This window comes from Macaca mulatta, chromosome 9 (genome assembly GCF_049350105.2).
Source record: "Macaca mulatta isolate MMU2019108-1 chromosome 9, T2T-MMU8v2.0, whole genome shotgun sequence".
Taxonomy (NCBI): Eukaryota; Metazoa; Chordata; class Mammalia; order Primates; family Cercopithecidae; genus Macaca; species Macaca mulatta.
In genome coordinates this window covers 90,120,078-90,264,256 of record NC_133414.1, presented here as the reverse complement: position 1 = coordinate 90,264,256, position 144,179 = coordinate 90,120,078, and the positions used below count along the sequence as shown (strand labels likewise).

The 144,179-nt window shown below is 40.5% G+C and overlaps 1 protein-coding gene across 10 annotated transcripts; it reads right to left on the bottom strand.

Moving 5' to 3' along the window:
- Positions 1 to 83,459: 83,459 nt before the first annotated feature.
- On the bottom strand, positions 83,460 to 143,719 carry SLC16A9 (solute carrier family 16 member 9). 10 transcript variants are annotated; one of them, XM_028826616.2, is made up of 10 exons: positions 142,876 to 143,400; positions 135,740 to 135,856; positions 135,514 to 135,638; positions 135,115 to 135,410; positions 134,876 to 135,029; positions 118,314 to 118,545; positions 107,045 to 107,188; positions 98,059 to 98,154; positions 86,395 to 87,309; positions 83,460 to 85,660 (listed from the first exon to the last, which is right to left on the bottom strand). In XM_028826616.2, the coding sequence occupies exons 6-10, from the start codon at positions 118,507 to 118,509 to the stop codon at positions 85,482 to 85,484; spliced, it is 1,530 nt and encodes a 509-aa protein (XP_028682449.2). In that variant the 5' UTR covers positions 118,510 to 118,545; positions 134,876 to 135,029; positions 135,115 to 135,410; positions 135,514 to 135,638; positions 135,740 to 135,856; positions 142,876 to 143,400; the 3' UTR covers positions 83,460 to 85,481. The 10 variants fall into 10 exon arrangements, with proteins under 10 accessions (XP_028682449.2, XP_028682450.2, XP_077802847.1 ...); XM_028826617.2 differs by lacking the exon at positions 135,740 to 135,856 and adding an exon at positions 137,228 to 137,311 and having other exon boundaries at positions 142,876 to 143,247; XM_077946721.1 differs by lacking the exon at positions 134,876 to 135,029 and having other exon boundaries at positions 142,876 to 143,667.
- Between the last annotated feature and the right edge of the window lie 460 nt (positions 143,720 to 144,179).

Here is a 144,179-nt window from a genome sequence, read left to right as displayed (position 1 = left end):
GGAATGATACAATATATATCCTTTGGTACTTGGCTATTTTTCAGTTAGTATAATGTTTTTGAGGTTCATCCATACTGTTGTGTGTATTTATTTTCATTGCTGAATAATCTTCCATTGTACGGACATAACTGCATATGTTTATTTCATTAGTTAATAGGTATTTGTTAGTTTTTTTCAGCTTGGAGCTATTATAAACAGTCCTACCATGAGTCTTTATATAAGCATATATAAGCATGTATTTTTATTTCTCTTGGGTAACTATCTGGGGAAGTGTGATTACTGAGGTACCTGGTGCTTGTATGTTTAACATTTTAAGAAAGTACAAGGTGTACCATTTTACAATTCTCTAGGCAATATGTGAGGCTGCTGATATCTTCCTCACTATTACTTGGTATTGTCTTTTTTATTGTAATCATTTTAGAGGGCATGAAGTGGATCTCATTGTGGGTTTAATCTATATTTCTGTAATCACTAATGATAATGAGGATCTTTCCATGTGCTTATATGTGCTAACTTACTATTCTTTTTTCCCTTTTTTTTTTTTTCCTTTGGTGAAATTTCTGTTCAAAGCTTCCTTTTTTTTTTTTTTTTTTAGAAGGTCTTGTTCTGCTGCCCAGGCTGGAATGCAGAGAGCGCAGCTCACCTTGGCCTTGAACTCCTGCAACTCCTCAAACTCAAGCAACCTTCCCACCTCAGCCTCCCAAGTAGCCAGTACTACAGGTGCACACCATCATCTCTGGTTTGTTTTTTATTTTATTTTCATTTTGTAGAGATTGTGTCTAGCTACATTGCCAAGGCTGGTCTTGAATTCCTGACTTCAAGCAATCCTCCCTCTGAGATTACAAGTGGGAGCCACCATGCCTAGCCTTTGTCTATTTTTCATTTGGGTTTTCAGGCTAAGTTGCAAAGGTTCTTTATATATCCTAAACTCAAGCCCTTTATTGGATATACAATTTGCAAATATTTTTGCCCGGTTTGTGATTTGTCTCTTCATTTTCGTAATGATTTTTTTAAATAATAAAAGTTTAATTTTGATAATGTCGATGTACTATTTTTTTCTTATAAGGATTGTGCTTTTGGGGTTTTAAGACGTCTTTACTTAACTCCAAGATCACAAAGATTTTCTTCTATGGTTTTTCTACATATGTTTTATAGTTTTATGTTTTACATTTTCACCTATGAGCTACTTTGAATACATTTTACTATGGTGTGAAGAAAAGGTCTAAGTTATTTTCTAACAGAACAATATTCAATTTTTAGCACTCTTCCTCTAACTTTGTCCATTTGCCTCTGCTTTTTGTTCCAGCCAGACTGACAGTCCTTTGATAGGTGAACAACCATGTTCCTTCTTACCTTCTGGATTGATCTGTGCCAAGTCTCTTTGCGGAGGTACATATTCATCTTCGGTACCTGTCTTCTTCTACTTGACTAACCTCCACTTATTGTTCTGCTTATTAAAGTATGCAATAACTTTCTAAATTTCCTTCACCATCAAATCTTGAGACTCTTAGCTGGGTGTGGTGGTGCATGCCTGTGAGTCCCAGCTACCAGGAAGGCTGAGGCAGGAGGATCACTTGAGCCCAGGTTGTCAAGGTTACAGTGAGATGCAATTGTGTCACTGCACCCCACCCTGGATAATAAAGCAAGATCCTGTCTCTTAAAAAAATAAATAAATTATTTTTTTAAAAGAAAATCAAAAAGAAGAGAGACTCCATATTTTTTGTATCTTGCATATCCTCAGATCCTAGAGCAGTGCTTGGCACATGGTGAGGTCCTCAAATAACATCTGTGCATGAGAGAATGAAAAGGTCCTTCCAGATTAATGAATAATAATAATTTATTTACTTGCCATTCACAATGAATGTCAAGCTGCTTGCAATTCAGAGACTATGTTTTATTTAATTTCATACATCCAGTGTTTAGTACATGCCGTGACACATAGTAAGTGTTCATGAATATTTATTGATAGAATGAATTTATTGAATGCCTATGTACTCAGGACGCACTAGACATAATAACGGGTAACGTATTCATGATCCCTGAACATGTTTAAATCTTGCATTTTCACATATAATACTTTTTGATATTTCAGTCAGATTGTAAGCAAGATTTTCTTCTTGTTTCAGGTTACGATTTTCTCACTGAGTACTTGAACTGAAAGCAATATCAGTTCAATGACTGTGGATATGAGTAAATTTGATTTTCATGACTTTAGTACATATGTGAATTTGGTTCTGATTACAGTAGTCAGGGATGTTGTTTACAAATAAAAAATATATATATAAATCTTTCAGAGAAAAAGGAGAAATTATCTAAAAGTCTTTGTATATCTGGTATAATCAAAGTTAATTTTGAGAGAATTTTGAGAGTTCAAGTGCATTGTGAATCCCTAACAAGGAAAATATTATTCATAAATTTCATTTGACCTTGAAATGGTATTTTGTGGTTGAGATTTTTCATAAATAGTTATTGACATCTTGTGAAACACTGGGGTTTTATGGAACATACACTAGGAAATGCTTTATTAAAGAGGAACTCCTCTATCATTTCTCAACTTCCCACCCACTTTAAGGTCAGTAGTATGTGTTTAGACTGTCTCAAATCAGCAAACTCTCCAGATGAGTAGGTGATCCCATCCCAGCTTATCTGAGGGTGCTGGAACTAAGACTCACACCTGAAGAATGTGGAGTTTGGCTTCAGCTGGTTGTGCAGCATGATACTGTGACTCCTTTGGTTTGCTTTGCTTTGCTTTGTTTTAAGTCATGATAGAGGGACTTCTACTCCCTATTTTGAATAATTTACATATTAAATCAGGCCAGATGAGGTGACTAACACCTGTAATCCCAGGACTTTGGGAGGCCGAGGCAGGTGGATCACTTGAGGCCAGGAATTTGAGACCAGCCTCGGAAACATGGCAAAACCCCACCTCTACTAAAAATACAAAAATCAGCCAAGTGTGTTGACGCATGCCTATAGTCCCAGCTACTTGGGAGGCTGAGACATGAGAATTGCTTGAACCCAGGAGGCAGAGGTTGCAGTGAGCCGATCACACCATTGCACTCCAGACTGAGCGACAGAGTGAGACACTTTCTCAAAAAATAAATAAATAAATAAATAAATAAATAAATAAATAAATAAATTACCTTTAATAAAGACAGAGTTTTGAAGTATATGAAAAATTCACTTTAATTTTATATGCTTGGAACTTTTGAAAGGGATCAGCATTTTGTGGACTTACGGTGTAACAGGGATAAGATGTACATTCTCATATGAAACAACTAAGAAACTAAAAAAATAAGAAACAGTGGTTCTCATGACATTCAATATCAGGCAACAAAAGATAGTGATCCCTGAGAGGTGGTAAACAAATGAGATGAGCTTAAGATTCCCCCAGCTTACTGCCTGGGAAAAGTTTTCAGGCCATTGAGCAGCAAGGGAGACTCAGGCAGAGCCAGACAATGTCTGGGAAGAATGAACTGGGTCTGAGAAGACAAAGGCAGCTAGAGTTTGCAAGCCTTAGGCAAGACAAAAGAGAGAGACACAAAGAACTCTGAATATTTGAAGAGATTATTTTCAAGTATTCAGCCGAGTACTGATCAGCACATACATGTGGGACCAGAGAAAGAACCACCCAACAGAACTAGAGGAAATAATCACTGGTACTTACATAAGGCTGGGAATTGTGGCTATTCCTAATATCCAGGCTAGAAAATCTCATAGTTCATGGAGGATTTGGCATTGTGTTTAAATGTATGCTTCCTCTGTTATGAACTCTAAAATAAATGCTGGTCTGGTTCTACCTAAAAGTCTTAAAAAGCAATACCTGAACAGATCAAACTATTTTCAACTAACTTAACTACTCACTTCACTAACTTAACTACATCCTAGAACATATAAATTCACAAAGTCTGCAGCCAATAAGAAATTACCATGCATGCAAAGAGGAAGAAAAATATGAGCCAAAATGAGGAAAAAATTAATCAAAAGTCACCCAGAAATGACACAAATGATAGAAATAACAGACAGGGATGTTAAAACTGCTATTAGGACTCTATTCCATATATTCAAGAAGCTAAAGAAAAGACTGAAAAACTGAAATAGAGATATAGAAGATATAATGAAAGGTCCAAATCAAACATGTAGAGATGAAAACTATGATGTCTGAGATAAATACACTGGATGTTTAAGGACAAACTAAAAATTGCAGGAAAAAAACTGAAAGATGTAGCAATATAACCTACTGAAAATGAAACACAAACACACATTCACACAAATACTGGAAAAAAACTGAACAGAGGATTGATGAGCTATGGAAAAGCTAAAAACTACCTAATATACATCTAATTGGAGTCCCCAAAGAAGGAGAGGAAACAAAAACATAGATATATTTGAAATAATGAACTGGAATTTCTTCCAAATTTGATTAAAAACTCCAAACCCACAGATTGAAGAAGGTGATTGAAGCACAAGCAAAAGAAACCTGGAGGAAATTATACCAAGGCACATTATAGTCAAACTACTTAAAAACCAGAACACTTTAGACACTAACAACCACACTTCTAACTAATCTATAGGTCAAAGGAAAGCTAATAAAAAAAATTATGAAGTATTTTGAACAGAATGAAAGTGGAAATACAACAGATTCAAAATTTATAGACTGAAGGCCAATATTAGAAAACAAAAAAGGTCTCAGGTCAATGATTCAGCTTTCATCTTAAAAAACTAGTAAGAATAAATAAAACAAATTAAACAGAAGAAAGAAAATAACAGATATCAGAACAGAAATCAACAAAATAGTAAGCAATCACAATAGAGAAAGAATGAAATCAAAAACTCATTCTCTGGGATCAATAAAACCGTTAAATGTCTAGTCAATGTGATCAGGAAAAAATAGAAAAGACAAATTGCAACAGAAACGGGAGAGGTGACATCACTTCAGATTCTACAGATATTAAGAAAATAATAAAGGAATATTATAAATAGTTTTATGCCATTAAATTCAACAACGTAAATGAAATCTATAGGCTGTTTGAAAGAAAAATTACCAAAGGTGACCCAAGAATTAGATTAGTGAATTGCTCTATAACCATTAAGGAAATTGAATTTGCAGTTAAAAAAAACATTTAATTAAGAAAACTATAGGCCCAGATGGCTCCACTGGTAAATTCCATCAAACATTTAAGGGAGAGATAATACTAATTTTACACAAACTCTTCCAGAAAATTGCAGAGGAGGGAGCATGTCTCAATTCATTCTATAAGGATACCATTATTCTAATACCAAACCAAAGACATTACAAGAAAGAAAACTACAATCCAGAATCTCTCATGAACATAGATTGCAAAAATTCTTAAGAAAATGTCAGCAGATCATATTTTAGTGCAGTTAGCATGGAAATTAATCAGTGTAAATCATCATATAAGTCTGAAAAATGAAAAACCATATGAGCACTTCAATAGCAGCACAACAGCATTTAACAAAATCCAACATCCATTCTTCATTCTTTAGCAAACTTGAAATAGAAAGGAACATCCTCAATCCTGCTATTTGCAACAACATGTATGAACCTGAGAGACATTATGCTAAGTGAAGTAAGTCAGACACAGAAAGACAAATACTGTATGATCTCACTTATATGTGGAATCTAAAATAGTCAAAACTCATGAAAGCAGAAGGTAGAATGGCAGTTGACAAAGGTTGTGAGGAGGAGAAAATGAGGAGGTGATGGTTAAAGGGAACAAAATTTCATCTATGCAAGATTAATAAGTTCTGGAGACCTACGATATGGTATAGTGCCTGTAGTTCACAGTGTGGTCTTGTATACTTAAAACTGCTAAGATGTAAATCTTATATTGAATGTTCTTATCAAAAACCAAAAAAGAAAAAAGAAAGATAAAAAGAAGAAGGAAGGAAGGAAGGAAAGACAGAAAGAGAAAGAGAGAGAGAGAGCAAGCAAGCAAGCAAGCCTCAACCTGGTAAAGAACATTTATGAAAAACCTACAACTAATATCATACTTAATGGTAAAAGACCAGATGTTTTCCCTCTAAAATTTAAGAGAAGACAAGAATGTCCACTCTCACCGCTTCTGTTCAGTACTGTGTTAGAGATTCCAGCCAGCACAATAAGGCAAGAAAAGGCAATATAAGGCATCAACACTGAAAATGAAAAGACGAAATTCTCTTTACTCACTAATATATCATTTTCTATGTAGAAAAAATCTGGTGCACTCTGCAAAAACCTTGCCAGGGCTAGTAAGTAAATTTAACAAGTTTGAAGGCCACGAGGTCAGTGTACAAGTATCAACTGTATATGCTAACAATCTAAAATTGAAATTTAAAAATTATCATTTACAATAGCCTCAGAAAATATAATCCTTAGGGATAAATCAGACAAAGAATGTGCAAGATCTTATCCTGAAAACTTAAAGATTATTGCCAAAATGAAAGCAACCTAAATAAATTGAGAGATATACTAATCTTTAGTGACAGAAAGCAGGTCAGTGTGGAAGAGGGATTGAAAGAAGTGGGAGAGAAATTACAAAGGGGCAAAAGGAAACATTTGGAGATAATGTTTATGTTTATTATTTTGAGTATGTAATAGTTTCTCAGGTGCAAATATTTGTTAACACTTATGCTTTAAATACGGATACCTCTTTGTATATAAATTATACTACAGTAAAACTTTTTTAAAAGGTCAGTTCAGAATATACCACTAACTCAGAATGATTATGTTTAGAAATTAGTTAAATTCCATATAGTACTACTAAAAATTGAATCAACATGTTGCTTATAACTAGAGATACAGGAGGTAAAAACCACAAGGTTATTTTTCCTTTTTGTACATTTCTCATCTTATTCCATGTCTATGTTCAGTCTTATTTCTTAATCTTAAGAGAAATCAAATAACAGCAACAGATATAATTAAAATAAAAACAAAGAAGTGTGAAGGGGATTACTTAGATGGGAGAAGCAGAATCTTGGCACTATTTTGCTAAGAATGTTCTGTATGAAGAATTATTTAGTCAGAGGGGAATGATTACTTGGTCTCTATCCCCTCAAAGGTCAAGAAACCAATCTTCACAAAGGTGAAATGTAAAGAAAAAAGTTGCATGAAAGTGATGACTTTGAATGGTGAAATGGGTGCTCATGAGAGCAATTTATTTATACATACATGAAACACCTGGTACTGATGGAGAGCAGAAGGATGAACAATCTGACTCAGGTTTCCTATAGCCTTCCAGATCTCACTTCTTGTGTCTTTATAGCCATGCACTGCAGGTCTATAGCTTTCACATATTTTTTCATTATCAACCAAGAAACCCAATCTGAGCACACTAGCTTTTTATTTTTGGCAAGGCAGACGACTCAACCGCTGGAGAATGCTCCCCTGGCAAATCTCTCAGGCAATCCCTAATCCACTTGCTGATTGCTCTCATCACATGAGACCTAAAACAATTTCCTGAGCTGGGGGCGGAGTCGGCAGGTGAAGGGGATTAGATGGCTATGACTGATGCTGCTTTCTCCCTGGTCAATGGGGTGGAGTGGAGGATGTGGGGACTCTGGAGATTTCAGCCACACTTTCTAGGGATTCCTGTTGCATCCTATAAAATAAAATGACATGTCACTCTGCATCTCTGGTCACTTCCCTAAAATGTACCTCAAAACCATCTACTACAGAGGCCCTAAATTTTTCTTTCCTTAAACAATCCACCACTGCACGAAATAGATGCTTTATTCACTTGGCTTATCATCCATGCCCTCATCATCTGTGTGATAACATTAGCTAAGTGAGAACATATCCTCACTTCTCTCAGTGGTTACTGCATTTCCTATTAAGTCCTGGATCATTACATTCCCTAATTGATTGCTACCCCATCTTTGAAGCTGCAGCTGCTATTTTAAAATCTCACCACAAAACTGCTCCAGTTTATTTAATTTTTGAAGATTCTCCTGATGATGTCAGAGAAGCATTGATTTAGGAATCCATAATTACTACCACCAGTGGGTCAAAAGACTTGGAGTCCACTGTTATGAAAGGAGAAGAATCAGCATAGTCACTCATCCCTATGTAAGTAGAAACCTTGGAGAAAACAAACCAAAAAGCCTCAATTCCATCGCTTTCTGCTCTTTTCTGTCCTAAACCTTACATATGCCTGTTAGCAGACAAAGCAGGCTTTTACCAAAAATGATATCTATATGAATAAACAAGGTCAACAATCAACTAGCTGTACTTACCAAGTAGAGTCTGGTGCAGGAATATTGTCTAATGTGGCACTGACCAGATCCCCAACTTCTGCTCTGAGAGTTCGCTTAATCCTTTAAAGAACAACTGGTTGTCCAGAGAATTTTGGACAATAAATAGAACAATCTTAAGAATCATCCTGGGGCTTGACAAGACTAAGAACAATTTTGCTTTTTTTTTTTTTTTTTTTTTTTTTGGGCAAAATTTAGCCTGATACTGAACATGTGGTATGAAGAAATGCATCCCCCTCACCTCCAAAAGGTCCTGTGAATCTGATCAGGCAGGAAATTTAGAAGGCTGAGAATATGAGGTATCTAGGTAGCAGCTTGGCCTGGGTACATCAGCAAATATCCATTTCTCTTGGTGGCTCCCCTCTCTTCACTTAAATGTCAGGTCAGGCAGGAAGAAATCTTTTCATTCTCAGATACTATGGATTTCTGAGAAGACAACAGAACATTGACTTTGGTTGGCCCTAGTTGGAAAGGGGCAGATTATACAACACTATGATAGAATTTTCACTTTGTTCCCAAGCACAGAGCCTTTTCAGGTTTTCTAAACCTCAATTTTAATGCTGTCAATGGTGGGAAACTAAGTTGAACTAATTCATTTTTCCTACGTGTCCTAAAGAGTAAGGAGGCCAGATAACAGTTGTGTTCTATTAATAGGACTTATGCTTAAATGGGTTAATAATATTGAAATGGGAGAACTCCCTGGCCCCTTTGCAGGACATGCAATGGGAGGTGTGGCTCTCTGTTAGGCCACCGCAGGCTCAAACTCCTTATGGAGCAGGTGCAGGAACTGGGGCAAGTGCTTTTGGGCTCCAGCCCCATGGCAGTGTCTAGGGGTGGGTGTCTGTGACTCCCAACACCCAAGTGGGTGCATGTAACAGTGTGCACTTTTACCCTTGCTGTCCACAGATGGCTTAAGTGTTAACCAGTTCAGTGGACTCTCTGCCTTTTTACAAGGGCAGAGGGCCAAGTGTGAGAGCTTTCTGTAACCCAAGCTCTTGTCCAGGGTCCCAAAAGAATCAGGTCATACATGGACTTGAAGGATGAATGTGGGGTTTTATTGAGTGGTGGAGATGGCTCTCAGCAGGATGGATAGGGAGCTGGAAGGGGGATGGAGTTGGAAGATGATCTCCCCCTGGAGTTGGGCCATCTTAGCAGCCGAACTCCTCTCTGACTGCCTCCAGCCAAACTCCTCTCAGCATTCAGAGCCTCCATCTCTTCTCTCTTTCTCTGCCACGCCATTCTGCCATTTGTCTGCTTGTCTCCTCATCTCCTCATATCCTCATCTGCTTCTGGAACCTGGGGTTTGGGGCTTATATGGGTACAGGATAGGGGAGTAGTGGCCAAAAGGCAACTTTTGGGCACAAAAACAGGAATGCCTGTCCTCATTTAGGGCTGGGATATCCAGGCTTGAGGGTAGGGCCTTTGTCAGGGAACCGCCCTCTTCTACCTGGTATTTCCCTGTCTCCTTTCCATATCAATATTACTTTATTTTAAAAGAAAACTTAGCATCAAGCATTCTTGGGTGCTTTATTGTAGGAATTTGAAGCCTATGAAAGAAGTAATTGGGTGAGATCTGGGGTGGGGGTGAGTATTGGATTTTGACAGAAGTGAGGCTGGGAAAGCTTCTAAAGGGTGTTGTGTTGAGTTTCCAGTAAAAGTGGTAGCAGGAAAAGGAGAAATAGGGGCACCCAGTCTCCCCGTCATCCTTCCCCCATTTTCCTCCAAGTGCCATAAAAATGGCTGTCACTGAATCATCCATAAAACTCCCCTAAACTGACTCTGGGTGGAGTAGTAAGCAGATGGTAGAGGGGGTATGGGAGCTGCAGTCGGTAAGGAAGAGGAGGGAAGTCGTGGTTCCTATTAAGAGTTGTAGCTTAAGTAAGACATGAGCTGGTCAGAGACAACTATAATTGGATTCTATATACAAAGTGATGTCACTTCTCAGTTCCTTAAATCTTTAGCCATAATGTCCAATGAGGTTGAATGTGTCCCTATTCATTCCATTTTAATGTAAGACTGCCAAGAAATAAGTTGAAAGGATTCAGGAGGTATTTAACACTAAGTCAACTTAGGCCCTCATAGAAATGATTAGAGTTTAAAAAACTAAAACCTAGTTGACCAGCTGCCTCCTCTCTTAAAAAAAATACCTAAACTCCCCGAAATGGTGATCTTCACATGTTCCTTGATGGGCACAAACATCGCCTGAACAGTTTGTTTCCATTTGTTTCAGAGATGTTTACAAATGCTCATTAAAACATTTTTAAGACATCTTCTTTAAAATACTTATCAGATTATTCCAACATCTGTGTTGTCTCAGTAGTGGCATCTGTTGATTTCCTTCTCTCATTCCAGTTGAGAGTTTCCTGGCTCTTGGTATGATGAGTGGTTTTTTATCCTATTCTGAACATTTGGGATGTTACATTATGAGTCTCTAGATCTTATGTAAATCTTTTGTTTTAGCTGGCCTATGCTGAAACTGGACTGGTGGTGGAAGCCGGGCACTAACTCTTTATCACTGGAAGGAAGTGGAAGTCCAGACTCCCCAGCAGCCTGCATTGGTATCACCATGGCAGGGAGTGGGGAGCTATTCATTACCAGCAGATGAGGATAGAAGTTCATGCTCCCTGGGTAGTCTCCACTGAACTGAGGGAAGGCATTCAGGGAAGGGCAGCTCATCACCACAGGGCGGAGGTAGAAATCCAGGCTCCCTGCTCGACTTCCTGGGAGACCACCTCAGCATGGACGGAAAAGAGCACCTCATTACCTCCGGGTGAAGATGGAAATCTATGTTTTCAACCTATGCTTCTCAGCCTTTTCTACAAAGTAAAGGTATGGCATGGATTCTTCCCTGGTATTTTGTTGGAGTAGATTATTTATTGTCAAAAATTTTAAAAAGAATATTGCTTACATGATGTCTGGGTGTTTAGCTATAGTTAGGGGTTAATCCCTAACCATTCTACCTTCTTCTCTCCACCTTTCAGAGACTTTTTATGTTTATTTTATATATAATATCTGGGTTTTTAGCTGTACTTTATAGGAAGGCTAGGGAGAAATGCATTAAGTTCATTTGTCTAGAACTGGAAATCCTACAGTTTGCCTGCTAAAATGTAAATTCCTGCCCACCACCCATCTAGGAAATTCTGTTTCCATTACATCAGCATGAAGCCCAGGAAACACTGAAGAAGTCAAACACAGACAAAGGGAAGAGGACACTGGTTAAGCCCCATAAATACAACAAACTGAATAATATGGTTACAAAATCACCATAATAATAAGAATCTGTTTTCAAATGATTGTCACATTCCATTCTCTTTGGCCCTTATGCATTTACAGAAGAACCCAAGGTAGTGACATGACTTCTCCAAAGTCAAACTAATAATCAACAAAAGAAAATCTAATCCTTTCTGGCTTTTTTGGCCTACCTTAGCTCTGGAATTCTTCTGTGTTTATAGTCAGCTTCAGCCCTCCAAATTTTGTTAGGTCAGTGGTTCTCAACCTAACCACACTTGTAGGGAACTTTAAAAAATGCTTATACCTGAGACCACCCCACCCCTCACCCGCTTCTTCTCGGAAATTCCCATCTCAGGTCTAGGTTATGGCTGGAGCATCAGTATTTTACTTATTCTCCCTAGATAATTTCAGTGTGCAGCCAAGAATGAGACCACTGTTTGTGGTGTTTTTTTTTCTTTCTTTCTTTCTTTCTCCAGTAATTAATTGTAACCTTTCTCCTTTAAAGAAAAACACTAATTTTTTTGCTAATAGCAATAAGGAGAAACAGCTGGAGCTAAAATAGTGCTTCCAGGCCCCCTTTTGGCTAAGCCTTTGTCAGAACTGTGTAGGTGCTAAGCTGTCACGGCAAGTCATATCTCAACAGCATTTAAGAGGATGAGAACATTCAGAAGGCATTAAAAGAAGACACGGAGACAAGGGAATGATAATGAATTGGCCCCCTAGTTTGCTACAAAGTGAATGTAGCTAGCCATCAAAAGAGGGGTGGGAGTGACAGCAGCCAGAGCTGGATCACCTTTGCATCTTCCCATGTTTTCACTAGACGGATATTTCCATTGAGATTCCCAAATTAATATTTGTAAGTTACAAAAACAAGAAGACAGCAGCAATCAGGAGCACAATACTGACCCCAAGTGGAATAAAATCTAAATAGTACTTCAATGTCCCTGCAGAGGTGAGAGCCACAGTTTCTGATGGAAGAAAAACAATATCAGCTAGACAAAGCTGTTGAGTTTTAAAGATGCTCAGAAGAAACAAATGTATTGATTTCCTTATCGGTAATAAATTTTGATACAGAAGATGCTGAAGATAGTAGTGGTTCATGAGGTTACTTTCAGGTAAATGTCCTACAAGTTCATTATATACATAATTTATATACATAAATTTCTAATTATTGTGTTTATGGGTATGCAGGTAAGGTTAATAATCTTTAGGTAAATATAATCTGAAGATTTTTCTGAAAAAAACAAAAGCAAATTCTGAGAAAACTCTCAATAATCTTACCTAAGTGGAAATTACACACACGTGTACACACACACACGCAGAGAGAGAGAGAGAGAGAGAGAGTAATTTGGCTTCTCAAAGCTTTGAAACTCATCTCTGGGTTCAGCGTTTATGAGTAGATATTGAAGAGCAGAGAAAGGCAAGTGCTCTAAAAGAGAAGATGGGATCAGGGGTTACTAAGACAAATATTGAAGGCTGCAAGCTCAACTCAGGGGCTTCTCCATCTCCTTCTTTGGTTATCCAAATATATTCACTTACCTGAGTGTGTTAAGAGGGGGATGGAAATTATGGGCAAGACTTAGAAAGTAATTAAATAAACTTGTAACATCACTCTAAAAGGCTCTCTCTCTCATTCTTTTCATCAGATTTAGCCCAGCCTATGGTTTTGTGTCCATCTCTTGGGAAACACTCTATGGCCAATGAAATCCCCAAAAATCCTTTTGACTAAAGATGCTGTCTTTATTTGTTACCTTAAGGCTTCTTGAGTCCACAATATGGGGCGTGGGGGTGGAGAACCTCAGCCATAATAGACTATCAATGAAGAGGATGTCAACCAGTATTATTTACAGAAATACAAAGGGCATACAGGTTAAAATAGGTGTGACTAAGGCCCTCAATGAGAATAGATTGTTGCTATGAACTCTCCTCATCCAGAAGTGAAATATCCTCATCAGTCTTGATCAAAAATGTAACATATTATTTTTAAAAGGATGAAGTTTTCTACAAAACACATGAAACAACACCAGAAACTAGATTGGAAAATACTGTCTCTTCCAACACTCTGCCAAGTCTCTGCCCCAGAACAGTGACATCTGAATCTCTGGGGAGCTGGGACAACATCTCCCAAGTGTTCTTGATGATGAGAATTGCCTGGCTCCTTGCTACATCTAGAAACTCCCAGTCCCCCAGGCCATATCTCAGACCCACAGAGTTGAATCTCCAGGGCTTGGGAGTCTGTACATTTCACATTGCCCAGCTGGTCTAGAGTGGGAGGTAGACCTTTATAAAATAATTAAATAAATATATGGTGCTGTGACAAAAAGAGAATAAGGAGCTATGTGACAACCTAACTTAGGCTGAGGAATCCATAAGACTTCTCAGGAAAAGCCCCTTTTCCCCTTTTGAATGCTGATGTAAAGATGAGTAAGAGTGAATTAGGTATGGTGAGGGCAAGGGGAGAAGGTAAATGTATATTTCAAGGATACGGGAAAAAGTGTGAGGAGGCTCTGGGGAGCTTAGAGTCTAATAGTAGGAGTAGAACATGTACTCCAAACACTAGGAAACAGGTTCATATATTTTAAGTGTCATGGGGTAGGAAAAAATGCAAAATGCAATAAAAATCTGGAGTCAGAATTGTGATTGGGAAAACGTGGGGGTGGGAGTGTGGAAGGACTCAGAGAATTTCTGTCCTCAGAGATGTAGGCTTTCCGAGTAGAAGGCAGAGAATAGGCAGAGATGACAAGGGAATAGCAGGACTGTCTGTGAGCTGGCAGCAGTACAGGGCAGTGCAGGGAAAACAGCAGAGAGAATGGTGACCTACGGGGGCAGATCCCAGAGAGACGAGTGACAGGCTTAGGATTTTTTTTTTTCTTTCCTGAGTATTTTTTCTTCTCCTGAGCCCTGCATCGTTTTGAAATTCCATTAGGAATTTCAAAAGGTCTAACCCTTGGAATAGTTTCATCTATTATCAACATTCCTACTTAAAATCTTCTCATCCTTTCAGTCTTTAATACTTCCATCTTATAATCATTTGAAAATATTCAGCTATGACACACCTCTCTCCAGCCATCCTAAGTTTCCCAGGAAATAAGGAATTATAGATAGGCTATGTAGGCCTCTGAGCACTCAAATAAAAGCAGTAGTATAAAGCTTTTACTGGTTATTTTCCATTATTCTTTGTATTTAACTCAGCTTAAATTAACTATTATTTTATTTTTAAATTAGTGTTCTCAAAGGAAAATATATTAGATTGAGGCTTTTCATTTGGAAAACCATAATATTCTCATTACCATTTCAATGTCCATTTGGTTATTAAAAGTGATAATTCATGCTGATGGGCAGCAGCCCTGAATGAAGGCCAATAATGAGAGAGGAGAGCATTCTTCAGGCTGTTAGGCTTCAGCTGCTAACCTCATCTACCCTCGCCACAGTGAGGGTCTGTCATCTCATAGTGCCCAGAATGGTCATGCAGATGTGGTCAAAGATATCCATGGCATGGTGCTGCTTACAATAGATTTTATGATTTCAATGTGTCTCTTGTAGTTTAATTTAAATGGAATGAATGACTATTGGCTTGAAGCCATACTGATTCTTCTGGCTCTTTTATATCAAAGACAGCTTCATTCAGGAAATGGGATTTGGTTTAGGTACCCACAGGGAATTTGCTGTGGTCTGAATGTGTCCTTTAAAATGTGTATAAAGGACACAAATTGGAACTGTAATCTCCAGTGCAGCCGTGTTGGAAGGTAGGGCCGTTGGGGAGGTGTTTGGGTGAAGGCTCTGCTCTCATGAATGGATTAGTGCCTTATAAAAGGGATTGATGGAGGCAGTTCTTCTTTTTTTTGCCCTTCCAATTTCCACTATGTGAGGATGCAGCAAAACGACCTTCACCAGATGCCACTGCCTTAATTTTGAACTTCTCACCCTCTAGAACACTGAGAAGTAAACTTCTGGTCATTATAAATTATCCAATTTGTGGTACAATGTCATAGCACAAGTGGAAGAAGATATAGTCCAAAGAAACTTAAGAAATAACCAGTGACTGAGGTGGATCTTAGGACCAGTCCCCACTCTGGTCTTCTCCAGGGCCACATGTTCTCTCAGGAGGTTGAGACAGGAAGATCAATTGAGCCTGAGAAGCTGAGGCTGTAATGAGCCGTGATCATGCCACTGCACTTCGGCCTGGGTGACAGAGCGAGACCCTGTCTCAAAAAAAGAAGAAAAATGTAGATCTGGAGATCCCTACTTCCGTGAGCCCAGGTTCAGACGGCCTGGAACAGTGTCAAGCAAGTAATGTGTATTTTTTACAAGCTGCCCAGGTGATTCTGACCCAGGGAGTCCTCAGACCACTCTTTGAGAAACATGGATACAAGGATATTCCAATAAGTGTGAAAAAATTTAATTATCCAATCTGGTTTCATTGAAGATAGAAAAACAAAATAAGAGGCATCAAGACATAGAACCTGAGTTTCAACACTGACTTTACAGTTTTGCCTTGGATTTGAGACAGGGATTAATCTATTTTTCTATAATCAGTGTCATTGCCTAAAAGCCTATAGATGTGCTCTCCCTTCACTCTCTCCCCTCCAGCCTTCACTGCTCACCAAAACTTCTTGCATCTCAGTCTTGCTCAGAGCCCATCCTAGCCACAACCCTCTTTAGAATCCTTTTTTTTTTTTTTTTTTTTTGAGACAGAATCTTGCTCTGTTGCCCAGGCTGGAGTGCAGTGGTGAGATCTCAGCTCACTGCAAGCTCTGCCTCCAGGGTTCACACCATTCTCCTGCCTCAGCCTCCCGAGTAGCTGGAACTACAGGCGCCCACCACCACGCCCAGCTAATTTTTTGTATTTTTAGTAGAGACAGGGTTTCACCATGTTAGCCAGGATGGTATCGATCTCCTGATCTCATGATCCGCCCACCTCGGCCTCCCAAAGTGCTGGGATTACAGGCTTGAGCCACTGCGCCCGGCCTAGACTCCTCTTAAATTCCAATGCCCACTGTTGAAGGACCCCAGGTCTTTCTTCCAGATACAAATTCTTAAGAAAGAATATGATTGGCTCAGCTTATCCCAGTGTACTGAAGTAGTAAATGCCCACATAAGGTGGCATTCAAATTATTATAGTTAGCAATTAGCTCTGCACTTACAGAGAAAAATCAGCATCAAGGCTGCCCGAGGCCTGGAGCAGGGTCCTCTAAATCCCTTAGTCTCACAAGGGTTAATTCTTTAATTGCTAGAGTATGGAAAGTTGAGAAGAGAGATGGGCTTAGACAGCCAGGTCAGTGGGAGGGTACCAGGAAGGCTCAGGGCAGCCATCATTTTCAATACAGAAATACGCCAATATTTTAATTACCAGTATAGCCACACTGGTACGGACCACTGAAACCTCTGAATCACTGAGGGTATAGAGAGGCACAGGGCCATGAAATACACAATATGACCACCATAGACAGTGGTCTGGTTTTAACAGGCATTTGAGACTCAACCTGTCCAATACCTATGGGTATATTTGAAAAAGTTATGAACCTTGAGGACAGCAATAACTTAATGTTTTAGTTTTTATTAAACTCCCTCATACAACTATTCATGTTCTCCTACACTAAGGGGACTGAGTCAATTCAGTGTCATCTGACCAGTGAGTGAGGGTTCCTCTGGGCAGGAGACCAGGTGTTGCATATATCCAGCTATGGGGCTTTGGACACAAGGTTTTTAGCTTCCACAACTTAAAAGTGATGAGCTTATACTGGACAGACGCTGCAATCCCTTTGCCACTTCAGATTCCTCTTGTGTTTATGGGGCATTATTTTAAGATTTGTGAGCAAAGGTACAGGACGTGCCAGCTTCAGGAAGGAGGAGGAAAGGCAGAAATGCAACTTTATTTGGATAAATTCAGCACAGCAATGAAGAACACAGGCTCTAGGATCCAATCCTAACTCAACCAATTGTAGCTGGCATAACCTTGAACAAATTATTCACAGTCTCTCTGCCTCCATTTTTTCGTCCGTAAAATGGGAATAATAAAAAGACTTCACAGTGTTGTTATAAAGAACAAATAAGACAGTCCATGTAAAGTATTTAAATCAGTGCCCAGCACACAGCAGGCACTCAATTAAATATTAAACGATATTATCGTTAGAAGTCACCCTAGGAAACTTCTATTCATTACCTCATTTAAATATTTAAGTATTTAGAAGATTAAGTATACTTAAATATTTAAATGAGGTAATTAACCATACAAGATACTGTTTTTATTAATTTCATATTATCTATGAGAAAAACTGAGGCTGGGAGAGATACTTTAATTCACCTAGGTAAAATGTTGATCAGTTTTTTTCATAAAGGGCCAGACAGTAAATATTTTGGGCTTGGCAGACTGTACAATCTCTGACATAAGTACACAATTCCGCCATTATAGCTGAAAATAGCCACAGACAATAGTAAATGAATGGACAAGGCTCCGATTCAATAAAATTGTATTTATAAAAACAGGCTGGCTGGCCCTCGGCAGGCAGCCATCATTTGTCAACCCCTGGCTAAAATCACACAACCAATTGGCAGTTAGGATTTGAACTCAAGAGAATCAATCTATCCACTACACCAGAGATTTTCTAGTTCTTCTTTTAGTAAAAACTTTTTTTACAACGAAACTTTATGAAGCACTCAGGGTATAAATTATAGCCAGAATCTCACTTAACACATACTTCTCTTAACCATCCCAACTACTTTCCTTGAATAAGTCTGTGGTTCTCAAACCATACGAGTTTGATACAAATGCAGATCTGGGCTAGGCACGGTGACTCACGCCTGTAATCCCAGCACTTTGAGAGACAAAGCAGTTGGATTGCTTGAGCCCAGGAGTTCAACAACAGCCTGGGCAACATGGTGAAACCCCATCTCTACAAAATAAATAAATAAATAAATAAATAAATAAAACTAGCCAGGCATGGTGATCCACGCCTGTAGTCTCAGCTACTCAGGAGGTTGAGACAGGAGGATCAATTGAGTCTGAGAAGCTGAGGCTATAACGAGCCGTGATCATGCCACTGCACTTCAGCCTGGGCAACAAAGCGAGACCCTGTCTCAAAAAAAGAAAAGAAAAATGTAGATCTGGAGATCCCTACTTCCATGAGCCCAGGTTCAGACGGCCTGGAACCTGGAACAGTGTCGAATAATATGTATTTTTTACAAGCTGCCCAGGTGATTCTGACCCAGGGAGTCTTCAGACCATTCTTTGAGAAACATGAATATAAGGATATTCCAATAAGTGTGAAAAACTTTAATTATCCAAACTGGTTTCATTGAAGATAGGAGAACAAAATAAGAGGCATCAAGACATAGAACCTGAGTTCAACACTGACTTCACAGTTTTGCCTTGACTTTGAGACAGGGAGTAATCTATTTTTGTGTCATCAGTGTCATTGCCTAAAAGCTTGTCGGTTGCTTTGAAAAGCAATGAGCCACTCCTACTATGTCATAGATTCCCTTGGCACCTGATCTTATTAATATGAAGTACACATAGAATCTTTCCTTAACCCTGCTATGAATCTAACAAGAAGCTACAACAGTCGTAGATGAATTCCCTCAAGACATTAGGTTGGAAGATTGGTGATAGGAAATGACTCCAGTAGCTTCATTGAAAAGAAATCCGACAAGTTCTGACATATGTGCAGACAGTAAAGGCAATATCGAGTTATATGACGAAGAGGTATCAAAAGAGTGTCTGCTCGAAGCAGCCAGGGACAGCTCAGTGCAAGGAGGGCTCAAACAGGACACCCAGCAGGCAGATGCCTGAGAAGCTTGGTGTGGTACCTAGTTCCATTTCTAGAAGAATACTGTTAGCTGAACAAAGCACAGGCAATTCAAATTTTAATATCATTGTAAGTGCTGAAATGTCCTCATAAAACTTGAAGATCTGTGCTTTCTGGATCCACAGAGAACGGTCTGTACTTTTCTGGGCTATAAATTTGACCTACAGGGAGAGCTAATAAGAAGGGTCTGCCTTTTTTCTTCTTCTTTTTTTTTTTTTGACTGGTCTTCCTTGGCTTCTCTGAGACCACCTTCAGGAGAGATTTGGATCCCACATCTGGCTTGTCCCCAGGCAACTGGAACTGCTAAAAACAGACCCACTAAATAACCGCTCCCCAGATAACTAAAAGCTAGAAACAGCATGGGGTCCCTGCCTGTGAGGGTCTCCAAACATTTCCTTCTACTTTAGAAAAGCCTCCTCCCAGTCTTGCTACAACTTAAAGGGGCACAGCTCCATAAACACTCTGTCAAAGGCTCTTGCTTTTCCTGAGAAGCTGACAATCTGGCCCCCTTTAGGGCTGCTTCAGGAGATAAAACAGAGAAACCACCAGCCTAAAAGTTGGAATATAACAATAATGGCAGCAGCTACAATTTATTGAAGGCCTGTACTATGTGTCAGACTATTTGCTGAGCACTTATCTATACAAATTCATTCAATCTCAACACAACTTTAGGAGGTTGTTTTATATAGGTGATTGCTACTCAAAATCTGGTCCAGGACTAGCAGCATAGGCCTCACTGGGAGCTTGTCAGAGCTGCAGAGTCACGGGCCCCACCCAGACCTAGGAAACCAGATTTAGCATTTTTAACAGGCACCTCAGTTGATGTTTGTGCACATTGCAGTTAGAGAAGCACTGATGCAGTTCGCAAATGAATAACTGCATCATCTTCCTTCCTTACTACCTTCCTTAATCTTCAGGTAAGCACGGGTTTTCTTACCTGAGAAAAAACGGAGTTGCCGATCATCATTTCCACTTGCTGAGCACACTGTCATGCACACACACATTGCCACTCATCCTCACAACAGCCCTGAAAGGCTGGCATTCAGATTCCCAGGTTGCAAACCAAAACCAAGGCCACAAGCCATCAAACAGCTTCCTCTTGCAGAGTTAGAAAGCAGCAGCCTTCTCTGTATGTCTAAAAGATAATGCTTTTTCCTCTCCACCATGCCACCTCTCTCAGATGATCCTTGAGATCATTCGGCTCTTGGTCAACAACTGGGTTGACCCAACTGCTTAGTCAATGGACATATTAACCAGCTATGTTCCCTAACATAGATGTTAGGGAGCTCCCTCCAGTCAGCTCTGAACAGTCCCTTGTTCTTGCTCAGCTCCCTCCTCTCTCAGCACATCTCATTTGTCCAGCCCCAAGAGACCTCAGATCAGCAGCCTGCTCATTACCTGACCTGCTGCATGCTTTCCTAAGTGCTTCACCATGACTAGCTCACCATGGATCGTTGGTCACCACTGATTCCCAATAACACCTGTTCCTCTGTAGGTCAAGACCCAGCCTCACTTGAAAACTCACTAGGAATGGACCTCCCTTTTCCTGTTCCATTTTAGAGCCCAGAGTACTCATAGAGTAGTCTCTTGTTAATGTACTAATAGACAGTCAGAGCTAGCTCAGCACAATTTATCACTACACCTGATTCATTCTAGTGAGGGAGACATTAAGACATCTGAAGCTCCATCATGCATCATCCTGACCAATCTTTCATTTTACAGTGGCACAGTTTGAGATCCAAAAGGCATAAGTCATTTTCTTTCTTCTCTTGGTTAGAAGATCTTTGTAATGGTTGCCCTGAGTCTCTTTGATGCAGGACAGGTGAGCCCCAGAATTGCTGCTTAGTCCAGGAGGGTTCTTAGCTTTGCCCAGGAAAGAAGTTGAGCATGAGCAGGTGGTGTTAGACAGCAATCTTTTATCAAATTGTGCTGCTCCTTATGGAGTAGGACTAACTCACAGGCAGTGCACAGAGTCAGCAGGGTACGGGTTCTTGGCAACTGTATTTATGCTCACTTATACCCACTTTCCATTATACTCAAATTAAGGAGCAGGTTAATGCAGACTGAAGGATGAGTTATTTAGAACTTTCTTTTTTGCAGGGGATGGGGAGGGAATGGCGTTTTGCTCTTGTCACTTAGGCTAGAGTGCAATGGCACAATCTTGGCTCACTGCAACCTCCGCCTCCTGGGTTCAAGCAATTCTCCTGCCTCAGCCTCCTAAGTAGCTGGAATTACAGGTGTCTGCCACCATGCATGGCTAATTTTTGTATTTTTAGTAGAGACGGGGTTTCACCATGTTGGTTATGCTGCTCTTGAATTCCTGGATTCAAATGAGCCACCTGCCTAGGCCTCCCAAAGTGCTGGGATTACAGGCATGAGCCACCACGCCCAGCCAGCTTACTTAGGACTTTCTAGGAAAGGGGTGATAACTTCTGGGTCATGGCCATGGAAAGGGGTGGTAACTTCCAGGTCGTTGCCATGGCATTTGTAAACTGTCATGGGACTTGTGGGAGTGTCTTATGTGAATGAACAATGAGAACAACCAGGAATGGCTTTTGTCACCATCTACTGGTTCCTGCCAGTTTCTTCATTTCATCTCATTGGGACCAGGAAATAAGTTATTCCAGTCCCCAGCCTCATCTTGAAATGAAATTTTAGCTCATCCTCTTATATCCTGAAGTATTATCATTAGTTGTTGATTTATTATTTACATACAAGAACAGCAACAAAAAAACTCTGATGTGTTCTATTTCTCTAGTAAGCCCAGTAGAATTATAAGGGCTTGAAGAGAAGACAAAATAGAAGATAGAGAAACAGACAGGAGAAAAATGAAAGGAAGAAAGGAGAAAATACAGGTAGAATTGTGCATTTGTTTTCATCAGCTCAGAAAGAGTGAAATCAATTAAAACTCTTCCATAGTAGTAGTAAAAATAACTACCATCCATTGTAAATATTCTAGGCATTAGGCACTCCTAAGCATTCTCCAGCTATGACTTTATTGAATTCTTACAATTCCATGGATCAGGTACTATTGTCAGCCCCAAAAAGAGGAAAGTGATTCAACCTAGTGGTTGAACAATTAACTAAAGTTAGTATGTGATGGAACATATCCAAACCCTAGGCGAAAGCCTACCCTCTTCAACTTGACACTACAGGCACCAGGAACTTTCTCTCCCTTCACTACAGACTTCCATAGGTACCTAGGAATATCAGCTTTAACATGACCATGCTGGCCCTGGAACCCAGAAACAGCAGTGAGATCGTAAATGGAAGAGCTTTAGTTTGGGATAGCTTGGCCAAAAAGGCAATATTCTATCTTCTCTTGGATTCCTGTGTGGCTGCGGATGCTTCAGAAACAGATGTTGAACACTGCTTAACTTCTGCCTTTCCCCCCTAGGAAAACAGAAGGTTCTCTAGTTTCACATTAGCTGATTTCCCATTATGTAGACGGTCTGAGCCATCTTCATTCAATTTATTGCTACATTAGTCCCAAACCTGGCAATGGAAAATACATTAACTTTTAATAACACGCCTTTGATGACTTGTAGAAATCAGTTTCTGCCCGCTCCTTCTTCCATTTATCCTTGTGGATCAGGGAGCAGTGGGGAAAATGGCAAATTAAACCTAATGTCATTCTACAGCTGAGGGAAAGAAAGGAATTTTGAGTTCATGGGACAACTTAAAAAATATAACTAGTGCTTAATCATCTGCTGGAAGCATATGGTAATAAGAAGTAACTTGTGGCCGGGCGCGGTGGCTCACGCCTGTAATCCCAGCACCTTAGGAGGTACTGCACGTACCTTCATTCAAAATCCTGACAATGGCACAACTACCAACAGGGTAAAAAAGAACATTACTTAGGAAATCTCTGGGAGCTACGTTTCCTGATCACAGCCCTGCTTTCCAAGGTGGGGAGCAATTTAGGTTTTATGCATTGCTATAATAGACCCGAAATTAATTCAGCATCTAATCACAACAAGAGCCTTTAGAATCAATCCAATTTTAGTCAACATCATTATCATCACCATCAACAAATGTTTCTTGAGCATCTAGGACACTAGATGCTGGGAATACAAAGAAGCCGGAGCCCTTCTTTCTGCTCTAAGGGGGATTCAACAGAGAGAAAAAGAACAACACATATTAGAACTCACTGAAAAGATATTATAGAAGATGGCTGACTAGAGGTATCTGGTACTTGCCTTCTCCACAAATAAGAACCAAACAGCAAGTAGATAATCATACATCAAATAGATCATCTGAGAACACTGGAATTCAACAGGGGAATGACAGAAAATGCCTAAAGCAAGGAATGAGAAGGAGGCAAGGCAGCCTGTTTGGTGGGATGAGCTGGGAGCGAGGAGAGGCTCCCCAATGTGGAGAGAGGGTGAGTGAGTGACCCCAAAGGTCCACTGTCCCACCATAGACTCTGCAAGCCATGGAGAGTCCCTTGACTCTCACAGACCAAGACTAACATAGGGAGCTGCCTGGAGACCGTGAGACAGCATTGCCCCAGAGAGGGAACTCACACTGGGTCCCACACACACCGTGAGCCTAAGCAGCCACAGCAATGTGCCATACTGAGAGCCCAATCTCAATCAGATTGCATCTTGCCCTTGGACCCAACAGCCCCTGCATCTCGAAATCCCTGAAACCCCACTGACATCCCTACCCAGAGCCCCCTTCACAGCTGGCTTCTGCCTCCAGGGCTGAAGCCATCAGCAAAGACTCTACTACCCCCAGCAGTGAAGCCACAGCATATTTCCATGTACTCCAAGGACAATTCACCTGCCTGCAGTACTGCCACAGCCAGAGCACCAGCAAAGTGCACGCTCCCCAGCCGTCTGCATATGGCTGCTGCTGCTGAAAGCAACCTCACCCTCCCCAGTAGCAGGGCTGCAGTGAAGCCACTGACTCCCCCACCAGAGAATTCCACCTTGGGCCTGAGGACCACACGGTCCCTGCCTACCACAGCCACAGCTTGTACACACCACCGGGGGCCCTTAGGACAGGTTTCCCTGGCCCAACAGTGTCTTCTCAGTGATCAAGCACTCTGCCCATGGGGCTGGTGATGACCTAGCCCAATTCAACGCTATTGGCACCTGAACACCCCTCCCAGGGGCCTGAGGTCCTGCAGGTCCACTCAAACTGCCACGACCACCACAGTGGGCACCCACTGGCACATGCCACCTGCAGACCTGGGGACAAGCCCACTCAACCCATTGCAGCCACTCCACTGCCAACACTAGCATGAACCGCTTGGGACCCAGAGGTTACTCCCACCACTGTTACTGCCATTGCCCATACCACATTGGCTGCCCAGGGCCTGAGGACCCACCCACCCACCCACCAAGCCCACCACTGCCACTACTGGCATCCAAGCAAGCCACCTGGAGACGTATGAATCTGCCCACCTGGACCCGCTAACACCTGTGCCAGCATATGCTGCCCTGGGTCCCAAGGACAGGCACGCTGAGCCTACTGCTGTCAACACTAGGGCCCAAGGACTTTCCCACCCGGTGTCCCTGTCCCAGGCAAAACTTGACTACAGCCTGCATTAACTACTGTATGCTAAGCTACTAAAGAAATCACAGACACCACTGATGCTCTTTATAGCCAAAGAAATCATAAGAAGACTCCACTACTGCACACACCCAGAATCAGAGTCAAGTGCCCTACCCCCAACCAACACTGTAGGAAAAAGCCCTCCTCTACAAAACAAATTCAAATAATTGAAAGAAGCGACTGTGACACCAGATACACAGATATCAATGTAAGGAAAAAAGAAACATGAAAAAGCAAAGAAATATGATGCCTCCAAAGAAACATCATGATTTCCAGCAACAGATTTCAATCAGAAAAGATATTTATGAAATCCCAGACAAAGAATTCAAAATGATGATATTAAAGAAGCTCAGTGAGATACAAGAGAATAACAGAAAAATAATGCAAAGGAATCAGAAAAACAATTCATATTATGAATGAGAAATTTGTCAAAGAGATAGATAGATATTATAAAAAAGAACCAAACAGAAATTCTAGAACTGAAGAATTTATTAAGTGAAATACAAAACACATTCAAAAGAAGGGGCTTCAAGAAAGCTGACTAGAAGCATTTCATGCTCAGCTTCTCTACTTTTAAAAGAGCCAAAATAATGTATAGACAAGCACACTTTATTCAAGAGTGAACATTAGAATTCAACAGAAAAGTGATAGGAAATACCAAGAGTAAAAAAGGATAAGGAAGAATGGCAGCCTTATTGAGCGGGATCAGCTGGGAGTGACGGCTCAATGCTGGGAAGGTAGAAATGAGAGACTTCTAGCGGCCTACATCCTCACTGTTGAATCATGCAATCCCGGCCACAGGAGATCCCCTCAACCTGCCACCTGAAGCTAACACAGGGAGCTGCCAGGAGACGGGGGGATGGAACCACTCCAGGGAGGCAGCTTCTGCTGAGACCCACACACTTTCCTAGACCTAAGCAACTACAGTAAGGTGCCTGTTTCTAACCTAGCCTTTGGCAGACTGCGTGCTCTCCTGGAGCTCGGCAGCACTGGAACAGAAGCATTAGGGAAACCTGGGCTGTTGTTGCTGAGACTGCGATATGAGCCGGGAGCATGCTTTCATAGCCAGGGTTGAGAAATGAGTGAGGCATGGACTGTGTCTGCCAGTGCTGAAAAGTGAACACCACCAACACTGAGATTAGCATGCAGTGGGGCATGAGTCGCCACTTGGACCTAGTTGCAAGCCGGGCAGGGATTCCTATCACCAGAGCTGAGGTGAGAGCTAGGCCGAGGGTACTGCCACGGGGGCTGGGATGTGAGCCTCACCAGGTCTGGGACATGAGAGGGATGCACACTCCCCACCCACTACTCCAGGCTGTGGCCACCAAGGGTGGTCCAGCACTCTCCAGTGGTAGGGTCTCAGTGCAGCTGCTGTCACCCTTCACCCAAGCACTTCACCGGGAGACTAAGAGACTTGCCCCTGCCAACCATGGCTGGTACCTGCTTTCACCTTTGGGGAGCCTGAGCACTTGCCAACCCAGCACAGCTTAGCCATGCCATCCAAAACAGCATACAGCTGGGGGTCCTAGGGATTGCCCAACCAATCTACCACTTTGGGCACCTTAGCACTCCCCCTGGAAGCCTGAGGTTGAGCCTGAACTCCTGGCTGCTACCACATCAGCTGACACCTACCTGCAAGCGCCACCTGTGGTACTGGGGACTGGCCTACCCACCCCATCACAGACACCACCAACATCAATGCATGCTACTGGAGACCCAGAGAACATCCCACCACTGCTACTGCCATTGCCCATTCCACCCCAGCTGCCCAGGGGCCTGAGAACTCACACACCTGCCTGGGGCACTGCTGCCACTACTGGCATCCGAGAAAGCACTTGGAGGCCTGAGAATAAGCCCGCTGGTGACTGCCAACACAGGTGCCAGCACACACCACTCTGGGACACAAAGATAGGCACATTCAACCCACTGCTGCTACCAATGGGGCCTGGAGACTGGCCCACCTGGCATCCCAGTCCCCAGCATGACTTCATCACAGCCTCCACGAATAACCACACCCTAACCCACCAAGGAAATCACAGACACCACTAACATTGTTTACAGCCAAAGAAATCACATAAAGACTATACTACTGCACACACCCAGAATCAAAGCCAAAGTGTCCTACCCAACCAACACCATAGACATGTCTGCAGGAAAAAGTTCTTTCCTATGAAGGTAAATTCAAAAACAGAAAGAAGTGACTGTTACACCAGATGCACAGAATATCAACGTAAAGACACAAGAAAAATGAAAAAGGAAGGAAAAATGAACCTCCAAAGGAACACAATAATGATACTGCAATAAATCTTAATCAAAAAGAAATTTTATTTGCTTTCTTTTTTTCTTCTTCTTTTTTTCTTTTTTTTTGAGACAGGGTCTCACTCTGTCACCAAGTCTGGGGTACAGTGGCATGATCACGGTTCACAGCAGCCTCAACCTCCCCAGGCTCTGGTGATTCTCCCATCTCAGCCTCCTAAGTAGCTGAGATTACAGGCACATGCCACTATGCCCAGTTAATTTCTATATTTTTTGTAGAGATGGGGTTTCACCATGTTGCCCAGGCTGGTCTCAAACTCTCTGGGCTCAAGCAATCCACCCACCTCAGCTTTCCAAAGTGTTGGGATTATAAAAGTGAGGCACTGTGCCTGGCGCAGATCTTTTTAAATAATCCATTCAAACAAAAATAAAGAAAAAAGAATGAACAATGGCTATAGTTAACAACAACGAATTGTATATTATATATTCCAAAATACCAAGAAGAGAGGATTTGAGATGTTCCCAAAACATAGAAATGATACTCAAAGTGATGGATATCCCAAACACCCTGAGTGGATCACTACACAGTTTATGCATGTAAGAAAATATCACATGTACCCTGTAAATATGCACAAATATTTGTATCGTTTTTTTTTAAAAAAAAGGTATTATGGGAGATAGGTTGGGACAGAGAAGGAAAGCCAGGAAGAAAAGACAGTATGTGCAAAAGCATGGAGATCAGAATTCGAAGAGGATACTGCTAAGGTAAGAAGGATCATCTGTCTGTAGCACAGCATTCATGCCAGGGTTGGTATACAGAGGCCTGGAAGATGTTGAGTGACTATGATACTTCATCCTTTGGCACTAGGGAATCATTGAAGGTTCTAGATTAGGAGAGTGATTTATGCAGAGTGCGCTTAGGAAGATCTGCAGTGGGCTTGTGCAGTATGACACCAGGAGAACTTAGTTTAAGAGGGACTCATTTGGAAATGGTCCCTAGGATAGGTAAGGCAAATACAGACTTGAGGGTGGCCTGTGGGAATATGAAATAAAGGCCCACTATAGACACCAACAAAAACAAGATGTCCACAATTCCTTTCTATGTGCCTCTAAAATTATCTGCCACTTCCTACTTATCTTTCCACCAGTGATAATAAGGTAACAGAAAGACCAGGTTGAAACACTTCATTTTTCTCTCACCGATCCTATACTTTCAAATAAATTTCCTTTGATTTTGCTTTCCCTTAGTGTAATTTTTCAAATTTTTATGTTTTACCATATTTGAAAAGAGGCCTTGTTTTAAACAATCCCATTTTAATAAGACATCTTCCTAAAGGAGACTTTGGGAAGGCTGTTTATTAAGTTAATATTATCAACCAAATACGCAGTTCTCTAAACAAAGATAATGGTTAATGCAAAAGCAACCACAGGCAATTGGGGTTGGTTGGCTGCCTGGGGCTTTATTCTTTTAATTAGCATTGGAATAATTCTCGCCTCTGAGGGCCAATTACCTCCTCCAAACAATGGCAAAACCAAATCCATTTAGGATGGACATCCCCAAGTTACGAATGGGTTGTGCTCTAGAACATGAATTTGTCATTTTAGAGTCAGGCCAAAGCTTTCTCACAGAGGAAAAAAAATGAACCAGAGAACAAGCAACGTAATGGCTCTGTGACAGGCACTTCTAAACCTTTTGTGTGGATTATTCCATTTATTCTTCACCTCAAATTCTATAAAGTTGGCATGATTATTATTGCTGTTTTTGTGAGGGGGAAACTGGGATGCAGAGTGTAAATATCTTCCCTCAGATTATACAACTAAGAAGTGTCAGCACCAATGGACTATGCTCTTGTTTGTTTGTGAGATGGGGTCTCCTTATGTCAACCAGACTGGAGTACAGTGGCATGAACCTAGTTCACTGTAGCCTTGACCTCCTGGACTCAAGCAATCCTCCCACCTGTCTCCCAAGTAGCTGGGACCACAGGCACATGCCACGACACCCCGCTAATTTTTCTCTTTTTTTTTTTTGTAGAAATTAGAGACAGAGTCTTGCTATGTTACCCAGTCTGGTCTCAAACTCCTGGCCTGAAGCAATCCTACCTTGGCCTCCCAAAGTGCAGGGATTACAGGCATCAGCCACCACACCCAACCCATGCTCTTAACCAGTGTTCGAACCTGCCTTCTCTGGGGAGTAGGAAGTTTCTAAGTAGGGCCATGTGTAGGGTGAGGCAGGTGAAGCACTTGTCTTGGGCGCAGAATTGAAGGGGCTGCAAAAGCACACAAACACAAACCAACTTGGTAGACCAGCCCCAATCAGCCTTTCGAGTCTGTAGTGAAGTTTCCCTAACCTCCTCTCACACTGTAGGACTTGGTCAGCCTGGGCCATTCAACATACCCATCTTAAACTCATGAGTGGTCCTCAAACATGAGTTCAAGAATCACCTGTAGTTCTTGCCCCACCCCAAAAAATTAGGATTTGGTTGGCCCAGGGTGGTTTTTGTGCCACTCCCATCTGCAGCTGGCCTCCTGCCATTGACCCTCTGCCTGACTACTCACCTGAGATGGAGAGCCGAAACTGGACCAGGAACGAGCAGAGGGACGGTCAGCCTGAGAGCATAGCTACTTGGCCAGAAGAGCAAAGAGTGGGAGAGGAGGGATGAGAAATCAAGGACAGGCTTCTGGGACAGCATAACCAGGCCAGCTCTGTCCATAGTGAAGGGTAACACTATTAGTATAGAGAAATCTGGTAGAAAACCATTCAGTATTAGCTAAACTGGAATGGCCCTACACACCATCTTTTTAAACAAATGCCACTTGCCATTACAACAAAACACAGGCTATAAAAACTAAGTGCAATGTTCAGATCAAATTTCAAAATATTTGTTTATCTATTTTTAAGTACTTATTTGAATAATCAAAGGAATGGTATCTTTATCAATGTTTAACTCTTTCCCATTTTTCAGAGGCAAAAGTAGAAGCATGAATAATCAAAGGAATGGTATCTTTATCAATGTTTAACTCTTTCCCATTTTTCAGAGGCAAAAGTAGAAGCATGAATAATCAAAGGAATGATATCTTTATCAATGTTTAACTCTTTCCCATTTTTCAGAGCAAAAGTAGAAGTATGAAAGTTTAAAAGGCTAGCACATAAACCTAAAAAAATGGCTTGATCTGGATAAATAACAGTAGAGACAGAAAGAGCTAGGATATGTTTTAAGGGCAGACCTAACCAGACTTGCTAATGGATTGATTGTGGGAGGTGAAGGAAAAGGAGAAGTGAAGGTAATTACTGCCAAAGCACATGGAATCTGTCCCAAGCCACCAACAGCTTCTGGAGGCATATGGATTAGCATTGCATTTAGAGCATGACGTTGAAACTTCCACGTCACTTCTCCAAAGATAGCTACACCCCAAAGAGAAAAGTGTTGGTTACTCACTGCTATCAAGTATCCACTTGGTGCTAAAATACTGGTAGGGGGCATTGTTAAACATAGCATACAAGGAATACAAGGAATGAATTTTTTCCTCTTGAAGATTATTAACTCATAGATGCAGCGGAAGAACAAAGATATTCGGCATATGAACAGGAGTCTCTCACATGCTTGAGCTTTGATATCAACACACACTCTGATTAATTAAAGAGGCTGATGTGTTTATTGCAATTTCATCAGGAATTGTCATTCTAAATAATTGAGACTTGAGTGGACTTTGCAGGATATTAGGATTCAGATAGGCGGAGAAGTAGAAGGGAAGCACACTTAATCAACTGGATTTCATGAAGCAAGACTTCTGTCAATTCTGAGCTAAATGTAGATGCAATGTATCAAATAAGTGTGAAGAAATCACTGAAATGAAGTCCCATCAGGATCCTCCAAGCAATTCCTGGGACTTGGGATTCGTGTTCCAGGGCCCTTAGTCTCTGGAGCAAGGATAATATGGAAATTGGCTGCCAACTCTTATATTTAGCCAAAACCTTGAGTTTTCTGAATCCATAGGCCTTTTTAATGGCCTCTGTTAGTCTTTTTCTCTTCATCTTCTCTAAAAGAAATTAATAATATCTAGAGAAATACTATAAGGTTTGGGGTTCTTGTTCATATATTTTCCTTTATGACAAACTAGATGATGCTTAGAATTTGTTTTTATACAAGGGTTCTTTCCTGCTCCATGATATTTTCCAGAACAGTATTTGATACATAAAGGTAACATACATAATATACATTTAAAATATAAAACAAATTACATCAAACACTATGACTACACTTCTAAACCTGAAACTAGACTGTTGACAACAACTTATATTTATTTCTGTGCTTTTCCCCATCCTCTTGTCCTCGTTTTATCACTGAAGCAGCCACTGCTTGATGTTTTAAAAAATTATTTATGAAACTTTTTTTTTAAGTTTTTATTATCGGACACATGCTTCTGTCTATAAACAACATATAATTTAGTTTTATTTTTGAGTTTTATAAAATGGTATCATATATGAACCTTCTGAGATGTATGTTTCTGAAATTCAACCATGTACTATGTAGTCCAGTCATTTTCTCTGCTGTATGATATTCCATCATGTGAATGTACCTCGATACATGCATTTACTCTTCTTACCACGGGAAAAAAAAATATTGTAATCTCTAGTCACTCAAAAGTCCAACCCTGTGTTTTATAATTACAAGATTAGGAAATGATCACAGCTAAAAATATTAATGCATAAAGGGAAGTAAGTTTCACAAGCCCATCATTAGCCTTCATATTTATATAAGGGCATGTCACTCTGAATGGCATCAGTCTGTTTTATTTTTGAACCGAATTTATGCAGCACCAAAAAGAACAGATCATCATTCAGATGAATGAGGGCTAAATTTTCACTTGTCAAACATGTGTTTTGAATCTTGTAATACAGACAGCACAGAGGAAAATATAAGAAAGTTACCCTTTAGAGAAGCTACCTAAATAAATTTGCCATCAAAATAAACCAAATGTATAATTGAAAAAATATCTGATGTGTCACCTGCAAGCTTGATACATAATCATAAACTCTAAGAATAGAGCAAGTAAAAAAAAAAACTTTGGTAATTATGGCATCGATTCTAAATTAAAAGCCATTCAATAACTGATCATTCATTGATCCTGGAAATTTTTACTTATGCCCATGATAAAGCCAGAAAATAAAAATAATTATCAAATTTTGCAGATTGTATACTCTACATAATTTATACCCATTTATCCCACTGAATCCACTTTAGCAAATGATTAATCAGTTAACTTTTCTTTCTCTCCCTCATGGTTGAAATACGGTTGCAATTTTTATTTTTGGCATTTCATTCACTGCAAGGAAGAATACGAATTTATCAACTATTCAATTGCCAAAGAACCCACAGGCCAGTGTATGTGGAAGATTTCCTTGCTTCCTGAAAAATGGGTGTTGTATAAACTTTCAGGTCTGGAAGATCTATGCAGTTTATGCTTTTAACCAATGTGGAATAATGGTTAATAACTCAGTAGTTAAGAAACATGGAGAGAGAGAACAGAATTACGGTTACCAGAAGCTGGGAAGGGTAGCTGGGCAGAGGGATGGGGGTGGGGTGGAGGGGTTGGAGGAGAGGTGGAAATGGTTAATGGGTACAAAAAAAATAGAAAGAATGAATAAGATCTAGTACTTGATAGCATAATAGGGTGACTATTTCCTTTATTATCTGGATCTTTGATGTATGAATTGGTTATGAGAAAGAATAAATATTGATTGAAAGGCTCTCAATAAATTGCACGGTATTTGTATCTGTCATCATAAATTATAAATGTTGAAAAATGAATCTTGTTAGAAAAAGATTGCGAAATACATTTTGAGAGTTTGACATCCTGATACACACACACGCGCACATACATACACACACACACACACACACAGAATCCTGATTCATGAATTTGCCTTTTACCTTACTTTTGTTGCCTTAACTTTACAGATAAAGACCTATACAAATTAACTTCCCATATTGCTTCAAAATTACTTACTTCAGTCCCATCACAATTCGTTCAAAAAAGGAAAGGAAAGTGAATCGGTATGGATTTCCTGTCCTGTGTCAGGCACCCCATGCAGGCCTTTCCACACATAGTATTTTATTAATGCAAGAGCCCATTTATAGAGGAGAAACTGCAGTTCAAAGATCTGCTTGCTGAAGGTCATCCAAGTGTTTAAATGCTAGGAAATCAAGTCTTTTCAATTCCAAAGCCCACATTTGAAATAATTAAGTCCTAATCATTCTGCAATTTCAATTCACCAATCATAATTCAAAATAAATGGGTCACTGGCAGGCCTTGAAAATATTTAAAAATAAAGATCATCCAATATTCTTCAGCAAAATGGGAAGACTAAAAACTATGTAATTTGTAGGTGGTTTATTAAGAGCTATAACTAACAAATCAGAAAAGCTAAGACTCAAAATGAAGTGAATATTGAAGTTAATATGACTTTTTAAATTGAGGTATTTTGGGTATGGGGAGAGACAATGTTGGTGGTAATAGTGGCTTTTTGTTTTTCTTAAATGTTTTTGCTTGTTTTGATAAAAGCTGTATTGCATCTGCCTCATAGATAAAGATTTAATATTAACAAACCACAAGAACAAACGTGTTCATTGAACTTCTATTTTACTTCCATCTGCTCTGTCTAAAAGTATATTGTCACACTGGCAAAGGTAAAACTAATTTTGTTAAGTGGGAATTGAAGCTACAGAAAGGTAAGGAGATTTTAAATGAGGACCTAGCTGCTCTAAATGAGTTTCAAGTGGGACAAAAAACAAGTACAGGGGATACAGTGAGAACTGGTATTGGCAATCTTTGAAGAAACAGAGAAAAAGAAAGCATAATCCCCATTCTCATAAAATAAAAGAAGAAAGCGCATTCTACAAAAACCATGTAGTTGAAATGTCCAAAGAGAAATAAAAGGCTTCATGCAATCTACCAACAGTACTAATGGCTGCCTGGGAGGTGACAAAGAAGTCAGACCAGTTCCGCTTCCTCCGATTAACTTCACCTTCATGCTTTACAAAGGTATAAAGGAAGAGGACTGTATGTTCACCTGCTGTTTGAAAAAACAGCAGGGATTTGAAACAAAGATCCGAAAAATGGTCTGGGTTGAGCATCTGAGACTCTCTGGGAAGTAGCATTTGAAATTCATAACAGGGAGACCCAACTGTATTGAGGGACAGTCAGAAAACACTTCCCTGAAAAGGTGGCTGTATGCAGTTAGGCTAAGTAAAAAGGAGGAGGAAGACATAGCCTATGCTCAGAAGAGAATAAAGGAAGTGAGGGGTCCCAGTCCTGGCCCCCAAAGAAAAGATGGCTTCCTCCATCTCCTTCCCCCAAGTCCTAGGTACTAGGCTGCAGAGACTTAGCTGGAAGGCAACTAATAGCAGTGACAGCACAGGTGGAACATCTCTGGGGGAAGATTAGTTGGCCAGTGGCATGCAGTTTCTCCTTGAAGCATCAACAGGATGATGCTAGCCTCTACACACATTAGCAATGACCAGGGCTCCATCCCCATGATCTGAATGTGGAGCAAAATAACAACTACCTACTGTGTGCCAGGTACTGTCTCCAGTGCTCATAGTGATCCTATAATACAAACTCCATTATTCTTTCATTTTACAAATAAGGAAACTGATCTTTAGAAAGCCAACCAACTTGGTCCACATAACACAACTAGTTAATGCCCGTGAGGATCTGAACTGTAGTCTACCTGGCCCCAAAGTGGATACTATCCCCTCTACACTTGAAGAAAGAGAGATTTGGATGCACCAGACATCTCTCCCCAAACTTTAAGCCATGCTTGGATAGGTTGGGTCATGAGGTGGGGGCCCTCATTATGGTATTAATTCCCTTATAAAAAGAAGAGGAGACCAGGCTCTCTCTCTCTGAGTGCACGCACTGAGAGATGCCGTCTGAGGAAGAGGCCCTCGGGGGAACCTGATCATGCTGCATCCTGATGTCAGATTTCCAGCCTCCAGGTCTGGGACAAACAAACTTCTGTCGTTTAAGTCACCTAGTTTATGATATTTTTGTCATGTAACTCAAACTGACTAAGACAGTGACCTAACAAAAAATCGACAAAATCCTGGGTAATGAAATTTTCATGTGGGTAGGAACCCAGAGGCAAGTGCTTTGGATCAGTGAAACAATTCCAAGAATTCTTGTCACAGGAAATTTAAACCTAATTCTTGGAAAGTCCCAGACTTTGGCCCAAAGAATTAAATGAGTAAGTAGAATAGTGATATGTGAAAAAGAATTAATAGCTCTTGATGAACTTTTAGGCAATTTTAGACAGTTGAGAGATGTAGCCACAAACAAATTAGTAAATTCTTAATCTCTAATAGTGGAAATGATAATATCTAAAAAAAAAGAAAACGACATTTCCAATTCTTTGTTAGCATATATCTGAAGTACTGTGTGTCATCCTCAGTGCCACAAGTCAGGAGTAATACTCCCAAATGGAAGTATGTCCATAGTGCACTTCATTCATTCATTCAAGAAACATTTATTGAGTACCTCGTATGTTTTGATCAGTATTAGGATTAGAATAAATTCCTACTAAGAGCGCAGTGAGTAGGAAAGAAATAGTCACTTGCTAACTTACTGTAACACTGTTTTTAAAACCAGTAGTTATCTTTTAAAAATGGATACTGAATCTTTTAATAAGATGAAATGATGTCTGAAATTTGCTTCAAAATAATCTGATGAAATGGAGGGAGTGGTGAAGTGATAGCCAAAGCAATGTTGGTCATGAGTTGGTAAGTTGAATATGTGGCAGGGTTACATGAGGATTCTTTATACTATTTGGCCTTTTTGTATATTGTTCGTAAGTTTTTATTTTAAAAAAATGCTTACTACTCTAATAGAGTATATATTATAAAGGGGGAAAAATAAAACAAAGGCATAGTCGGGCCGGCTGCGGTGGCTCATGCCTGTAATCCCAGCACTTTGGGAGCCAAGGCAGGTGGATCACGAAGTCAGGAGAGAGAGACCATCCTGGCCAATATAGTGAAACCCCGTCTCTACCAAAAATACAAAAATTAGCCAGGCATGGTGGTGCATGCCTGTAATCCCAGCTACTCAGGAGTCTGAGGCTGGAGAATCATTTGAACCTGGGAGGTGGAGCTTGCAGTGAGCAGAGATCATCCCACTGCACTCCAGCCTGGGCAACAGAGCGACACTCCATCTCAAAAACAAAACAAAACAAACAAACAAAAATATAGTCCCAACAATGGAGAGCATTAAGAAGTAAAAAATACAGACTGCTCTGAAATTCATAACAGGGAGACCCAACTGTATTGAGGGACAGTCAGAAAACACTTCCCTGAAAAGGTGGCTGTATTAGACCGTTCTTACATTGCTATAAAGAAACACTCAAGACTAGGGGATTTATAAAGAAAAGAGGTTTAATTGGCTCACAGTTCTGCAGGTTGTACAGGAAGCATGGTGCCAGCATCTGCTTGGCTTCTGGGGAGGCCTCAGGAAACTTACAATCATGGCAGAAGGTGAAAGGGGAGCTAGCAAGTCACATGGGGAAACCAGGAGCAAGAGAGTGAGTGGGGAGGTGCCACACACTTAAATGACCAGATCCCATGAGACTCACTCATTATTACAACAACAGTACTGAGGGGATGGTACTAAACAACTCCTGAGAAAAGCTGCCCCATCATCCAGTCACCACCCACCAGTCCCCACTCCCAACACTGGGGATTCTAACTCAACATGAGATTTGGGTGGGGACACAGATCCAAACCACATCAGTGTCATACAGCTGGGGCCTGAGGAAAAGTAACATTGGCCAAATGAATGCAGAGGGAATTGGAAGGAAAAGACTGTTTCAGTCAGGGGGGCACACATGTCTGAAGGCCCAAAAGCAAAGGAGAGAATGCCCTGTTCAAGGAACTGAAAGAAGTCTGCTGTGATTGAGATCAGGAAAGGCATGAGAATAGAGATAAAACACAAGGCTGAGAAGTCAACAGACAGCCATATAGCTATGGGATAGGGTTTATATTTTATTCCAGTACAACAGGATGCCATTAATTTATTTTCCACCAGAGAGTAACAGAATCAAATTTGTAGATTTAAAGTATCGCTCTCTGGCTTTAGGGTGGAGAATTGACCAGAAGGTGGCATTGAGAGGTAGGGAATGATGATGCAGAGACTATTGTGTTAGCCTAGACCAGAGATGATGGCAGCTTGGACTAGAGTGGTAGCCATGGTAGCCCTGAGTAAGGAGAGTAGCTGATAGATTCAAGAGATACTGAAGACATAGAGACAACAAAACCAAGTAGAAGACTGCATGGGGATAGGGGTGAGGGAAAGAGGAGGGGCAAGGATAAACCTCATATTTCAGGTACCTGGGTTGCTATGGTCTGAAGGTTTGTGTTCCCCAAAACTTGTATGTTGAAATCCTGACCTCCAGGTAATGGTATTAGGAAGTGGAGCCTTTAGGAGGTGATTAGGTCATGAGGGTGGAGCTCTCTTAAATGGGATTAGTGCTCTTACAAAAGAGGCCGCCTGAGGGAGCTGGTTTGCCCTTTTGCTGTGAGGCCTGGCAAGAAGATGCCATTTATGAACCAGCAAGTGGGTCCTGACCAGACACCAAACCTGCCACCTCCTTGATGTTGGACTTCTCAGGCTCCAGAACTGTTAGAACTAAATTTATTTTGTTTATAAGCCACCTAATCTATAGTATTTTGTTATAGCAGACCTGACAGACTAAGACATGCATGCATGGCTGCTATCATTTACTGAGTCCCCAAACACTGACCAAAATACAGGCTTAGAAGGGAAGAGAATGGAGAGTTAGTGAAGCCATGGGAATAGAAGAGAAGGTCCAGGAAGGGAGTGTAGAGTGAACACAGAAAATGGCCTGTGGCAGGAAGCAGAGTGGTGAGGAATCTTACATTAATAGCTTATGAGAAGGAAACACAAAGTAACAGTAGAGCAAAATTCTCATAGGTATAGGGCCTTAATTTAAAAGAAAGATTAGACTTTCCATATGTGTCCGGAAGGCCAATTGAGGACAACAGTTTAAAGTTTGGGAAGTGTATTTAGATTTACCATAAAGAAGAATTTTCTAAAAGCTCAAGTTCCCCAAACTGAAATGAGTTGTTTAAGCACAATCATAATCACTTTCTATGTTACCTCATTTAATTTTCGAATCCTATCAGGTAGGTGTTCCTGTCCTCATTCTGCAAATGAGAAAATTGAGTGGCAAGGAGAGTATGTAATTCATTCAAGATCACACAACTAATAAGTGTTGATATTGGAATTTGAAATTAGGCCCTCAGTCCTATAGTCTTTGCATCCACTACTCTGAAAAGAAAGCTAAACTAAATTTTATAATTCTGAGGGTTCACAATCTAAAATGTGGTGAAAAATGTGACTTCCTTTAGAAGGACTACTATATGCAATCACTCAGTCCCAATCTTTCAACTCTAAGTAAAGTACAGATGAAGCACTTGAAAAAGCAGGTTTTTATTCACATACATATTTCTTTTTTTTAATTTTACTTTAAGTTCTGGGATAGATGGGCAAAACTTGCAGGTTTGTTACATCAGTATACATGTGCCATAGTGGTTTACTGCACCTGTCAACCCACCATCTAAGTTTTAAGCCCCACATGCATTTGGTATTTGTCCTAATACTCTCCGTCCCCTTGCCCCACACCCTACCCCTCCACCGACAGACCCCGGTGTGTGATGTTTCCCTCCCTGTGTCCATGTGTTCTCATTGTTCAACTTCCACTTATGAGTGAGAATGTGCGGTGTTTGGTTTTCTGTTCCTGTGTTAGTTTCACATATATACTTCTTTCTGCCATGCGTGTGTGTGTGTGTGTGTGTATGTGTGTGTAAAGCTTTTGCTAAAACTACTTTGGATATTGAGGATAAAGATTCAACACTTAGAGTACACAAATCTCTGAGCATTCTACGTGAGAATGTAACTGAAAGTATGCTACAAGATCATTTGATGTAATATTAAAAGGAAAAATTTAGTAACAACAAATCGGATGTATATAAAATTAACAGGAAAACATTACTGTCAGGCTACCAAGCTTTTGGGTTCACTCCTCCAGCAAGGAGCTTTTTGTAGCCCATTTGTAGGGGCGGGTGCAAGACTTTGATAATGTATGAGATAAATTCTATGGTGTTTCTACTTAATGCTGGAGAACTGTCAACCTCATTTCCCGGGAGCATTGGCACATGGAGTCTGACTCATGCTGAGAGCAGAAAATTATAACCTTTCAGTAGCACATTAGTCTTCATTTCCCAATTTATTTGTAGCATTTTGAGACTGCAAGGCATTTTTATGGCATACATATATTACTATAGTTACATAAAAGTCACATTTCATTCTAAAGCAAAGATGGATGATAGATAGCCTGTCATTCTCCATTCCCCCAGAGAAAGCAGAACGTGGAGTATGGGCTTACCAGTATAATTTGAGATAGCAACTGAAGTGAGATAAAGAGTAGTGTAGTGTGTATCAGAATACTAAATGGGAATCAAGAGGCAGAGACGTGCTCCTAAAATTCATGGTGTAACCTTGAACATGTTAATTTTTTACTATTCTTATTCCTTTCTGATAAAATGAGAATGATATTCACATCTTATCTATCTCGTGGTAATGTTCCAGTGCTGTAGATGAGACCAGAGACAAGGGAGACAACAGAGATGATAAAGGTTTCTGCCAATTTCCATCTGTCAAATCACTCATCATAATAATACATTTATCTTCCTTGTTTCTGTGGCTCTGAGCTCATGCCTTGTATTATAGTGTTTTCTCAATGATTGTATGTGTTGCTTTTATAATGATTCTTATTAATGAGCTTTGTGTTTTAACTTGGAAAGAAAAAACAGGTCCTAGCCATGATCAGTTTATAAACAGGGGTTATAGGGAAAAATAAATACTCAAGGTAGCTGATGCAGAAGTTCATTGAACTCCCTGATTCCACTGGGTAAGACTATGCCCAAATTGTTCTAAGCTAGTGAGTCTGTCAACAACATGGTTGGTGCCCCCACCCCGAACCCCTCAGGGCTTACCACTTCCATGCTTGTACACTGTCTTCACACACACACCTTCCCCAGTCCTTAGGGGACCAAAGACAGTTAGCACTCTTATCTCTAGACCTCCATGTTCTCCTTAAAGACCTTTATAAGGAGGTAGGGAGCAGCTATGAAACTGAAAAAAAATCATTCCTTTAGGTGTAAATCATCTCAAAGTGAATGCACACAGAAAAAAAAAGGCTATGATCATAACAGGTAATATTTATTCAGCATATCTGTAAACCAGATCCTCTGTAAAGTGCTTTACATACATCATTTTATTTATTCTCATGGCAACTTTATGAAATAGAATTGTTATCTCAATTTTGCTGATGAGATAACAGAACCATGAAGGGGTCATGTGGTTTGAAAGAGTCAGGGTTTGGGCGTGACTGCCTTGTGATTCCATGCATGCATTTTCCCCTATGCTACATAGACTCCCTACAATAAAATAAAGCAGTTTTTGTACATCTAGTAGCCTAGGCTTCTAGTTTGCAGCATATACCAACTGGTGCAAGACCCAAAATCAGAATCATTACAAAGCCTGAGAAAGAACGTAAATTGTGAGAGCAGCAGGAAAATATCTTAATAAATACAGCTGGTAATTACCAGACTTTCAGACATCACCTGTGCTGCACTGCTGGCTGTAAAGCGAACAATCCAAGTTTACCCAACATGAGTAAATTGCTGAATGTGCAAAAAACACAGGGAACTCACAAAAGTGTTCTACACAAAGTCTTCCTTTTGGCTGCAAATATGCATACCTCAAGAAAACAGATAGGGATAAAAATAAAGTGAGCCACTGAAAGCATGATCCATCAAAAAAAAATTGGTAAACTGGACTTCATCAAAGGTAACATAAAACAAAAAGCAAAACTTTTTCCCTGTGAAATATCCTGTAAAGAGGATGAAAAGACAAGCTACAGACTAGAAGAAAAATATTTGCATACCACACATCCAGCAAAGAAGTTGTATCGTTCAAACTCAACAGTGAAAAAATCAAACAATTAGAAATAAATAATTAGAAAAGGAGCAAAAGCCATGAATAGCTAGTTCACTGAAGAGGGTATACAGGCAGCAAATAAGCATATGAAAAGATGTTTAACATCACTGACCACTAGGGAAATACAAATTAAAATCTATATCACTACATACCTATCAAAGGGGATAAAACAAAAAATAGTGATAACTCCAAATGCCGGTGAGAATGTGGAGAAAATATATCACTCATATGTTGCTGATGGGAATATAAAATTGTACAGCCACTCTTAAAAAAAGAGTATAGCAGTTTCTTACAGAACTAATTATGCAATTACCGTGTGACCTAGCAATTTTACAATCTTGGGCATTTATCCCAGAGTAATGAAAACTTATGTTCATACTAAAACCTATGCATAGATGTTCACAGAAGCTTTATTTATGGTTATCATGAGTTAAGGAGTGGCTGGGAGGAAAGTGACTGTGGCAATAAAAAGTAGTATCAGGGTTCCTTAGGATATAACTGTTTTTCATCTCGACTGTGGTAGTCCTACCATTCCAAACGTGGTAAAATTGCATAGAACAAAATACACACACACACACACACACACACACACACGAGTGCATGTAAAACTACTGAAATCTGAACAAGGCCAATGGATTGTAGCAATGTTAATTTCCTGATTATGATGTTATGCTATAATTATGCAAGATGTTGGCTGGGTGCAGTGGCTCACACCTGTAATCCCAGCACTTTGGGAGGCTGAGGCAGGGGGATCACCTGAGGTCAGGAGTTCAAGACCAGCCTGGCCAACATCATGAAACCTTTTCTCTACTAAAAATACAAAAATTAGCCAGGCGTGGTGGTGCACACCTGTAATTCCAGCTACTTGGGAGGCTGAGGGAGGAGAATGGCTTGAACCTGGGGGGCAGAGGTTGCAGTGAGCCAAGATCGTGCCACTGCACTTCAGCCTGGGCGACAGAACAAGATGCTGTCTCAAAAAAAAAATTACCAGTGGGAGAAGCTGGGAAGCAACATATGAACTCTCTTTGCAGTATTTCTTACAAGTATATGTAAATCTACAATTATAAGTTTTAAATTTTTAAATTGTATTTAGTAAAATTTAGAAGTAAAATTGGAATATAGGAATGTTTATGTTTGCTCATATAGATTAAATTATAGTTTTACCTTTACAAAATGATGTATAGGTAACTCATTTACATTTTTGGTGCTAAGGTTTATCTCTTTTTTTCTTTTTCTTTAGGTAAATAGAGCAAGGAGATCCAGCAGTAAATTAAAGCATATTTGGATCTTCCACAAGAAGTTTTAGATTTTCATGTCTTACATGTCAACAGGGTGTAGGGGAAAGAGTCCAGTCCCAGTAATCAGGAGCCCTCAGTTCTGATTCTGTTTTTACCTCTCTCTAGCCAAGGCCAGGTTTGACCTTTAGTGATAATACAACACAAACATCATTTCCTTTAGAACATCAGTATCTGAAATGTCCATCCTTACTGAACATTCTTACGGTATCTTAATTTAACTTATAGAAGGCAAGAACAGCTTTTTCTTATATTTCTCCTCCTGAAGTCATGTGCCATGATTCAACTTTCTCTTTGTTCATAAATATATGGAGGACCTTAATCCAAATTCATAAATCTTTAGATATCTGTTCAAATAGCAAAATATTCCCAACCCAGTACCTCTCAGATCTCTTAGGAAACCTCAGTTCTTATCTCCACTGCTGATGTCCTGGTAGAGCAAACTTCTCCCAATAACTCACTCCCTCTTCAGCCAAATTAAAACTTAGATTTATTCCAAATGACTCTGACATGTCATTAGAGGAACAGTTACTAGCTATGTGCATTTGACCTAACTCTACCTTTCAACAAGATCATACAATGATTGACTTAGCCAAGGAAATGCATGGCAGCATCGTCTCAGAATTTTTCTTTTTCTTTGCTTTCTATCTTGACCAAAAAGTTATGAGCTTTAAAAATGCCAAACTGTGTCTTTGTCTTGCAACTAATGTAGCTGAGTTCACGTTCTAATACATAATGGACTGATACAATTTTTTTGTCTCTTGGACAGTGAGGTAATATGTTGGAAAGCTGGGGGTACACATTCTAGTGTGGAGACCCCATCCTCCATATGCTTAGTTTATTACTTTAAATCAGGCAAGTCCTAAGGAACTTTGGAAGATGGGATGGTCATCCCTAGCAGATACAGGTAATAGAAAGAGGATCAAGTAGGGATCTCTCTAGATTATTGTTCCAAGAGAAGGTTTTGACAAAAATAGTTTGTAGCAAATATTCTGTAAGATAAGAAAAGCTTTGGATTTGGCGAAATACCATTTGAGACTTATAAAATAGGAAGTCCTAGGTACAAGGTGATCTTTAAAAGAAATTCTAAGGTCAAACAGAATGAAGTTAAATGTTACAGACTGAGTGTTTCTGTCCCCCAAACTTCATATCCTGAAGTCCTAACCCTCAATGTGATGGTCTTTGGAGGTGGAGACTTTGGAATGTAAGTAGATTTGGATAAGGTCATGACGGTGGGGCACCCATGATGGGTTTAGTGTCCTTATAAGAAGAGAAAGAGACCCCAGCTTGCTCAAGAGCTCTCGCTCTCACTCCCGCTTTCTCTTTCTCTCTCTCTCTCTCTCTCTCTCTCTTTCTCTCTCTCTCTGTCTCTCTCTCCCTGCCATCTGAGGACACAGTAAGAAGGCAGCCATCTGCAGGCTAGGAAGAGAGCCCTCACAGAACTTGACCACGCTGGCACCCTGATCTGGGACTTATCCTGTCACTGGAACTGAAAAATAAATACGTGTTGCATAAGCCACCCAGCCTGTGTGTTTGATTGTGGGAGCCCAAGCTCACTAAGAGTAAGACTGTACTGGACCATATAAATGGGCAAGATTTCAAGCTATCATCGTAAAGGGAATCAGACTATTGAGTCACCTCTTAGGGCTTAAAGTCACGTTAGCTCAAAATTTGAAGCAGCCTGTACAAAGAAAAAGAACTCACTTCAGAGACTAATGGGTCCTTGTCAGACAATAAGTAGAAATATTTATCACCATATAAAAAGTTATTCACCTCTAAAAATAAATGAGTAAATAAATAAATACACAAGTGTTTCCATAACACTGAATCCACTACGTAAGTCAAGGACTCTTTGGGATGAATATTTCCTTGGCACAGTCTTCCTGAGGTTCTCAGTGCTTTGTGAGGTGAAGCGCAGGGGTAGGCAGTGTTAAGGGGGAGGTGCCTGTACATATAGACATTTCTAGTGATTCTTGCCAATCCTCCTCTCACCACTGCAGCCACTGCTCCCCCCACTACCACATCAGAATAACAGCTCAGAAACATTTAAAAACAGGTGAGGAATCAAGTGGAAAAGGAAAAGAAAATAGTTTCCTGGCATCATGTCTTTTTCTGGAGCCTCCACAGTTGGAACTGGTGTGGCACCACCCCACTCCCCCATCCCAAGTGAGCACTATCCCTCTTGCGTCAGGAGCAGATTCAAAGCACTCTCTGGAGTTAGTTTCCCTTTTGGGTTTTGTTATTGTGGTTGTTGTTGTTTTGTATTGTATTGTTTTGTTGCTTGTTTGAGACAGGGTCTCACTCTGTCACCATCCAGGCTGGAGTGCAGTGGCACAACTGTAGCTTCAGCCCCTGGAGTAGCTGGGACCAGAGGAGCATGCCACCATGCCCAGTTAATTTTAAAATATACATATATATATATATATATATATATATATTTTTTTTTTTTTTTTTTTTTTTAGAGATGAGGTTTTGCTCCATTGCCCAGGCTGGTCTTGAACTCCTGGGCTCGAGCAATCCTCCTGCCTCAGTCCCCAAAATGCAAGGATTACAGGCGTGAGCCACCACGCCAGGCTTATTTCCCTTTGGTAATCCCCCTAACCTCTAGCAAAGTCTTCTTCTGACTATTCCAGCTCTGTCTCACAGAGACATAAAATGTCTCACATTTTATGACAAAAATTAGAAGTATCTACCGTCCTTGGTGGGCTGGATTTCCAAAGAGAATATGGAGAGCATGAAAATGGCAGTGGAATGAGCAGAGATCCCAAGAGGAAAGGAAGGCTTTGGTAAGAGTTTGTGTCATGAGCTCCTGCAGCACACCCCAAGAGATCCTCTTTACAGGGCAATCGTGAAGGCTCTGGGTTTTAAGTACCATACCATCTCCTTAGGAACACCTTGATGATAGTAACCTTCCAGTGAGGAAAGTTCCCCACCTTCCCTCTCTTACCTCTGATATCACCTCTGAGCCCATTCACTGCCTTCGACTTCATTTCACACATTAAAGCTACTAATGCCAATTTGTCCAGAATAGCATACTAACCTGAATATAGACCAGGTCCTGAATGTATAGCAGGCCTGGGCAAACTATGGCCCTCTGACCAAATCTGGCCTACTACATGTTTTTATCAGTAAAGTTTTATTGGAATACTGCCATGTCCATTTGTATTATATCTGCTTGACTTCATGCTACAAAGGCAGAGATGAGTAGTTGTAACAAAGACCACATGGCCCATAAAGCTTAAAATATTTCCTATCTGATATTTATAGAAAACATTTGCTATCCCCTGGTATAGTCATCTTTGTTTAGGCTGCTATAAGAAAATACCACAAACTAAGTGGCTTAGAAACAACAGAAATTTAAAAATTTATTTCTCACAGTTCTGGAAACAGGAAAGTCCAACATTAACCATCAGCAGATTCAATGTCTGGTGAGGGCCTGATTTATTTTTATTTATTTTTGTTTTTATTTTATATTTATTTATTTATTTGATACAGAGTCTCACTCTGTAGCCCAGGCTGAAGTGCAGTGGTGCGATCTCGGGTCACCACAACCTCCACAACCTCCGCTTCCTGGATTTAAGCTATTCTCCCACCTCAGCCTCCCTAGTAGCTAGGATTACAGGCATGTGCCACCATGCTCGGCTAACTTTTTTGTATTTTTAGGAGAGATGGGGTTTCTCTATGTTGGTCAGGCTGGTCTCGAACTCCCAACCTCAGGTGATCCGCCCACCTCGGATCCCAAAGTGCTGGAATTACAGGCGTGAGCCACCATGCCTGGTCGAGAGCCTGCTTTATAGATGGTGCCTTCTTGGTGTCCTCACATGGTGGAAGGGATGATGGGTCTCTCTTGAATCTCTTTTATAAGGAGATTAATCTGATGCATGAGGTCTCCACCCTCATTACCCAATTATCCCCAAAGGCCCCATTTACCACTTCCTCATACTGTCACATTGGGGGTAAGGATTTCGACATATGAATTTGGGGGAAGGAGGACATGAGCATCCAGAGCACAGCAATAGTAAAAGTAAGAAAATGAAAAGAAAAAAAAAAACCACACACACATTGTGTACTTAGGTATTTAAAACTGCTTTCATATGCATAACCCTATTGGAACCTCTCAACACACTTTCTTTGGTTTTCCTACAATAGTCTTGAGTAAGAAAAAATAATTTTTTTTAATATTCAAATAAGCGTATGACTTTAGTACACTAAATGATAATAATATATTTACTATCAGTTTTCACATATTCTATTTGCTAGAAAGGGCAAATGGTAATCACATTATTAACAGTTGTTGGCCTACTGAGGTCTGGAGTAAAATTAATCACAGATAATTTAACTAGCAATTCTCCCCCTCATGCTAGGGACATGGCCACAAGAGCAGGAGGGCACAGGGAACTGGGGTCTTCTTATACTGCTGGCTGCAGGCCTTTGAGAAAAGCCCTGTGGGAGAGCCACTATAGATGAAAATCACTCATTTCCTATCACACGTCTTCAATGTCTTGTGCATTGAAATATTTTTATTTTGAGATGGTTTGGGCTTTTTAGTCCATTTGGGCTAACAACATGTCTTAGATTGCATGGCTTATAAACAACAGAAATTTATCTCTCACAATTATGGAGGCTGAGAAGCCCAAAATCAAGGTGCCAGCAGATTTCAGTGTCTGGTGAGAGCCCGCTTTCCCATTCATCAATGGCATCCTCTCCCTGCACCTCCTGCATCCCCACAAGGTGGAAGGGGTACACCAGTTCACTCAAGGCTTTTATAAGGACACTAATCCCATCCATGAGGGCTCCGTCCTCTTGGACTAATCACCTCCCAAATGCCCCACCTCCTAATACCATCACCTTGGGGGTTAGGATTTCAACATATGCATTCAACATAAACATTCGGACCATAGTAGATGGTTTTAACTTTTTTCCTTGAATTTTTTGATACTTTTAAATTTTTTAAGGTAAATATATTATCTCTGTAATCAGAAAAAAAAAATGCTATTTAAAAATAAACTATACAAAAGGCCCATTAATTTCACATACACTATTTAGGTTATCTATATAACATCCTACAAAGCTAATCTTCTAAAAACACACAAACACACAGCCATTAAAAAGTAACTGTGGGCCAGGCGTGGTGGCTCACACCTGTAATCCCAGCACTTCGGGAGGTTGAGGCGGGCAGATCACAAGGTCAGGAGTTTGAGACCAGCCTGACCAACATGGTGAAACCCCATCTCTACTAAAAATACAAAAATTAGCCGGGCATGGTGGTACACACCTGTAATCCCAGCTACTCAGGAGTCTGAGGCAGGAGAATCTCTTGAACCTGGGAGGCGGAGGTTGCAATGAGCCGAGATCACGCCACTACACTCCAGCCTGGGTGACAGAGCAAGACTCCATTAAAAAAAAAAAAAAAAGTGACTGTGTCCATGGACATAGAAAGTAGAAGGATGGCTATCAAAGGCTGGGAAGGGTAGTGGGGTGCTGGGGAGAAGGTGGGGATTGTAAATGGGCACCAAAAAAAAGATGAATTAGACCTATCATTTGATAGCACAATAGGGTGACTAGAGTCAATAATAACTTAATTATATATTTAAAAATAATTTAAAGAATGTAATTGGATTGTTTGTAACTCAGAGGATAAATGCTTCAGGGGATGGATATCCCATTCTCCATGATGTGCTTATTTCACATCATGTGCCTGTATCAAAACATATCATGTATCCTATGAATATGTACACCTACTATCATCCACAAAAATTTTAAAAAGTGACTGTGTTGCCATATACAGTAATCTAGAGGTACCAGTTGGTGGCCTGTTAGGAATCAGGCTGCACAGCAGGGGACGAGCGGCAGGCAAGCGAGCGAAGCTTCATCCGTACTTATAGTTGCTCCCCATCACTCACATTACCACCTGGGCTCCCCCTCCTATCAGATCAGTGGCATTAGATTCTCACAGAAGCGTGGACCCTGCTGTGAATTGTTCACGTGAGGGAGCTAGGTTGCACACTCCTCAGGAGAATCTAATGCCTGATAATCTGTCATTGCTTCCCCTGTGCCCCCGAGATGGGACTGTCTAGTTGTAGGAAAACACGCTCAGCATTCCCACTGATTCTACATCAAGGAGAGTTGTATAATTACTTCATTCTGTATTACAATGTAAAAATGGTAGAAATAAAGTGTACAATGAATGTAATGTGCTTGAATCATCTGGAAACCATCCCTCCTCCCCACAGTCTGAGGAAAATTGTCTTCCACTAAAACTGGCCCCTGGTGCCAGAAATGTTGGGGGCTGCTGCGGTATTCCATGGCCATCTAAATATTTCCTGTATATCCCAGGATAGTCGTTCCCAGGGCTCAGCTGTAAGATCTAATACATGAGCTCCCCAGCCTTCTCTTGGTAGAGAATGCACTTTTAAAAACATACACCTTATTTTTAAGGCTGGGCACAGTGGCTCACAACTGTAATCCCAGTGCTTGGGGAGGCTGAAGCAGACAGATCACTTGAGACCAGGAGTTCGAGACCAGCCCAGCCAACATAGTGAAACCCCATCTCTACCGAAAATACAAAAATTAGCTGGGCGTGGTGGCATGCACCTGTAATCCCAACTACTTGCGAGGCTGAGGCAGGAGAATCACTTGAACCCAGGAGGCGGAGGTTGCAGTGAGCCTAAATCACACCACTGCATTCCAGCCTGGGTGACAGAGCGAGACTCTGTCTAAAATAAATAAATAAATAAACAAAAATTAAATAAAAAACAAAACATACACTTTTAGAATAGATTTTACTTCTAGATTTACCCAAAAAATGAGAAGATAATACAAAGAGTTCCTCTATGCCTACCCCACACAGTTTCAATTAACATCTTACATTATAGCCCATCTGTTACAATTAATGAGCCAATGTTGATAAATTATTAAAGTCAAAAGTGCAACAAGGCTGGCATGGTGGCTCACACCTGTAACCCTAGCACTTTGAGAGGCCAAGGCAGGTGGATCGCTTGAGCTCAGGAGTTCAAGACCAGCCTGAGCAACATGGCAAAATTCTGTCTCTACAAAAAATACAAAACCTAGCCAGGCATGGTGGTGTACTTCTGGAGTCCCAGCTACTTAGGAGGCTGAGGTGGGAGGATCACTTGAGCCCAGGAGGTCGAGGGTGCAATGAGGCAAGGTTGTGCCACTGAACTCCCAAAGTGAGACCCTGTCTCAAAAAAAAAAAAGGAGTCAATAGTACAATACATTCAAGACTTCCTGATGCCCTTTTTCTCTTCCAGGATCTCATCCAGGATCTCACATTACCTTTAGTTGTCATGTCCCCTTAGGCTCCTCTTGGCTGTGACAGTTTTTTAGTCTTTCCTTATTGTTAATGATCTTGACAGTTTGGGGGAGTCTTGATCAAATATATTGTAGGATGCACCCACAACTGGGATTTGTCTGATGTTTTTCTCAAGATTAGACTAGAGTTACAGGTTTTAGGGGAGGAAGATCACATAGATAAGTGATACCTTTATCACATCACATTAAAGGCACATACTATTGATATGACTGTTGATGTTTACCTTGGTGCATTGGCTAAAGTAATATTTGTCAGATTTCTCCACTGTAAAGACACTCTTTTTTCCCCTCTTCCTTTTGATACTGTGCTCTTCAGAAGGAAGTCACTATGCAAACTCTATATTTAAGAAATGGGGGTTATGCGCCACCTCTCCTAAGGCAGTTTTACCTATATACATTTGCCTACATAAATTTTTTTTAATTCTTCCACATAGATTTGTCTCTTCTTCCCCACTTATTAACTTATTCCATCATTCACTCTAATCAATATGGGCTTGTGGATATTTCTCTTACACTTTGGGTTATAATAGAATGTAATTTTATAAAGATATAAAATACTAAAATACAGTGTTCCAGAAAAACAAGAGCTATGATCCAAGCCCTGCCTGTGCTGCTGAAATAATCGATGTCATTTATTGGGACAATCTGTTTCCATGTCCAGTTCTGTCCTTCTGGGGATAGTTCTCCTGCTATGAAAAATAAAAAAGATTAAAAGTTAAATGCTGAGCCTAGTCTTTCTCATTCCAGCCATACCTGACTTGTGGCTTCTGTCTGCAATACTCATTTAAGAAATACTTACAAAATGATGCGTCCAAGAAACAGTGAGTCCCTAAATCTCTTAAAAGTGCTATTTGCTGTCCAATAAGGCAGTAAAGAACATTTTCCCTAGGATGCACTGTGGTTCAGACAGAAGCCCTGATTTTGCACAGAGCTCTTTCTCTTTTATTTCTTCACACACAACCATTGGAAAATTGACTTTCCCAGGAAAAAGGAGGGAGGAATATTTTTGTCCCTGTAATTGAACATTGATGTTGAACTAAGAATCTCTCCTATGACATAAGAAAATTCAAATCAAAGCATATTTAGATTTTTAGTTTATTGTTTAAAAAAACAAAGGTCTTTTGAACCCAAGGGAGGCATTCCCAACAAAGCACTCCTCTAAGAGAAGGTCAAGCATTGTGGGCAGGAATAGCACTGTTTTTCTGTATTCCTTCAGTACCCACATACAATAGATGATAAATATATATGAAATATATGTGAGTTAATTAACTAATTGGAAGAAAGAAACCCAGGCTCCTGCATCAGGAGGCCCAGGTACCTGTCCATGACCTGGTTGTCTGTGCTGGAATCACTTTGTGATTCTGTGGCTCGGATTTTTTTGAGCAGGGATGGGAGAGGCTGTTCATTCTAACTATTAAAAAGCAAAAACACTGCATGTACTTTGTACTGGAAGTTCTTAGACTTCAAAATATGTTCCAGGAAACCGACTGAGAAAATGTCACTGCTGGGTGAAAGTAGCCAGATTGATTATAATTGCGTGACAGTCACGGAAAACAGGCCACCATTGCTAGAAGCTTCCACAATTGCTCCTGAGAGGAAAAGGGGCAGTGACAATAAAGAACAAAGCTGCTCCTCATTTTTCTAGACCAAGCCAGATTTCAGCAAAATTAAGAATTAAACAATATGTGTTTTTCTATTTTCTCCCCGCTTTGTATGTAATTTTTACCTTTTAAAATAAACTGTTATTACAGGAACAGAACACATGTAGAGTAGAAAATAATGAAGTAGAAGCAAGTATAGCTTTAAAAATAAAAACATCACATTTCTGCCTTGCAGAGAACACCATTGTTAACAGCTTACTGACTGTCATTCTGGGTTGTTTTTCTGTATATATGTACAAATTATGTGTGTTTAACTGAAATGAGGTCATATACTATTTTATTGCCTATTTCTTCAGTCAGTGATCTCTACTTTATTATTTCAACTAATATCCAGACAACATTCAGATTTTCCTAATTGACCCCAAAATGTCTTTCAGCTGTTTTTTCAAACCAATATCCCACTTAGAACAATGAGGGCATTACACTTTTTCATTTTTCCTTTTTAGTCTTTTTTAATCTAGTTCATTCACCCAGACTTGTGAAATAGATAGTTTCGATGATCCTGGAGAATGTTCCACCTTCTGGGTTTGGATTTGTCTTTGCTGCTGTCTTACAGTGTTGTTTAGCCATTCCTGTTCAGTCTAAAGGCTCAATGGGCTCAAGTAACATCACATCAGAAGACATAATCATATCTTAGCACAAGTTGATGATGCTGAGCCTGGCCCCTGGATCGATGTGATGATGGTCTAATATCATGTTGTGCTTTCGCTTTGTGCAAGTTTTCCCCCTGTATCTGAGCATGTATCTGTGTGGTATAACTTTGCCACTATGGAAATGTTCCATTCTCCTTCAGCTAGCCACCTAATGATTTTTTTTTTTCTTTTTTTGAGATGGAGTCTTCACTCTGTTGCCCTGGCTGGTTTGGAGTAGCCCAGTCTCGGCTCACTGCAACCTCCGCCTCCCAGGATCAAGCATTTCTCCTGCATCAGCCTCCTAAGTAGCTGGGATTACAGGTGCCAGCCACCACACCCAGCTAATTTTTGTATTTTTAGTAAAGACAGGTCTTACCATATTGGCCATGGCTGGTCTCGAACTCTTGACCTCAGATGACCCGCCCACCTAAGCCTCCCAATCCCAAAGTGCTGGGATTACAGGCATGAGCCACCGCACCTGGCCCACCTAATGACTTTTAACACAAATTGATCATGCATGCCTAGAGGAATACTTTAATTATGATTTCCAAAACCGTATTTTCCTTTTTCTTCCCTTTTTTATATTAAAAGTATCTATCTCCCTTTGAGCATCCCAACTGTTCCCAGCCACTTGTGGATTCTCAAGGTACCATATCAATGGTCTCTTGAGCCTTCCAGCTGGGATGGACACATATGAATGTATAAGCTTCCACATTATTAGCATGAGGGAGTTAGCTCTGCTCACAGCTTCATGAACTATCACCCCAGTGCCTCCCTGTTTTGTAATGACGCTACCTGAAACATCATTCATATGTAAGGGCAACTGAGATAGGGGCATCAACTTCGTCAGTGGGATCATGATTTGGATTTTGGAAATACACACACTTTTGTAGCGCTTTGCATGTATTAATAGAAAGCATTCAAAACCTGGTCTTTTTTTCCTTGTATGGTTTATTGTTCCCCACCCTCTGTTCCCCATCACTACTTCACCCTCATGTTGCCATGAGATCTAGTGGGAAGGGGCTGATCCTATCTAAGTCAAGATCACTTTCTCCCATCATTTGTCCTGTCTGGACTTCATAACCAAAGAACACATGACTATTGCAGCAACAGTTTCCTGAAATTCTTGAACTATGGATGCTGGAAATGTAAGAACATGCTTTGATTGACTTTGTCTTGTGTATCAGGCATTGACTTTGTCTTGTGTATCAGGCATTCTGTTAAGAACATAATTCTGAAACACCAATTTATGGGTAAAGAAAACTGAGGACAGAGATATTAAGATTCTTGCCCCATGCTTCAGATATTTAGTTGTCTATTGACTACATTGCCCCACTCCTCCCCTGCTGGTAAAGTTCACCTCTCACTCCAGAGACTAAAAATGTCACAGCTAGGGTATAAACATGTGACTTATTCAGGCAAGAACAAATCTTCAAGAGGGCTTCTGAGATATGCTTCCCTTCCTCATAAAAAAAGAGTGCATAAGAAACTCCCACTCCTTACTTTTTTTCTTTTTGCCTTTCATTGGGATTGTGTGAGAGAGTGATGCTTGGTGCTATGGCAGCCATCTTGTTACCATAAGACAATATTTTTGATGACAACAGCCAGCATACTGACAATGGCAGAGCAGAAAGATAGAACTTGAATACTTGCTGGCATCAATTGAAACCAAACTTGAGTATCTGATGGCATCAATTACTAGCCTCAGAATTGCCCTGAGTTACAACTTGCTTGTACATGAGATAGTAAATATCATCCAAACATCCTAACTAACACACTTAGGAAAGCAAGGAGTAAGGGTGTGAGTCCCACTGTGTCTCCTATGAAAACAGGAGTTTCAATTTCTTAGCCCTCCTTGTTTGTTTCTAGACTGTAGAATATTCAAAGGAGAGTCAGAGAGACTGATGGCCCTGCTATGTTCTACCCAGCCGCCCCCAAATATGTGGCCTGATGCTTAGCTCTTCACTTATCATTCAGCTAGGCCTTATTTTACAATGGTTTGGTCTATGATTTACTGGCTGATGTTGGCCCCAAGTCTGCCCCCTCATCCAGACTTGAACTTGTCTTTAAGATCCAGCTCTGGGAAAGGCATCTCAAGCACTAAACCTCCTCTTCTGCCTGCAAGGGTCAATATAAGAGCCTGGACCTAACTGCTGGCAGGTAGCCCAAGTTAAATAAAAAAATAAATGCTAGGCAAATACTCGATCTTCCAAGCATGCTGCCTGTGTGGCAATATTTCTGCTAATAGACTCCAGCCATGAGTCATCTGTCCATCTTGACATACTGTGCATTGCAGATGAGAAGGAATATTCCTTTCCCCTACAGTATTTGCATGTTGATATTTTCCTTTAGGGAAATACCTGAATTTCATATCACCCACCTCATTAAAATTTACCTTCCACAGAACTCGTGTAATATGTACTTTTTTTTTTCCCCCCCGAGACGGAGTCTCACTCTGTTGCCAGGCTGGAGTGAAGTGGCGCAATCTCAGCTCACTGCAGCCTCCACCTCCTGGGTTCAAGCAATTCTCCTGTCTCAGCCTCCCAAGTAGCTGGGACTACAGGTGTGCACCACCATGCTAGGCTAATTTTTGTATTTTTAGTAGAGACGGGGTTTCACCATGTTGGCCAGGCTGGTCTCAATCTCTTGACCTGGTGACCCACCTGCCTCGGCCTCCTAAAGTGCTGGGATTACAGGCCTGAGCCACCATACCCAGTCAATACATACTTTTATAATAAAAATAAAGTTGCAAATGAAAGCTTAAATTGCTTCCTTAGCAGAATTATACTTTTAAGGCCTGCCAATGCCTTAACTGGAAGGAGAGATTCACACAGAACTACAGGTGCTGAGGCCACCTAGTGGGAAGAAATTTTTATTTCAGAGGTTTTTTTCTATGCCATTTACATCCCTTGTGCACACAGGCATGTGCATGCATACACACACACACACACACACACACACATACACACACACCGTCACCAGGTGTGATGGCAGCCCACGAGCCTTAGCAAAAAGGTGAATGTTGGGGCCAAGAGCAGACAGGACTCCACTGTGTTGCCTCTGATCCAGGAGGCTGCATAGGCAGAAGCTGTGTCTGTTTTTACTTAATATCTGAAATTGTAGGTACACTCTGACTCTGGGAGGAAAGGGGAAGCTAAACACAGAGAACCATTAACTTTGGGGACTGAAGGAGGGGACATAAGTTGTTTGACCTTGTTAGTTGTAATGATTGTTCTTCGCCTTTGTTTGAATAAGTAAATAAAATCCTGTAGGTAAATGTGCATTTCTTGACATCTTGGACCTCTTCCACTCTGGATCAAGGGACCCCCAGCTCACTCATCAGACAAGGAAGGGTCAGTAAGGTTGAGCTCAGCCAAAAGTCATGAAGTCGGAGAAACTTGTCCCCAGAACTCTGCAGTCTACCGCTTTTGGCTCTCCTTTCTCCCCTCAGTTCTAGGCCTACTGTTAAATTAAGGTTAGCCTAAAGCTGCCTTCTTACATATTTTAAGTTTGGCCTAAAGCTTTCCCCATACATAGTGAACTGTAACCCGATTGGTGTGTAAACAGAGTGAAACCTACTCTAATACCAATCGCCAAGTTTCAGCCACTTACAGGCCAGCTGTTCAAACTGTATTCAAATAAGGCAAACGCCAAGCTGTAATCAATCTGGCTGTTTCTGTACCTCATTTCCATTTTCTGTACATAACTTTCCTCTTTCCATCTATAAATCATCTCGAACCACGCAGCAGCATGGAGCCTTTCTGAACCTATTCTGGTTCAGTGACAACCCAATTCACAAGTTCTTTGCTATCTACCCAGGCAAGTCTCTTGTACACTGACCATTTTCTCCCTTATAGTTACTATTCAAATATTGCCTCAGCTAAACCTTGGGGAAATGTCCACAATGATGGGATGAGAGCTTCGTGTGTTATTCTTATGAAGTCTTCTCATGGGCCCAGAGCACAATACCTTACCCCAGAAATGAAGCCTGCATCGTGAAATCTCAAAATGGGAGGAGAGAGATGATTGAATCATGGCTACCCAGCTGCTCCTCAGAATGTTTGTTTGGCCTATATTGAACACAGGGAAGACATTAATGTTACCAGAAAAGCCTGATCCAGACCCCAAGAGAGGGTTCTTAGATCTCATGCAAGAAAGAACTTGGGGTGAGTCCATAGAGTAAAGTGAAAACAAGTTTATTAAGAAAGTAAAGGAATAAAAGAATGTCTTCTCCAAAGCCAGAGCAGCCCCAAGGGCTGCTGGTTGGCTGCTTTTATGGTTATTTCATGATCATATGCTAAACAATGGGTGGATTATCCATGAGTTTTCCAGAAAAAAAAGCCGGTAGTTCCTGGAACTGTGAGTTCCTTCCCTTTTTAGACCCTATTGGGTGGCTTTCAGATGTTGCCATGGCATTTGTAAACTGTCATGGTGCTGGTGGGAGTGGCTTTTAGCATGTTAATGTATTATAGTTAGCATATAATGAGCAGTGAGGATGAACAGAAGTCATTTTCTTCACCCAAAAGTGGGATTTGCCCGGCTTCTTTACTGCATCCTGTTTTATCAGTAAGGTCTTTGTGACCTGTATCTTGTGATACCTGTCCTGCTGACCACCTAGCTCATCCTATGACTAAGAATGCCTAACCTCCTGAGAATGCGGCCCAGCAGGTCCCAGCCTCATTTTACCCAACCCCTATTCCAAATGGAGTCGCTCTAGTTCGAATGTCCCTGATATTAACACTCCAAATAATGCCATAGAAATGTTAGCTACTATCATCATCACCATCACCATCATCATCAGGCCCAGGGATTGAGTCAGGCATGTGAGGCTCTCACTTTCAGAGTCAATTTGCATCCCCACCTGCTTTACCTCTTTCCAGCACTGACTGTAATCATCAATGAGGCCTTAGTAGCTCCCAGGCCCTGTTATAAGGCCCTTATACGTTATTAATTCATTTAATGAGAAAAAGAAACAGCCACAGAAAGCTCACCAATACACATTCTGCCCAAGTTACACAGTGAAAGAAGGGTAAACCTTGGATTTGAACTGGTTTAACAATACTTACACAGGTCTCTTAAGTTTCTGACACTTGGAGACTCAGGGACTCAAGATACTGATTTTATTCATCACTCAGTACAAGCACATCTTTGCAAAAATCGGATGACATATTTTAAGTGGGAAATTGCAGGATAATGTAGTCCATTGTTAGCAGTGGTAAGTTAGTCAACTGTTGGTGGGAGTGTAAATTAGTCCAATCATTGTGGAAAGCAGTATGCTGATTCCTCAAAGAACTAAAAGCAGAACTGCCACTTGACCCAGTAATCCCATTGCTGGGTATATAACCAGAGGAATATAAAGCATTCTGCCATAAAGACACACGCACACGAATGTTCACTGCAGCACTATTCAAATAACAAAGACATGGAATCAACCTAAATGTTCATCAGCGACAGACTGGATAAAGAAAATGTGGTACACACACACTGTGAAATATTACACAGCCAAAAAAAAAGAATAAGATCATGATTTTTGTGGGAACAGGATAGAGCTGGAGGCTATCATCCTTAGCAAGCAGGAACAGAAAACCAAATACCATGTGTTCTCACATATAGGTGGGAGGTAAATAAGAAGAACTCACGAACACTAAGAAGGAAACAACAGACGCTGGGGTCTGCTTGAGTGGGAAGTGTGGGGAGAGGAGCAGAAAAGGGAACTATTGGGTACTGAGCTTAATACCTGGGTGATGTATTAATATGTACAACAGACCACTGTGACACACGTGTTTACGTGACAAACCTTCGCATGTACCCCCAAACCTAAAATAAACATTAAACAAAAAAGACTCTGCCAGTGACCACAAGCAAGTCAAACAGCCTCTCCATGCCTTTAAGCAAATTGCAAACTCATATACCTTTGGCGCAGGAACAAATGATAAGGGAATTTGGGAGTACAGGTGTAAAATAACAGGGAAGTACAAAAAGTTACTCACAGAAAAATTACTGGGCCACGGATATTGGCAAAACCGCTGCACAATCTGTCAGTTTTCTAACACTGGTTTTCAACCAATGCTGGCCAAAGCAACATGTCTGCTGATAAAATTCAGCTGCAGACTGAGTTGTGGATTCAATGAAGTGAGCACGGTTTCCAGGATGTATCACCAATGGCCAGGAGCTAATTCCTAACTTGGAGCAGCTGAAAACAATCACGCCACATTTTACAGTAACAGCAGACAGGGATGCCAAGTTCCTCGGCTAAGCCGAGTCATCTGTGAAAAGTAGACACAATTCAATCTAAATAATAGAGAACAGTGGCAGCCTGGATTGATGTTTCTGCATGACTCTCTGCTTAGTTCAAATTGGAGCCATTACCTCGTCGGATTTCTCAGCAGGCGGTTTAGCCTATAGGAGACATTCCCTATTCAGTAACAAATCTCATTTCCTCTCAGGCTGAAGGAGACAACAAAAGCCAGATGGCCCTTCAAGACTGTTCATGATGCTCCATGAGCCTAAGATGGATGCGGCCCATTTCTAGACTCTTTTCAGCTGAACCACAAGGTGGTGCTAAAGTACAAAAAATGCTGCTACAGCCTGCAGGTGTCACCCACTGCGAGGAAGGCAAAAGAAAGACAAGACCATTATTTCACATCCCTGAATAAAAAAGAAAATGCAAGTCTAGAAGGGCCTAACGAGGCCTCAGCACACAGCAAATCCCCACTTATTCTTAGTAAATTCGGGTGCCTGAGTTTCAGGAGGCTGCAGGTAAATTGGGTCTGAAAATTCAAAGGAGCTTAAAAGAGCAATTAAGCCTTTGGTTGGCTAATGAAGGCAGCACTGAGCAATAGGGCCAGACAATTAGTGTAATTGAGCTCAGTGCTGAAAGAGCTACTGTGTCTCATTGTAAATTCTGCACCTGTTAAGGGCTGTGTGTGTTTACAGGTGGGCTAATCAAAGAAGAAAGGCACGGGTAGATCCTGCAGAAAATTTCAGGCAACTGGAAGGTCACCTCCCCCAAAATCCAGGGAGCACAGAGGACTGCTTTCCTCACAATCCTTCCTTCTAGACCTGTATTGTGCAATACGGCAACCACAGGTGGCAGGCCCTAAACTGAAAATATACGCTGGAGTTCAGCAACAACAAAAAGTGAAATCGCTTATTAATCAGTTGGATATTAGTTACATGTTGAAATGATGACATTTTGGACCCACTGAGTAAGACAAATGTCAAATTTAATTTTCCCCATTTCTTTTTACTTTTGTTCTTTGTCTCCTAAATATGTTTAGTTACAAAGATACTGCTCTCAGTATATTTCTATGGGATATTACTTCTCAAAGAGAATATCATTGATAAAATATGGAAATACTTCCACACCAATGGGATGCTTACACTGCCCTGGGCCTCATCCCCTCCTCCCTATGTCCCACTGCCTCGGCTGCTCAATCCCTCACAGCCCTGCAGTGCCTGCCACCCAGCCAGCCTGAGGGAGGCCCCTCATTCCCTCACATCCATCCCACCACCCCCAGGATGGGCCTGGATCCAAAAGAGAATGCCCTATGCCCATCTGGCAAGTCTTAGTCACACTGTCCCCGGCTATAAGAAACAGCCTTTGCAGTGACTCTAACAAGTGTCAAATATTTGGTATTTGTTATTGTTGCTTTTTTTGAGACAGAGTCTCACTCACTCTGTCACCCAGGCTGGAGTGAGTGCAGTAGTACTATCTCTGCCTTCTGGGCTTAAGCAATCCTCCCACCTCAGCCTCCTGAGTATCTGGGACTACAGGCATGTGCCACCACTCCCAGCTAATTTTTGTATTTTTTGTAGAGACGGGGTTTCACCATGTTGCCCAGGCTGATCACAAACTCCTGGGCTCAAGTGATCCTCCCACCTCAGCCTCCCCGTGCTGTGGGATTACAGGCGTGAGCCACTGCACCTGACCAGTTGTCGACCCTTTCGAATATCACTCACACCTATAAAGTTTGCACTTATCTCTACAATGACATTTCTCAATTTGTATATTGGTCTCCTCAGGAAGCATATGAGCTCATGGGTGGCAGGACAAACCTTGACCAGCCTTATTTCCCCTGCTCCCAGTCCTGTGAGCACTGGTATATATGTCTGCTGTGCATATGTACCTTGTGTATTTGTTGGTTGAAGGTGAGTAATAGAAAGACACCAATGCAGGGTCAAGAGGCCACACAGTGTCCTTTGATCCTGGGGCTCTACAGACCATGTTGCCTCTCACATTCAAAAAGGAGACTGACTTCTCCAAAAGAGATACTGAGATCAATTTCTCCCTTGGGGTTAGGCTATTTGGGAAGAACAGAGAGCAGGAAATCTATGAAGGGTTTACACAGTGAAGAAAGACAGAATCTGGCAGAGTGCGGTGGCTCACGCCTGTAATCCTAACACTTTGGGAGGCCGAGGCGGGAGGATCATGAGGTCAAGAGATCGAGACTACCCTGGCCAACACGGTGAAACTCCATCTCTACTAAATATACAAAAATTAGCTGGGTGTGGTGGCACATGCCTGTAGTCCCAGCTACTCAGGAGGCTGAGGCAGGAGAATCGCTTGAACTCAGGAGGCAGAGGTTGCAGTGAGCCAAGATCATGCCACTGCACTCCAGCCTGGCAACACAGTGAGACTCTGTCTCAAGGAAAAAAAAAAAAAAAAAGAATCTAGAATTGACTTTGTCAGGAATCTGACATTTGGCATCAAATGACCCAAGTCGTGTTCATCCTGTGGGTTGAGGTCTCAATTTGATCTGGCTCTTCACATCCTCATTTATTCTGTTTCTTATATGAAGATGTCTATTTCTTTCCAAGCTCTCACTTGAATCAAAAATTGCAAGATACAAGGCAGGTACATTTTCTTCTCTCTAGGATTGAGGGTCTCACATAACCCTTACAACAGGCCTTGGGAAGGAGGCCAGTGGAAGAAGAGCTGTTCACCAGAGAGGACCCCCTTGTCAGTTTGAAAGGAGAAGGCATTGGATTACTCTGTGCCTTGGGGGAGACCTAATGTGTCAGCAAACCACAGGTAAGGATTTCACTGACAGGAGAATAAAGATTGAGCTCCAAGGCTTTCTCTCAGCTCTCTAAACCTGACTCCTGTGTTGCTAACAGAGAGCATGGAGGGAAATGGCTTGCCCATCCAAATGCGTAGCACTTGGTGAAATTTCCTGGGCTCCCAGGTGTTTCCACTAATCAAGGAGGCAAGGACAGGAGATACCAACTCATTGTAGGAAAAGCAGATGACTTTATAAAGTGCCTTCCTAAGAGTACACGCCCCGACCACAGCCAGCCTCCCAGCTATCCTTTATCGAAGGCTCACAGAGTGCCAAGCTCTGTGCTAAGGAGTTCCCAAACCTTACCTCAATCATCATTCCAAATGAAAAGATAATTACTATTATTGATCGCTACTTTGTAGATGAGGAAACTGACACTCAGAAAGAGTCATCAACTTGCTTAATGTTATACAGCAAACAGGTTTCGAGAGCTTCCCCGATCTGTCCAAATTCAAAGTCCAGGAATTTAATCACTACAAAATGCCACTCCTGATACATGAGAGATGTTGATTACTCAAGAAAAGACTTCACAACATTAGCTCAACAGAAAGGTTGGTCTCACCAACCCCTCTCCATACATACAACATTGGAGGAGGCACTGAGGGTCTGCCTGGCACTGGTTTGGGCACAGCTAACACTTGACTCTTCTTTAGACTCAAGTGGCTGCCTTGGGGGCTGCTTTGCTGAGAATCATAGCTGTCAATCAATTATGTGCAAGAAGGACACCGCTGTGATCACCTACTGTTGACAGGTACAGAAGGGAGTGGGAGAGAGAAAGTTTGTTGAGGTGCACATATATACCACTTTATATAACCTTCATAACATATAAAGGAGGGGCCGGAGGCTCAGTAAGGTAAATGACTTGGCAATTGTCACATAGCTAGCTAGTAAAAAGTAAACAAAGGATTTAACCTAGGATTGTCAATCTCCAAAGTAAGAGACTGCTTCTCCCCATAAGACAGAGTAAGGGCCCCCCTAAGGGGCCACCGTGAGCCTCTCCAAACATGGAAATAAAAGAAAATCTTGAGTTTTCTTCAAGGGAAATTCTAGGTACCTCACTAGCCTTAATAAGTAAGTGACCAATTTGGTAAGCAAGAAGGTGACTGTAGCTTAAAACAACGACCATCCAAGTAAGTTAGAGCCATGAGATGATTGGTTCCCTATGGAAACTAAAGATATCTTCACCTATGTCCCTGACTTGTTTTTCAAACCTGAACCCCTACCAGATGGAAAATGCCAACTGCTGTCACACAGAGCTCAGATAAGGGGAAACTGAGGGCTGAATTCTGACCACTGCTCCTTGTTCTAAATTTCTTCCTGGGCAGCCTGGAGAAAGTCATGCCCACAGGCCAGACCTTAGCATTCCTTTCTGTTAACTCCAAGTTTTTAGATGAAACTTCACTTTCTTAACCAATTGCAAATCAGAGGATCTTTGAATCGACCTATTACCTGTAAGCACCCACTTCAATGGTAACCTCCATGTATTAATTTATTATTTTTGCCTGTAACTTCTGCTTTTCTGAAACTTACCCCTGCCTTCAAAAATTCTTGCCTGTGGTCGGGCATGGTGGCTCATGCCTGTAATCCCAGCACGTTGGGAGGCCGAGGAGGGTGGGTCACTTGAGCCCAGGAGTTCAAAACCAGCCTGGGCAACGTGGCAAAGCCCCATCTCTACTAAAAATACAAAAATTAGCCAAGTGTGCTGGTGCACGCCTGTAATTCCAGCTACTTGAGAGGCTAAGGCACAAGAATTGGTTGAACCCAGGAGGCAAAGGTTGCAGTGAGCCGAGATCATGCCACTGCACTCCAGCCTGGGCAACACAGTAAGACCCTGTCTCAAAAAATAATGACGACCACAACAACAAAAAAACCCTTGCTTGTAAGCTATCGAGGAGGTCAGATCTTAAGCATGAGCTGCCCAATTGCCCTTGCTTGGAGTCCTGCAAATAAATGTCCTCCCTTCTCCTGCTATAAAACCTCAGTGTGACTGTTTGGCTTTACTGCATTGGGCGAATGGAACCTAGTTAGATTCAATAACACCCAGAGTGGATGAGATACCTTTTCAAGGTTCTTCTGAACCATATGATCATGTAACTTCAGGAGAAATTCAGATGCTAAAAAGAATTTGAAATTATAGTGCCTGGGAAACGGTAATTCTCATTAATGAAATTTCATAGTCTCTTTCCTCTCTGTTAGGATAGCCTTTTGTGTGTAATACTTATCGTATTTGTACTAGTTAAAAATATTGTTGGAAATAGAATCGGTGAAAGTGTTTTGAGATTCTTTTTTCTTACAGGCATGGAGCAAAAGAGTCAGGCAACGAAAGTTGATTTGGACCCTACTAAGATCAAACATTGTATGAAATACAGATTAGTGACTAAAGCAGACATCAACTCTACCTATTCTAGCTAGTGATCTGGAAGAAGCCAGACACTCAGATTTTTTCCCCGTTAATCTCTCACTAACAATTTATGCAGAAGCCTTATTGAATCTTCCTTCCAAATCTCTTTCCGAACATCCTCTCCTCCATCACAATTCAAGCATGCATCATCTAGACTTTGGCCATCTATGTCCTCCCTGCCTCTAGTCTTGCCCCTGCCATTTACCAGCTTCTCAATTACAGCCAGAAGACTATTTCTAAAATGCAAATTGGGCCATGTCACTCCTTTGCTCAAAATTCTTTCATGAAGAATGAAGTGAAAACTGAAAGTTTCTTATAACAACAACAACAAAAAATGCATATCTACCTCATAACCCAGTAGGTCTAAGTATTTTTACCAAATTTGTGGTATATTTATAGCATAGCATACGACAACGTTTTAGAAAAGCTGAAAACATAACAGTAGGGATTATGGGTACCAGATTTAGCAAATAAAATACAGATTTTGCATGGAACCTGCTTTTGCTAAAAAATATTTGGAGTTTATCTGAAATTCAAATTTAACTGGGCATCCTATACTTTCTCTGGAAAAGTTAACATGGATAAATCTTCAAAATATTATGTTAAGCAACTGAAGTCAGACACAGTAAAGCAGACGCTAAATGATTCCTTTTGTATGAAGTTCATGGGCAGGAAAAAGTCATGCTTAGTGGTAGAAATTAGAGCGGTGGCTGCCTCTGGGAAGTGAGGATTGAGGGGAGACTAAGGGACATTTCCAGGGTAATGAAAATGTTGGTGGGGAGGGTGTATACATGGGTGTATACACAGGTATGTACATTTAATAAAACTTGTCGACTTGTACTCTTCATTTTGCCTCAATGTTTAAAACTTGTAAAATAACCCCACACTATCCTCCATGGATTCTCAACCCCTAAGCTTTTGAATATAGTACACGTTTCTTCCTTATCTTGCCATTCTTATGCATAGGTCTTCCTTTCCTCCCATTATCCTTAGTGAGTCCTTCTGACCAAGTATGATGAAACCCTTACTCATCACTTCAGACTACCCCTGGCTCTACCTCCTGTAAGCTGAAGACTTGCTAGAGAGATTTAGACCTCCCTCTCTTCTCCCGTCCCTGGTACCTTGCAACCCACCTCCACGACAGCACTATCCCATTGCATTATTGTCATTGTTTGTGCTACACTACACTGTAAATTCCTCGTTAAGGCAGGGACCTTTCTTCTTTGTATTAATGCAGTACAATGCAAGGCACCTAGCCACCATCCGTGAATGAACAAAACAGTCACTCACTCTGGCTTCTCTGCTTAATACCCTACCTAGAAGCTCAATATGTTCATTTAATTTTTATTTCAAATATAATATTAAGTACCTATGCACTTATATTTAAAAAGTAGAATGGTCAGAAGAGAATGAATGAAGGACAAATCTTCTGTATACCCTATTTGCACATTTGCCTTTACCAGAAGCAACCACTATTTACATTTTCTTCTATACCATTCCAGAAATTTTCTATGCACAACTAGCATTTTTTGTGTGTGCATATATGTACATATTTATATATTTCTCCTATTTACATAAATAGGAGATACTGTGCTACTTCTTTTCTACTTTCCACTCCCCATTCCCAGTCTATTTTAGGTCCTATTCCTTGTCCTCAGAAGTGACCCCTGTATACCTTATACACCTTGCAGGCTAGTTTCCAATTGGGTTTGTCCAGTGAGAGATGATGGAAGGGGATTGGAGAGTGAGAGGAGAGAAGTTTGGGTATCTCTTCTTCCTCCACTTTAGCTGCATGCTGCTGGTAGTAGTTGCATCCCTTCACAACTTCAGCTTCTGCATGCAGGCTCTACTTTCAGTCCCTAGCACTTTCAGCACCTTTGGCCCCAGGGATATGCCTTAGATTAGGTTCCCTGGAAACTAACTGAGATGGAGAGGTGTGTGCAGATGGCTTGTGGAAGGGTGGTTTTTGGGAGACACCAGTAAGGAAAGGAGGAAAGCAGGCCTGGCTGGAAGGAGAAGCTAACCTGAAATGCAGTTCAATGAGGCCTCAGCTGATGCTACAGGGAACTTCTGGATGGCCCTTGAGAATTGTCCCAAATTGAGACAAGGGGGCTGGGCTTTCATATCACTGAATTGAACAGTCGCTGACCATGGTCACCCCCAAGCAAAAGTGCAACCTGGGTGAGACTGTACCTGTGGTGGCTGAGCGAATTCTAGTGAGGGCTCAGCTGTGAGCAAACACCAGCTGATATTCTCAGCCCTTGTGGATGATGTGTCAGACCTGAAAAGGAGACCAGGTGGAGCAGCACTGTGATAATGGTTTCCCACTGGTGCTAGTGTCTGAGTGTCGTAACGTACCCTGCCCACACTTCTGGTCATTGTCCATTCATTAAAGCTCAACATTTGAACCATCTGGGGCAAATTCTGTTTCCTGATTGGATCTTGATTGATAAACACACACACACACACACACACACACACACACACACACACACTTCACTTAATCTATCCTGAAGCACACACTATATCAGCGCATCTCAGTCTCTCTTATTCTCTCTACTGGCTGCATGGCAGTTCAGTATCGATATAATTAATATAATATAATATTAATCTTTATTAAGCCTTCTAATCTTAGACATTGGGGTTGTTCCCAGTTTCAGTCTTATATTCAATGCTGTCATGAGCATTTGTGTTCATCTTTGCACACATCTACAAAATTGGTATAAATTTATTTTTGTGGGTTTTTTTGTTGTTGTTGTCATTTGTTTGTTGTTTGAGGCAGAATCTCACTCAGTCACCCAGGCTGGAATGCAGTGGCATGATCTCGGCTCACCACAACATCCACTTCCCTAGTTCAAGTGATCCTTTCACCTCAGCCTCTTTAATAGCTGGGACTACAGGCTTGTGCCACCAGGCCTGACTAATTTTTAAATTTTTTTGTAGAGATGGGGTTTCACCATGTTGGCCAGGCTGGTCTCAAACTCCTGAGCTCAAGCCATCCACCTGCCTCAGCCTCCCAAAGTGCCAGGAAGTAAAAATTCATAATAGTGAGACTACTGTATCAAAGGGTATACACATTCAGATTTTGGTAGATATTGCCAAATTGTCTGTGAATAATTTACTCTGGCGCCTGTCATCATGGCATATGAATACATTCAGAGTTTAGTAGATATTGCCAAATTGTCTATGAATAATTTACTCTGATGCCTGTCATCATGGCATGTGAGAGTGACTGTATCACTACACATTTCCTAAATGTGTGTGTTCACCACTTAGAGCAGCCTGTTTGATTTAAGAGCTCCCAGGCACACGCTTCTACCACTCCACATGCCTCCTTTGGAGATACACTTACTGCTGGACTGGAGGAAAACCACTCATAGATGTTGTGTGACCTCACCACCCGTTTTCCCCACAGTCATTTTGCCTTTCCTTCGTGTAGACTGTTGCATGATACTTGGCCCTCAGATGCAATTAATGGAGTAATTTCTATCTGTCCCCTCTTCTCCCTGAGTTCAAGATGGCTTTATAATTCCATGAAATGTCTACAGCTAGCAAACCGGAAATTAACCTGAAATAATGAAATCTGTCGTATACAAATACATCTTACTATGTAATCAGTAATCAGGCCAGTGCCTCACATTCAGCAGGCTCTGCAGACACTGAATGTGTGTGCGCTGCTTGAGAATACTAGCGATCATGACTTGACAACCCTTTTGAAGCCACTGTAACATCTTAAGGGAAAAACATGAGCTTTCAGAAAAAAAAATCAGGTTTATTAATTCTGTCAGCTCGATTCCAAATTTCCCCCTTAATACCCTCCCATTTATGCATAACATAGAGACATGTTTCATTTGCTTTGACTAGGAATATTAGCATGTGAATTACACTCTCTAAAATTAGGTTCTGGAATGTTCTTGGTAATGGAAGAGAAGTTAGATAATTTCAGAAACACAAAATGAAAGGCCACCTATTGGGTTACTTTGTAACTTTAATCCTTTATCTCTTAATTTTAAAAAGAGCTACACTTGATTTTAATAGAAGTAAATGTCATCCAGTAAAATCTGATAGGCTTGTCACCTCCATTCAAACTATGAGACACAACCTGCGAAAAACAGACCATCTGCAAGGGTCAAAAAAGGAGAGAGCTGAGGCTGGAGTCCATGACTTCCAGACACCAAGGCAGGTCGAGCAGCCCCAGGTTGTTGATACACCACAGTGAAGGCTAAATGCCATCCTTTCTTCCCTTCCTGTTACCAGGAAGACATCACACAGGAGAGCAGCTCTAGCCAAGAACAATAGGGCTGAGCTAGCCAGTAGAACCAGACTGAATGGGAACAACAGGAGACAGGTGGTCAGAAGTCCTGGGTGTGCATCCCAGCTCCATGCCCTAAGACAATTCCTCAGCCACTGGAATCTTCAGTTTCCTCCTTTATAAAATAGTGATTTCATCATCTGCCTGGCCTACATCACACTGTTGTTATGAGGATCAGATGAGATGATGAATAATAAAGCACTTTGTAAACCAGGCAGTGCTGTAAAATCAAAGGAGGTGATACTTTATAACTTCATCCACAGCAACTGCCACCCAGTAGGTCCAACCAGAATGCCTTGCCCCAACTTACTACACAGGTGGGGAGGACTTTCATAAGGAAGATGGCTAGGGATCACCCTTCAGTCAGACAGATGTTTCAAGTTATTTTTCCAGAACTGTGCATGAGTTTGTAATGACTCATCCACATTCTCTCAAGGTAATTTCCAGAGGAGAGTATCAAGAATGATCAAAGCCAAGAATTCACTTTTGGCCATGAGACAAAAACAAATTGGCCTTGTGTTTAAATCTCACATAGGGATGGAAACAGAAATTTTGGGCAAATGAGCATCATGTTCAATCAGTCAACAGAGTTTATATTTTCATCATACACAAGAATAAACTACTGAAGAGTCATTTATATTGATGATTTCCAGTCACTTTCCCCCAATTCTCTATTGAACCCATTCTAATGAGACACTTGTGTGCTGACTACTCCTGCAAACTACTTATCAAGATCACCCAATGATCTCCACACTGTTGAAGCCAGGGATCAGTGTGCAGCCCTTACCTTACTTGATCCAACAGCATCATTTAACACCACTGATCACTTCCTCTTTCTTGAATCGCTTTCTTCACTTGGCTGCAGAGACACTCTTCTCTCCTTTTCCTCCTATCTTACTGACCTGGTCCCTTTCAGTCTCTTTTGTTGATTTCATGGAATTCTCAGACTCAATCCTTGCCTCTCTTCTCTTCACTCACTCCCTAGGTATCTCATTCAGACTCGTAGCTTTAAATACCTGCTGTATGACCGGTGACTCCCAAGTACACAGACAGCAACCCTGAACTCCATGCTCGTACATCTTGCTTAACATCTCCGTTTGGATGTATATCTCAAACTTAACATAGCCACCCCAGGACTCTTATTTTACAATATGTATAACTTTTCCCTTCTCAACAAACGGCAACTCCATTCTTTTGGTTGCTGAAGCCAAAAGGCATGGGATAATTTTTGCCTTTCTCCTTCATACCCCATACCAAACTTAATATTACTCTACCTTGAAGTATATCCAGAATCTGGTTACATATCAACACCGCTAATCTATTCCAAGTTACCTTTATCTCCCAACTGAATTACTGTAATGGCTTCCTACCTTATCTCTCTGCTTTTCCCCCTTGCGTTCTTACAGTTCATTCTCAACAAAACAACCAGAAGGATTCTCTTAAAGCATTAATCAGGGTCAGGCATGGTTGCTTATGCCTATAATCCCAGCACTTGGGGATGCCTGGGCAGGAAGATCACTTGAGACAAGGAGTTCAAGACCAGCCTGAGCAACATAGTGAGACCTCATCTCTACAAAAAATAAAAAAAATAAACCAGGCATGGTGGTGTGCATCTGTAGTTCCAGCTACTCCAGAGGCTGAGGTGGGAGGATCACTTGAGCCCATGAGGTAAAGGCTGCAGTGAGCTGCGATTGTACTACTGCACTAAAGCCTGGGCAACAGAGTGAGACCCTGTCTGAAAAAAAAAACCAGATCTGTCACTTTTCTTCCTTCTTTCCTTTCTGCCTGCCTTCCTTTTTTCTTTCCTTTATTCCTCCCGCTCTCCCTTCCAATCTCTCCGCTCCCTATCTCTCATCACTGGATTGGTCTCAACCTCATTTAATGCAAAAGCCAACATCCTTATAGTGGTCTATAAGGCTCTGTATGATGCCTGTAAGTTCCTTCAGTCTCTGATCTCCTCTCCTTCTCATTCACGTTACTCCACCCATCACAGCTAAGCATATTCCTGCCTCAGCAACTTGGAACTTTGTTGCTTTACCTAGACTGCTCTTTCCATAGGTAGCCATGTAGCTTGCTTTCTCATTTGCGTCATGACTCTACTCAAATGTCAACTCCTCAATGAAAAACCTCCCTGTCAATTATATCTTTAAAAACATCCCCATATCCTAGCCTGCTCATCCCTCTTACTCCTTCTGTCCATTGTATATATATATGTATGCATACACACACACACACACACACACACACACAGATCTATTTGTTTTTTTATCTCTCTGCCTTACATAAAATCTAAGCTTCTTAAGGCCAGTATGTGGCTGGCACATGGTGGGCATTCATTTATTTCAATATAAATAACATGCAGGTACATTTAAGTATTCAATTTTCTTTTTTTTTTTTTTTTGAGACGGAGTCTCGCTCTGTCGCCCAGGCTGGAGTGCAGTGGCGCGATCTCAGCTCCCTGCAAGCTCCGCCTCCCGGGTTCACGCCATTCTCCTGCCTCAGCCTCCCGAGTAGCTGGGACTACAGGCGCCCACAACCGCGCCCGGCTAATTTTTTTGTATTTTTAGTAGAGACGGGGTTTCACCGTGGTCTCGATCTCCTGACCTTGTGATCCGCCCGCCTCGGCCTCCCAAAGTGCTGGGATTACAGGCGTGAGCCACCGCGCCCGGCCCAAGTATTCAATTTTCAAAATAAAAATAGCTGGCATATCCCATGACTTTCGGCCTAGAATTCATAAATTTTAAATTATGTTTTGCCTTGTTTGTCTAGATTTTAGAGGCAGAGAGAACATCGCCTGTCGGTTTCTGACACTGGGGATCTGCTTGTGATGTGAGCAATGTAATTTGAAGGAGCTATCTCACAAGGGATTTCTGTGAACTAGTGAATTTAAAAGACTTGACTAAAAATTCCCATGCTCTCAGCAGATTTTCCTGTTTCCTTTTGGAAACTATCATAAGGGAGCAGATTTAAAAGATAAGTGATTTAATACACAGGACGTCTAGCTAGTTGTTTAGAAAAAACAATAAGCTTGATCCCTAGCTCACTGCTTACACTAACACAAATTTTAGGTGGATGGAAGTTTTATGTGTAAGAAATGAATCTGCAAGACTACACAATGGTGATTTCTTTCTTGCTCTAAAAACCCAGATTATGCTCACATGTGTGGTAATGATTTGCTTTAGGCCCCGCGCAAGTCTCAGGATTAAATCTTTTAAAAAAATTTTTTTGAGACTGGGTCTCACTCTGTTGCCCAGGCTGGAGTCCAATGGTGCAATTATAGCTCACTGCAACCTCCAACTCCTGGGTTCAAGCGATCCTGCCACCTCAGCCTCTTGCATAGCTGAAACTATAGTGCATGCAACCACACCCAGCTAATTTTTAATTTTTTAAGTAGAGATGGGGTCTCATTATGTTGCCCAGGCTGGCTTCAAACTGCTAAACTCAAGAGAGCCTCCCGCCTCAGCCTCCGAATGTGATAGAATTACAAGCATAAGCTACCACGCTCAGCCAGTTAAATCTTTATTAGTCATTCTTGCCAATTTCATCTCCAACGCTAGTGACTGAACTGGAAATGGTCATGCAGCATGATTTGGACCCAAGTCCAGCCATGGGCCTTCTGAGAATGGTTTTCCACTTTGTCCAAACATGAAGTCTGAGGAGAAGCCTTCATCTCCTATTTTTATGGTTGTCTGCATATGACACTCAGAACAGTGGCAGCCCGGCCAGACGCGGTGGCTGATACCTGTAATCCTAGCACTTTGGGAGGCTGAGGCTGGCGGATCACAAGATCAGGAGATCAAGACCATCCTGTCTAACACGGTGAAATCCCATCTCTACTAAAAGTACAAAAAATTAGCCGGGTGTGGTGGCGGGCGCCTATAGTCCCAGCTACTTGGGAGGCTGAGGCAGGAGAATGGGGTGAACCTGGGAGGCGGAACTTGCAGTGAGCCAAGATCACGCCACTGCACTCCAGCCTGGGCAACAGAGCAGACTCCATCTCAAAAAAAAAAAAAAAAAGAACAGTGGCAGCCCTTGGAGGCCATGAGGACAGCCAGCCTAAGAGGATAAACTACTATATTATGATCATAAAACAAAAAGATGAAAACAACTTAGGTCCTTGATGACAATGTTTTGTCACAAAATTAACTATGCTGAACTTTTCTTAGCTCCGGATTTTTTGCTATGCAAGATAATGAATATTCTTAACATACTTACTTACAATTTTTAATGTTGGTATTCTGTAGTCTGTAACCAAAAATATCCTGATACATTTAAAAAATAATTTGAGGTTGAGAAGGCCTTCCTAAGCATGGAAAAAAACTCATAAGGCATAGATGGGAAGTATTTATAAAATTCACTCCATACTATGTAAACTTTTTATTATAGTTACAAAAATAAGCAAATAAGTAAAAATATTAGCTACTATCTAAGCTACTATCTAAATTATACAAATAACTCATAGCTACTAAGTTACTATCTAAGCTACTAAGGTATACAAATTTATATTTTAAATGAATTTGAGAAAACATGATAAAAATGAGTTAAATAAAAATAAAAGCTTTAACATGGCAAAAGATGTGATAAATAAAAAGACAAATGAAAAAATGGGAAAAACCAATTTCAACTTACAGTACAGACAAACAAGGGGTAAATATCCCTAATATAGAATAGAAAAGGTTTCTAAAAAATAGGGAAAAAACAGGCAAACTGTCCTGTAGAAAAGGAGAATTTACAAATAAAGGAATACAAATATCCCTTAAATGTATAAAAAGATATTCAATCTCACACATTATAGGACAAATACAAATTAAAAGTGCACAAATAAACCCAAGTAAGTATCAAATTGGTGACTTAGTCACACGGAGAGAAACCATTTCAAGGGACTATAACATAGTTGGCTCACACATCTAGAATAGGTTACTCTAGAGACAAAAAGAACTAGAAAACAGTTTTCAGTAATCATATTACTAATAATAATTATAATATTATTGCTATTTTGAGAATGTTATACAAATAGTAGGATAAAGCAAATACATTACTGTCATTCGAAAATTGGGATTTTTAGCAACACAGAATTTAAATACAAAAATCAATGAAGTTAGGTAAAAAACATGTGATCATTGATTTAAATTAGAGTTGTCAGTATTAACTCATGATGCATTTTCTGCTTACAAAACAAAAATACCGATTTTGCAGAAACAATCTCCAACCCAGTAGCAATGAGTGTCTCGAGTACCCACATTACAGTCTAAAAACTATCCCCAAAGACTCCTTGGAGGAATAGCTAATTCCAGATCTGAGGCAAAAAAATATCCAAAATGATCCTAAAATATCTTATCCTATTGGTAAGTAAAGAAACTGTCAAGGACTACTGACCGTATGTGGACTTTGGACTCAGGAGTCAATTTGGTAGAAAATTTGAGCATCAAACAACAACAACAAATAAACTGCCATTGCTGAAATTCTCCCTCCTCCAAAATTTAAAATCTGTGAAATCATAATAATATTTGCCCTCAAGGGAGGGAAAAACTCACTCATTGGTCAACTCGGAATCAACTAGGTTGGTTTCATATCTTGGCTATTGTAGATAATGTTGCAATAAATACAAAGGTGCAGATGTCTCTAATATAATGAATTCCTTTCCTCTGGATAAATTCCCAGTAGCGGGATTACTGGAACATATGGCAGTTCTATTTGTAGTTTTTTGAGGAACCTCCATACTGTTCTCCATAGTGGCTGTACTAGTTTACATTCCCACAAACAATGTATAAGAATTCCTTTTTCTCTGCATCCTTACCAGCATTTGTTATGCTTCGTCTTTTTGATAACAGCCATCCTAATTGGGAAAGATGATACCTTACTGCCGTTTTGACTTGCGTTTTCCTGAGATTAGTGATGTTGAGCATTTTTTTCGTATTTATTGGCCACTTGTATGTCTTCCTTTTTTTTTTTAATTTAATTTTTATTTTTTTAAGAGATGGGGTCTCACTTTGTTGCCTAGACTGGAGCGCAGTGGTATGATTATAGATCATTGCAGCCTTGATCTCCTGGCCAAGCAACCATGTGCCTATGCTCCTGGCTAGAGTAACAGCACTGTGGCCTCAATCCTGTGGCCAGTCTCCAAGTTAACCAACCCAGTGTGTATACACATAAGCCCTTGGCCTGTAAAACAGCCTGGTGAGCCCAAAACCAATAACACTGCTACCACAACCTCTCTCAGCTTTGGCCACTGAGAAATTTTTAAATGCCACTAGTGTGGATTGTAGCTAAAGAAACTACACAAAGACTACACTGCTAAATCTACCTAGAACAAAGGCCAACATATCCCACCAAACTGATACCCCAGGACCCATTCATACAAATAAATATTTCCTGACAAACTCTGGTTATTATATTATATTATGTTAGCTATTATAAACAGGATTCTCCTTCTTGATTTCTTTTTTGGCTAGTTTGTTGTTCATGAATAGAAACACTATTGATTTTTCTACGTTAATTTTGTATCCTGCAACTTTACTGAATTCATTTGTCTGTTCTAAGAGCTTTTTTGATAGAGTCTTTGGCTTTTTTCTACATATAAGAGCATGTCATCTGCAAACAGGGAAAAGTTTACTTCTTTCTTTCCAATTTGGATGTGTTTTATTTCTTTCTTGCTTAAATGTTCTATCTAGGACTTATAGTACTGTGTTGATTAAGAGTGGTGAGAGTGGACATCCTTGTTTTGTTCCAGCTCTTAGAGGAAAAGCTTTCAGCTTTCCCCTGTTCGGTAAGATGTTAGATGTGGGTTTGTCATATATGGCCTTTATTATATTGAGGTACTTTCTTTCTATGCCTAATTCATTGAGAGTTTTTATCACTTTGTGATAAAACTCACTTTGTGTGTTTTTGTTTGATCGTTTGATGCTTTTTCTGCATCTATTGAGATGATCCTATTGTTTTTGTCCTCTATTCATTGATGTGATGTATGATGTTTATTGACTTGCATATATTAAACCATCCTTATATTCCTAGGATAAATCCCACTTGATTTTGACATATTATCTTTTTAATGTGTTGTTAGATTAGGTTTCCTAGTATTTTGTTGAAGATTTTTTGTGTCCATATTCATTAAGGATATTGGCCTGTATTTTTCTTTCTTGTTGCTGTTCTATTCTTACCAGGTTTGGGTATCAGGGCAATGCTGGCCGCATAGAATGAGTTAGAAAGAATTCCCTTTGCTTCAGTTTTTTGAGATAGTTTGAGAATAATTGATATTAATCCTTCTTTAAAGATTTGAGAGAATCCAGGGGGTGAAGACATCTGTCTTAGACTCTTCTTTGTTGGAAGACTTTTTTTTTTTTTTTTTTTTTGAGACAAAGATTCACTCTGTCCCCCAGGCTAGAGTGCAGTGGCCCGATCTTGGCTCCTTGCAACCTCTGCCTTCCAGGTTCAAGTGATTCTCCTGCCTCAGCCTCCCAAGTAGCTGGGACTATAAGTATGTGCCACCATGGCCAGCTAATTTTCGTATTTATAGTAAAGACAGGTTGTTGAACAGGCTGGTCTTGAACTCCTGACCCCAGGTGATCCACATGCCTCAGCCCCCCAAAGGGCTAGGATTACAGGAATGAGCCACCATGCCCAGGCCGTTGGAAGATTTTTTATTACTGATTCAATCTTATTACTTGTTATTGGTCTACTCAGGTTTTCTATTTCTTTTTGTTTAATCTTGGTAGGTTGTATGTGTACAGCAATTTATCCATTTCCTCTAAATTTTTTAATTTATTGGCATACAGTTGTTCAAGATATTTTCTAATGATCCTGTATATTTCGGTGGTATCCATTGTGATGTCTCCTTTTGTGTATCTGATTCTATTTATGTGTTTTTTTTTTTTTTTTCTTAGTCTAACTAATGGCTTGTTGGTTTTGTTTATCTTTTCAAAAAAACAGCTTTTTGTTTTGTTGATCTTTTGTGGGGATGTTTTGTCTCAATTTCATTTATTTGTTCTCTGATCTTTATTATTTCTTTCCTTCTACTAATTTGGGGTTTGAATTGTTCTTGCTTTTCTAGTTCCTTGAGGTACACCATTAGGTTGTTTATTTGAAATCTTTCTAGTTTTTTTAAATATGTATTGATTGCAATAAACTTTCTTCTTAATATTGCTTTTGCTGTGTCCCATATATTTGGGTAGCTTGTGTTTTTATTTTCATAGTTTCAAGAAATTTTTTTTATATTTCATTCTTAATTTTTTTCTTCACCCATTGGTCATTCAGGAGCATGTAGTTTAATTTTCGTGTATTCATATAGTTTCAAATGTTTCTTTTGTTATTGATGTCTGGTTTTATTCTATTGTGGTCACATAAGATACTAGATATGATTTGATTTTTTTTTACTGGGACTTGTTTTGTGTACTAACACATGGTCAGTAACTGGAGAATGTCCCATGTGCTTATGAAAAGAATGTGTATTCTGCAGGTGTTGGGTGAAATGCTTTGTAAACATCTGTTAGGTTCATTTGGTCTACCGTGCAGCTTAACTTCAGTGTTTCTTTGTTGATTTTCTATCTAGATCATCTGTTACAATGATGAGAGTGGGGTGTTGAAGTCACCAACTATTACTGTATAAGGATCTCTGTCTTTAGATCTAATAATATTTGCTTTATGTATCTAGGTGCTCCAGTGTTGGGTAAATATTTACAATTGTTATATTCTCTTGCTAATTGGTCCCTTTACTATTATCTAACGTCTTTGTCTTTTCTTGCAGCTTTTAACTTGAATTCTCTTTTGTCTAATATCAGTATAACTATTCCTTTTCACTTTTGGTTTCCATTTGCGTGGAATACCTTTTTCCATCCCTTCACTTTCAGTCTATGTGTGCATTTACAGGTGAGGTGAAATTCTTATAGGCAACATATAGTTGAGTCTTATTTCTGAAATCCATTTAGCCAGTCTATATCTTTTAAATGGGGAATTTAAACCATCTACATTCAAGATTATTATTGATAGGCAAGAACCTACTCTTGTCATTTTATTTATTGTTTTCTGATTCTTTTGCATATTCTTCATTCCTTACTTTCTTTCTCATTGCTTATTTTTGTATGTGGGTGGCTTTCTGTAGTGATAAGGTTTGATTCCTTTTTCTTTCTCCTTTGTGTATTGACTCTGCCAGTGAGTTTTATAGTTTTCTTTTTTTTTTTTTTTTTTTGAGACGGAGTCTCGCTCTGCCGCCCAGGCTGGAGTGCAGTGGCCAGATCTCGGCTCACTGCAAGCTCTGCCTCCCGGGTTCACACCATTCTCCTGCCTCAGCCTCCTGAGTAGCTGGGACTACAGGCGCCCACCACCTCGCCCAGCTAGTTTTTTGTATTTTTTAGTAGAGACGGGGTTTCACCGTGTCAGCCAGGATGGTCTCGATCTCCTGACCTCGTGATCCACCCGTCTCGGCCTCCCAAAGTGCTGGGATTACAGGCTTGAGCCACCGCGCCCGGCCTATAGTTTTCATGATGGTAGTTTTACTTCCAGATGTCAGACTCCTTTGAGCATTTCTTGTAAGACTAATTGATCTAATGGTGATTAATTCCCCTAGTTTTTGCTTGTCTGTGAAAGATTTTATTTCTTCTTCATTTCTGGAGGATAGCTTTGCTGGGTACGATATTTCTGTTTGGCACTTTTTTCTTTCAGCATTTCAGATACGTCATCTCATTCTCTCCTGGCCTGTAAGGTTTCTGTTGAGGAATCTGCTATTAGTCTAGTAGTTATTTCTTTATATGTGACTTGATGCTTTTCTCTTGCTACTTTTAAAATTCTTTCTCTCTCTTTGACTTTAGACAATCTGACTCTAGTTTGCCTCAGAGATAACCTTTTTGGTTGAATCTTTCTGGGGTTCTTTGAATTTCCTGGACCTGGATGTCCATCCCTCTCCCAAGACTTGGGAAGTTCTCTGCCATTATTTCATTAAATATATTTTTCTCAACTTTTCCCATCTCTTCTCCTTCTGTATATAATGGGAATGCCCATTATACAAATATTTGTTCACTTAATGGTGTCTCATATATCCTGTAGGCTTTCTTCATTCTTTCTTATTTTTTCTTCTTTTATTTCTGTCTTCCTGTGTTATTTCAAATAATCTGTCTTCAAGTTTAGAAATTATTTTTTTGCTTGGTCTAGTCTGTTATTGAAGTTCTCAGTTGTACCTTTTATTTCTTTTTTGAATTCTTCAGCTCTAAGATTTCTGTCTGGTTCTTTTTTATAGTATCTCTTTGTGGAATTTCTTATTCAAATTACGAATTGTTCTCCTGATTTCCCTGAATTGTCTATCTGTATTCACTTGTATCTCACTGTGTTTCCTTAAGATTATTATTTTGAATTCTTTTCTGACATTTTTACGTATTTCCTCTTGATTGGGGTCTGTTACTAGGGAATTCTTGCTTTTACTTGCAGATGATGTGTTTCCTTGCTTTTTTGTGGTTGATGTGTCTTTGTGTTCATTTCTATGCATCTAGTGGAAAAGTCACCTCTTCCAATTTTAAGAATTAGGTTTTGTCAGGAAAAATTTATTTGTATGAATGGGTCCTGGGATATCAGTTTGGTGGGATATGTGGGCCTTTGTTCTAGATAGATTTAGCAGTGTAATCTTTGTGTAGTTTCTTCAGCTATGACCCACACTAGTGGCATTTAAAAATTTCTTAGTGGCCAAGGCTGAGAGGGGTTGTGGCAGCAGTGCTGTTGGTGTTGGGCTCATCAGGCTGTTTCACAGGCCAAGGGCTTATGCTATACACAGTGGGTTGGCCAACTTGGGGATTGGCTCACTAGGAAAGGCCACAGTGCTGTTACTCTTGCCATGGGCGTAGGCACATGGTTGCTTGGCCAGGGTGGGGGTGTGCCTACCAGGAGAAGCTTGCAGAGCTGTTTCTCAGGTCCAGAATGCAGGCATAAAACTGCTTGGTCAGCCTGGGGACATATGTGTTAGGGGCAGCCCTTAGGGCTATTTCTCAGGTCTCAGATGTGGTAACACAGTTTCTCAGCTCACCTGAGTGCATGACTGCTGGAGGTGACCCAGGGGGCTATTTTGCTGTCTTGGAACACAGATACAAATCTGCTTGGTCAGCCTAGAAGCATATCTGCTATGGGTGGCCCACAAGGCTATTTTTCAGGTCCAAAACATGAGCACATTGCTGCCAACCTGGCCTAGGGGCTTGTTTGTCAGGGGAGCCACGAGACTGATTCTCAGACTCATGACATTGCTGCATGACTGCTTAGCAAACCTGGTGGTGTTTCTACAGGGAAGAGCCTACCAAGGCTGTTTTGTAGGTCTGGGATGCAAGCACAGGCATGAAGCTATGCCCACTAGAAGCAGCCCATGAAGCCCAATACATGGGTGAACAGTTGCTTGGCTAGCCTGGAGGCATGCCCACCAGGAGCAACCTGCAGGACTGTTTCTCAGGCCCTTGTTGGGGATGCAGGGCCACTGGACAGTCCAGAGGCATGTCTGTGGAGAGCAAGGGTGCTACAGGGCTGTTTCCAGATTCTGGACTCATTTCCTCTCCAATGGCACAGGGGCATATCAGCTGCTTGGAGGCTCAGGGACTGCTTCTGCTTACGATAGTGTATGCAGCAGTTTGGCCAGCTCAAGGGAAGGGTCGCCCTGGGTGGGACTGCCAGACCATTTGTTTGACTGGAAGTGCAGCAGTAGAGGTTGGTTTCTTGGCTGTGCAGGACCAGAGTCACAGCTGATTCTGGGCTCTGGCTCCACGCTGCTGGGGTTGTGGCATTCACTCATCTCTGTGGACTTGTGGAATGAAGATGGAGCTCCGGTGCTGGAGAGGTGCCGTGGCTGCTAGCCCCCAGAGCAGGGTACTTTCCAGAGGTGACTTTGGTCTCAAGATGGCACTGTGCTGCAGCAGCTTAGTTCACAGAGGCTCGAGGGTAGGAGTACACACCTTGTGCTCCTAATCTGGGGCAACGTAGCTGAGTGAATTCCCAGCAGCTCTCCAAATTGGGCTCAGGACTTGTGAGGACTGCAGGATTTTCCTGTTGTAAGGACTGTAGCTGTCTGCAGTATCAATGAGGGCTGGTGGGGATCTTTTGCTTCCTTTCCCATGCAACAGGAAGTCCCTCCTGTCTCGGACAATCCAATCTAGGTGGAGGAGACGGGACTGCAGCTGTCAGGTACCTCCACACTGCCCTCCTAGACTTTGAATCACCACAGGTGCATCTCCACTGTCCCACTGTACCCCAGCAGTCTATCTTCAACACTGCAGTCAAATTTTAGCTGTGTATTTCTTTCCTTGGTTCTTTTGTGTGAGCGGAGAGTGCCAGGCTTCTCTAGTTAGCCATCTTGCTCCCCTAAATCCATTCTTTTGGGAATCTTAATGTGAATCAGACATGACTGAACTCCACTGGGCCAATGCTGAAGGACCATCCCAGCTCCAGAATTTCCCACAGGAGCTGAAGCTTCTGTTACAACTGCGTTGCCATCTAACTTATTCTGATCAACTCTGGGGCACCGATGAGCTCAAAGAGTACAGGAACCTTGTCTATCTTGCTCATCATTATATCCTTGGTACCTGGGAGAGTACCCAACACATACTAGGTGCTCACTTAAGAAGTGTTGGATGAATAAGAAATGAAGTACCTGAACCTGTCAGGAAAGAGTCAGACTCCAAATGTCCTAAGACAAGAAGGCGTCTTTATGGTATCTTGACAGTTGAGCAGCCAGTCTTGCCAACAGCTTTAGAGCTTAAACAGGACAAGACATGGTTTGTGAAGTACCTGGAACAATACTGGGCACATAAAAGGCCTTCAAGAAAGGTGTCTCCAGCCGGGCGCGATGGCTCACGCCTGTAATCCCAGCACTTTGGGAGGCTGAGGCGGGCGGATCACAAGGTCAGGAGATCAAGACCATCCTGGCTAACACGGTGAAACCCCGTCTCTACTAAAAATACAAAAAATTAGCCTGGCGTGGTGGCGGGCGCCTGTGGTCCCAGCTACTCGGGAGGCTGAGGCAGGAGAATGGCGTGGGCCCGGGAGGCGGAGCTTGCAGTGAGCCGAGATTGCGCCACTGCACTCCAGCCTAACAGAGCAAGACTTCGTCTCAAAAAAAAAAAAAAAAAAAAAAAAAGAAAGGTGTCTCCCTCCCTCTCTGCTCTGATGACCCTATGTATTTGGCATTATCTCAACATGTTGAGATTTCAGTTGTCCTGTTTCCTGGTGGGAAAGACTATGGAACAGAGTTTGCATGCAGGAAGTTTACTAGGGAGTGCTTTCCAGAAAAATGCCTGCTCCTTTGTTGCTAGGGTTCTAAAGTCATTTGGGCTGCCCTTAGCAATGCCCTATTAGAGCTGTAGATATTCAGCAGTTTTCAGATTTAAGCTGGAGGAATCACAACTTGCTTTATCACATCAGGAACTTTTCCAGGAGAAAAGAATAAGCATATATTTGTGGCTATGTAGTTTTAAGTTGACCTATCGCAGGAAAGCACTTGACCACAGTTAATTATTAGGTATTGAAAACATGTTGCTTACCAAAGATTTTAGAATATCTTTTTTTATTAAACACTGATTAAATTTAAATTTTTCTTTTTGCAAGGAGAAAGAATAAAAGTAAATGACTCATTAGGACAAGGAATGCATGCAGCAAAAAAACAACTAATGCGGCTGAGATCTACTAGGAATAGAATCCCAGGAGACCTGGCAAGAAATTGCACTCCCTCAAGAGTAAGTCTCAAAGGCTGGAAAGCAGTGAGGTAAGGGCCCTGAGCCGAAGCCAATTAGTACTCAGTAAACAAATCAGATCATTTTGCTTTCTGCCCAATTTCAGGCCCACCTTCTGAGCAGTTCAGATGAGAGTTCTTAAGAAAAAGAAAAAGTTCAAATTCCCATAGCAATTCAATTTACAAAGTGGCTTCTATTTGATTTGTGGAGGAACAGCCTGTGTTTTGTTTTGTGTCAGAGCTTCTGAATGGCAATTCCAAAAAATGTGCTGAGTCATGAATCCCTAAGGAAAGAAGATTTTGACAAGAACAGGCAAGAGCTGTGACAGTTATGTGATTAGGAATAACAGAGGCTCATTATTCTTCCAAATGAAGCTCTTTAATGCAAACATTAACCCTACACCAGTTCCGGGAACACTTGATGCCTCCCTCAGGTACAGAGAAGCAATGCATTTAAGAATGACAACAAAAATAATAGCTAATATTTTATTGGACATCTACCATGTCAGGTATATATACTGGGAATCTTATTTAATTCCCACAATAGCCCCCCTGGCCACAGGGACCGAGATAGGCAATCTGGTTGTGGAATCACAACCTTAACAAGTGTGTACACTGCAGTCCCAAGTATTATCCAGGTATTCATAGAGCTCTGATCATTTTAACTGACTGCGATTAAACTCCTTATTCAAAGAGGGATCTTACTGACCATCCTTTATATACAATTGACTATATAGCAGACGGTCCCGAGATTTTTGGTTTTTTTCTTTTTGAGATGGGGTCTCATTCTGTCACCCAGGCTGAAATGCAGTGGCACAATCTTGGCTCACTGCAGCTTCGAACTCCCAGGTTCAAGTGACTCTCCTGCCTCAGTCACCGGAGTAGCTGGGATTACAGGCATGTGCTAGCACACCTGGTTAATTTTTGTATTTTTAGTTGAGATGGGGTTTCACCATGTTGACCGGGCTGTTCTCCAACTTCTGGCCTCAAGTCTCCCAAAGTGCTGGGATTACAGATATGAGCCACTGTGCCCAGCCCAAGATTGTTATTAATGAAGGAGAAAGTGCATGACACTGCTAATGTAAATCATGTATTTTATGCGCTCAGTATAATATTCCCAAGTAAAAGAGAAAATGAGATGTCCTTTGTTTCAAAATGGAGCTCCCCTTTATGTTCTGGAACATCCTGAGTTAGGATAATTCTATACCAATTGCTAAGTGCTGAGGCTACCTAAGGTCATGGGACTGGTTGGCTGGCACATATGTTTTTGGTCATGACCTCCCAGTGCTGGAACTCCTGGTTCTTGGGAATTGTTCCTCATGAGCCCTTTAAAGATTGGTGGCTGAACTTTCTTCCCTGCTGACATGATTACCCTACAGAAAATTTTCTCTGTTCACTAAAGGATTGGTTTTAGAGCAACCCTCCTGGGTAGGCCTAATTTCTAAACCATGTTAGAAATTAAAGGGTTTACTTTAATTTCTACAAAGAGAAACATTTTGCGTTTTGGTTTTGGAAATTACTTATACTTTTATAATATGCTGTCCATAGTATTATGACAATTATATTTTAGATTATAAAATGAGGGTCATAATTTCCATCTCACAAGGTTATTATGAGGGTTAAACAACACAAGCTTGAAACATATTAAGAATTCTATAAATAATTGGTGAAATTATTATTAAGAATTAAGACCTGCAGAGTACTCTTTACAACAAGAGGTAAAGCTGATATACCAGCTTTTTGGAAGGCAATGATCAAAGTAGCTAAGCATTTAGAATATGCTTTTGTCCAGTCACCAAGTTCCAGAGTCTGAATTATGCCGGGTAATTTATAGTTTTACATTCAAGTGATGTGTCACTATAATTGGGTGGAGAACTAAGAGGAGAGAAAGCAACCAAACTGATGCAAAACAAAAATATTTTATTGTAACTTAAAATTCATCCCCTAGACAATAGATAACACACACATTGGATGTTATTTAGTAGACATAGTGAAGATGCCTTTGGACAATTATCAGCGTTGATGAATATGAAGATGTCACATCAAAGTCAAACTTTTTCAGGTTATTGAGTTTCCTGAACATAACATTGGCAAAAAGGAACTTTCAACACAACAGGTAGTTTTGTTTTGTTTTTTATGTCACTTATTTTATTTACTAACCTTGATAGGGACTAAAGAATGAGGTACGGAAAACTTTCCAGAAGTCTGAGTGTGGTGTAGAAGTCCAAGACATCTTGGAGCTCCATTATTGCATTATTAAGTAGAATGAACTGTTAGGAAATTCTCCATACTCCAGGTTTACTACATAGAAAAGTACTATTTATCTACCTCACAGAGGTGCTGTGAGGATTCGTGCTTATAAAGTGCTTCAGGCGCCTTCAAAGAAAGGCAACATACAAGTATAAAATAACCATACATATTTCAAAAGAAATGAAAAGATGATTTTGGCACAATGGGAAGGGTGCCTCCTATTTAAAGAACACTTGGCTATTTGTTTATAAAAACCCCCTGACCTCTTGGGTTTTTAGAAAATTATTATTTAAAAGAATAAATGTTTTTCCATTGCCGATCTTATAAAAATTCTCAATCCAGGTTGTGTTATCAGAATCACTCGAAGAGCTCAATAAAATGATAGATGCTTGGGCAACAGCCTACACCAGCAGAATTAAAAGCTCCACACATGATACCCAGGCACCTATATTTTCAAAAAGATCTGTAGAGGATTCTGATGCACACCAAAGTTTAAAACCCATTTCTTTAGGAAAAAAATCAATGTATTAAACATTGGAGTTTATCTCAAGGACATTTTTCTTAAGGTTAAATGCAGTTGAATAAGGGTATGAATTTCTTATTGCCCTTTTCCATTCCCATATCCCACGGAGACTTAGAGCATGCATAGCACATGCACACACACACACATACACACTCACTTTTAGTTCTGCCCTTGAATTAAATTTGATAGTGGTAAAATCTGATAGTAGCAAATAAATGCTTCACCGGGAGGATACGCAAGAACTTGCAACCCATCCCCACTGTGCCCAAAGCAAATGGATGGTTCCCATTTGCCAGAACGGAATGATTGAGAAATGTGTTTCCAATTTGGAAACAGGTAAAATTAGCACTTCCCGGGAAACATCAGCTGAGTGGATGGTCAAGAAACAAAAGTGAGCAAGGCTGGAGTGGCCAACCATGAAGAAAGTCTACAGTGACTACTCCTCCATTTGGAGTTACCCACATCTCAGCAAACACCTTAGGGACTGAAACAGTGTATGCTCAGTGGGTACCAAACAACATGCGAGTACTTCAGTGAGGTAAATAAAACAGAATAATGAAAACTGGTGACTGTAGGTTAAAATAACTTTTAAAAAAAAATGACCAATTTGTTCCACTGCAATTCTTAAGGCTGTTTTAGTAACCACTTTAATTTCCTGGCTGGCTTGAAGTCTTCTGTTTACTAGCAAGTCAAACATAGAGAAGAGAATGATTTATTTCCTAGTGGGCTTCACACATATCTTATCATGCTGGTTGCATCACTTTTAAAATAGGAGTGGTCTCTCTAGGTGCCTTGTGGTGGAATAAATGGAGTCGGCAGAGAAATTATACTTCTTTACACAGAGAAAGCCTTGTGAGGCTGGTCAAACTTTTTACAATGTTAAGAACTAGTGAATAACAGTAAAATAGAATAGTCCCATTGATGGTGCGGGGAGGAGAAAGAGAAAAAAAATACATGAGATAGAGGCTACGCATACACTACATAAAAAATAGGATATGTAAAAAACAATAATAATTCACTCAGAGTCATCCATTGTGAAATTTTGCTATAAGAAAATAATCTTGACTCTAGAAAATTTGCTTGAGAATCTGTTAAAATATCATTGCTATATGGCATAAAATAGCAAAAATAGTGTCTTCCAATATTCCTCTAAACATTAGAGGCAACTTTGTACAAGAAAGTTGTTGGAGCTGGCTTGGGGAGTTGCTTGTTGCATGTATTCCAAGAAGGCAAGGCTGCCAGCAGCAGAATAAAACCTCCCAGCAGGACGCAGAAGCCACTAAAATAAAATGCAATGTCATAGGTCTGGGTCCAGTCATAAAACCAACCTGAAAAGACAGTAAGAAAAAAAGTAAGTTTCATGGAAATAGTACGAACATCCAGCCCACACCCTAATTTCATCAGTTTTATATATAGCTATAATTATGATATATATTACTCTACTACTTCCAACGTGGTTTACTGGGAGTTAGAAGAAGAGAATCTCTCAAATATTTGGATAAGAATAAGCAGGCAGGCTGGGCGCAATGGCTCATGCCTGTAATCCCAGCACTTTGGGAGGCCAAGGCAGGTGGATCACGAGATCAGGAGATCAAGACCATCCTGCCTAACATGGTGAAACCTCATCTCTACTAAAAAAAAAACACACAAACAAAAACAAAAACAAAAATTAGCCAGGCGTGGTGGCAGGCGCCTGCAGTCCCAGCTACTCCAGAGGCTGAGGCAGGAGAATGGTGTGAATCTAGAATGCGGAGCTTGCAGTGAGCTGAGATTGCGCCACTGCACTCCAGCCTGGGCAACAGAGTGAAACTCCGTCTCAAAAGAAAAGAATAAGCAGGCACTTTGAGTTTCTCCCAAATGTAGAGTGAATACAAATCCCAGGGCATACATACTGGCTTTCTCAATTACATCAAAGCAGTCTTGAATAAATCATTACCATGAGATGTTCCATGCAGATTTATTTTGTACAAATTTGTGCTACTATTACAATCTGGATTTCTGTATCTGGAGATATGACAGGGAAGAACAGTAAAATGGGATGACTTTAAGATAAATATCTTACCAACGATGGGTGGTCCAAGGCTATTTCCAAGTCCAGCAAAAAACATTAATATCCCATAGGCATGGGCTAATTTTTCAATTCCCACAGTCTTTGTGGTCACATATGGAAAGATGGACCAATTACCAGTAAAAAACCCTAGAATCGCAGAAAGCAACGCCAGTGTGACATAGCTTTTGGCAAATGGAATTGCACACAAGGCCAGGCCCATGATGATTAAGGTAGCAACATAAAGATACAAGGTATTAATCCACTTGAAGTCAGCCAGTATCCCTAAAAGCAGTTTACCAACTGCTGTCATAATGCCTATAATGGAAATAAGTGGCATAATAAACTCTTCTTCTTTCACATTTGAACTTCTTGCTACATCTTCCATAAGTAATGAAGGTGGAAACCCTCCGATGTCAAAGAGTAAGATAGCAATGAAAAGGGCTGAAAATACTTTGTTTTTAAAAAGAGCCACAGTTTCTCCACAGTAGTTTTTATATAACTGCCACTTCCTTTTGGCAAGCTGTTTGCAAAAATATGTCTGTTCTGCAACTTTCTTTTTGTACGTTTCAGGCTCTTTTGTGTGTGTCACTGTGGGGTTTTTAAGAAGTAGGCTTTCTTGTTTCCAGTCACCATTGGCTAATATGCTCCTGCATTTCTCCTCACTACTGTAGCTCTTGTCAAGAATGTTTATGTTTTCTTCCAGATTCTTTCCTTTTTCATTGTAAATGCAGTATTTATCTGGTAGATCTTCTGGAGCTATTTTTTTAGGCAAAGGACAATCAGAAGATTGGAGGGGTCTCATCAGACTGCCACAGGCTAATATATTTAAAGCTAAAGCACCCACAATCAGCAAGCATCCATCCAGTCCATAGAACTCAACCAGCATCCTCTGCAGAGCAGCATATATGAAAAGGCCAACGCTTGAACCTAAAAAGGGAACGGGAACTGTTCAACCTCGTAATCTCAGGCTCTCAGGATTAGAATTTGTAGTATCACAATTCAATTTATTTTTTACACTGGCATTTATATGTAACTTTATATTAAAATCATAGTAAAGATAGAAGATAACAATAATAACAATAATATAGAAATACTGATAGAACATTTAAGAATTAGAAGTTGCAGCTCAGACACTGTTAAGCACTTCACATTGCACAATCATGTTTAATGCTTTTACTGATCCCATTGAGTAGGTCCTATTATTATTTCCAATCTAGAGATAAAGTGACCTAGGGCTGGAATGGTTGAGAAATTTGCCATGGATCAAAAATCTGTAAAGAACATAAATAGGATTCACACTCAGTCAGTTTGACCCCAATAGCCCATATTCTTAACAAGTATCATTGGCTGGGCACGGTGGCTCAGGCCTGTAATCCCAGCACTTTGGGAGGCCAAGGCGGGTGGCTCACAAGGTCCGGAGGTCGAGACCATCCTGGCCAACATGGTGAAACCCCGTCTCTACTAAAAACACAAAAATTAGCTGGGCGTGTTGCCGCACGCCTGTAGTCCCAGCTACTCCGGAGGCTGAGGCAGGAGAATCACTTGAACCCAGGAGGTAGAGGTTGCCGTGAGCCATGATTGCGCCACTGCACTCCAGCCTCATGACAGAGCAAGACTCTGTCTCAAACAAACAAAAAAACCCCAAAACAAAGTATCATCATGAAACTACTTTCTTTGCACTTATTATGTGTCAGGCTTCATTCTACATATTTATTCCAGAAAAGTAAATTTTCATATTTTACTTTTTAAAAACAGTATATTGCAGTTTAAGGATATTTAAAATGGCTTGATAGTTCAAATCTATTGCTGAATCACCAGAATGAGTGATTCACACTTTTCATGCATTAATGCAATTATGAGAAAAGTATAATTTTTAGGGTATTTAAATTACAAAGTATGCTGGTTTATACATCTGTGTAACACTGTGAATAATTCACATTTTTAGCACTGATCACACTAAACACACAGTGTTGCCAAGTTATGGTAGCCTAATCAATTGGTACTGTTCTCATCTGTTTCTGATTTCAATCTTTAAAAACAGAGCATTTTAAAATTTAAACGTTGTTGGGAAATGTCATGTGAAAAAACAGGAAAAAATAGTCTGAAAAAGTTGATCATGTGTTTAAGATGGTCAATATTAAACTACATTATAACCTCATGAGGATGCCAATAGGACCAAGCTCAGAGGCATCACTGATTGCATGGATATGATTGCTATAAAAACCCATCTTATAAAACAATTCTTCTAAATAGCCAAATGGCTCTGCCTTAGAGTTGTAAGAAAATATTTTCTTTGGGACCTCAGTTGTCCCTTCTTAACATTTTTTAAAGTTAACCCCTTCATTCCCAAAGGAAAAAAAAACTTTGCAAATATTAATGTCTCATGTTAATGTAACGGCAGCTAAAATAGACTGCTAAGAGAGTATCTCTTTGCTAACTACTGAGAAGTAGTAACAGTAGAAAAATGTAATCCTTTCTTTCTCTCATTAAATGTGGCATATACTGTAAAACTTAAAAATGCTACAGAAAACACACTGACAGAATTAAAAACAGCAGGGTGACCTCAGGTATTGCTGGCTGCATTAGTACCCATTAACTATAAATTTGTGATTTTTGCCTAACATTTCTTTGTACAGATTCTAACAAAGTGCCACATCATTAGATACTTAAAACTGCTCTAGGTGTTTTGAAAGTTCTATATTTTCACATGGAACAAATAAACAAACAACTTTCCTATTCTTGCCAACCAAGTTTATCTGTCAACATGATGAAAATCAATTCAACAGATATTTATTGAACACATAAGATAGGAGAGAGTGGGGAAAATCAAATTACACATTGGAGGCTAGTTTCCTCAGCCTTCATCCCACAAGAACATGTCTGTGGTTTAAAAAGACGCAGGAATGTTTGGGCGCGGTGGCTCAAGCCTGTAATCCCAGCACTTTGGGAGGCCGAGATGGGCGGATCACGAGGTCAGGAAATCGAGACCATCCTGGCTAACACGGCGAAACCCCGTCTCTACTAAAAAATACAAAAAACTAGCTGGGCGAGGTGGCGGGCGCCTGTAGTCCCAGCTACTCGGGAGGCTGAGGCAGGAGAATGGTGTAAACCTGGGAGGCGGAGCTTGCAGTGAGCTGAGATCCGGCCACTGCACTCCAGCCTGGGTGACAGAGCCAGACTCCGTCTCAAAAAAAAAAAAAAAAAAAAGATGCAGGATTTTTTCCCCCCAGGGTATTGAAAAGTAATTTAGAGTTTCCTGGTGGAATTTTGCAAACTGCAAAACTGTGATTTTTTATTTTTTAAGTTCCAGGATACATGTGCAGGACGTGCAGGTTTGTTACATGGGTAAACGTGTGCCATGGTGGTTTGCTGCACCTATCAACCCATTACCTAGGTATTAAGCCCCGCATGCAATAGCTAAAACTGTAATTTTTAGTCTTCAAAAAGAACATCCTAATTTTAATATAATCATTGCAAAGGGTTAAGTGAAATAAAACTAATTATGCTTCCATGCATGTTATACATTATTACAAAGAGAAAATATTAAATGGTGTTCAGGGAACACAAAGCAGTGAGAAATACAGCCATGCTTTAACTCATTAATACCAGGGATCAATAACTTCTGGAAAGGATCAGAGAGTAAATATTTAAGGCATAGAGGGTGTACAATCTCTGTCCCAAACACTCAACTCTGCCCTTGAAGCATGAAACCAGCCAGGGACAATCCATAAAAAAACAAGTATGGCTGTGTTATAATAAAATTTTATTTATGAACACTGAAATGGAAATTGCACCTAGTTTTCACATATTATGAATATTCTTCTTTTGATTTTTTTCAACATTTAAAAAAGTAAAAAGCAATCGTAGCTTGTTAATCATACATAAACCAGCAGTAGGCCAGATTTGGCCCATGGGCATTTCTGGACCAACCCCTGTTCACTACGAAGGAAGATCGCTTTCCCCAAACCTTTATTTCATGCCCACATTCCTTTCTTTCAACTAGATCACAATATTTCAAGTGTTTGGATGTGGGGTTTCTTTTTAATTTTTAAAAAACTCTACTGTGACTTTTGTTTTGTTTATCATATCTTTGACTGAAGGTGGGTTCATACTTCTCCCTAATTTCCCTTCACCGAGCTCCCTGTGAGTTGAAACTGAAAACTCCTTTCAATCTTGACTGTCCATAGTTGCTTCATTTTTTATTTAGTGTGCTATGGACCAGGCCCCTGTGCCCTCCTCTCAAGACTGAGTGAAAAGCAAGATCGATCATCTGTCACAGCATGCAATTCCCAACACCTTCAAAACAAATAAATTTGGACATTAGGGAAACCTAGGTCAGAATTATAACTTCTAACACTTGAGAGCTCTTGTCATGTGCCTTACACATACATCCCTTTCATATGTCCAATAACCCAATGTGATGGGTACTATTTGTAAATCAAAAATAAAATTCTAAGCCACCCAGCCAGCTGATGGACCCTCCCCTTGGCCAAGGATATTCCGAAGTAAACCTGAAACACTAGTTCAGGCCATGATAAGGTCAGAGGGATGGGGGCTAGACATGCCTCATTTTACTCTCCCCTCTTTGGAATTCAGACACAGCTGAGCAGTATTAACATTAAAACAGGCACCTTAAGATTGAAAGAACAGACTCTTTAAGTCTGATAAGAAATACTCCCTTCTATTGATTCTATCTGCATAATGGGACTCTTGGTCTCCATAACCCCTTGTCTTAACCCAGACATTCCCTTGTATCGAATCAGGATCTTTAGACAATAACTTAATCCTTTCAATTTACTGCCAATTAAAAAATTCCTGAATCCACCTACAACCTGGACACCCCTGTTTCCAGTTGTCCTGCCTTTCTAGACCAAGCCAATGTACAACTTAAATGTATTGATCGATGTCTTATGTCTCCCTAAAATGTATAAAATGAAGTTTAGCCTGACCACCTGAGACAGAATCTCGTGGGACTGTGTCACGGGCCACTTGTTGCTCATGAAAATTCAAATATTTTAAAGAATTTGACTCTTTTCATCAACATACTATTATCCCCAGTTTACAGTTCCGAAACGGAGGCACAGAACAGTTAAGTAACTTGTCTAACACCAGATAGCTAGTGAGTGACAGAAGGAGCATTCAAAACTAGACAGTATGGATCCAGGATCGTGCTTCTAACTCGACGTCATGCTGCCTCTACAGAAAATACAGTACAGCTGAGACCCACTGTCCTTGAAGCTGCCATACCTACTCTCACAGTCCTTCCTACACTTGTAGAAGATCCTCACAGGTTCTGCAAACTGCAATCCAACTACTCTGGATTCCCCATCTTCTGTGTCTGCATCCCTTCTCCCATCACTGCCTTAGCCATATCCTCTGACTCTGGCCTTGTCTCCGCCTAGACCACAATTCCCACTTCTCACCAGGCAGTGCTTCTTAAAATACACAGGAGAAATATCCAGCTGGATTCAATTCAACCACGAATCACTTTGTTGCCACTCGGTTGGCCTCAGGAACAAAATATTAGTTTGGATCCTGTTGCCAGAATAACTACCGACGTTCTTCAGCCTAGCTAAAAGCCTGACCTTCCAGGGTTACCCACCTGCCTGGGGCTGCTGCCTTTCTTTCAGAGACATCCTGGCCAGAGAGAAGGAATCTAGAGAGCAGGAGTGGCTTTCAAAAGTCTCTAAGATATCTAATTTGGGGGCATTCAATGTCCAACGTAACATATGAAGAGAAAGCTTATGGGCCCAGTAAATTGAGAGTCACATGCTGGTGAAGACTTTGCCAAAAGAAAAAGCAAGCGCTTCTAGAAAGTACTTTATCCCTGAAAAAGGTAGGAGAAAAGGAAGGAAAAAAGGGATAAAGTGCTTTCTAGAAGCGCTTGCTTTTTCTTTTGGAGAAAAAAGAATAAAAAGGAACAAAGCCTCCAAGAAATATGGGACTATGTGAAAAGACCAAACCTACTTTTGACTGGTACACCTGAAAGTGATGGGGAGAATTGAACCAACTTGGAAAATACACTTCAGGATATTATCAAGGAGAATGTCCCCAACCTAGCAAGACAGGCCAACATTCAAATTCAGGAAATACAGAGAACAACACAAAGATACTCCTTGAGAAGGGCAACCCTAAGACACATAGTTATAAGATTCACCAAGGTTGAAATGAAAGAAAAAATGTTAAGGGCAGCCAGAGAGAAAGGTCAGGTTACCCACAAAGGGAAGCCCATTGGACTAAAAGCGGATCTCTCTGCAGAGACCTTACAAGCCAGAAGAGAATGGGGACCAATATTCAACATTCTTAAAGAAAAGAATTTTCATCCCAGAATTTTATATCCAGCCAAACTAAGCTTCATAAGTGAAGGAGAAATAAAATTCTTTACAGACAAGCAAATGCTGAGAGATTCTGTCTCCACCAGTCCTGCCTTACAAGAGCTCCTGAAGCAAGCACTAAATATGGAAAGGAAAAACAGGTACCAGCCACTGCAAAAACATACCAAAATGTAAAGACCATCAACACTATGAAGAAACTGCATCAACTAATGGGCAAAATAACCAACTAGCATCATAATGACAGGATCAAATTTACACATAACAATATTAACCCTAAATGTAAATGGGCTAAATGCCCCAATTAAAAGACACAGACTGGCAAATTGCATAAAGAGTCAAGACCCATCGGTGTGTTATACTCAGGAGACCCATCTCATGTGCAAAAACGCTCGTAGGCTCAAAATAAAGGGATGGAGGAAGATTTACCAAGCAAATGGAAAGGAAAAAAAAGCAGGGGTTGCAATCCTATTCTCCGATAGAACAAATTTGAAAGAAACAAAGATCAAAAAAGACAAAGAAGGGCAGTATATAATGGTAAAGAGATTGATGCAACAAGAACAGCTAACAATCCTAAATATACATGCACCTAATACAGGAGCACCCATATTCATAAAGCAAGTTCTTAGAGACCTACAAGGAGACTTAGACTCCCACACAATAATAGTGGGAGGTTTTAATATCCTGCTGTCAACACTGGACAGATCAATGAGACAGAAAATTAGCAAGGATATTCAGGACTTAAACTCAGCTCTGGACCAAGCAGACCTAATAGACATCTACAGAACTCTACACCCCAAATCAACAGAATATACATTCTTCTCAGCATCACATAGCACTTATTCTGAAACAGATCACATAATTGGAAGTAAAACACTCCTCAGCAAATGAAAAAGAACAGAAATCATAACAAACAGTCTCTCGGACAACAGGCAATCAAATTAGAACCAGAATTAAGAAACTCACTGAAAACTGCACAACTACATGGAAACTGAACAACCTGCTTCTGAATGACTACTGGGTAAATAACAAAATTAAGGCAGAAATAAAAGTTCTTTGAAACCAAAGAGAACAAAGACACAATGAACCAGAATCTCTGGGACACAGCTAAAGCAGTGTTTAGAGGGAAATTTATAGCACTAAATGCCCACAGGAGAAAATGGAAATATCTAAAATCGACACCCTAACAACTCAATTTAAAGAACTAGAGAAGCAAGAGCAAACAAATTCAAAAGCTAGCATAAGACAAGAAACAACTAAGATCAGAGCAGAACTGAAGGAGATAGAGACAAGAAAAATCCTTCAAGAAAAAAATCAGTGAATCCAGGAGCTGGTTTTTTGAAAAGATTAACAAAATAGATAGACCACTAACCAGACTAATAAATAAGAAAAGAGAATAGAATCAAATAGACACAATAAAAAATGATAAAGGGGAGATCACCACTGATCCCACAGAAATACAAATCCCATCAGAGAATACTATAAATACCTCTACACAAGTAAACTAGAAAATCTAGAATAAATGGATAAATTCCTGGACACATACACCCTCCCAAGACTAAACCAGGAAGAAGTTGAATTCCTGAATAGATCAATAACAAGCTCTGAAATTGAGGCAGTAATTAATAGCCTACCAACCAAAAAAATGCCCATGACCAGGCAGATTCACAGCCAAATTCTAACAGAGGTACAAAGAGGAGCTGGCAGCATTTCTTCTAAAACTATTCCAAACAATAGAAAAACAGGGACTCCTCCCTAACTCATTTTATGAGGCCAGCATCATCCTGATACCAAAACCTGGCAGAGACACAACAAAAAAAGAAAATTTCAGGCCAATATCCCTGATGAACATTGATGCAAATTTCCTCAATAAAATACTGGCAAACCAAATCCAGCAGCACATTAAAAAGCTTATCCACCACAATCAAGTTGGCTTCATCCCTAGGATGCAAGGCTGGTTCAACATACGCAAATCGATAAACATAATCCATCACATAAACAGAACCAATGACAAAAACCAAATGATTATCTCAGTAGATGCAGAAAAGGCCTTGGATAAAATTCAACACCCCTTCATGCTAAAACGTCTCAATAAATTAGGTATTGATGGAACATATCTCAAAATATGACAAACCCACAGCCAATATCATACTGAATGGGCAAAAGTAGAAGCATTCCCTTTGAAAACCAGCACAAGACAAAGATACCCTCTCTCACCACTTCTATTCATTATAGTATTGGAAGTTCTGGCCAAGGCAATCAGGCAAGAGACAGAAATAAAGTGTATTCAAATAGGAAAAGAGGAAATCAAATTACCTCTGTTTGCAGATGACATGATTGTATATTTAGAAAACCCCATTGTCTCAGCCCAAAATCTCCTTAAGCTGATAAACAACTTCAGCAAAGTCTCAGGATACAAAATCAATGTGCAAAAATCACAAGCATTCCTATACACCGATAATAGACAGAGAGCCAAATCATGAGTGAACTCCCACTCACAATTGCTACATAGAGAATAAAATACTTAGAAATGCAATTTACAAGGGATGTGAAGGACCTCTTCAAGGAGAACTACAAACCACTGCTCAAGGAAATAAGAGAGGACACAAACAAATGAAAAAACTTTCCATGCTGATGCATAGGAAGAATCAATATCGTGAAAATGGCCATACTGCCCAAGGTAATTTATAGATTCAACGCTATTCCCATCAAGCTACCATTGACTTGCTTCATAGAATTGGAAAAAACTACTTTAAATTTCATATAGAACCAAAAAAGAGCCCATATAGCCAAGACAATTCTAAGCAAAAGGAACAAAGCTGAAGGCTTCACACTACCTGACTTCAAACTACACTACACGGCTACAGTAACCACAACAGCATGGTACTGGTACCAAAACAGAGATAAAGACCAATGGAACAGAACAGGGGCCTCAGAAATAACACCACACATCTACAACCATCTGATCTTTGACAAACCTGACAAAAACAAGAAATGGGGAAAGGATTCCCTACTTAACAAGTGGTGTTGGGAAAACAGGCTAGCCATATGCAGAAAACTGAAACTGAACCCCTTCTTTACACCTTATACAAAAATTAACTCAAGATGGATTAAAGACTTAAATGTTAGACCTAAAACCATAAAAACTCTAGAAGGAAACCTAGGCAATACCATTCAGGACATAGGCATGGGCAAAGACTTCATCACTAAAACACCAACAGCAAGGGCAACAAAAGCCAAAATAGACAAATGGGATCTGATTAAAGTAAAGAGCTTTTGCACAGCAAAAGAAACTATCATCAGAGTGAACCAGCAAACTACAGAATGGGGAAAATTTTTGCAATCTATCCATCTGACAAAGGACTAATATCCAGAATCTACAAGGAACATAAACAAATTTACAAGAAAAAAAAACAACCCCATCAAAAAGTGGCAAAGGATATGAACAGACACTTTTCAACAGAAGACATCTGGCCAGGCACAGTGGCTCATGCCTGTAATCCCAGCACTTTAGGAGCCTGAGGCAGGCAGATCACAAAGTCAGGAGTTTGAGACCACCATGGCCAATGTGGTGAAACCCTGTCTCTATTAAAAATACAAAACTTAGCTGGGCGTGGTGGTGGGCACTTATAATCCCGGCTACTCGGGAGGCTGAGGCAGGAGAATCACTTGAAACTGGAAGGTGGAGGTTGCAGTGAGCCGAGATTGTGCCACTGCACTCCAGCCTGGACAAAAGAGCGAAACTCCATCTCAAAAAAAAAAAGAAAAAGAAAAAAGAAAAGAAAAGAAAAAAAGAAGACATTTATGCAGCCAACAAACATGAAAAAAAAAAAAAACTCATCATCACTGGTCATTAGAGAAATGCAAATCAAAACCACAATGAGATACCATCTCATGCCAGTTAGAATGGCAATCATTAAAAAGTCAGGAAAGAACAGGTGCTGGAGAGGATGTGGAGAAACAGGAATGCTTTTACACTTCAATCATTGTGGAAGACAGTGTGGCGATTCCTCAAGGATCTAGAACTAGAAATACCATTTGACCCAGCAATCCCATGACTGGGTATATACCCAAAGGATTATAAATCATTCTGCTATAACGACACATGCACATGTATGTTTATTGCAGCACTATTCACAGTAGCAAAGACTTGGAACCAACCCAAATGTCCATCAGTGTTAGACTGGATAAAGAAAACGTGGCATGTATAGGCAGGGCGCGGTGGCTCACGCCTGTAATCCCAGCACTTTGGGAGGCCAAGGAGGGCAGATCACCTAAAATCCGGAGTTCGAGATCAGCCTGACCAACAGGAAGAAACCCTGTCTCTACTAAAAATACAAAATATTAGCCAGGCATGGTAGCACATGGCTATAATTACAACTACTCAGGAGGCTGAGACAGGAGAACTGCGTGAACCCAGAAGGCAGAGGTTGCAGTGAGCCAAGATCGTGCCATTGCACTCCAGCCTGGGCAACAAAGTGAAACTCCATCTCAAAAAAAAAAAAAAAAGAAAAAAAAAGAAAGAAAATGTGGCACATATACTCCACAGAATACTATGCAGCCATAAAAAAGAATGAGTTCATGGGACATGAGTGAAGCTAGAAACCATAATTCTCAGCAAACTAACACAGAACAGGAAACCAAACACCACATGTTCTCACTGATAAGTGGGAGTTGAACAATGAAAGCATATGGGCACGGGGAGGAGAACATCACACACTGGGCCTGTTGGGGGTGGGGCTAGGGGAGGGATAACATTAGGAGAAATACCTAATGTAGATCATGGGTTGACAGGTGCAGCAAACCACCAGAGCACATGTATACCTATGTAACAAACCTGCACGTTCTTGCACATGTATCCCGGAACTTAAAATATAATAATAATAAATAACAAATAATGAGATGGTTTACTTTGGAGTTTCAGGAAGCAAATACAATGGATGAAAAAATAGCTTTTAAAAAAATATCATAAACACTAGTTTTCAAGTTTTATGGTCATTTAAATTTAAGTTTCTAAAAGTGCTTTGACAATCATAGGTGTCCATGTAAAAATTTATTAATGTTATACTAAATATCAGTTTACAATTTTAGAAGAGCTATATATTTTAGAAAACATCCCATATAAGACATAAAAATTTATAATGTAAAAAAAGAAAAAAGAAAAAAGAAAGTCACTGCCATATTTACGGTGTAAAATAAACTTTCCTTCTAGAAGTAAAGAAATTATTTTGCTACATGATTGGTAGCTGGGTAATGATTGGTTAAACATGTCTGTGGTTGGTAACTTTTTACTTTGTTTAGCAGACTGAATGGTGACAATACTGTACTCAATTTGAAAATTTACCTGTTGAAATCAGGCCAAGCGCTAGGCCTCGGCGATCGTCAAAATACTGGCACGTAATGGTCACTGTTGCAGTGTATAATAAACCACATCCAAGACCTAAGCATGAGAAGACATTGCATAAATTAAGACACTGCATTACATCAATGCAAGAGAAAAAAGGAAAAACAAGTATGCCCAATAGGGCATTCCATTATTCACTGGCTAAAACTGTTATAAGTACAGACTCCTAGATTCCTTCCATGTGTGTAGCCCCAATAGACACCATTGGGCAGCCTCATTTTTCACCCCATACCCTAGATCAGGATCAAGTAAAAAAGCATCCAATGTCTAAAGCACGAATGAATAATGCCAATGTAAATTAAGACATTATGGAGAGAGAGAAAAAATGGCTAAATTCACATACAAAACAGCAAATTTGATCAAGTTTGCCCCTTAGAGATCTATGCCTCTTCCAAGTCGTTGCCCCCAGCTCAGTGTTCTTCTTCTAAGTCCTCTAAACAACTTTTTAAAATACACTTGATCACTCAAAGCTATTTTGTTACAGTTTAGCCTGCACAACCCAGTCTGCAATATGAAGGCCCTGTGGGGTTCTTATATCATCTCACCACAGTGAAATTTATATCTGTAAGTCTTCGTCTTTTAGAGGTGCATATTACCTTATTTAGAAGTAAAATGTAGTAATGTCTTTACTTTAAAATACTTTCACCAAAAAAAGGAAGCACATACAACAAAACACTAACAACTATGGTTGTTTGCTATACTATTCACTTTTCTGTAAATTTGAAATTATTTTATAATTAACAACAAAAAAGTTACAACTAAATTTTTGTTCCTGAATCACAAGGGTAATATTTATCTCCAGATAATCTCCAAGGCTCTTGTTTGCTGGCTTAGTATTTTCTTCCCTTTTAAGAATCTGACAACCCCAGTTTGTTTTTCATATAACTCTCCTTTGGCCCTCAGTCATTTACTTTATGCCTTTCTTCCACAACATTATCTGTTCTTGAGGATCACTCTAAAACAACACAAGAGCCATAGTCTAACAACCGAATTTTAACTATGGCCTATTACGTGAATTATTAAGGTCATTTTCATTACTTAAAATAGCCACCTGGACTATGATTTAAATGAATACATGAGGTTTAACAAATACACTGCATAAACATTTTAGGAAATCAGCACTTAACCCACAACTCAGATGATCATCCATGATTGCATACAGTCTTATTAATGAAATGAGAGAGATTAAAACAATTAGACTTTAAATAACCCTTTAAAAATAGAGTGCCCTTTGATGTCATTTATGGGGAAAAAATACTTTCAAAATCTAAGGCATGAGTTGGATTAATTTATACAGTTGTCATTACTACACAGAGGACATTTCAGAACATGAAATAAGAACTGTTTCTAACCAATCAATTTTGTGAAGCCAATAACTGTCACCCTTAACTAAGACTATTTCTGAAAGCCTTTGGAGGAGGCTTTATTGTAAATAATGCAAATTTACATTTGCATTATTCATTCATATTTTCTGTGATTTCATTGTCAGAGCTGTGTCAAAGGTTAAGCATCGAAGACATGAAAAAAAAGACATTTCAGATTACTAAGTGTCAATGCCAAAAAAGTTGAAACAGCAACTTTTAAACTTTAAATCTTATACTAAAGTGAATTTTTAAAAATGATTTGAAAGTCTTAGGGTTCAGATAAGATTACTTCACTTTTTTTTAACGTACCAGAAATCTGAAATGCATTTACTTTAAATTTGTCAGAAAGCAAAAGTTGAGGCCAGACACGGTGGCTCATGCCTGTAATCCCTGCAGTTTGGGAGACTGAGGTGGGAGGATCACTTGAGGTCAGGAGTTTGAGACAAGCCTGGCCAATATGGCAAAACCCCATCTCTACTAAAAATACAAAAAAATTAGCCAGGCAACCAATGGCACACACCTGTAGTCTCAACTACTCAGGAGGCTGAGGCAAGAGAATCATTTGAACTCTGGAGGTGGAGGTTCCAGCAAGCTGAGATCGTGCCATTGCACTCCAGCCTAGGCAACAGAGTGAGACTCTGTCTCAAAAAAAAAAAAAAAAGAAAGAAAGAAAAGGTGGCATGATTTACACTCTTAATCTGCATCAGGACAACCTTAAACCAGTAGCTGTTAAAGAGAAGTCTGTGTACCTACAGTCCCTAAGATCTTTCATGAAGTTAGTCAAGTCAAAACTATTTTTATAATAATACTGAGATGTTCTCCGCTCTTTTCACTATGTTCACATTTATGCTGATGGTGCAAAAGAGATGGTGAGTAAAACTGCAAAAAGCCTACCACAAACTAAGGTATTCCTAAGGAACTTGACACTTTATAGGCTTCACCACCACACCCTCACAGTCAAAACAAACACATTTGCTTTCAATGCTTCACCTGAATTACAATAATTGCTGCGAGGATAAGCACTTACGATTGTTTTATAGCTAGCTAAAATAACCACTTTTAAAATAGAACATCATTTTATTTGAAACAATGTCTGACAGACAAACTACGGTTATTTAACCTTGGGTGTCTGGCCGATATTTTCTTGGAAATGAACCAATGCTGGGAAACAACTGGCAGTAATTGTTACCAATGATAAAATTCATGTTTTCCAGCAAAAAAACAAAAAACAAAAACAAAAACAAAAACCAGAATTTTGGAAAACTTGTATCTGTCACTATGCATTTGACAGCTTCCCAATTCATAAAGATTTCTGATGAGCTTTTGGTAATATTAACCAAAGTGATGTTTTACAATAAAATGTGTTAACATTTTTAAGTTCTTGCATAACTCAGCAAATCAATATTTTTCAAATAGCCAATGCATGAAGCTACAAAGTTAGGTTTGAGTAAAGATCTATTCAAAGCACAGAATAAACAAATGGATTTCCTATAACAGAGTATGAAAAGTATACTGATACAGTATCAGGTTCACCATTGCAATTAATCCTTAGGAAACTATCACTTACCAAGTTTCGGTAGAGGAATATCTATAATTACCTATAAAGGCTATTCAACACTCTTCCCTTTTCTAATTACATCTTTGTGTGTGAGACCAGATTTTCTTCATATACACTTCAATCAAGAAGCATATTGTAACATATTGAGTACAGAAGTAGATAGGAGAATATAGCTGCCTTCTATGAAACCAGACATTAAAGAGATTTGCAAACATGTAAGACAATGGCACTCTTTTCACCAAATTTTGTTTGCTTTGGAAAACAGTTATTTTTCATAATAAATATAATATTTATGTTAACATGTACTAGATTTGTTATTTTGAAATGAATAGCTAAATATTTGTAAATGTTGTATCTCTTAATACAGTACATTTTAATAGACTAAATCTAAGTATAATATTCATAATCAAAAGTTTCTTGGTATCTTAAATAAAAGAATATAAAGGGCCCCAAGATCAAACAGTTTGGAAACCACTGCCTTAAAGCATTCCTTGGCCTCCAACCAGTTTGGATCAGACCCCTGCCAGTGAAAAAATTCTGTGTACCAACCTCCAGTAAAAGTATAACAATTTTAAAATTAAATACTTGTACTACTGACAATTCACAGCATCAGTATTAGTAAGGCATAGTTGTTTCCCTTTCTTTAAATGGTAAAAACTAAATATATTTACATGTTGCAACATTTCATTTCCACACTTTACCTTCCATTTCACACACTGGAGACACAACTGCAGAGGCCTCTGTCCCCTCATCTCCTCTCATCAAACCAGACATCAAGCTCTTTTTCACACCCATGGCCTAAATTGTCAACCTCACTCTCTCTCTGCACTAACACTGCCTCAGTTCATCTCCTCATCTTTTTTTTTTTTTTGTCTCATCTAAGGCCTCCTAATAGCTGTCTCAGCCTTCAGTACCTTTCCCACCAATCTGTCTTCTAAACTGTTGTCATACAGTTCTCATCATGTCATACTACTGCAATAAAGACCACATAAAACGGTTAGCATCTGGCTTCTGTTACACACCATGCTTTGACATATTTACAACTCCTCACACCATCTGTGCATTCCTTAACAAATGTATATAAAAAGACTGCTGTTTAGCCATTCTATCTTGCTTCTCTGAGTACTTAGGCTACCGAAAGGTCCCCCTCACACCATCCCCACTCCCCTTCTAACCGTATTCACTTGAACCACTTCCTGCCTGTTCTTCAAGACTCAGCTTAAGCATAAATTAAGCATTAAGCCTCCACCGTGTCTCCCCTGCACACGCACATACATTGGCTTCATCACTGCACTTATTGTGCTGTGCTATAAGTTACATATTTTCAAGTCTATTCCTCCAACTAGACAATTGGTTGTGTGGCTTTGGCAAAGTCATTTAAACTCGAATTCCTAGTTTCTTTATCTGTCAAACAATCTCGTAAGATAGTTGTAAAAATTAAGAGACATAAAAAAATGTAAAGATGTAGTTTCTGCCCCTACACTATCATGAGTACTAAAAAATATCCATTATATTGGTATACTTTTTTCATTTTCACCTGAGTATTATGGCATTATGTAGATACTGCCTCAGACTACATTAAAAAAATCATAGTACCTTATTATACCTGTATATCCATGACACTTAAAGATTATCTTCAATTATACAACAATTTTGAAAGAGGGGGCTTGTAAATCTCTATTTCTGCTAAAGCGAATATACAGGAAATGCCCTTTATCTCATTTGGCAGAATTACAGTAAGAGAATCAGACTGTCAGGCCGGGCGCGGTGGCTCAAGCCTGTAATCCCAGCACTTTGGGAGGCCGAGACGGGCGGATCACGAGGTCAGGAGATCGAGACCATCCTGGGTAACACAGTGAAACCCCGTCTCTACTAAAAATACAAAAACTTAGCCGGGCGAGGTGGCAGGCGCCTGTAGTCCCAGCTACTCGGGAGGCTGAGGCAGGAGAATGGCGTGAACCCGGGAGGCAGAGCTTGCAGTGAGCTGAGATCCGGCCACTGCACTCCAGCCTGGGTGACAGAGCGAGACTCCGTCTCAAAAAAAAAAAAAAAAAAAAAAAAAAAAAAAAAAAAAGAGAATCAGACTGTCTACAAACATGTTTCTTTTCCCTCCCCACTCTCAGTGGACTACGCAGATATTACCAAAAAAGGGCAGTGGCAGGAGGCGGGGGGGGGAAGAAAATGGAATTCTTCCAAAAATCAGGAAGGGAATAATAAGAAAACCATAATCAGGTAGCTAAATAACAATATATTCTAAAGAAAAGAGAATACAAGGAATTGATTTTGAGTTGTGCTTTTCAGAAAAGCAAAGAGAAATTATTAGAAAGAGGCTTGAGCAAATCATTACAGGCACATTTCCTGCACCGCCACCTCCTACCCACCTAATTTTCATCTCCCACTGTATTGCTTTTTCCCCGGTTTAGTAATTTTATTGAGAAAACAGGAGCCTCAATTACCAGATTTGGCCGTGTGGCTTACAATCACTTGCCAATCCATAAAGATTTCTAATGAACTTGTTGGTAATATTAACCAAAGTGATGTTTTACAATGAAATGTGTTAACATTTTTAAGTTCTTGCATAACTCAGCAAACCAATGTTTTTCAAATAGACAACGCATGATGCTACAAAATCAGGTTTGAATGAAGATCTATTTAAAGTACAGAATAAACAGAGGCCGGGTACAGTGGCTCACGCCTGTAATTCCAACACTTTGGGAGCCCAAGACTGCGGATCACCCGAGGTCAGGAGCTTAAGACCAGGCTGGCCAACATGGCAAAACTCATCTCTACTAAAAATACAAAAATGAGTCAGGCGTGGTGGCATGCTCCTGTAATCCCAGCTTCCTCGGGAGGCTGAGGCAGGAGAATCGCTTGAACCCCTGAGGCGGAAGTTGCAGTGAGACTCCATCTCAAAAAAACAACAACAAAAACAAAGTGCAGAATAAACACATGAATTTACAGAGTACAAAAGCTATACTGATATGGTATCAGGTTCCTCATTGCTGAGGCGGAAGTTGCAGTGAGACTCCATCTCAAAAAAACAACAAAAACAACAAAGTACAGAATAAACACATGAATTTACAGAGTACAAAAGCTATACTGATATGGTATCAGGTTCCTCATTGCAATTAATCCTGCAATCTGACAAGTTGGTACAGGTTTTCATTTGAGCTACAAAAACCTAAACAAAAGAGCATCATGTTTTCAAATTGTTAGTTTTGAAAAAATCAATTAAATGGTAAAACAGAATTATATCATTTAATACACTTTAGTATTCTTTTGACATTTTAGGTTGTAATATCCAAAATAACTTTAATTTCTTTTTCTATATTTTTAAATCTCTTACACAAATATGTCTGATTCAATAGAGCTTCTTCAGTAGCCAAAAACTACTGCTGTATGGGTCAGAAAGGAATTTAAGGAGAAAGGAACAAATATGTATTAAACATCTGTTTGCCTCTTTATAAACATTATCTCATGAATAGTCACAATACCTCCATGAACTCATATCAGTGCCATTTTATAAAAAATAAAAATGGAAGCTCAGAGAGGCTGAATAATTTTTCAGGGTCATAAAACAAATGATAATGGTTTATGCTAGCTAACATTCATTGCATTATGTCACTCATCTTCACAAACTCTTATAAGATGGGTGCTATTATTATGCTCAGTTTAAAAATGAGAAAACAGTAGTTACAAAACATGTTTACAGTCACACAGCTGGCAAGTGGATAAAAGAAGGTTAACCCACATGGTCCAACCCCAGAGCCTGCCTGCTAGTCAGTGTCTGATCTTTCCCTTGATCACATTGCCTAGCTTAAGAGGCCATCTAGCTCATTAAAGACAAATGAAAGTCTTTAGGATATGATTCTGCACAGAATTGCATCTTATAAATGTTACCATGAGACTGAACCCTTCTTATTTTTCTAAAGAGCTCATGATACAGGAATAAGATGTTAGACTGTGTAATAATTTCCTGTCACTTTCTTTTCAATTTGATACTCTACTTCAAATGGTAACAGAATGAAAGTGCCAGTGTTCGTTATTATCTCATTTATTTATCCCACAAACATTCCATGAGCCCTATACTATGAGCCTACTGATGAAATAAAACTGTGAAGAAATCAACGATGATGGTAAATATTAATAATTTGCCAGCAAGCAGTAACTCACAGGTCCCCAATAATTACTGTGGTGAGAGATATTTTTATTAATTGAAATCTAACTCAACTCTTTATTGTTATCTTGCTTATCATTTAGTCCTCACAAGACCCATCTGAGGTGGGTTTCTTAGGCTGCTTTCACAGATGCGGGAGGGTACAGCCTTTCATGGAGATGAAGGAGCTTGCTCAAACTCACAGAACCTTTGTCTGCTGACCTGAAGTCCAGTGCTCCCTCCATGAGCTGACAGTTTCCTCTTAGTCACTGAGAATCAGAACCTATTGCCAAATCAGAGTTATATACATCCTCAGACTTGAGCCTGTTTTCTGACCCAGAATCCACTAACTGAAGGAAAGGCCAGGACTCTACGAGGAGGGACATTGCCACAAACATGATGACAAGTTTGTACATATGGAATGATTACCTGAGTCTTTCCCCAAAGAGAACTATGGCCATCTATTTAAGTAACTGTACACTGAGGAAAGTGAAATACATTTTAAACATTGTTGTCAGAGACATGAAGAGTCTGCATGGCTTCCCCTTAAAGTGGGCTTACATGGGGCAGGTAATATATGGGATTATGACCCAACTGCTCAGCCAATGGTCCTTTCCCCAGTCCCTGATATTTAATTATAGCACATATATGCAACAGCTGGTAGAACTCCCTACATTGTTCTGTGGTCCCTTGGCCAAAGCAATAAGAGTTATCATTCCCTACAACGCCATCATAGTGAGGAAAGCCAAGTGAAAGCCCTGTAACTCCGCCATCAGCAGCAGCAGTCAAAAGTGTAAGCCAAATCCCATATAAATGGACGGACTACTGAGTGTCAGACTGAGCGTCTCTAAGTATCAGACCAAGTCTTCTAGCTTTGTTAATTTAGTTAGTAATATTTTTACTTCTCTGAGTTTCACTTTCCTTCTCTGTAAAATGGGTTCTTGTGAAGAGGAAATGAGATCATATAAAGCATTTAGCACAGTCCCTAGCATACGATAAGTACTCAGAGAATATTAGTTGCTACATTTTCTATTATTTATTATTGGGGAAATATTTCCAGGCAGAAAAGAGGAATATCGGTAGTCAACAAAATTAGCTCCTTTGAGGCATTAAGAAGAAACTTGAAAGCTGGAGGCCATCTTTTTCTAAGTCTCTACCAACAGCTTCTAGAAATACCAAGTCTGGTGATTTTTAACACTGAACAGAATTAGTGTAATGACATGATAAGGATATCTTCCCAAATTTTCTGTACTCTAAGGTCCTGAGCCTCCTATACTTTCCTCCCCTGTAACCAGTATCATCCCACCACTCAGCTTTCTTCACTCATGTCTTATCTCTAAAAAAAAAAAATAATACTAATACATGCTTTCAAATCTACTTTTTACTTGTGCTGTGCCTTTTCACTTGGGCCCACAGCAACAGATGCTATGGAATGCAAACAGCTGTTTGTGAACACAAACAGCTCCAAAGAATCATGCTTGACTGCCCAATAGGAAAAGAGCCACTTCATAATTTAGTGAGAAGTGACAGATGTCCATAACATCCAAGTTTTGTGTTCCCCTCTCACTTTTCCCGTATGTGCTATAGAGAGACAAGGGCTGAGATGAAAAACTTCCCTGTGCCTTGCAAGGAGATAGAGTAGGGATTGCTTGTTCTCTCAAACATTTGGATTCACTGTGCAGGTTTTTTTTTTTACTAAAGCAACAATTTTTGGAGAAGTGGTTATTGAAAGTAAATTACTAGTGAGCATTTTCACTCCTTTACATTAACTGGATCATAAACCTGGCACTGGTGAATCGATATGTATCTCTTGAAGGTTAGGAAAGTCATAGTGATGAGGTTCCTTACCCACAACAATGCCATAGGAAAAAAACAGAAAGTAGATATTGGGAGCAAAACTGCTCAACATCAGGCCTCCAGCCACCATGAAGCCACTGAAGATTGTGACGGGTCTTGCTCCAAAAGATGAGACACAGAGACTGCAGACAGGACCTAAAAAAAGAAGTGAAACCTTCACTTATTATCATATGATCCATCCGTCATAAGTTCAAAATGATTCTTTCCATCATAAAACAACAAAAATAAACATGCACTGAGTATTTATGCTATGCAGACACTATATAAGGCAGCTCATGTGAACAATCTCATCTCATTTTAATCTTACTGCAGCCCTGGGAGGTGGATACTATTGTTAGTCTCATTCTTTTTGATAATGAAATTAAAGGATAAGATCACATAGGTAAAATGGAGGTTCTGGAGTCAGATTTTATTCAAATTCTAGCCCTACTACTTGGTAGCTGTTTGGTCTTGGGCAACTTATTTGATCATCCTGTGCCTTAGTTTCCTCATCTGAAAATGGGAATTATAATAGTACCCATCTGATAGTGTTACTGTGCCCTGTTGACTGACAAGCAAAAGTGACCATCACCTGGAATTGTTCTACCATAAGTGGGCAACTGCTCATGTAACAGAATTTAAGTAATAGTGAAATTCTTTCCTACCAGGACTATACTCAGAAGTATGGAACTTAATATACTAGAAATAAAAGGACGTTAAGGGTTATTTAGCCCAACAGTCTCATTTAACATAGAAGGAAACTGAAGCTCAAAGAAGCTGTTCAAGTCTATGGTAGAAGAAAGACTAAGGATTTGGAAGCAAAGAGAAGTATATCTGAATTGAGTTGACAACCTTTCAAGCTATGATCTCTAATTTTCAAAAACCACACCTACCAGAATGGCTAAAGAACAGACAATATTGTTAGCAAGAAAGTGGTAGGAACAGGATTCTCACTCACTGCTGGCAGTGTTTATTAAAGCTGAACACAGCAGGCTGTAAAACCCAGAAGTTTCAATTCTATGTATACACCCAACAGAAACACCCACATAAACACCTAAAGTTAAGTACATAATTATATGGCAGTGAAAATGACCTACAACTACACATGTTAAGGGTATATCACACAAACACAATGTAAATGAAAGACACCCAACGTAAGTACAACCCATATAATTTCAATTATAAAAACTACAGAAACAAGCAAAACTAATCTGTGTTAGAAGTCAGGATACTGGCTATCTTTATTAGGGGCTGGGGAGTCATAATCAGAAGAGAGCAAAGGCAAACTTGCAGGGTACTGCTCATATAATCATGAAGGTCATGATTATATGAGTGTGTTCAGTTCATGAACATTCATCAAGCTATACTGTCATGATACATACACTTTTCTGTATGTATGTGTCTTTTACCCCTTTTTGAAGCAACCTCAGAGAAACAATGGAATCCATCACAGTCTCACTATTTGTAAATGACAGAAGCAGGTTCCAATAACCCATGTACTATACTATGTCCTTACATTCTTCTCAATTCCAGAGAATTTCTTAAACACATACTTAAGACCAGTTTATGGCCCCTGAAATATACTGAGATCACAGCTTCTGGTGCTTAAGGCTCTCCCACATTCCTTCCTGGCCATAAATTGGATCCTTCCATTTTCAGGCCCTCTTGTGTGAGTCAGTGCAGAAGAGGAGACTGACACATTTACATGACAAACAGAGGGAAATATTCTGTGCCAGTATTTTAAAAGGAAAATCCATTTGAAAGACCAAACTTATCATCCAATAGTTGGGCTGTCTGTACACCCAATGAGAAATACTTAGATAATTCAAAAATAGAAACGTTTTAAGGGTCTAATTTTACAAATGGATGTCTGAGAGCATAAGGCATGATACTTCTCTGTTGTTAGCAAACTACATTGACATTGAGTTTCAGTGTTTGCAAATTTTACAACACAGTGGAATTGAAACACACAGAGACTATTCCTGGAATACTCGAAAAGTTTCAAGTTTCATCCTCAAAACAGGACTTTAACTCTATGCTCCTTAATGCACGTTAATTCCACGAGGAAGCCTCAGAGGCTGGGAGTGTGGGGGCAAGATGGAGGAGTCATAATTTTCATAGCACGTACAACCAAAGCCACTATTGTATGAAATATACAGCATTGTTATAAACTATGTGATAAATTCTGAAGTCACTTTTCTTGCCTAACAAATGATTTTTTTGAAAAACATTTAAGCATTAGGAAAAAATGAACAGAAATTCTCTTACAGGTGAAAACAGCAAATGGAAACAGGTTTTAAAGTTCTCTACTTTCACACTGCCATCTGCTGCTGATTTAGAGAAATATATCATTAGGTCAGAGATCAAAGACAAAAAATTTTAGAACTGAAATTTTGGAAGTTGGAAATGGTCTAAACACCTCAATTTAAAAATGGTGAAACTGGAACTCAGAAAGATCATGTGATTTGACCAAGAGTCCACAGCTAGCCAATGACAGGTCTAAGGCCAAAGTCAGACCAGCATTCTCCCTGATTGAGAAATAGTTCAATTGGGATCTTAATTTTTTCCTAGAAATCAAATTATTAGTAAAGAACATCAGTGTACTGTTAGAGTAGGTAGACATGAGCAGGGCAGGAGAGCCCTTGCCTCACCCAGGAATTTCCGGTAACCATCAGGTGATGGTCAGGTGTTTATTATGCTGTTTTTCTGAAATGATAATTGGCCACAGCCAACACCAGGGGAAAACAGTCTCCCAGTAGATAGAAAACACCTGGAGCTGGTGATCAGCAGCTTCCCAGTAAGAGCTCAGGAGTTGGGCACATGGACTCGGGCATGCTCTCTAAGAGGCAAAATGGATGTACAACCTTCCTATGGGGTGATTTGACTGCTAAAGGAAAATTGTCCCTACGGAGCACTAGCACAACCTCAGTAAACACACTATGCACGTGGTCACCCTCCCAAATGGCCAACACTGCACATGCAGCAGTTGAGCAACAGCCAACCACGAGGGAAGAATCAAGAGAGAAGGAAAATCCCCAGAACCATGCCAACTTGTAAAACCCCAAGTCAAGGACTGAATGGGGCACTTGAATCTCTCAAGTTGCCCACGTGGCCCTCTTCCAAGTGTAAATACTTCCTTTCACTCCTGCTCTAAAATTTTTTAATAAACTCTCACTCCTGCTCTAAAACTTGCCTTGGTCTCTTTGTCTGCTTTAAACCCACTTCTGTCCCCTGGCTGAATTCTTTCCTCCGAGGAAGCAAGGATCAAGTTTGCTGCAGACCTGTATGGATTCACCACTGGTAATGGTACTTTGGTTAATGTCTTATAGATAACATAGCTTTATGAACTTGTGTTAGATGAAAACATAAAATTTATAATCACTTGGTGTTCAATAGTTTAGAGCAAATTATTTTACCCTTATCCTTAGAACCCGGGTTTATTTATAGATCCTATTTACATAGATTTAAAATACAATAGCCTCATATTTCAGCAATAACAAGACAAAATGTATCAAAGTGACCATCAAGTCACATCTGCAAAATGTGACACATTTATATGTTTAGCTTTGTAGTAACTGTGCAAGGCCTCAAGATGATAAACCATCTATTATTCCTCAGCACTGGATGAGTTTCAAGAGACAGATTAAATGAAAGGGCTACTTGCAGGAGATTTCTTACAATGCAAAGTGAAAACTTTGCAGAAGGGAACTTTGGAACAAAAGTTAGTTTACCTATGACATGAACCAGTGATTCCACACCTTAGAACCTGAACAATTTTAGGGGAAAAAAGGGGAAAGGGGGAAGGGGATTCCTAATTTTTTATTTTCACAAGATACTTTAAAAATGGAATAACCGGCCAGGCATGGTGGCTCAAGCCTGTAATCCCAGCACTTTGTGAGACCAAGCCAGGTGGATTACCTGAGGTCAGGAGTTCAAGACCAGGTTGGCCAATATGGCGAAACCCTGCCTCTACTAAAAGTACAAAAATTAGCCAGGTGTGATGACACATGCCTGTAATCCCAACTACTCTGTAGGCTGAGGCAGGAGAATTGCATGAACCAGGAAGGTGGAGGTTGCAGTGAGCTGGGATCACGCCACTGCACTCCAGCCTGGGCAACAAGCAAAATTCTGTCTCAAAAAAAAAAAAAAAGTAATAGCCATCTATTATTACTACTGCTTAATTAGAGAAGAAGAAATGTTTAAATAAGCAAATAGTGAGAAGGATGTAATTTCAGAATAAAATGCAAGGCAGTAAAAAGGTAATGGGAACTTCACACACACACACACACACACACACTCTCATACATTTCATCTATCATTGCCTTTATATTTATTTTGCCTTTGGTGAAAGTTTTTCTGGAACTTACCATTGCCTGTGTAGTAGTGTTCAAGAGCCAATATTACTGTTGTCAGTATTGGTGTTTAGAAACCACTATTGCCTCAGCTTTCTAAGTTACCACCACTCCTGGCTAATTAAAAAAAAAAAAAAATTACAGAGACAGGGTCTCATTATGTTGCCCAAGCTGGTCTTAAACACCTGGTCTCAAGCGATCCTCCTATCTCAGCCTCCCAAAGCTCTAAGTTTTATAGGCATGAGCCACTACACCCAGCCCAGTGTGTATTTATTATACCTATAGCTCATCTAAACTGGAATGAGCCACATTTCAGGTGCCCAGTAGCCACATGTGCCCACCGTACTGGACAGTACAGTTCTAGAGTCTCATATAATGTTAGAAAAGGACACAGAGAAATCAAACACAATCCAGGATCTAGACAAGAGGCAAAACAAACTCACATCAAGGGTTAAAATAAAACCCAAGGCCAAAAGCACCAAAAGAAAGGTTCAGACGGCTTGTTTGGGGATTTCATAAGAGGGAGAACAACCAAGGCCACAGAACTAAGCCTTGAACTAGGCTGCGAAGTATGGTTATGTCAACAAAAGGGACGAACATGTATTCTAAATGGAGGAAATAGAAACATAATGTGATTTTTCAGTTTTTAATTTATTATAGGATAGTTTTGGGAATGAAATTATTCCCTTTGGGAAATAAACTCAACCTCCATGCACTTCTTTTTCCTAAAAAGTTTCAGAAAGTCCCAGGAGTAGAAGGATGGTCAGGTCTGCTGCAGTGAATACATAAGTTGGCTGATGCTACAGTGAGAAACAAAATATAGCAGTAACCAAGTTGTGGACCTGCCATGCAGCAAGGATTTCCTAACAGAGTGGATCAGTTGGGCCTGTGAAGGTTCTGCCTTTCCACCTAAAATGCAGGGAGCCCCAAGGTGTGAGCTCCCCCAAATTGCAGGTTCCTCAATCCTTGCTCCAGCAAAGACTGTAAATCTCAAGTTCATCTCCTTGAAAAAGAAAAAGGCACTAAGGAGCCACGCCCACTCAAATTGTTGACCTCATATACCCTGGCTGCCTTTCATTTTAGTTGGTTTGGTGGTATTTAGATGGCAGAAAGCTTAACCAAAACCTGGTCTTTATTCCTACCAATCTTAAATCTGCCTAGCACACTGGGAACCTGCCAATGCAACAGAATCCTTGAGAGAGGCAGGAATTCAGTACTTCTTGAAGGAGTTAACAGTGCTTAGAGATAAAGCCCAAACCCAGCTCTGCCAGCACTCATAACTCATTCAGCAAGTGGGCCTGGCCATACTGACTGTATTAACTGTAATACTCACTGTATTAACATGGTGATATGTTTACTGACTCATATTATGAGTTTGAACACCTTTGGAGGAGGTGAAGACAAAAGGGAGAGGGCAAGAACTCTCAAATCTGCTTTGAGTACAAAACTGCAGACTAGATCTCCGTGTTGTTTCCTGCTGTTTCAGCACTTGGGTAGTGTGAGAAACAGAACCACCGTTTCCTTGAATTTGGAGAACAGTATCTAGCCAAAGGGTGTGTTAGCTCATCTTAAAACAATGCAAGGCCGCGATAGCTCTCTAGTTCAGTTACCTTCCATTCCTCCCATATCAGTCAGGTTTCAACCAGAGAAACAAAACCAGTAGGAAGTATATATTAAGACATTTATTGCAAGGAATTGGCTTACACATTTCCATACTAGGCAGCCAGACAATACCTGCCTAGCTAACCAAGTCAAAAATTCGTAGGGGAGGCTGTTAGGAAGGGCATGTTGGAACTCTCAGGGATAGGTCGCAGCTACAATTACAAGCAGAATTTCTTCTTTGGGGAAAGCTCATTTCTGCTCTTAAAGCCTTGCAACCATTGAGCCAAATCCATCTAGATTTTCTAGGATAATCTGCCTTATTTAAAGTTAAGTGACTATGCACTTTACTCACATCTACAAAATAACTTCACAGCAACACCTAGATTCGTGTTTGAACAACTGGAGAAAGTAACCTAGCCAAGGTGACACATAAAACTGACCGTCACACCTTCCAACATAATCCCTCCTCTCCAGCCAAATTTACTCCACCAGAACACAGCCTCTGCAGTACGGGATCCAGGCCTCTGCATAAAGTTAATTCACATGGACTTCCCTCTCCCTGTCTATCTGCTTATGAAAGTCCATCTTCCTATCTGGCCCATCTCAATAGCTTCCTCAAAAGCTATCCCTCTAAAACCTCAGAGATTGTTCTGCCATTGCTATTCTCCTTGATACTTGTGAATTCTCAAATTATTAGTTACCTTTTTTTTCTGTCTCTTCCCTGAGACTACAAACCTTTTAGAAACATGGATGGTGTTTTCTATCTTGGCATCCCTAGCTCAGAGACCTTAGGAATATATGTAATGAGAATGCGCTCATTCACAATGTATAACTCAGGAGGGTGGGATCCTTCTTACCCAGCTTTATTCATCCCAGGGATTATCCGGACAAAGAAAGAAATCAGGCAAGGAGAAGAAGTATTTTCTTCTCAGTTATTTAAGTTTCAAGGAAAAGGAATTAAGAATTAAGATTTTGAAGAGTGTAAAGCCCAGAATTCCATGCCTTTTCACAGTTGTAATATGTTGTTATGAGCTACTGTCCAAATCTAGGTTTGTCAACGCCCAGGAGTAGGACTTCATATTTCACATGCTTAGGCACAATCTTGGCAAAGTTCCAGCTCCCTCTCCTGCCCATCTTTCCAAAAACTGTCTTCATCTTTCATCCTGAAGGGTACCTTTCTTTTGCACATTTTATAGACAATTTACTTCTCATTATTTACATGGCATGAGTAGTGCCACATGCAAGGAGAAATCTACAATAGTTCTCTTTATTTTAAAAAATGTCGGCCGGGCGCGGTGGCTCAAGCCTGTAATCCCAGCACTTTGGGAGGCCGAGACGGGTGGATCACGAGGTCAGGAGATCGAGACCATCCTGGATAACACGGTGAAACCCCGTCTCTACTAAGAAATACAAAAAACTAGCCGGGCGAGGTGGCGGGCACCTGTAGTCCCAGCTACTCGGGAGGCTGAGGCCGGAGAATGGCGTGAACCCGGGAGGCGGAGCTTGCAGTGAGCTGAGATCCGGCCACTGCACTCCAGCCTGGGCTACAGAGCGAGACTCCGTCTCAAAAAAAATAAAAAATAAAAAAAAAAAATAAAAAATGTCAAAGCAAATCATACATCAGAGAGTTATCAAAAAGTTAAAGATTAAAATTTAAAGATAGAGGGCTTAAGTCAGTGGTAGTTCCTAACTAAAAATCACTTTGGGGACTTAAAAAAATTCATGAGGTCAGGCACAGTAGCTTATGCCTGTAATCTCAACACTTTGGGAGGCTGAGGCAGGAGAATCCCTTAAGCCTAGGAGTTTGAGACCAGCCTGGACCACATGGTGAGACCTTGTCTCTACAAAAAATAAGAAGAAAATAATTAGGCATGGTGGCATGCACCTGTAGTCCCAGCTAATCAGGAGGCTGAGTTGGGAGGATCACTTGAACCCGGGAGGTCAAGGTTGCAGTGAGCCAATACAGCACCACTGCACTCCAGCCTGGGTGACAGAGCAAGACCCAATCTCAAAAATAAAAAATAAAAAAATAAAAAATTCATGAATCTAGGCCCCATCATGGACCAAATGAATTAGAATGTCTGAGTGTCAAATCCACGCAATTATATGCTGAAATGGTCCCATAGATGATCCTAATTATCTCCCTGGCTAAGAACCGCTGATGTCCATTTGAGTAACCAACATAAAAATACTTATTCCACTTCCAAGGTACTAATAATCCACTTGTTTCTCTGTAGAGCAAAGTTGTTATAAAGCAGATGGTCAAAGTGGCTTGCACACTGCCAGACACTGCTTACTAATACTACATTAAACACTGTTTCAGAGTTTGCTTCTTAATTTATGCTATGAGGAACCCAAAGAGGCCAACATCAAATACAATATGTTCGGCCGGGCGCGGTGGCTCAAGCCTGTAATCCCAGCACTTTGGGAGGCCGAGACGGGCGGATCACGAGGTCAGGAGATCGAGACCATCCTGGCTAACACAGTGAAACCCCGTCTCTACTAAAAAATACAAAAAACTAGCCGGGCGAGGTGGCGGGCGCCTGTAGTCCCAACTACTTGGGAGGCTGAGGCAGGAGAATGGCGTGAACCCGGGAGGCGGAGCTTGCAGTGAGCTGAGATCCGGCCACTGCACTCCAGCCCGGGTGGCAGAGACTCCGTCTCAAAAAAAAAAAAAAAAAAAAAAAAAAAAAACAAATACAATATGTTCAATGGAGCCAGCCATGCTGAAACTTGTACACAATATCTAAAGTGTATGTATGTATGTATGTATGTTTATATATATATATATGTGTATATATGCATACACACACACGCAGGCGTAAGTTATAACTGTTTAGCCATCCTTTTCTTCCCTACCATTTTTCATTCTTGAATTATTTGCCCGCATTTTTTCTACGCTCATCTTTAAAAGCTTTGCTCATCAGGTGCAAATGACATTGAACCTAGAGAGGTTAAGTGACTTGCATAAGGTCACTCAGCTCAATGGTTGTAGAGCCAGGACTTGAATTAGCTTCTGACTCCACCCTCAAGCTCCTTCAAGTACTTGTTGTCTCCTAGAATTTTGATAAGATGGCCTAACTCTCTGGTCCCTACAAGCAGGGCTGGCTTGTTGGATTTGTGACCTATGCAAGTTGCACAGGGCCCAGTGCTTAGAAGAATCCCACACTTGGTTTAGTGCTCTGCTGTCACTAAATTCTTAATTTTTTAACAAGGATTCTGTATATTCATTTTGCACTTGGGCCTGCAAATTATGTAGCCAGTTCTGCCTAAGAGTAAAGAGGGCTGCTCCTGGCTCTTGAGATGAGTGATCATCCACCTAGAAACTTGGAAAACATGTAGAGCTGTAGTTGAATTGTCAAAAACAGTCAGCTTCAGCTCTGACCACCAATGCCCATCCTTAAGGAGATCTAGGCTTTCCTCAACCCTCTACTCCAACCTGGACAGACTTGTGAAAAGAAGCTTCATTCTTCAAGTATGTGCTAATTGAGTTAGCATTTCAATTATCCTTTGACCCTTGCTGGAAGCCAAAGTAATTACATTTCTGTTTAACTTAGTATTTGCTAATAGAAATGGTGACTAATTAGAGAACATTTAAAAAATTCTTTCCTCCCCACTACCGGTCTTATTTTAGAAATCAATACTTTCAAATCGCATTATTAACATTATCAATTATCATCCACTTGTACTTTGATGGCTTTACAAGCAATCCTTATTTTGAGAAACTCTATGAAACAAATCTAGGGCAAACTTTTTCTGTTTCCCTTGAGCTCATAATGGCAATATTTTTATTTGTTTACTTATATTTAGTCATCTTATCTGACATAGTGAGATGATCCCGCATGGTTTTTTAAGCCTTTTTGTCTTGTTTATAATTTAACAAGGTAATACAATAATTGGAAGCATTGCTTTTTTTGAAAGATATCCCCTTTAAAATTCAGGAGAAGCCGGGCGCGGTGGCTCAAGCCTGTAATCCCAGCACTTTGGGAGGCTGAGACGAGCGGATCACAAGGTCAGGAGATCGAGACCATCCTGGCTAACACGGTGAAACCCCGTCTCTACTAAAAAATACAAAAAACTAGCCGGGCGAGGTGGCGGGCGCCTGTGGTCCCAGCTACTCCGGAGGCTGAGGCAGAAGAATGGCGTAAACCCGGGAGGCGGAGCTTGCAGTGAGCTGAGATCCGGCCACTGCACTCCAGCCTGGGCGACAGAGCCAGACTCAGTCTCAAAAAAAAAAAAAAAAATTCAGGAGAGAAGCATATTTAAAAGAAGGAATGACTAATGCATTTTGTTTTAAGCATATTTTCAAGAAACCATTTTAGAGCTGAAAAATACCTTACAAATCATATTTAATGTTCTTATTTTCCCCATAAGAATAGAGACTGTGATTTGCTCAATGAATAATGGTGAGTTCATAGCATACAGGAAGAGAGCCCAGGGCTATGGACTCTATCTAGATCACTACCTTTTGTGCTTAAATAGTTCCAAATATGTTGGAGTAATGGTCACTAAATATTACTGCAGAGTTCAAACTATAACTCTAGAAGTTGAAGTGGCATATGATTTTAATGGTGCAAAGGAAAATAGAAAGTCTCTACTGTTCTCTCTAAAGATGACAGGAATCACTATTACATCACATGTAACTGTTCATCAAGAATATCACTTTTGGAGACACACAAAATATATCACATGTATCTTATACATAACACTATATTAAAATATTTAATGAAGATTTTAATGTTGTGATTGGATTGGATTTTGTGAGACTCTTTGCTATGTCTGCTTTTTCTTGTGAAGTTCTCATGACCACAGGACATGTGATTTGACCACAGTGTATCTGGAGCAGAGAAGAGTAATCACAAGCCATGTAGAAGCTGCTTAGAAGGCTGCCGAGAGCCATTTGGTCCTTTGGTCCTTACCAGTGTACCTTGAACATACTTTGAATGTACCTGGATCACTACCTTCATCTCCCTGACTCATTCTTACTCATACATGTGTGTCTTACAAGACTGTGAGCCTCTTAAGGGCAGGAACCATGTGTTTGCTGTTCATCTTTTCATTTGTAGCATCTAGTTCACTGCCTGGCACATCATAGAAAATAAATGAATAAAGAAATGAATGAATGGATGGATGATTTAACATCTTAGGGAGTGCCTGCATTTTCACACAGATTTATTACAGTGAAAGTACAATCATTTTAATGAAGGTGGGAAAAGATATGTTATACTTTGAAAAGAAAGCCCTCTCTGCCTTGCATAATGTTCACGATGTAGTAAGCGTAATTAAATGATTAAAGAGTAAAGAGAGGCATAAATTTATCCACTTACTTGCAAGCAAGCCAACTCCACTTGCCAGGGATCCAACCCAGGCTGTTTTTCCTTTCCCTTCACCAAAGGCATCCAGCCATTCTATGTACAGGACTCCAACAGCTAGCGGGGATCCGTAACACAAAAACTGAGTAAAGAAGGAGACAAACACAATCACCCAGCCCCATCCACCGTCAGGTGACTTTTTAAGTTCCATTGTAAGACAAAATCAGGAGACGTTTCTCTGCAGGTCCTAAACAAAAACAAACAGAAAAGAAAAGCTTATTTAGAGTGTGGTAGGACACAGCACTTGGGGTTAAAATATCTCCTCCGAAAGTAAAAAATAAAAAAGGTTCTCCAAAGACACGCATGGAAAAGCATAAAATATCATTGACATAACAAGTTAACAAATACATTTGCATTTATTATTTGAATAAATGATGCATATACATGGTACAATTTTTTTTAATTATAAAAAGGCGTAAAGTGAAATATAGCCTTCTCAACCTTGTCTACCTTCACCAGGTTCCCACCCTGCTCAACCACAGAGAGCCACTGATGTTAGTTTCTTAGTTTTTAGTTTCTTGAGTTCCCTAGGAAGCAGATTCCTAGCAAGAAGGAGACTGATTAGGAATGCTCTCTAGTTGATGCCTATGGAAGGGCATAGATGGCAAAGGGAGCAGATCAGTTGCAGATAACTTTCCAGTTATAAAGAAGGGGATTTCTAAAGTTGGGATGACCCTTCAGAGCTGTGCTGAGCTGGGTGCTGGGAGCTTCCCATCCATACTTCCACGTTGATCATGCACTGGATGTGGCTACCCAGGAATGGGTGGTGATCAGAGGTGAGGTGGCTCCCTTCAGAGGAGGCAATCTATCCCCATAAGAGCTGTCAGCATTCTCGGCAGTTGGGGCAAGGACTCTGTCATTCCTGAAGGGGGCCTGGAGGGGAACTGGCAGCACATCACAATGACCACTGACTGGAGTATTTTTCCAGTTTCTTTATGCATGTATAAGCAAAACCAAGCAAATATTCTCAATGTCTTTTTCATAAAAAAGTAGTATATTATACATTACATTCCCCACCTTCCTTTGTCCACTTAACATCCTGAGAGATTTTTCCCTATCAATACATAGACAGCATCCTTAGTCATTTTTATAAGTACATAGGATGTACTTATACCATATGGCTGTATGCTTGCTTATTTATTTACTTATTCAATAGCAAAAACACTTGCATGGTTCAAAATGAAAAAAGACAAAAGATGAACAGTCCCCTATCTACCTATTTCCCACCTAAGCCTTATCTCCTCCACAGGTAACCAGTGCATCTTGTTTCTTGTATATCCTTCTAAGGTTTCTTTATGCATACACTGGCAAACTCAAATATAGATTTCCTCTATTTTTTACACAAAAAAGAGCCTATTATATACATTGGTATGTGTTCTCTTTCACTTGACAAATATCTTGAAGATCTTCCACATCAATGCATACTGACCTTCTTTATTCATTTCTTACTTCTGTACTATAATCCAGCATGGATCTTTATCTTAAGTTTGTTTGACCAGTCCCTATGGCTTCAATGAAAAACAATGTGCAGTGAAAAACCTTACATATTCATATACCTTTTTGCTTATACACATATCTGTTGGATAAAATCCAAAAGAGGAATTGCTGAGTCAAAGGGAATATACATTTATAATTGTAATTTCAGAAAGTATTGAAAAAGGCTGAGGTGGGAGGATCATTGAGGCCAGATACTACCAAATTAAGTTCAAGAGCATTGAACTAATTCATATTGTCTCCAGGATTTTGAATGTGTTGTGAAACTTTTGGATTTTTGCAAATTTCTTGGTTTTAAATAGCATTTCATCATAGTTTCAACTTGCATTTCTTCTTCTTTTTTTTGTTTTTTTTGAGACGGAGTGTCGGTCTGTCACCCAGGCTAGAGTGCAGTAGAGTGATCTCAGCTCACTCAACTTGCATTTCTTATAGTATAAATGTGGTGTATCATTTTGGAGATGAAAAGTCAGCTGAAATTCCTAATTCTTAGGTGTATTTGGATATTCTATTCTGTTCCATTGGTCTGTGTATTCATACATCATTACCACATTTGTTTAATCACAGAATCTTTTTTATAAAAGTTCTTTTACCATATGTTACTCTCTAATGGGGCTTTTTCTGTCTTTATAATTACGCTCCTTTTGCAATATTTTGTAGCTATTCACGTTTTCTATTCTATATGAACTTCAGAATCAGCCTGTCTGGTTCAAAAAGAAATCAGATGATGCTTTCATTAGGACTGAGTTAAATGTAAAAATTGATATAAGGAGAATTGACCTTTTACGATGTCAACTCATTCTAAGAACATAATATGTTTTGCATTGTTCAAGTCTCCATCTATGTTCTTAGTGTTTAAAATGTTCCTCAATAGTTCATTGTACTGTATTTTTATAGATTTTATCCTTGCTGCTAATATTGTAATTGGGGTCATTTCTTTTATTTGTCTTCTGTTTGTATGTTTAAAAGCTATTGATGTCTGTATGTTAATTTTACACCCCACTTCCTTACAAAATTATCCTGTTTGTGGTGGATTTTCAGATGATTTTCTGAATATACAATACACAATGCAATACAGTCATATAGTCACCTACAGTTACAATTTTTATCTCCTTATACGTCTTAAATTTTTATACTTCACATTTCCTTCTTTTTTTTTTTTTTTTTAGACGGAGTTTTGCTCTTGTTGCCCAGGCTGGAGTGCAATGGCACGATCTCGGCTCAATGCAACCTCCTCCTCCTAGGTTCAAGCAATTCTCCTGCCTCAGCCTCCTGAATAGCTGGGATTACAGGCACCCACCACCATGCCCAGCTAATTTTTTGTATTTTTAGTAGAGATGGGGTTTCACCATGTTGGCCAGGCTGGTCTTGAACCCCTGACCTCAGGTGATCCATCTGCCTCAGCATCCCAAAGTGCTGGGATTACAGGCGTGAGCCACCGTGCCTGGTTCCTAATTTCTTTCTTTTGTCTTTGCATTGAACAATACATACAGAATAATATCAATTTACAAAAGTATACATTTTTTTCTAATTCCTAACTTTAGTGGGAATGCCCTCAAATACCATGATGTTGTCTCTGGTGCCTAGTTGGATTTCTTTTATAAAGTTAAGAAAGTAATTTGCATTTTTATATTTTTGAGTGTTATTATAAGTAATTGTTATTATATTTTATCAAATGTGTTTCCAGTGTATAGGAAGATAGTCATACAATTTTCCCTTTATAACTTTTAATATGGTAAACTATATGTTTTCTACTACTGAAGCATCCATGAATTATTGGATTAAATTTCCCTGGTTCATGCATTATTTTGACTATGTTAGTCTATTTTGGGAGAGGGATTTTTTAATTCATAGGCAAAATTGGTCTATTTTTGTTTTCGATTTCTACTAGTGTTGGTACCCAAATGGTGTTTACTTTATTTAAAAATTTGGGCTGGGCACAGTGGCTCATGCCTGTAATCCCAGAACTTCGGGAGGTCAAGGCAGGCAGATGGCTTAAGGACAGGAGTTTGAGACCAGCCTGGGCAACACAGTGAAACCCTATCTCTACCAAAAAAATACAAAAATTAGCCTGGTGTGGTGGTGCAGCTGTAGTCTCAGCTGCTCAAAAGGCTGAGGTGGGAGGATGGCTTGAGTCCAGGAGTTTGAGGTTACAGTGAGCAATAATTGCACCACTGCACTCCAGCCTGGGGGACACAGTGAGACCCTGTCTCAACAACAACAACAACAAAAGGCAAGAAAAGAAAAGAAAAAATTTTCTTCTTTTTCTAAACAGCTTACATGGCAATGGATTTGGAGATCCAAGGCCTAACCTTCAAGTCCCCAGCAGGGCCTCCCACTTAACCTGCACCTTCCATGTCTCTTCACTATGCCAGGTTTACAGTCAGGTGCAACAGAGTCTTTGCCCACAGATTCTGCCAAACCATGCACTTGGCTGTGGTTTCAACAGATAATGTCTGAAGACAGTAGGAATATCAAGTATCCATTCACACGCAGCCTAATTAGATGACAAGGCATTTGGCTACCTTTAGAGAGTCATAGCTATACCCATCATTTGCCTGGGCTTCTGTGGATTTATTTCTTCACTTTGATTTCAGAGCAATGCGCAGAACTCATGTCACCATGTGCCATAAGTCTTTATACAAATTAACTTTCAACATTTAATAACCAAAAACAGAAAGATGTTACAAGTAGTGAACAAAACTGTAGGTATAAAATCCAGACACTCAAACCACATGATTGTGTCAACAGAATTATCCAAACTTCCAAATCAGAAACTTTTGTAGTAATCAAATATGTTCCTCCATTGGACATTTACTCTCTCCGTAAACTCTCTTACCTACTCTATTGTGAAACTAAACAATGCAATTCTGGTCTTTCTAATGACAATTTAGTACTTTACAATTTCTGTTCAGAATCCTCTTTAAAGAAAATATTGTCTGAACTCCTCAAACTAGATAGGATATGATAGAAATAGCCAAACACCTGAAGAGACTAAGAGGTTGTGTGAAGACAAATGCATATGAGATTGTCCTTCATTCAAATGCTCCAATCACAGCACTTCAGGAAAAGTACACATTTATAGAGACAAAGCACCACAATCATGAATAAAGCCAGTATTCCTGAGAGGTTGTGGGTAATGGGGGAGGATGAAGAGAATTATCTCCCTTACCAGTTTTCAAACCTAAGTAGACAAAAATGCCTTTCTACACCACATACCTCTGCCCTACCTTGCATTGCCATGCCTTGCCTTCAGTGACATTTCAGGATGTAGGACAAGAGCCAAAGAAATTCTCACAGTAAATATTTAAGAGAGCAAACCTTGGAAATACAAAGTTCCCATGCACATCAACTCTGACTAGAAAGGCAAGTTTTTATAGTGATGACTAACAGCTTCTGATCTGTCATCATCTCAGAGTTTAAGATACATGTAGTCTCAATAGAACACAGTGAAAACTACCATTTAGTGATTTCCTGTATTCTGTCACTCTAGCACCCTCCTCCCATGGCTTCCTCTATTCCCTAGGTGCCTCTCACCAGCTGTTTTTCTGATATTCTGCACTGGGTAAGGTGATTTTATAAATAGGCTAGTCTTCATTTCTCCTTTTTGGTAATGGTGCTCAACTTCCTTTTTGAGGATATAGATCTGCCCTACGGCTAGAGGGCTTGTGGGACTGTTAATTAAGTTTCCTCGACCTTGAGCAATAAAGGGCAGATAACCCAAGAGAAGCCAGTAGGCTTTCAGGACTCTGAATCTTGATTGAAATGCCTGAATCTTGAGTGAAATGCTCTAAGGAAAGGAAAGGAAAATCTGCAGAGATTACGGATCCCCATGAAAGTGCACTGAAGAGACCTCTGTCAGTTCTACTACCTTGACCTCCCAGAGATACCGAAGCCTGGTTTCTCCAGCCTTCCACGTTTGTGAGCTAACCCAGTAAATTATTTTGTTAAGTTATTGATACTCATTTCTTTACTTGCACAATATATTTACTTGGATAAATATAATGCAGTAATTTCAAGTTGATTATTTTAACCCTCTATACCCCACTTGGTCCCATTTGGGACAAAGGTAAAGCTGAGGAATATTGTTGATGACCATAGAATATAAGAAATACAGATGTGCTGTATCTGTTTTTAAGAAAATTTCTTCCTATTATCGTCCCTTCTTCATATTTTATGATCTAATATGATAAATTCCCTTATCTGGCATTCTTTTTAATAAAAATTCCAAATTAACTAAAATTTCCACTAAGCCTATTTATCCTAATGTTTACAGAAATGCAGCAAGATAAAAGTGGTCTTAAAAATTAGCTGGGTGTGGTGGCATGCACCTGTGGTCCCAGCTACTTGGGAGGCTGAGGCAAGAAGATAGCTTGAGCCGAGGAGGTCAAGGCTGCAGTGAGCCATGATCATGCCACTGTTCTCCACCCTGGGCAACAGATCAAGACGCTATCTCAAAAAGAAAAAAAATAGAAGAAGACAGTGGTCTTTATTCAAAATGTTCTTGATCATTTACATTTACGTTATATTGCACTAGTTACTAAGGGAGACCAGAAGACATAGAAGGTGTGGTCCCTGACCTCAGAAGCTCTTTTAACTCACTTAGGAAGGTAAGATATGTGTACATGGGAAAGTGTCTCTATGTGGGAAGGTATGTGCACAAGAGAGTACATACACGACTGGGTGCCAAACAAGTGGATGGATATTAAATGTTTAGGAGTCAAAGGAAATGAAAGCACTCAAGGTGGGAGCAGGAGTGGAAGGGCCTCATAAAGTAGGTTAGTTCTAAAGAACAATGAAGAGATTCATATAAGGGCAGCCAAGGCAAGAGGAACAACATGAACATACATGTGTAATCAGGATAGGCCTGATAGGTTTGGTGGAGTTGTAGAGGGCAGTTCTTACAGGGCTCACATAGCAAAACAAGATTAGAAAAATGATACTTTCCATGTAAATTCAAGAAGAATGAGTTTCAAGAAGTCTGTGTTTATAACCCCAAGAAATAATTGTTTCTACATATTGTAGAATAAATCATTTATATTATCTAAGTGGTGGAATATTTTTTCAAAAAAAAAAAAAGGCCAGGTGGGGTGGCTTACGCCTGTAATCTCAGCACTCTGGGAGGCCAAAGTAGGTGGATCACCTGAGGTCAGAAGTTCAAGACCAGCCTGGCCAACATGGCGAAACCCCATCTCTACTAAAAAATACAAAAGTTATCTGAGCAAGGTGGCACGCGCCTGTATTCCTAGCTACTCAGGAGGCTGAGGCTGGAGAATCGCTTGAACCCAGGAGGCAGAGCTTGCAGTGAGCCGAGATCACGCTACTGCACTCCAGCCTAGGTGACAGAGCAAGGCTCCATCTCTAAATAAATAAGTAAACAAATAAATAAAACAAGATCTGTAAGTATCAGAAGGCACTATGTTATTTAGACTTACGATCCATGAGTATATTCAACGTTTTGGAGTCTTATTCATACAACTGTATGAAAATGTGTTTCTAGGAAATACAGATATTGTACTATATTCTAGTAAACTCTGAGAATTTGGAATCTCCTTTAACCAGAGTGTTAGCAAACCAGGACTCTAAGTGACCAGACACCTTATAAAACTCAAAATTAGAAACCATTTTGAGAGATCATTTGAAGAACACTAATTTAGGGGCAGTTTTGTTATACTACAGGGTTTAAAGAAGTATCACAGATTTAATTTGAACTTGAACTTGTAAGCATCTTTCTTAACTTTAACTTAAAAATTAAATACAGTACATGTATTTTGAACCTCTCTTGGAGGAGACAGAAGAGCATGAAATAATATTAACCATTAAGAAGATATCACTATTCAACAAAATTAGATTATCATTAGCATAAAGGATAGCGTATCTCCTAAAGCCAGAACCTGTTTTGTTAAAGGGGAAAGGAGAGTTGGCAAGTTCTAATCACTTCCTTCAGGAAACGAAAGACTATTGATGAAAGACTACATTTCATTCACAATAAAGCTTTAAGTTTCAATGCCTTCGATTGTGTTTAGTTCTGCTCAAATAATGCCAATCCTTTGTTTCTTCAACTCTTTACATTGGCTGAAAATTTCTGCTCTGGATATAGGCTGTCAGAACTGCAGGTGTGACATTTAAGAACACTGAATATTTCTATCTCTGAAATGTATACATATGCACTATACTAATTTTTGTCAAATACAAAGTGATTTACAAGTATTTAATCTTATTTTCAGTTGACAGTTTCCTGTTGCCTTTGCTCCCTTCCCCAAAATAATCATGCCCTAATAACCCCCATTTGAGCATTGTCTATAAATACCTCCTTAAAGATTCATAGATAGACTTTTCACTTGAAATATAAAAGGAGTTCAACAGTAGCACATTTTTATTTGAATCTCAATCACTACCAGATTGTCTGGTGCTGAAGCACTTTATTTTAAGAGCCTAGAATCCTGTGACTTTATCTTGGGAAAAAATGGTTGATTCCAGGTTGATTTTGCCTTGATCTAGTCATCTGTGAGGTGAGTCAAAAGTCTAAATCATGCTGGGTTCCATGACCTTCCTACAGTTACATTTATGACACTTTAAGGCTATAAACCACGGGTGAGGAGGTGGACTGAAACCCTCATACGCTGCTGGTGCAGATGAAAAGGCTGAAGCCACTTTGGAAAAAAGTTTCAGGGGTGGAAATGGGGAATGACTTAAAGGGTGCAAGGTGCAGGGCTTCTTTGTAGGATGATGAAAACATTTTAAAATTAGATTGTGGTGCAGGTAGCACAACTCTATGAACATCCTAAAAATCACTGAGCTGCACACATGAAATGGATCAATTTTATCATGTATGAATTATACCTCAATAAGGCTGTTAAAATGAAACACTACAAAAGCTACTGAAAATTATATTTTAGCTCTGACTCCAATGTAGGTAACAAGTTTTATAAACTAAAGAGCAAACCTGTTCAGCCAGAAGCAGTTGTAATACTGATGTCACTCTTCCCCTCAATGACTTTTGTCCCTCCAAACATATATCATTTATCCTATACCACCTCAGTTTGGGTGAAGGAATCCTGGGAATTGAGAAATAATTAACTAATACCAAAAAACAAACAAACAAAAAATGTAGGTAAACAAGTCATTCTTTGGGTGTTTTAATGAAATGTAAGTAAAAATGTAGATTTTTGGGGGGAATTCTAAAACAATAGGTAAACAAATATATTTAATACAAACTGAAGCTCATAACTCAAATACAAATTAATTACATTTCATTTCATGAGAGGCATAACACAAGTGATCATTTCTCTAGTTCTTAAATCCGCCTTCTCCCTACCACATCTATTATTCGACTTCTACTTTTGCTTTCCCATTTTTTTAAACAATTTCATTTTATACTGTTCAAGGGGTAAAAAGTGCATCTGCAGTCATCAGCTGCAACAGTGTCAACACACTTATAATTGATTTTTATTACCATTTTTAAGTAGCATAGAACTTTAAAATAAGTCTCCTCTGGGTCAAAGACCTAAACTGTCAGGTAAAACTACTCTCTTTGTTGATTTATATATTAGCAAATGTCATCACGTTAACACTAATGTAAGTCCTTGAAAAGTTATAGTCACCAGTGACTTAATTTTGGCACTTTCCAATGACATTTCAAAATGTCAGTGTATCATTTCTCTTCTAAGGTCAAATAAATATAGTTATATATCAACATCGGTTTTTACGGAAAAGAAAAAGAATACACCCTGTTGTGCTTCTAAAGTATTAAAACTCTTTGTAAAATCATATTGAGTCATCTTCATTCTGTGTGTGTGTGTGTGTGTGTGTGTATATATATATATATATACACACACACACACAATTCTATAAGCATTTTCTACAGTTTGAAATAGCTATTCCAGGGGGTGAACTCCAAATGATATATATACATATATTTACATTTTTTTTTTTTTTTTTTGAGATGGAGTCTTGCTCTGTCATCCAGGCTGGAGTGCGGTGGCGCGATCTTGGCTCACTGCAAGCTCCGTGTCCCAGGTTCACTCCATTCTCCGGCCTCAGCCTCCCGAGTAGCTGGGACTACAGGCACCCACGACCACGACTGGCTAATTTTTTTTGGTATTTTTAGTAGAGACAGGGTTTCACCATGTTAGCCAGGATGGTCTCAATCTCCTGACCTCGTGATCCGCCTGCCTCAGCCTCCCAAAGTGTTGGGATCAAAGGCATGAGCCACTGTGCCCGGCCTCCAAATAATAATTTTAGTACAACTGTGAATCCAGTTGTGATGGCCTTGATCAGATTGTCACAGAAGTCAAGATGGGATTAAGCTACTTTCATGTTTCTGACTACTAGCATACTAAATATTGAAAGAAAACATAAAAGAGGACATGAAAACCAAGGTTTTGGTTAAATATCTACAGCTTAAAAATTAAAATTAATGCTATTAGCCAAACAGTGATGAACATATATAGAAAATAGTCTACATATTAAGATAGACTATAGATAGAATACATTAAATATACTAAATATTCAGCCAGGTGCAATGGCTCATGCCTGTAATTCCAGCACTTTGGGAGGACAAGGTGGGCGGATTACTTGAGGCCAGGAGTTTAAGACCAGCCTGGCCAACATGGTGAAACCCCGTCTCTACTAAAAACACAAAAATTAGCCAGCTCTGTTGGCGGGTGCCTATAATCTCAGCTACACGGGAGGCTGCGACAGGAGAACCGCTTAAACCCAGGAAGTGGAGGTTGCAATGAGCTGAGATGGTGCCACTGCACTCCAACCTGGGTCACAGAGCGAGACTCCATCTACACAATGGACTATTATTCAGCAATAAAAAGGGATGAAATACTTACACATGCAACAACATGTATAACATAAAAACCTTAAGCTAAGTGAGAAAACGTAATTGAAAGAGACCACATATTGTATGACTCCACCTATGTGAAATGTCCAGAACGGGCACATCTGTAGAGACAGAAAGCAGATTAGTGGCTGCCTAGGGCTGGGAGGTTTTGGGGTAGGGAGAAATAGGGAGTGACTGCTAATGCATATGAGGTTTCTTTCAGGGGTGATGAAAATGCTCTAAAATTGATTGTAGTGATGGTTGTACTACTCTAAATATACTAAAGCCATCAAGGGAGCTATACACTTTAAATAAGTGAATTATATGTAATTTATAATTTAATAAATCCAAAAAAATTAATGTAAACCCTGACCATGTGAATTTGTCAAAACTCATCATACTGTATGCTTATAATTGTTGAATTTTACTGGATGTAAGTTATAACACGATAAATCTTGTTGGGAACAGACCCCCTAAAATCTGGCCATAAACTGGCCCCAAAACTGGCCATAAACAAAATCTCTGCAGTACTGTGACATGTTCATGATGGCCATAAAGCCCATGCTGGAAGGTTGTGGGTTTACGGGAATGAGGGCAAGGAACACCTGGCCCACCCAGGGCGGAAAACCGCTTAAAGGAGTTCTTAAACCACAAACAATAGCATAAGCGGTCTGTGCCTTAAGGACATGCTCCTGCTGCAGATAACTAGCCCATCCCCTAGTTTCCCATAAGGGATACTTTTAGTTAATCTAAAGTCTAAAGAAACTATGCTAATGACTGGCTTACTGTTAATAAACATGTGGGTAAATCTCTGTTAGGGGCTGTCAGCTCTGAAGGCTGTGAGATCCTTGATTTCCCACTTCACACCTCTATATTTCTGTGTGTACTTGATTTCCCACTTCACACCTCTATATTTCTGTGTGTGTGTCTTTAATTCCTCTAGTGCTGCTGGGTTAGGGTCTCCCCAACCAAGCTGGTCTTGGCAACTTACTTTTTAAAAGATGAATGCTATAAACACACAGTTACAATGACCAAATATATGCCCTGACTTAGAGATAAAATTAACAACAACTGCATGAGACTTTTCATAAATATGAGCCTACATACCGGGTCAATGGCCCTCCTCCCCACCCACATCCACTCTCCCCACCTATACCTACACCCAAATTTTTAACCTAGTAACAGGTTTGTGTGAGGGAAACAAAATCAGGAAATGAGGTGTTGCTTACTTCATTGGTATTATAGCTCCTCAAACAAAGGAGCAACAGAGCAAAGCTTCTCCTCAGGTGCAGGAATGCCTAAATATCATGAAAGAAGAATCTGAACAATGAGAATAAAACATAAATTCAGGGTTTCTGAGGTCAACATCAGTGACCTTGGGCTGCTTTAGGTACACATGGAGGAAAGAGAAACAGAAAAATATTTTAAGCAAGTTAACAATTTTTTCAATTACTTCCTAGCTTTCCTTTATTCTTCTTAGTCTTACCATCAAGATGGGGTAGATAGGGAGAAGGCACATTTTTCTAGTATCTGGTTCCAGAACGATAGGAACTGAGTAATGGTTAAGATCAGACGCTTTTTAAATCAAGTTTGTATCTAAGTTCTGGTCCAGTCTGTGCTACTTAGCATGGGATTTTAAGCCAATTGCTTGTTGGCTTTGAGCCTGTTTTCTCATTTGTAAAATAGGATAAGAGTGGGTTGCAAATTCAAAGCTCACTGCTAGGCATGTAGTAAAAAAAAAAAAAAAAAATGCTTAATAAATGTGAGCTATTACTTTCACAACCTTAGGATTTTTTTCTGGTATTGAAGAATCTGGAACTTAAGGGATTTCTGGTAATTTCATAGCCATTGTCTAAGGAGTAGTTACTGGTTACTCCAGAATTCTAGAACAACAACCGGTTACTGGATCGTTTAGAAACATAGGGCTTTTAAAACTTTTAAATCGGCCGGGCGCGGTGGCTCAAGCCTGTAATCCCAGCACTTTGGGAGGCCGAGACGGGCGGATCACGAGGTCAGGAGATCGAGACCATCCTGGTTAACATGGTGAAACCCCGTCTCTACTAAAAAAAAAATACAAAAAACTAGCCGGGCGAGGTGGCAGACGCCTGTAGTCCCAGCTACTCGGGAGGCTGAGGCAGGAGAATGGCGTGAACCCGGGAGGCGGAGCTTGCAGTGAGCTGAGATCCGGCCACTGCACTCCAGCCTGGGTGACAGCACGAGACTCCGTCTCAAAAAAAACAAATAAATAAATAAATAAATAAAACTTTTAAATCTTTAGTTATTTCTTAATACTTAGAACACTTAAACAAAACTTTATAAAACAAAAGAGCAGAATAATTAGATTCTTTCAGGAGAATATGACTTTTTTTCCTAAGCACACTGGACCATAGAGGAAGACCAAAGGAATGCACAGTTGCCTGCTCCTTGACTTGCTGCATTTGATGCTGTCCCCACTGGTGGTGGCAATGCTATTAACCCCACACTTCGATGTGGCAAATCCCCAGAATCTCTTGGCTGGTCTCTGGCTAGAGAATGAGCACAGTTTCACCCTTGTGGCTCCAGAAAGGGCAAGAACACACCACTGCCAGCCAGAAGAGAGAAAAGTCTTGTTCCATCTCTTTCCCATTGTCCCAAATAGCCAAGCACAGGTTCAACCACCCAAAATGCCACCCTTCTGCTGTGCAGTAGCCAAGGAAAAGACCCGGGAGGAGCAGCTCCAAGAACCTCTGGGCAGTCAATGCCCAGACACTTGCCCCAATTCTTTGTGTCCAAGACACACTCAGCTGACAAAAGTCAACACTTTGTCTCTTTTTCTTTTTTTTTCTTTTTTTTTGAGACAGTTTCACTCTTGTCACCCAGGCTGGAGTGCAATGGCGCGATCTTGGCTCCCTGCAACCTCCACCTCCCAGGTTCAAGCGATTCTCCTGTCTCAGCCTCTCAAGTAGCTGGGATTACAGGCATCCGCCGAAATACCTGGCTAGTTTTTTTTTTTTTTTTTTTTTTTGTATTTTTAGTAGAGATGGGGTTTCACCATACTGGCCAGGCTTGTCTCGAACTCCTGACCTCAGCTGATCCACCTGCCTCAGCCTCCCAAAGTGCTGGGATTACAACACTTTGTCTCTTAAGCACTGCACAGTTGAGTTTATCTTGGCATTTTTCACAACCCAGTGTTCTGCTCTTTCCCCAGTTCTGCTTTTTCCGCAGTCCCCAACAGAACAGGCATGGGGCTGGCAGGAAAACCCCTGAGAAGATTCTAACAGAGATAATGGTGTGAATGACGATAATTATAAGGCTGTCAGGATAATGACTGTCACCTATTAATTTGCTCAAATTAACAAAACAACCTCTCAGTGTGGGAAAGGTAGCACAAGAGAGGCTGTGATCGTTTGGTAAAGGTATTATGTGGTTCACAAGAATGGCTGGTTGAATTTCCACTTCTCTGTGTTTTCAATAACTACAGTCTCATACAAGTACACACACAGATACATCTATGAGTACATGAGAACATCTATTCTAGAAAATTTCACGTAAGGAATAAGCACACTGGCTGGTGTTCTGGATAACCTGAGTGTACATCACAGCTCTGGTACCAGCCAAGAGTGTGACCTTCAGCAAGTTACTTAAATAGCTCTGTGCCTCTTTTTCTTCATCTGAAAAGTGAGGGGAATGGCAGTATTTACCTCATCAGATTGTGGTAATAATTATATGAGTTAATTTCTGTAAAGCATTTAGCCCAGTGCCTGGCACATAGTAATCTGAATATAAAGTATCACTGTTTTTTTTTTTAATACCTTTAAATATAATTGGTAGTCACAAAAAGTTATTTTTTATCCTCCTATAGCTCCCCCCAAAATCTTTAAGGTACTTTCCCTATAAAGACCTCTGGCCAGAACATCCTCAACTCTCCTCCTTCCCTGCCACAATAGCACATCTTCTGTTAGATACTTGGTTCTAGGTTTTCATTATTTCAGATTCAACTGCACTTAAAACACACATACACACACATACTAGTATCACATCTCTCTCTTCACCCAAAAATAACAATATGATATGGAAATGGCATTTTTAACATCTCGTAGAATAATTTCCTGATGGAAAGAAAAGTCAGCAAATAGGAAGAAGGAAGTCTTAGTGAGGAAAGACCAGAATGACAATCATAGGCTGCTTTTAGATCACTGAAAAGCTCCCAGGTCACTGACAGCCAAAAAAAGACAAAATCAAGAGGCACTGAAGTCCAAACAAGGTTTGCTTTTGTTTCCTGTCTTTCCTTCCCTTTCTTCCTTCCATCCCTCTTTCCTTCTTTCCTTTTCTCCTCAAATCAGGAAACCACATAGCTGGTTAGCACCCCCTTTCCAGATGTTGCAGCACAGTTATTAGGGTACCTGTTGGTAGAATGAAAGCTGACAAATGGCTTTTTCTCTTAAGCACTGCACAATCAAGTTCATCTTTGCATTCTTCATACCCCAGTTTGCTGCTCTTTCCCCAGTTCAGAGACTCCTTCCTTATCCCAAAGACTCCTAGGATCTCCCTTTCAAAACCAGTTTTCAAAAAAAGGTGGGTAATTCAATGTGCAGCAAAAAGCAAATGAAGAACCCCATTTTAAGTTTGTATTTCACATGAGCACATTTCTAGCATCCATCCAAGCACATGCTAAAACCTACAGGGGATTTCAAGCCTGGCTATGAAGCACAGGCAAGGAGTTTGGCATAAAGTAACTATTTAGTAAGTATTAGATCTTGTTACTGTAGTTGCATCTTTCAAAGGTTTTCTCAGAAAAACAGGAAAGGGTACTCTCCCTACCTCTGCTTCCTCACCTTCTCATCATTCCTCTACTCAGTGATTTCTGGCTTCTGATGCATTCAAACAAGAAAAAGTATTTTCACTATGGCATTTCCTGCCTCCTCACTGTTCGTCAGCACAGCCTCCTCATTCTTGACACTGTTTACTTCTCTGTTTTTACGAACCACTGCCCCCTTGCTTTCGTGAGCCCACTCCCACAAGACTCTCCCAGGCTCTCTCAAAGGCCACCAACTGATCACAGATACTCAAGAAAGAAGTCTGAAGTCTCCATCCGCAGCCCTGACCTCTCTTCAGAACTCTAGATCCACATTTCTAACCAATTTTTCACCATTTTCCATGTCAATATCTCAACTGGATGTGCCCAGGCCCTTCAAACTCAATTCTTAATTTCTCCTCCTGAATTTTATCTGGAAAACTGTCATGACCATAATTCCATTTGCCCAAGCACAGAGCCTGACTTCATTGCATTCCAGCTCTTCCTTGAATCCCAGCCCCTCGTCTCCAGCATACCAGGGTCCCCCAAAGAGTTCTGCAATCAGACTCCTCCTCTCCATCTTTTCTGCGAATGCCTAGACCATCACAACTGCCTACAGATGGATCTCTCAGCTTACACTGTCTCCCTGCTGCAGGGCATCTGCCCAGCTGCTGCCAGATGGATCTTCCTAAACCACGGCTCTCTGGTCATCTCAATTCTGCTTCCAAGTTTTCAAATTCTTCCATGGTTCCTTATCACCCACAATTTACCCATTAGCAGAGCACAAGTTATTTCATTAATTACAAAAGGACACTAAGAAATCAATGACAATCATTCTTGCCCTCATGACACTTACAGTTGTCCGTCACTAAAACTATAATGTTATTCAAAAATTATAAACAAAAATGAAAACATTGATTTTATAAAACCATGTTTTGTCCATATGACATCAGATATCCAGATCTTTAAATAAGTAGCCAGTTACCTGATTCTTTCTTCTAACAGTCTACTGTAACGCTAGGATATCCCACACATCTGTGTCCCCCAACCCACAGCTCATGACTCAGCATTTTAGCATGCTCCCTCCCTTGTCCAAGCTTTGACTCTTCAGTTCCTGTTAGTAGGTGGAGGCAGCTGGAATGCCTTTCTCCAATTTCTACTCTTCCTTCAAGACTGAGCCCAAATGTTTCTCTCATCTTGATGCCATCCATGAAACTCTACATCAGTCATTCCTCCTCCAAGGTCTCACACCAATTTAAGCATCCCTGCTACAACATTTATTATAATACATTGTTATTTGTTAAAGGACTAGCCCACAAGTCTATCCCATATGCCTAGCACTAAGAATTATGATTGGCACATAAGGAAAGCTCAACAAATCTGTATGAAATGAATGAATGAATTCATTGAAAGCCTACTTACCTAAATCTCCTATATATTCAAATGACTAATCAAATATCTTTCATTCAACGAAATGAATTGAGTGCATTTAGAAGGCATTGTGGGGTGAAGGAGATGTGGCCCCTTCCTCTCCGGAGCTTAGAGTCTGTTTCCACCACTGAATCTGAAAAGCTAGCTGAATATATGAGTAAAAAACTTAAAATCAAAATCTTTTACCAATATAACATCAGATGACAGGGCTGAAATGATCAAATAATTACCTGATTCTTTCCGATTCAGTTTTAAACGTTAAACATTCAGTGACGGTTAACATACTCTCTGATGTGGAAGGGTGGGGTTGACTTATTATTGGGACAAGGGCAAATCATGGCTCAGAACTGTCACTCAGAGCCTCTTGTTTGTCCTCTGTAGTCAGCTCAGTCACAGTAAGGTATGTGGTTTCTCTGAACACGTCATTCTTGTTTTATATACTCAGATGCTTCCTTCTCATTGTCAACATCTGCTCTGAACTTTAAGTTAAAGTCAGGTCCACTTGTTTGTAGAATAGCTCATTGACCTAAAGCAAATAACACATCCCAGCCAGTCAAATCCAAGCAACCCAGCCTTAAAAACACACTTGTATTAAAGAATTTCACTGCAAATCCATTCATTATGTTTACCTTTTTATTTTTTGGATCCATATAAATAGCTTTTTTAAAAAATCTAAATTGCCATATTAACTTCTAAAAGTCAAACCACTTGATTGATTCATCTAGCTGAAATTCAAGAACATCCCCAGATAGCTCTGTTAAGGAAGAGGGACAGAATATATGGTGAAATATTGCCAAGTTAAAGACAATGAAGATTTCTTTATCTGAACACCATAAGCCAAGCATATAAATATACCTCATCCAAGTGGAAACCAAAATTGATTCTTTCACATTGAGATGGAAAGACAGAACAGGAAGTAAAATATTTAGAGGAGCAGTTCTGAATCTTGGAATTAAATCACACTAATTGTTCCTGAAAGGGACAATAAATACAGGTAATTAATTTCTGGAGCCTCTGATTTTTTGAGACAGGTCCTTGCTGTGTTGCCCAGGCTGGGGGTACAGTGGTGCAATCACAGCTCATCACTGCAGCCTTGACCTTCCAAGCTCAAATGATCCTGTTACCTCAGCTTCCCAAATAGCTAGGTCTACAGGCAGGTGCCACTACAACCAGCTAATTTTTTATTTTTTGTAGAGACGAAGTCTTACTGTGATACCCAAGCTGGTCTCGAACTCCTGGGCTGAAGCAATTCTCCTACCATGGCCTCCCGTGGTAGGAAGCCTCTGAATTTTATCAATAGTGCTGCTATGAAAAAAGAATATATTTTAACCTTCAAGGCCTTGTAGATTTTTCAAAGTCTAGCATTTGCCAAAGAACTCCTCTAAAGCTGTCATAATTTGGATACTGGGAGTACTACCATCTGTTTTAGCAAAAGGGGAAGAAATAGGTTATATAGGATCACCGAAGTCTGAAGCCAGAAGGAATTTTGGAAACTTTGACACCACTCAGGCCAAATCTGATCTCTTAATGTGTTTTGTTTGGCAGACGCAACATTTTTGGTTTTGTTTTTTTAGCAAATTTGAATGAATTGCTGATTTTGTTTTTATTTTTATTTTTTTGAGACAGAGTCTTGGTCTGTCACCCAGGCTGGAGTGCAGTGGCGCGATCTCGGCTCGCTGCAAGTTCTGCCTGCCGGGTTCATGTCATTCTGCCTCAGCCTCCCGAGTAGCTGGGACTACAGGCGCCTGCCACCATGCCTGGCTAATTCTTTTTGTATTTTTTTAGTAGAGACAGGGTTTTGTCCTGTTAGCCAGGATGGTCTCGATCTCCCGACCTCGTGATCTGCCCGCCTCTGCCTCCCAAAGTGCTGGGATTACAGGCATAAGCCACCGTGCCCGGCCAAACTGCTTATGTTTTAACACTAGAAGATTTCACATAAAAATCTGAATTTCAGGATTCTCTCAAAACATTGAAAGGTCTGGTAACACTGGGCCCTCATTCTTACATAATGATTAACTAGAACTGAGTAAGTCTGGCTCTCATTGGATGAGGCATTTTCTCTCCAGGTCCTTCCACTCACTAAAATCTCCCTGACCACAGGACTAAGGTTGCCTTGCATTTAGTTTCACCTATGCTATCCCCCACACCTTCACACACCTACTACCCAACCACTGCTCCCAGTCCTCTTTGCTCATTTATGATGCCTGTCTCATCTGGGTAAACCTTGTGAAGATTGTGTTTGCCACCACTAATCTTATTCAATCCCTTAATCCACCCATGAGGAAACTGAAGTTGAGAGACGCCATGCTGAAGGAGAGAACAGTTTCAGGATCCTTTACTCACCAATCCAGTGAAGAGTCATCTATTTCTAAGTCCTACTCTCAAACTCAAAAGTGAAAATAGCAGGATCTGCAAACCACTCAGAGTCTGAGAAAAGATGGAAAGATCCAAATATTTAACAAAGTAAATACAAAAATTGAGATGTAACAGAGTTAAATTTAGGCAGAGCGAGGGCCACACACTGAGATCCATTGGTATCATCATCTCCCTGTGTCCCACACTGTTACCAGGGTCACTGGACTGCCAGGTTCTCATTTCAGCTTCTCTCTACTCCACACAACCCTCTTCTGCAGAGCCTGGCCTGAGAGTAGTGTTCTGGTGAGGAAATCTATGATAATAACAACACTGATGTGTTCTTTCAGTTAGCAAACGTTTTGCACAATTTATACATGATCATGTGATGTTTGATCTGTTGTCTAAATACATACTTTAGTATGTCATGTACAAAGTGGTATGTTTACTGTATTACCTTCATAATAAAAAAAAATCAAGACACACAGAAAAATATATGTGATGCTGAAATGCAAAAAGATCTGGTGATTTGGGGAGTTTATTGGGAATCGTGAGAATATTGGTAATCAACATTCTTCCAGAGAATCTGGAAGGCCTGGTCTTCACATTTAGTGCTATCACTTTTGCTAACATTTTTTTTCATCCCACATCCTGTCTCTTCTCAGAGTTTAAGAGTTTCTTTTGGGTGGGTCATAAAAGTACAAGATCCAATGAGTAGTTTAAAGGTATATTAAAACATTAAAATATGTCCCGTCACTGAACGTGTAAGGTAAAATTAATCTGAATGATGAAAATGATGATGCAAAGAGAAAAACAGAGAAACAGTTCTGCTACAGGAATCAGGCACAGTTTCTAACTAATATTAATAATAATTATCATACACTACGCCCCTGTTACATGTTAGTACAATAGTTCAAAGGACAGGCTCTGGGGGTAGACTCCTTGGTCCATTTACTTAGCTGTGTGACCTTGTAAAAATTCTCAGTCTAAGATCAAAACAACGCCTCCCTAGATAACATAAGGCTATGTGGCTCCCTTGGCATAACATGTTTAATAAACATTAATTATTATTATTATTAATGATTGCAACAGAGAATAGAAAATGACTATACTCTGCCTATTGCCCCAGGAAAGTAGAAGTGTTTTCCAATCCAAAGAGTTTTAATCAAGCTAAGAGCTATTCATATCAATGGAATGCAGGTTTGGGGGTAAATCACTGTTGGATTTAGATAAAGCATTGAAGGATATTAGGAACACATTATTCTTTTATTGATTGAAAGTAACTGATAGGAGGCCGGGCGCGGTGGCTCAAGCCTGTAATCCCAGCACTTTGCAGGTCAGGAGATCGAGACCATCCTGGCTAACACGGTGAAACCCCGTCTCTACTAAAAATACAAAAAAACTAGCCGGGCGAGGTGGCGGGCGCCTGTAGTCCCAGCTACTCGGGAGGCTGAGGCAGGAGAATGGCATAAACCTGGGAGACAGAGCTTGCAGTGAGCTGAGATCCGGCCACTGTACTCCAGCCTGGGTGACAGAGTGAGACTCTGTCTCAAAAAAACAAAAACAAAAACAAAAACAAAACAAAAAACAAACAAACAAAAAAAAAGAAAGTAACTGATAGGAAGTAAATATTGAGATTTTAATCAACTACTTATTTGAGAAGGAAACTCATAAAACTGAAATTAAAAGCAAAAAGTACAGTTAAGGATGTTGACACTGCTTATGTAAATATACCAATAACGTTCAATCACATTTTAATTTCTTAGCATGACATGCCATAGTCTCTATGATCTAGCCCCATCCCACCTCCCAGCCTTATCTGTCTTAAATTCCAGGCTTCAGCTACTCCAAACTGCTTTGCTTCCTGTAAACACACTAGACTTCCTTATCTCTGTGCTATTCTCTTGTTCCAGCAGGCCTCTTTTCCATCAAGGAAATCCTCTTCCTTCTTCAAGTCCCAGCTAAACTGCTACACCCACCCCACAACTTTTCTTCAAACTTAGCCTTGAATGAACCTCTCCTTTTCTTTGTCATTCAGTAGCACACTATTGATGTTGCTACCCTATGACTCCATTTGTACTATCTTGTAATACAGATATTTGTAAGTCTATTTTTCTCACTAAACATTTGGAGGCAGGGACCATGTGTTCTTTCTTTTTTTGAACTTGCTTTTTTGTTATAGTTCAATCTCATCATCCATAAGGGTTACTTTGGTGTCTGCCAAGAACCTCCCAAAGAAAAGGCTAAGTAGCTCAAAATATATACATTTTTGCAATCATTAATTAAAGTCAAAGTCATTAAGTGATACTATCTTGGAAAGCCATGATGGAAAACAACATGGTGGTTCCTCAGAAAAATTAAAAATAGAATTACCATATGATCCAGCAATCTCACTATATACCCAAAGGAAAGGAAAGCATTATATTGAAGAGACAGGCCGGGCGCGGTGGCTCAAGCCTGTAATCCCAGTACTTTGGGAGGCCGAGACGGGTGGATCACGAGGTCAGGAGATCGAGACCATCCTGGCTAACACAGTGAAACCCCGTCTCTACTAAAAATACAAAAAAAACTTAGCCGGGCGAGGTGGCAGGCGCCTGTAGTCCCAGCTACTCGGGAGGCTGAGGCAGGAGAATGGCGTGAACCCAGGAGGCGGAGCTTGCAGTGAGCTGAGATCCGGCCACTGCACTCCAGCCTGGGTGACAGAGCGAGACTCCGTCTCAAAAAAAAAAAAAAAAAAAAAAAAAAAAAAAGAAAAATGAAGAGACAGCTGCATTTCCATGTTCCTTGCAGCATCATTCATCATAGCCAAGATATGGAATCAACCTAAATGTCTATGAGTGGATGAATGGATAAAGAAATGTGATACACACACACACAATAGCAGACTAATTCAGATTTGAAAACGAAGGAAATCGGTCAGGCGTGGTGGCTCACGCCTGTAATCTCAGCACTTTGGGAGGCCAAGGCAGGTGGATCACCTGAGGTCAGGAGTTCGAGACCAGCCTGGCCAACGTGGTGAAACCCCATCTCTACTAAAAATACAAAAAAATTAGCCAGGCATGGTGGCACGCGCCTGTAATGCCAGCTACTCGGGAAGCTGAGGCAGGAGAACTGCTTGAACCCGGGAGGCAGAGGTCGCAGTAAGCCACGATTATGCCACTGCACTCCAGCCTGGGTGACAAGAGCAAAACTCTGTCTCAAAAAACAGTGAAACTCCATCTCAAAAAAAAGAAAAAAAAAGAAGGAAATCGGCCGGGCACAGTGGCTCATGCCTGTAATCCAGCTTGGGAAACATGGCGAAACCCCATCGGTACAAAAAACACAAAAATTAGTTGGGTGTGGTGGCACACGCTTGTAGCCCCAGCTACTCGGGAGGCTGAGGTGAAAGGATCACCTGAGCCTGGTGAAGTCGAGGCTGCAGTGAGAAGAAAGAGACAGAGAGAGAGAGAAGAAAGAGAAGAAAAGAGGGAAGGGGAAGGCAGGGCAGGGAAGGGGAGGGGAGGGGAGGGGAGGGGAGGGAGGCTTGAATCTAAAATGGTTGAACTCAGAAAAGAGAGTAGAACCCTGGTTACCAGTAGCTAGAGTTGGGGTGAAGAGATGTTTGTCAAAGGATACAAAATTTCAGTTAGATAGGAGCAATAAGTTCAAGAGATCTATTGTGCAACATAGTGACTATAGTTAATAACAATGTATTGTATTTTCAAAATTGTCAAGATGGTAGACTGAAAGTATTCTCACCACACCAAAAAAAAAAAAAAAAAAAACGATAAAAATGTGAGGTAATACATAGGTTAGTTATGTCGGTTGGGCCATTCTACAACGTATTACTATTTCAAAACATCATGTTGTGTGCATCATAAATATATACCATTTTTATTACCTAATTAATTAATTAGGGGTTTGAAAGATTGGGGCAAGGAAGTAAAACTTGAAAATGTGACCATGCTGTGTAGTTGTCATCCTCTAGCTTGAGTTGCAAGGCCAGATCCACCCCAGAGCACCATGTGTCCTGATAAAGATTCAGACACCAACCAATTCACACCACCTTTTCAGACTCAAAGTCAGAAGCCGGAAAAGATTTCCTAATGTCTTGATCTACCTCCCCGTATCTTTGGTTCCTCCCGATGTTCATCCTATGGATATGAAGGATACTTGTTATTCCACTCGCCTACACACAAAATGGAAGAAACCAATAGGGATGTTATTAGGGGATCGGTGGTGCTGAAAGTCTGAGTTGCTGCAAAATTGCAGGTTAAGCTATTTTATTATCTAATTCCTACTTCCGAGGACTTTTTTTGAGGTGGTGGGGGCCGCGGGACTGGTTTCTGACAGTGATTTGGGTATTAACCATGTTTTCTGCATTTACATATTTATTATTAATTATTGCAACAGATAATAGAAAATGGCTTTACTCTGCATTTGGTCCAGGAAAGTGTAAGTGTTTTCCTATTAGAAGTTTTAAAAGACGCTATAATCATGCAACAAATAATCATCCTTTCTCTTCGGAATCTTCTCTAGCTTCCTCAGCCCTCTGCCTAAACCTGCCTGAAGAATTTCTCAAAGCTGAAGCCAACTCAAATACAAGAAACTGTTAAGGCATAACAATTTACAAAATTTGGTGGAACAACGGAAAATTCTACTCTGGGTGCAGGGAATGGGAGAATCCACCTTCAATATGAACTATTATTCAGTTAATTCAAGATTTTAAAAAAAAACACATCAAAACTGTAGCCTAGAAAATTGATCAAAAATGTTATATCGAATAACTTACTACATAAGTAATATATTTAGTGTAAATCCTGACTAAACTTCCGGACTAATTTGTGTTGGATAGACTAGGCACCCCAAAAACAAGGTAAAGCACTGATTTGCTTTGGATGGCCAAGTTTGTTCATGGTTATCAGCTCTCTGGAAAGCCTCTGGGCGCTGGTGAAGCCACAGCAGGTTACCTCGGGCGAACCAAAGATGGGGCATTAAGCACCAAGTCCTCCCAAGTTCTGGCTGAGCAGCCAGGTGGCCAAGGTGCCGGTGCCTCCTGCGGCGGTGGCAAAGGCTGGGCTCCCGCGCTTGCCCAGGGCTGACGGGTGGTGCTGAACCTGGCGCCGGCGTGCAGAATCCGCCGGCCCTGCGCGCTGCGCTCCACGTAGGTCAGGAGTACCCCCGGCTCCCCAGTCCCAACCTTCCGGGGGCACCTGCTTGCTTGCGCTCCCATCCAAGGCAATTGGAGGCCTTTCGGTCCTCTGGGAAATGGAGGCCCACCTGCATCACATGCACCTCTCCCTGCTCTTCCACCAGCAACCCTAGAAGCTCTCTCAGGAGTCCAAGGGCAGCTCTCTGGGGGGCCAACGTACCAGCCCCAGGACCACCCTTCCTCTCTTTCTACTCCGTGCAAAATGCCGCCTTCAGATTCCCGGGAAAACTTGCACACTTTGTAGAAGCACCCCATCAAAAAGTGGAGAAGCGAGGGGCGGGCGCACCGTGGACACTCGAAGCCCCGGCATACACCCCAGACAAAAGCCACGTTCCATGCTGCTCCACCGCCCCCTCCTACTGCTCGGAGTCGGAGTGACTTCTTGTCTCTAGGACACAGGGCTTGCTGCCCTCCCTTGGAACCCTCCCCACAAGCTCCAGCCCTTTACCTGAGTCCCGGCCTCTGCGGGGCCTCCGGTACTCAGCACCCGGCGCAATGCCCCGGGCGGCCGGGCTGGTGGTGTGGTGGGGGCAGCGGCCGCCGCTCTCCCGTGCAGCTCCCGGCCCGCCGGGCGGCTATTTATCCGGGCCAGCTGCGGCCCCGGCCCGTGCCGGAGTATTAGGCAATCGGTCCCGCTACGCGCGGCCCCGGCAGCCGCCGCCCTCTACCCCCAAAGACCCGCAGCGGCGGCGGCCACATGGAGCTGGGGAGCCGGCCCCCTTCTCTGGGCTCCACCTTCTCTTTCTCCTCCTCCTCCCCGGGGTTTTCCCTGTTGTCTTTTTCTCCCTTGTCTGTCTTTGCGGGGCACCCCGGCCAGTCTGAACCGGTTGTGACTGCGCGGGTGGTTGGGGGAAGGAGGAGGAGGCGGCGGAGGAGATGGAGGCGGAAAAGCGGGCGGTAGGGGCGCTGCGCCTGCTCCCGCTGCTCCCGGCCCGACCAGGAGTAGGGAGGGCACTGCCCGAGCCGCGGCCCCGGCCCTACCAGGCCTGGAGCCACTAAGGCCACGAGAGAGGTGGGCACCGTCGGCCAGGCGCCCTCTCGGTGCGCACACACGCGCGTCCCCAGGCGCCGCTGTGCCCCGGCCGCCCACCACGTGCCCTGACCGAGCCCGCCAAGGACCGTGCGCATTTCGGGGGAGCCGGGGTCTAGAAATGAATGCGAGTTGTCCTTGGTCTCCCTGGCTCCCGGGGCCACTGGCGCCCTCCTGGCCGGAGCTGTATGCTCAGCTGGCAGTGGTCCCGGAGAAACGGGCACCAGAACTTTGTGGAGTCCGTGATCCTGGGAAGTGAGGAGTGAGGATGCCAAGTGAAGTCCTTTGTGACAGCTCCGCGGGACAGGAGGGCGTCCCGTGGTGCGCACACACACACACACACACACACACACACACACACACAGAGGCTGCTTCTAAGGACGTCAGTCTGTCCTGCAGTTGAACTGCACTAACAATACTACCATTGGCAATACTATCTTTGGCTGAAAGGTAATGGGCTTGCGCGCGGATACAGATGGCTGTTTCATCCCTCAGAGTCACTGCAGCAGCTGGGGGCTTCCAGAGGTACCAGTGGTTCGCCAGCTGTGGGAACCCTCCACAGTGGTAGGCACTTTTTGTGTTTCTCTGTGTATGCGTTTTTCTGGGAAGCCGCACCACACTGTGGCCATCAACCACCTTGATGAGAACTCCCTTCATACACTGAAAGTCACTGGTCCTGGCCTAGACGAAGACTCTACACCCGGCAAAGGGTTGGTTTCAGA

Excerpts from the sequence above, each read along its gene's own strand:
- SLC16A9 (XM_001096810.5), bottom strand. The coding sequence starts at position 118,509 with ATGGAACTTAAAAAGTCACCTGACGGTGGATGGGGCTGGGTGATTGTG. Across the intron at positions 98,155-107,044 it reads TTCCTATGGCATTGTTGTGG|GTCTTGGATGTGGTTTATTA; the intron begins GTAAGGAACCTC and ends TCTCATGCTTAG. Across the intron at positions 87,310-98,058 it reads GCTTGGCCTGATTTCAACAG|GTTCAAGCGTTGGCCTTTTC; the intron begins GTAAATTTTCAA and ends TTCCCTTTTTAG.